General features: G+C 42.1%; 5 protein-coding genes across 13 annotated transcripts in view; 3 read left to right on the top strand and 2 right to left on the bottom strand.

The window, feature by feature from the left end:
• Positions 1-2,070, top strand: part of crip1 (cysteine-rich protein 1) — a 7,150-nt gene extending 5,080 nt beyond the window's left edge. Inside the window, exons 3-5 of one of the 2 annotated variants that reach the window (XM_060934156.1) lie at positions 983-1,040; positions 1,495-1,547; positions 1,680-2,070. In XM_060934156.1, coding sequence (XP_060790139.1) covers positions 983-1,040; positions 1,495-1,535 — 99 coding nt within the window. In that variant the 3' untranslated portion in view covers positions 1,536-1,547; positions 1,680-2,070. Of the gene's footprint in view, positions 1-982; positions 1,041-1,494; positions 1,564-1,679 lie in introns of both variants that reach the window. The other variant, XM_060934157.1, reaches the window with a different exon arrangement.
• A 26,490-nt stretch (positions 2,071-28,560) lies between these two features.
• mideasb (mitotic deacetylase associated SANT domain protein b) lies at positions 28,561-76,896 on the bottom strand. 3 transcript variants are annotated; one of them, XM_060934154.1, is made up of 13 exons: positions 76,853-76,896; positions 64,490-66,494; positions 57,296-57,586; positions 56,636-56,987; positions 56,380-56,446; positions 50,830-50,972; positions 45,882-45,985; positions 42,467-42,542; positions 41,912-42,000; positions 40,840-40,983; positions 40,624-40,746; positions 40,094-40,278; positions 28,561-30,335 (listed from the first exon to the last, which is right to left on the bottom strand). In XM_060934154.1, the coding sequence occupies exons 2-13, from the start codon at positions 66,125-66,127 to the stop codon at positions 30,107-30,109; spliced, it is 3,441 nt and encodes a 1,146-aa protein (XP_060790137.1). In that variant the 5' UTR covers positions 66,128-66,494; positions 76,853-76,896; the 3' UTR covers positions 28,561-30,106. The 3 variants fall into 3 exon arrangements, with proteins under 3 accessions (XP_060790137.1, XP_060790135.1, XP_060790138.1); XM_060934152.1 differs by lacking the exon at positions 76,853-76,896 and adding an exon at positions 70,864-71,207; XM_060934155.1 differs by lacking the exons at positions 40,624-40,746; positions 76,853-76,896 and adding an exon at positions 70,864-71,207.
• Positions 76,897-78,060: 1,164 nt separating this feature from the next.
• ptgr2 (prostaglandin reductase 2) lies at positions 78,061-91,491 on the top strand. 5 transcript variants are annotated; one of them, XM_060934147.1, is made up of 10 exons: positions 78,063-78,329; positions 78,435-78,474; positions 78,579-78,697; positions 83,926-84,117; positions 84,211-84,381; positions 84,458-84,667; positions 90,396-90,517; positions 90,747-90,834; positions 90,941-90,980; positions 91,064-91,491. In XM_060934147.1, the coding sequence occupies exons 2-10, from the start codon at positions 78,435-78,437 to the stop codon at positions 91,126-91,128; spliced, it is 1,047 nt and encodes a 348-aa protein (XP_060790130.1). In that variant the 5' UTR covers positions 78,063-78,329; the 3' UTR covers positions 91,129-91,491. The 5 variants fall into 5 exon arrangements, with proteins under 5 accessions (XP_060790133.1, XP_060790132.1, XP_060790130.1 ...); XM_060934148.1 differs by lacking the exon at positions 78,435-78,474; XM_060934151.1 differs by lacking the exons at positions 78,063-78,329; positions 78,435-78,474; positions 78,579-78,697 and having other exon boundaries at positions 84,015-84,100.
• Positions 91,492-94,053: 2,562 nt separating this feature from the next.
• tmem62 (transmembrane protein 62) lies at positions 94,054-127,652 on the bottom strand. 2 transcript variants are annotated; one of them, XM_060934146.1, is made up of 14 exons: positions 127,201-127,652; positions 123,802-123,913; positions 123,562-123,699; positions 122,584-122,629; positions 120,063-120,204; positions 119,848-119,972; positions 119,469-119,591; positions 112,517-112,672; positions 112,146-112,305; positions 111,473-111,586; positions 106,444-106,528; positions 106,256-106,351; positions 102,965-103,083; positions 94,054-94,210 (listed from the first exon to the last, which is right to left on the bottom strand). In XM_060934146.1, the coding sequence occupies exons 1-14, from the start codon at positions 127,393-127,395 to the stop codon at positions 94,145-94,147; spliced, it is 1,677 nt and encodes a 558-aa protein (XP_060790129.1). In that variant the 5' UTR covers positions 127,396-127,652; the 3' UTR covers positions 94,054-94,144. The 2 variants fall into 2 exon arrangements, with proteins under 2 accessions (XP_060790129.1, XP_060790128.1); XM_060934145.1 differs by having other exon boundaries at positions 94,118-98,212.
• A 7,192-nt stretch (positions 127,653-134,844) lies between these two features.
• Positions 134,845-143,533, top strand: LOC132894385 (ras-related protein Rab-10-like). The gene is made up of 6 exons (XM_060934144.1): positions 134,845-135,392; positions 136,435-136,495; positions 136,626-136,764; positions 138,853-138,942; positions 140,064-140,165; positions 141,692-143,533. The coding sequence occupies exons 1-6, from the start codon at positions 135,266-135,268 to the stop codon at positions 141,773-141,775; spliced, it is 603 nt and encodes a 200-aa protein (XP_060790127.1). The 5' UTR covers positions 134,845-135,265; the 3' UTR covers positions 141,776-143,533.
• The last annotated feature ends 646 nt before the right edge of the window (positions 143,534-144,179 follow it).

Here is a 144,179-nt window from a genome sequence, read left to right as displayed (position 1 = left end):
TGGGCTCAGGAATATTTCCAGAGAACATTCTGTGAACACAATTCACCATGCCATCCACCATTGCCAGCTAAAACTCTATAGTTCAAAGAAGAAGCCGTATCTAAACATGATCCAGAAGTGCAGACGTCTTCTCTGGGCCAAGGCTCATTTAAAATGGACTGTGGCAAAGTGGAAAACTGTTCTGTGGTCAGACGAATCAAAATTTGAAGTTCTTTATGGAAATCAGGGACGCCGTGTCATTCGGACTAAAGAGGAGAAGGACGACCCAAGTTGTTATCAGCGCTCGGTTCAGAAGCCTGCATTTCTGATGGTATGGGGTTGCATTAGTGTGTGTGGCATGGGCAGCTTACACATCTGGAAAGACACCAATGCTGAAAGGTATATCCGGGTTCTAGAGCAACATATGCTCCCATCCAGACGACGTCTCTTTCAGGGAAGACCTTGCATTTTCCAACATGACCATGCCAAACCACATACAGCATCATGGCTGCGTAGAAGAAGGGTCCAGGTGCTGAACTGGCCAGCCTGCAGTCCAGATCTTTCACCCATAGAAAACATTTGGCACATCATAAAATGGAAGATACGACAAAAAAGACTTAAGACAGTTGAGCAACTAGAATCCTACATTAGACAAGAATGGGTTAACATTCCTATCCCTAAACTTGAGCAACTTGTCTCCTCAGTCCCCAGACGTTTACAGACTGTTGTAAAGAGAAAAGGGGATGTCTCACAGTGGTAAACATGGCCTTGTCCCAACTTTTTTGAGGTGTTGTTGTCATGAAATTTAAAATCACCTAATTTTTCTCTTTAAATGATACATTTTCTCAGTTTAAACATTTGATATGTCATATGTTCTATTCTGAATAAAATATGGATTTTTGAAACTTCCACATCATTGCATTGTTTTTGTACTTTGTCCCAACTTTCTTGGAATCGGGGTTGTACATTTATATGCTATAATTTGAATTGTCTTCTTTCTCAGCATGAGGGAAAGCCGTACTGTAACAAACCATGTTACGCTGCACTCTTTGGACCTAAAGGTGAGTTAATATTCATATCACCATACCTTTTGGATTATAGTTTGGTCATTCAGTCAAGGTTAATTATAAACTATGAATATGCAGTAGATATGTTTAGGAGATCTGGTATCCTCCCAAAACCACAATCCTTCTCATGTGCATATTCCTGAGCTCAAAGAACTAATCTTTCAAGGCTTATCAATAGCTGTTATCATGTTCCATCTTGCATCATTCACTGCTTAAAGAAAAAGGCTGCTTCTTGCATAACTGCACTTATGTTTATCTGCACTTTAAAAAGGATCCAGCTGTGTAAGAATTTCATGTAAGCTGACTGGGGTTGTTGATTCCAGATAGAAGAAAACCTTGCTATAAGTGGCCAGCTGTCAGTGTTTCATCACGAAGCTAAAACATTTGCCAGTATATCATGTTAAAGGGTCTTTTTTTTTTTTTTTTTTTCCCTTCTGCCTTTTCTCAGGCTTTGGACGTGGAGGCACCGAGAGCCACACATTCAATTAAATCCAGACTCAGGCAAGTACTTTCAGAGGTGAAGACCCATTAATAATGTAATTTTAAGATGTAAAGAAAATGGTCTATTGTTATCAGTTGCTCCAAGTGTACACCTTATCAATATGTTTATACTGCCTTGGCTTTTATTTACAGGTTTCCTCCCTCTACAACCTAGCAGTGGAAAGTAGGATGCCATGCTGCAAGCCTTTTTTTTAATCTATATATAGCTCCACCAAAGAAAGTGACCAAACCATGGCCCTCTGGTTATAGACATACTATTTTGTACTATAAGCAATGAGGGCTGATTTTCAGAGATCTAGATTAAGCCTAAATTTAGACTAAAGTGTGTTTTCACTGATTAAAACGTAATGCCAGTGGAGATTAATCCAAAGCCAGCCTTAATGTAATGTCAAATTAAGCCCAGCAGGTTTTAGTTTGGAGAATGTCATGTACTTTGATATCCATAAAACCATGGAATTGTTTGGCATGGTTCTAAAGCAATGTAAAAAATACTTTTTGTAATTAAACACTGAGTTGTAAACCATTTCATGTGAAAAGGTGTCATTTTTATGTAAACTTTCAAAGTTTTACCTTTACACACACTTTCTGTTCTTGAGATTGTCTTGTTTGAGCATTTTGCACATCAGAAGAGAGCAGAGCACAAAGCTGCCCTTTTAAACGGACACGCCTAGAAGTCCTGAAACCTACCCAACAAATTAGTACCTGCAAACTGCACTACAGTCTTCAGTGTTTAGAACTGTGTGTGCTCTTAGAAGGCAATGTTTAATTTTTAATTAATCTCTCTGACTAGTCTCCGTGAATGTACATTTGAGGTTTAATGGAGAAAGTGTCATGGATCCTCCTTGTGCTGTGCAGGTGTTTATCAGCTCTATTTTGTATAAGAAGAATCAGTTTTATTTGGATGTGAAGTGTGTAATCTTTACTAAATCCTCTTATTTCAAGAGATTTATTTTATTGCCTTTCATAACAAGTCTTCACTTTTTTTTTTTTTTTTACAAATGGTACTTATCAGTGTTTTGCAGAAAAAATCAACTCCTTGTACAATCATTTCCTCTAAAATAAGTCACTTGGTTACACCAAATGACAATGGTACTGTATTTAAGCTTTTGATGCAACCAAGTACAAACACTACTGCAAGAATATCCTTGTATGGTAACAGTCCTTCACGTCACCTACATGTAGAATGTTCAAATCTGGAATGTTCCCACACTCACTTTGAGAATGTTGACTCAATACGGGAGTTTTAAAGTGAGTCTCGGGCTTCTCAGCAGTCCCAGATTTGACCCGTTTAGAGTTAGCCAGCCACTCCCATCTGTCTACATCAGCCCTCTTCAGTGCACATGTACAGCACCAACTTTCTTCTGTCACGACAGGGTGGGCATTGCCATGGCAACAAACCCAAAGAAGACCTAACACATGCCCTGCCAACACCCTGTCTCTTTCACATGCCACTGCCCTCTAAACAAAGACCCTTTATCTCGTTCTGAGAGACGGCCCATGGAGAGCCAGAGAGATTTTAAAAAGGCATCTGTCTTGACTCAAACCACCTTACTGACATCTGACTTTTCACAATGTTAATATATCAGAGGTTGACCATGTAGATGCAGGAATCTTCCCCCCCCCCCACACCCTCCTGGTCATATCAGCTCACAGAGGAAGAACATGCTTACCACAGAACTTGACTCCGTAATGAAATCCTACATTATACTCAACAGAATCCTGAAATTGACCAGTGCACTACTTAACAAGTGAAAATAGCCTGACGCAGCTAAATCTTTCACTTTTAAATGATCTTGTAGCCCTGTGATGACCTGGCGACTTGTCCAGGGTGTACCCTGCCTTTTGCCCGTAGTCAGCTGGGATAGGCTCCAGCTTGCCTGCGACCCTGTAGAACAGGATAAAGCGGCTAGAGAAGATGAGATGATCTTGTATTTTACACATCTTTAATTACTGAATTGGTTCAGGTCTGCTCTCTTGCAGTCTGAATTCAGTAGGGTTGCAATCACTTTTTTTTTTTTTTAAGTATTATTGCTCAGTCATTTAAAAAAGCGAAATCATGCTGTAAAATAAAACTTGAAAGGGGCAGGGGGTATCAGTAACTGTTTATCAGTATCTAAAAATCAATGTACTGTAAGTGCTACTTTAATGGAAGCAAGTATGTTTTAACTTAACGTATTTTCCAGCTGTGATTTTTAACATTTCTCGTACTTCATCTGATTCTGACAAATCTGAAATAAGCCTTTTAAAAACCTTTACACCCATGTGGTTTTCTGCAAGGCTTTAATGAACTCTAAACATGGCTATTAGACAAAATTGAACTGCACACCAAAATCCCCAGTGTTCAGTTAAACCATATGAATTTCATTTGCACCTGTTAAAAACTGTAGTTTGTTTTTTTTTTTTTTTGGGGGGGGAGTACTTCACTGGATAAGCCAGGATAAGGGCATTATCAATGTGGAAGATATATACTTTGTGCGACTTGTAATGTTTTACAAGCATTAAAAATTGTATACTTGAGTTTACCTGTGTATTGGTCCATCTGTTTTCTGTATAATGCACTTGTCAGTTGCGTCTTTTGAAATATAACAGGCTTTTTTTTTTTTTTTGCAACAATCCTACCATGTCAAATATCTTTACAATAAAATTAAAGCTGAATTAATATTTATTATATGCAGAAAATACAACTTATTACAAAAGAACAGAAAAGCAATGTGACATTTCAAATTCTGTTGTTGGAGACAATTTCATAAATAGTAATTTTTTCCCCCAATATTAGTCAAGTTACTTTAAAGTCACTCTTAGAAAATAATTTTAATTTTAGCTGAATACGCAAGTCCTTGATGCAGTAACCTTTACTGATGCTGATGTCCAAAAGCTTTACTGATGTCATCATACACCATGAAAATCCTGAATGTCTGGGGTGGTACAGTGGTTAGCACTGTTGCCTCACAGCAAGAAGGTTCTGGGTTCTGACCTCACGGCCAACAAGGGCGTTTGTGTGTGGAGCTTGCGTGTTGTTTCCGTGGGTTTCCTCCGGGTGCTCCAGTTTCCTCCACCATCCAAAGACATGCAGTTAGGTTAACTGGCTCCTCTAAATTACCCATAGATATGAATAGTTGGGTGGAAACTGCTCTGTGTCCTTGATGTCCACCCTGGGTAGCTCTCCTGAGCTAGCTAACAAATCTGCAGTAAACAGTCATCAACAGTAAATGGCTGTTAACTGTTCAAAAATGTGTTCTCCCCCCAATGTCATTCAGACTTCATTTATATGCTTACATAAAATGAATAACACGTAAAATCCAGTAACATGCACAGTACTGAACTCTTACCAAGGCATAAGCTACACTATGAAGCATTGCCCATTTTCTTAATGAATCATATAAAAGCGTTAATTCAACAGGACAACCAAAACAATGTTCTATTCATAGCTTGTAAGAGAGGCAGTTACTGTAAAATCTGGTCTCCATTTCTCTAATTGACTGAGCATGGAAGGTTCCCATTTCTGTCATCCCTCTCTCCAACTGCTCCTTCGCTCCACAGTAATGATGGAGAGGAACTGGAAGCAGTTCCACTTGTTGGAAGGCTTGGCTTACAGTGCAGCACTTCTTTGCTCTGTGGGGAGATAATGAGGGCAGAGTGAGAAGAAGGAGGACTAACATTGTGCATTTGAAAGTAGGGATGTCCCGATCCGATCACGTGATCGGAAATCGGGCCCGATCACATGGTTTCAGACTCGATCGGAATCGGGCATTGCCTCCCGATCAGAGATCGGATATATATCTATATAATATATTCTCATTTTTAACACATCAATAGCTATGCGTTGGCACAGAGTGAGACCAGACCTCTTGTCTCAACACAGCAACATCAACGCGTGCGGCATGACATCACTTTGTAGCGGAGACGCTATTGGTTATTGGCTGCCTGTTGCCGGCAAAGTTGAACACGGAAGCAGTTCGAAGCGGAAAGCAAAGCATGAGATCATTTTTTTTTTCGTTGGATGACAAAAGAAACGGGCTCAAACCTGAAAGGGTAGAAATGCTTGTTTTCATCAAGAAAAACGTTCATTTCCTTAATTGAAATTACTGTACACCACTGTGAGATGCGTTCTTAAAAGCAAATTACCGGCACTGTGGCACTTTATTTTTTTTTATTTGTTTACATTCCTGCCAGGTATTTTAAGGTTATTTTTTTTAATTTGTTATTTATTGTTCAAACTGCCTCACGTAAGTGCTCTGTTTGCTAACGGAGTTGTTGGATGTTAAAATAAGGTGCTAAATAAAAAATGAGGAACATCCTGGATCCGTTTCTTTCCTCGTCTTTATTTTTTATGGATTATAAGAAGTATCGGATCGGGACTCGGTATCGGCAGATACTCAAAATCAAATGATCGGTATCGGATCGGAGGGCAAAAAAACCTGATCGGGACATCCCTATTTGAAAGGCCACCACATTTCTGTCTCTGGTGTATGGATTAGGGCTTCCTTAAAGAAACTCTAAGCATGCTGGGATGATGAAACTTTTAGATGGCTCCACAGCTCTTGAATGATGTCGCAGTGGTGGTACAGTTCTCCAGGCCACCTCCCGTTGTCCATTATTTACCGTGCTTAATGAGAGTTGTAAAATTAACAATGCAAAAAGGAGAATAAGCGAGTAAATTGTAACAAAGCAAGTAGATTGTAAACGCAAGCAAGAGAAGAATTGTGAGTTGTGGGCCAGCTGATCCAGCTGTTTTGTTACTACTTCTTTAAGGAGCATAGTTTCAGTCTAGGGCGGCATGGTGGTGTAGTGGTTAGCGCTGTCGCCTCACAGCAAGAAGGTCCGGGTTCGAGCCCCGTGGCCGGCGAGGGCCTTTCTGTGCGGAGTTTGCATGTTCTCCCCGTGTCCGCGTGGGTTTCCTCCGGGTGCTCCGGTTTCCCCCACAGTCCAAAGACATGCAGGTTAGGTTAACTGGTGACTCTAAATTGAGCGTAGGTGTGAATGTGAGTGTGAATGGTTGTCTGTGTCTGTGTGTCAGCCCTGTGATGACCTGGCGACTTGTCCAGGGTGTACCCCGCCTTTCCCCCGTAGTCAGCTGGGATAGGCTCCAGCTTGCCTGCGACCCTGTAGAACAGGATAAAGCGGCTAGAGATAATGAGATGAGATGAGATTCAGTCTAAATGATGTGGCTGATAAAATAAAATACATACAAACTGAGAAATAGATGTATGCACTGTTTCCTATTTCACTGTACACAGCCTTTTGAAGTTTTCCCTGTCAGTATGTAAGCTCGAGGCCGATAAGGTGTTTACATGCCTATAATCAGATAAAAGTCAATAAATGGTCAAGTGAACTTCAATAGTCACCACGAGGTTAGATCTATGATCTATTACATCACTTCAAAGGAAATTCCACCGATCTAATTATAAGGGTGTTTTTTGTCTCAGATTTGAGAAGATGAAAGACAATATGAAAGCTTTCTTTCCATGGGTTCCCTCATTGCTTCAAAACTGACCTTCCACTGATTAATATATTTACAATACTGCAGGTTTTATATCTGGCCTCATAGAATGACACTTGAGTTACACTGTGTAGACCCTGCATTGTGCACTTTTATAAAAATAGATGTCTGTAAAATACAATAGTTCCTGAGATCTTTCATTGTTTCCATGTGTTTTTTTTTTGTCTCATTCATATTCTTTATCTATTTATCCAAGCCTAAACCTGAATGGTTGGGGTGTGTGTGTGTGTGCGTGCCTATGAGTGTATATATATTCACCAGGCACTCATTTGTTTTTCCCTGAATCCAGATTGCTTATTCTGGCATGTGTTTCAGCGCAGTTCCTGTCTCCGCTCCAGTCTGGATGTGTGTTCTACACCATAGCAACATGCTACACATCTCCCCAACATTTCTCTTTGCTTCTTCAGATCACAGCCTCTCTGGAAAACCTTTGAGATTAAGCCCAGGCCATAAGTGATTTATAATGCCAATAAAAGTTTCCCATTGAGTAAAAACACATTGATCCCAATATTGCCAGGATTTTCTACAACCCAGATTCCAAAAAAGTTGGGACAAAGTACAAATTGTAAATAAAAACGGAATGCAATAATTTACAAATCTCAAAAACTGATATTGTATTCACAATAAAACATAGACAACATATCAAATGTCGAAAGTGAGACATTTTGAAATTTCATGCCAAATATTGGCTCATTTGAAATTTCATGACAGCAACACATCTCAAAAAAGTTGGGACAGGGGCAATAAGAGGCTGGAAAAGTTAAAGGTACAAAAAAGGAACAGCTGGAGGACCAAATTGCAACTCATTAAGGCAATTGGCAATAGGTCATTAACATGACTGGGTATAAAAAGAGCATCTTGGAGTGGCAGCAGCTCTCAGAAGTAAAGATGGGAAGAGGATCACCAATCCCCCTAATTCTGCGCCGACAAATAGTGGAGCAATATCAGAAAGGAGTTCGACAGTGTAAAATTGCAAAGAGTTTGAACATATCATCATCTACAGTGCATAATATCATCAAAAGATTCAGAGAATCTGGAAGAATCTCTGTGCGTAAGGGTCAAGGCCGGAAAACCATACTGGGTGCCCGTGATCTTCGGGCCCTTAGACGGCACTGCATTACATACAGGCATGCTTCTGTACTGGAAATCACAAAATGGGCTCAGGAATATTTCCAGAGAACATTATCTGTGAACACAATTCACCGTGCCATCCGCCGTTGCCAGCTAAAACTCTATAGCTCAAAGAAGAAGCCGTATCTAAACATGATCCAGAAGTGCAGACGTCTTCTCTGGGCCAAGGCTCATTTAAAATGGACTGTGGCAAAGTGGAAAACTGTTCTGTGGTCAGACGAAGCAAAATTTGAAGTTCTTTATGGAAATCAGGGACGCCATGTCATTCGGACTAAAGAGGAGAAGGACGACCCAAGTTGTTATCAGCGCTCAGTTCAGAAGCCTGCATCTCTGATGGTATGGGGTTGCATTAGTGCGTGTGGCATGGGCAGCTTACACATCTGGAAAGACACCATCAGTGCTGAAAGGTATATCCAGGTTCTAGAGCAACATGTGCTCCCATCCAGACGACGTCTCTTTCAGGGAAGACCTTGCATTTTCCAACATGACAATGCCAAACCACATACTGCATCAATTACAGCATCATGGCTGCATAGAAGAAGGGTCCAGGTACTGAACTGGCCAGCCTGCAGTCCAGATCTTTCACCCATAGAAAACATTTGGCGCATCATAAAACGGAAGATACGACAAAAAAGACCTGAGACAGTTGAGCAACTAGAATCCTACATTAGACAAGAATGGGTTAACATTCCTATCCCTAAACTTGAGGAACTTGTCTCCTCAGTCCCCAGACGTTTACAGACTGTTGTAAAGAGAAAAGGGGATGTCTCACAGTGGTAAACATGGCCTTGTCCCAACTTTTTTGAGATGTGTTGTTGTCATGAAATTTAAAATCACCTAATTTTTCTCTTTAAATGATACATTTTCTCAGTTTAAACATTTGATATGTCATCTATGTTCTATTCTGAATAAAATATGGAATTTTGAAACTTCCACATCATTGCATTCCGTTTTTATTTACAATTTGTACTTTGTCCCAACTTTTTTGGAATCGGAGTTGTATACCAAGTGTACCAAATATGTAATAAGTACTATAAATGCTTGTTAAACCAGCTCAGAGCATAATAAACAGATGTAAAATGAAGCACAGACTCACTATTCAAACCAAGACATGTGAGATTATACTGTAATGTGACTTTATAGAGGTTTGCACTTGCGCTATAATGTTAACACAAAGATGATTTGATGACTGAGGTGCATTTAGCCCTTTAGCCCATGTTACACTTTTTTTGTGACCTTTTTTTAAACTAATTTTTTTTTTTTAAAGAAGAAGAAACCTTTGTCACATACACACTTCAAGCACAATGAGATTTAACCCATCTGAAGCAGTGAACACACACACACACACACACACCCAGAGCAGTGGGCAGCCGTACTACAGTGCCCAGGGAGCAGTCAGGGGTCAGGTACCTTGCTCAAGGGCACTTCAGCCCAAGGCCGCCCTATGTTAACCTAACTGCATGTCTTTGAACTGTGGGGGAAACCGGAGCACCTAGAGGAAACCCATGCAGACACAGGGAGAACATGCAAACTCCACACAGAAAGGCCCCTGTCAGCCGCTGGGCTCGAACCCATGAACTCTTGCTGTGAGGCGACAGTGCTAACCACTACACCACTGTGCTGTTAAAGAGCATGTAACCATTCAAAATGTTTTACCCCATCTCAGGCAACCCCATTTTTATTAGTTTTTTCTAACTTTGGGTCTCTTTTAGCAAGCTGGATGTAAAACATTTTTGTAAATGGTCTGCAATTAAAGCAATTACATGAGAAAGCTAGCACTCCTGGAAATCCAGTTAGTTGGGAACAATGATCATATCCTGCAAGAGTGCTTGAGGTTGTGCAAATTTACGTACCAGGAAACACAATAATGCGAACTTAACAAATAGACTTCAAAACACATAATCAGTGAGCATTACTGTGAATTTGTATTTATATCAAATTGCACTGAGGAGTTTAATGATTACACATAAACTGAATGAAAAGATTTTGTGAAACTGTTGATTTTTATATTAATGACTTGAAAGAAAGCAACCAAAAACAAATCCATGGTTTTAAGATACATCCTAGGATGTGCTTGGTAATTTTATTACCAAGTGATTGGCTATGCGACAGTTAGCTCCAGTCCACCAATTTGATTGGTTGAGCAGCTTTCCAAGAGTGCTTATATTTCTTATAACCGCACTGGGATGTTTCACTGTATGTATCGCTCTGCTCGACTCTTACTTGTGTGATATTGCTTAAATATACATACACAAGTACAAAGAAAATCAGCATTACAAATCTTTAGTAAATCTTGTAAATCTCATTTTTAATTCAGTTTGGACTACGAAAACATTACACACAACTTTAATAAAAGATTAATAAAACCCAATGGCATTTTGCTCTTAAATGAAAAACATGGATGTATTTTCTAGCATACAATTAACAAACACACAAAATGTGGTTAACTTTAAATTATAACCTAGAGCATTATAGGACATTATAATCAAGAAGGGCATTCTAATGATTTGCTTCGAATGTATTTTTTTTATGTAATACTTTACTTTCAGGGCGGCACGGTGGTGTAGTGGTTAGCGCTGTCGCCTCACAGCAAGAAGGTCCGGGTTCGAGCCCCGTGGCCGGCGAAGGCCTTTCTGTGCGGCGTTTGCATGTTCTCCCCGTGTCCGCGTGGGTTTCCTCCGGGTGCTCCGGTTTCCCCCACAGTCCAAAGACATGCAGGTTAGGTTAACTGGTGATTCTAAATTGACCGTAGGTGTGAATGTGAGTGTGAATGGTTATCTGTGTCTATGTGTCAGCCCTGTGATGACCTGGCGACTTGTACAGGTTGTACCCCGCCTTTCACCCGTAGTCAGCTGGGATAGGCTCCAGCTTGCCTGCGACCCTGTAGAACAGGATAAAGCGGCTAGAGATAATGAGATGAGATGAGACTTTACTTTCAAACTGTACTTTGAGCGACAATGTTGTACTTTCAAAGGACCTCATCAGCCAACAACAAATCATGATGGCCTTCATGGTGTTCCATGGTACATCAAATGTTTTGAAATCCCATGTGATCTTCTGCTATTGTAGCACATCCACCTCAAGGTTCAATGTTTTGTCCATGCTGAGATGCTTTTCTGCTCACCATAGCTGTAAAGACAGATTATATGAGTTACTATATCCTTCCTGGCAGCTCGAACCAATCTGGCATTTTTTCTTCTGACCTCTCTTAGCAACAAGGCGTTTCCACCCACAGAACTGTTGCTCAATCAATGTTTTCGTTTTTCACACCATCCTGTGTAAACTCTAGAGACTGTTGTGTGTGAAAACCCCAGGAGATCAGCAGTTTCTGAAATACTCAAACCAGTCCATCTGGCACCAACACCCAGGCCACAGTGAAAGTCACAGAGATCACAATTTTCTTCATTCAGATGTTTGACATTGACATCTCTTGACCTGTATCTGCATGATTTTATGCATTGTGCTGCCACATGATTGACGGATTAGATAACTGCATGAATGTGCAGGTGTACAGGTATTATTAATAAAGTGGACAGTAAGTGTAGGTTGATGAGAAGGACAATCTACCTCTGTTTAAAATGTTTACATTGATATACCTTTAGAATATTTTTAATGTAACATCAGTGGGACACAAATGGTAACCCAATCATGCAATCATCCAGAAAGACTTTAAAGTTACAACATTAACATAAGCCCCTTTCACATACACTCACCGGCCACTTTAATAGGAACTTGTTCTTGATTCTAAGATTCCTGTTCTTGGCTGGTAGGAGTGGAACCCAATGTGGTCTTCTGCTGTTGCATGCTGAGATGTTTTTCTGCTCACCATGGTTGTAAAGAATTACTATATCCTTCCTGGCAGCTTGAGCCAATCTGGCCATTTTCCTCTATATTTTTACATTTTTTATAATCTTTACTTTCTCTGCATGTTTTAAATTTACTTTAATTTTATTCCATTTTATTCCGCTGGTTTCTTTTTCTTTTTCTCCTTTTTTCTTTTTGGCATTTTATTATTTTATTTCTACTATTGTTTAATTCTTATTTTCTTTTAATTCTTTTAATTAATTGTTTTAGATTAAAAATAAAATTATTTTATGTAATTTTATTTCTCTATTGTTTACTGTTTTTGTTTTTGCTTCTGTAAAGCACATTGAACTGCCATTGTGTATGAAATGTGCTATATAAATAAACTTGCCTTGACCTTTCTTATCAACAAGCCATTTCTACCCACAGAACTGTCACTCACTCAATGTTTTTTGCACTATTCTGTGTAAACTCCCAGGGGCGGACTGGCCATCGGGAGTAGCGGGAGTTTTCCCGGCGGGCCGGTGGTTCAATGTGGGCCGGCGGGGAGAAAAAATCCAGTTGCGCTGGCCTTGAATATGATAAGCAAATGTTAACAGTTTCTCTAGTGTCTGGATAATCAGCATTGGCTTACATGGGCGTCAGTTGTGGGGCTGTTGGCCAATCACAGCCGAGCCGAAGGCAGAGGGTTTTGGTCCGGCCCCCTTCTCCCTCTTCATCTGCCAATCAATTAATCAGCCATGCAAAAATGGAGAAGAAACGCAAGGGAAGAGCACAAAAATTAAGAGAAAAGAAAAGGCAATTAATGATTTTATGCAGGGTGCGGCCAAGTGTCAGAAATTGACAAATATATTTTCTGCTGCTGCATCATCTGCACCATCCTCAGCGGCACCTGCAGCTCTCGTGGTGGCGCTGTCTGGAGGACAACATGACCCGAAGGGGGATGCTACTCAGGTGAGCGGCTGTAATGTTATAACATTATTTAGCTAGCTTGCTAACTTTTAGCACAACGCATTTAGGCTAGTTTGGCTGTAAAAATGTCATTATTGTGTATGGACTACACTAGTACTGCTAGGCCTAGTATACTAACTGTTAGGGTTTTGCTGGGAATTGAACCCAGGTCACTGGTGTAGTAATCCAGCAAACCCCCACTAGGCCACCAGGGGAATGACTCAAGCGCAGAGGAGTGAGGCAAAAGTAGAATAGAAAAAACAGTTTATTTACAATGTTCAAAAAGTCCAAGGCAAAAAAGTATAATCCAAACGCTCAGAAGATAAACGGGAAAAAATAAAAAATCCAAAAGTTCAAAGTCAAATCAAAAGCCAGAAGTCAGAAAAGAAAAGGCAAAAATGCAAACGCTCAGAAGATCCAGAATGTAAAGTATATAGTCCAAAAGAAAGCAAAATACCAAAAAACACAAGGGCATAAGCAAGGTCCATGGGACAGAGGTAGCCATAAGCAGCACAAAGACTCCGTGACTAGAGGCCAAACTGAGGGAGTATAAGTACACAAAATAAATTGAACACAGGTGACGATAATGAGGACGAGGCGGGGCACAAGGCACATGAAAAACAAAAGCACATGGCTGTCAAAAACAAACACAAAACACAGAAGAAGTGGCGGCCTCTAGAGGCCAAAACAAATATGACAAGATAAAAACATAACAGTGGCCTCTAGAGGCCAAGACAGTCCCCAGTCCTAACAGGACCCCCCCAAGGAGCGTCTCCTGACGTTCCCAGGGCGATCCGGATGGGCCGAATGGAAGTCCCGGCAAAGTTCTTTGTCTAACACGTCCCGAGCGGGGACCCAACAGCGCTCCTCAGGGCCATAGCCCTCCCAGTCCACAAGATATTAAAGCCCGCCGCAGACCTGGCAGGAGTCGAGCAGGCGGCGCACCGTGAACACAGTCTGACCCTGGAGGATGCGGGGAGGCAGGGGATTCCTAGGGGCAGGGGCATACGAGGACAACAGTACGGGCCGCAACAGGGATACATGGAATGTGGGGTTGATCCTTAGAGTCCGAGGCAACTGGAGCCGGTAGGCAACGGGGTTCACCCTGTGCACAACCTTGAAGGGGCCAACGTAGCAAGGAGCAAGCTTGCGGTTCTCCACCTGCAGCGGAAGGTCCTTGGCAGACAGCCAAACCCGCTGCCCAGGGCAGAAAATGTGGGCAGGCCTTCTATGGCGGTTGGCCTGCGTCTGGTTGGCCCTGGAAGTCTGGATGACGGTCCTCCTGACCTTGTTCCAGGTCTTGCGACACCGTCTCACGTACTGGTTGACCGAGGGCACCCCAGCATCCTCCTCCTGGTCCAGAAACAGAGGTGGCTGGAACCCGAATTGGCACTGGAACGGCGACAGCTTGGTGGCCGATGACTGCAGGGTGTTGTGGACGTACTCTGCCCATGGCAGCCAGGTGCTCCATGATGTTGGGTTATCCATCACCAGGCCTCGCAGGGTGGTTTCCAGGTCCTGGTTGAGCCTCTCAGTCTGGCCATTGGACTGGGGGTGGAACCCAGAGGAGAGGCTGGCAGTGGCCCTGATGAGTTTGCAGAACCCCCGCCACACTCGGGAGGAGAACTGGGGCCTCCGGTCTGAGACGATGTCCTGTGGGAGACCAAAGACTCGGAAGACGAGTAAAAATTAGTTTGGTGGTTTCGAGAGCAGAAGGGAGCTTGCACAGCGGTATGAAGCGGCAGGCCTTAGAGAATCTGTCGACTATGACCAAAATGACAGTATTACCTTGAGAGTCTGGAAGGCCCGTGATGAAGTCGATTGCCACATGGGACCAGGGACGCCGGGGAATGGGCAGAGGATGCAGGAGGCCCTGGGGATGCTGTCGTGGGTTCTTGCTTCTGGTGCACACATCACAGGACAGGACGAATGACCTTACTTCCTTCTCCATGCTTGGCCACCAGAAGCGTCTTTTCAAGAAGTCCAGTATCATCCGCGCTCCCGGGTGGGTGGTGAGAGGGGACAAATGACCCCACTGGAGAACCTTGGCCTGGGCTTGATGTGGGACATACAAGAGGCCCGGTGGCCCCATCCCAGGACCGGGGTCCTTGCATTGAGCTTGTCGGACGGCCTCCTCAACACCCCAGCGGACAGGGGCCACAATCCGGGATGCAGGGATAATAGGCCCAACTTCACTCTCCCTGTTGGTGGGCAAGAACAGCCTGGAAAGCGCGTCAGGTTTGGTGTTCTTAGAGCCTGGGTGGTACGATAGGGTGAAGTCGAATCGACTAAAAAACAAGGCCCACCTAGCCTGTCGTGGATTCAGTCTTTTGGCTTGCTGGAGGTACTCCAGGTTCTTGTGGTCCGTCCAAACCAGGAATGGATGTTGTGCTCCCTCCAGCCAGTGCCTCCACTCCTCAAGGGCCAGTTTAACTGCAAGCAGTTCCCGATCCCCCACATCATACCAGGACTCCGCAGGGCTCAGGCGGTGGGAGAAGTATGCGCAGGGGTGCAACCTTCCATCCGAGCGTTGAGAGAGTACTGCACCGACGCCACTGTCTGAGGCGTCCACCTCGATGATGAGCGGTTGTGAAGTGTCCGGGAGGACCAGAATGGGTGCCGTGCAGAAGCGGTGCTTGAGGTCCTTGAATGCCTTCTCTGCCTGAGGAGACCAGACATAAGATCCACCAGTCTTTTTGGTGAGGTCCGATATGGGCGCTGCTACAGAACTGAAGTTCCTGACAAACTTGTGGTAGAAGTTAGCAAATCCTAAGAACCGCTGAACTTCTCTGATGGACTTGGGAGTGGGCCAGTCCCGGACGGCCAGGGTCTTGGCTGGATCCATCTGGAGTTGTCCTGTCCGTACAATAAAACCCAGAAAGGAGACCTCGGGGACGTGAAACTCACACTTCTGGGCCTTAGCGAACAGATTGTTCTGTAGCAGCCTCTGGAGGACCTGGCGGACGTGGTGGCAGTGCTTCTGCAAGGTCTTGGAAAATATTAGGATGTCGTCGAAGTAGACAAAAACGTACTGGTTGATCATATCCCTCAAGACGTCGTTGATAAGGGCCTGAAAAACTGCTGGTGCATTGGTGAGTCCGAAGGGCATCACTTGGTACTCATAGTGCCCTGACGGGGCGTTAAAGGCAGTCTTCCACTCGTCTCCCTGTCAGGTACAGATGAGATGGTAAGCGTTCCGTAAGTCCAGCTTGGTGAAGATAGTGGCGCCTTGGAGCAGGTCGAATGCTGTGGACATCAGCGGAAGGGGGTAGCGGTTGCGCACAGTGATCTTGTTCAGGCCCCTGTAGTCAATACATGGTCGGAGCCCCCCATCCTTCTTGCCGACAAAGAAGCCGGCACCAGCAGGTGAGGTGGAGGGTTGAATGAACCCAGAGGCCAGGGTGTCCTTGATGTATTCCTCCATGGCCTTGCATTCTGGCTGAGAGAGGGAAAACAGTCTGCCCCGAGGAGGGGTAGTCCCAGGGAGCAAGTCGATGGCACAGTCGTAGGCGCGGTGCGGAGGAAGAACGGCGGCCCTACTCTTGAAGACTTCTTTAAGATCCCAGTACTCTGTGGGAACTTGAGATAACTCGGTGAGATCAGGAGGCTCGGCAGGAGACACAGGAGAGCAGACAAGAAGCATAGCATGCAGGACCCCATTCCACAACCTGGCTTGTTACCCAGTCTATATGAGGGTTGTGGCGGGTAAGCCAAGGAAGGCCTAGGATAACTGGGAACTCTGGCAAATGAATAAGGTACAGGGAAATTTCTTCTTTGTGACCTTGAGACTGGAGAAAGATTGGAGAAGTAACTTGGGTGACTCTTCCGTCACCTAAAGCTTGGCCATCCAGGGCAGACACAGACAGCGGGACTTCAAGAGGTGCAGTAGGGACATTAATTCTTCAGGCGAAGTGGACATCCATAAAGTTTCCAGCCGCCCCGGAGTCTAACAAGGCCTGGCAAGAGTGGACGGACTCACCCCAGGAGATGGAGACTGGGATGTAGACTCCTTGGCCAGGGAGTTCGGGAGAGAGGGTAGGCCCCGTCACAACCCTCCCTCGGCTGGACGGGGCGGTCCTTTTCCCGAGAGCTCGGGACATGATGCTCGGAAATGGCCAGGCTTGCCACAGTAGATGCAGCACTTGTCCCTCCTTCTGCGCTCCCTCTCAGATGCGGAGAGACGAGTACGGCCCACTTGCATGGGCTCCGGACAGTCACTGGAGGAGGTAGACAGGCTCCATGTTGAGGCAGTGAGGCCGGGGAGGCTCAGGACTTGGCGGCGCTCTCTAATCCTGTTGTCAAGACGAATGGCATGTGAGATCAGTGTTTCAAGGTCACTTGGGCATCCAATAGAGGCCAGACAGACCATGGTGGAAGGCTGAAACCAGGGCAGTCTCGTTCCATCCACTGACTGCTGCAAGTGTCCGGAACGAGATGGCGTAGTCTGCAATGCTTCCTTCCTGCCGGATGGACATGAGCTTCCTGGCTGCATCTTTACTGATGTCTGCCTGATCAAAGACCCAAAGCATCTCCTCCATAAACAGCTTGAAGTCAGAGCACTCGGGTCCCTGTCTCTGCCAGATGGCTGTTGCCCAAGCTCGTGCCTTATCAGCTAACAAGATTATCACATATGTGATCTTGCGGTGATCCGTAGTGTAGGTGGAAGGCTGGAGCTCAAAGGTGAGTTGGCACTGGGTAAGGAGCTCCCGGCACTTCCTGTGCTTGCCGCCATACCTCTGTGGTGCAGGAAGGCAGAGTTCGCGAGGTGACGGAGGCAGCGTGGCAGGAGGCACAGGAGCGGGAGCAGATGGTGGAGCGGGAGCACGATCAGGAGGAGGCGATGCGGGCATAGGAGTCAGCTGTGCCAGGGCTTTCCCAATTTGCTGAAGCAGTACCTCGTGGTGAGCAAGGGCCTCGCGTTGGCTTGCGAGTGTTCATCCATGAGTGTCCATGGTCATTCCGAAGCGTGTCGGAGCTGCCATAATTCCCTGAAGGTTGGCTGGGTAGACAGTTGAAGCAGCCTCTGCTGAGTCGGTCATGATGGAGTCTTTCTGTTAGGGTTTTACTAGGAATCGAACCCGGGTCGCTGGTGTAGTAATCCAGCAAACCCCCACTAGGCCACCAGGGGAATGACTCAAGTGCAGAGGAGTGAGGCGAAAGTAGAATAGAAAAAACAATTTATTTACAATGTTCAAAAAGTCCAAGGCAAAAAAGTATAATCCAAACGCTCAGAAGATAAACAGGAAAAAATAAAAAATCCAAAAGTTCAAAGTCAAATCAAAAGCCAAAAGTCAGAAAAGAAAAGGCAAAAATGCAAACGCTCAGAAGATCCAGAATGTAAAGTACATAGTCCAAAAGAAAGCAAAATACCAAAAAAACACAAGGGCATAAGCAAGGTCCACGGGACAGAGGTTACTAGCCATAAGCAGCACAAAGACTCCGTGACTAGAGGCCAAACTGAGGGAGTATAAATACACAAAATAAATTGAACACAGGTGACAATAATGAGGACTAGGCGGGGCACAAGGCACATGAAAAACAAAAGCACATGGCTGTCAAAAACAAACACAAAACACAGAAGCAGTGGCGGCCTCTAGAGGCCAAAACAAACATGACAAGATAAAAACATAACAGCGGGCTCTAGAGGCCAAGACAGTCCCCAGTCCTAACACTAACAACATAACATTTTTTAACCATCTTAGCCCTATTATCAAAAAAAAAAATATTTTACTGATAGTTTGGTTTAGTGGTTTACTAAAACAATACTAACAGTACTAATCTCTTATTTAGACTGAAGATGATCCAGCTACTGCTAGAGGAAGCCGAGCCCAGGAAGTCAGTGCTCTCTCTTCAAAAGTTTATTTTTTTTACAAGGCCAAAACCAGAGGACTCAGGCCTCTGTATGCTCGTGCGACAAGGCTTTCGCAGATAGCTTTTCACAGACAGTTGTAATTTATTGTTGAGCGGGGATAATAGGCGTGCGCGATGTTATTCACCGGCACAACGCAAGGGGGCGCGAAGTCGCTAGGAGTAGTTGGTGGGTGTGGTTAGTGGAGTGTTTATCCTCCGGTTACTTATAATGACTAGAACTTTTTTTTTTTTTATAATGACTAGAACTGGAGTCGTATAGATGTACGTACTTCCTCAATCAACCGCTCTTCATGCTGCTCCATCTTTGCTCGTGTTTTTAAAAATGCCGGTCGTGAAAACAAACCAAACCGGGAAAGTAGGGAAGCGGAAGTGCGTGTACAGCGGATGTAGAGTGGACCAATCAGAGCCCTCTTGTCTGCGGCACTGTCTGCGAGGCTTCTGCGGTGGTCACAATTTTTGGGAGGTGCGCGCAGAGCGTCTGCGAAGGTGGGGGGGCTACGCAGACACTGTCTGCGACGCTATCTGCGAGGACTGGGTTGTCAGCATAAATTGGCCTTTAGATTATTTCTTGAGTCATCATCCCCAGCAGAAGGCAGAGAAGGCTATAGTGCAGAGAGCTTTTTCTTGCAAAGAAAGCACAAATAGGAAATGGCTTTCATACAGTGAAGACAGACAAGCACTCTTCTGCTTCCTTTGTATGGCATTTGCTAAGGCTACAGATAGCAGTTTGTTCATCACTGGCATGACAGACCAGAAACACATACATCAGAGAGTGGAAGAACATGAGAGGAGCAATCTACACAGAGGTTGTGCAGAAGCATATTTCCTTAGCTCCTCAAAATGCAATGTTGAGAACCTTCTCATGGGACATCAGATGTCTCTTTGTAAAGTGCAGGTGCGCAAGAGGCGGCAAGTGTTGGAGCGCATCATAGATGTGGTGAAGCTCATTGGAAAAAGAGGTTTGAGCTACAGAGGGTCACAGTCGGAGACAGCATACATGCTTGATGATGGTACAGTGGATCATGGCAACTTCTTGGAAATTATTGTGTTGCTTTCAAAATATGATGTTTGCCTCAAGGAACAATGAGCTACTTGAAGAGAACGAAGAAACAGAGCTGGAGGTTGAGGCTGCTCTGCCACCAAAATTAGAATAGAATAGAATGCCTTTATTGTCACTATACACATGTACAATGAGATTAAAGCATCTCCAATAACAGTGCAAACAGCGTGTAGAGAGAGAGAGAGGAAGGGGGGGGAGAAAAAAAGGGGGGGTGTAAGGGGGGTAAGGTGCACAGTCTGAGGTGTATGTGTTGTGTTACACATTATGGAGTGAGGTATTGCACATATAAAGTATTGCACAGAGACAGTCACATTATAAATTATTGCACGAGAGAGTCACATTATAAGATAAAATATTACACATTATGAAGTATTGCAAGGTAAGGTGAGGTGCACAGACTTGAGGTGTATGTGTTGTGTGTAAGGTGCACAGTCCTGAGGTGTATGTGCTGTGTGTAAGGTGCACAGTCCTGAGGTGAATATGTTGTGTTTCACATTATGGAGTGTGGTATTGCGCATTATAAAAGTATTGCATAGAGAGTCATCTTATAAAGTACTGCACATTATAAATTAGTAAAACGGTAAAATAGTAAAATAAATAGACTATAAAGTCAGAGCATATGAGTGATTCCACGCTTATGGGTACTGAAATGAGGACATGAACTTATTTTTAAAAATTCACCTAAAACCATTTCTTTTTTTACCATCAGGTCACAAAACATGTAATCTTTAATGAATGATATGTTAAAAGATAACTTTAATTTTCTGAGATGTAATAAAAACATATTTATATGCCAAAGTCAAGCCTATGAGTTCCAAAATGATGTCTGTTACATTACTTCTGTTACGATTGTCCATCTCGCGTCTGTTACAAATTAATTACAATCTAGCTATATGCCATGTTAATCTTATTGAAAGAATGTGTATGTTTATTCTACTACACATGTTTATTAATTATATTTGCTAAAACATCACCTTCCTATGTTTCAAAAAGTAATTCTACATTGTTAAAATTGAGAATATATATGTCCACAACACTTCTGTTACGTTCTGACTTTGGCATATAAATATGTTTTTATTACATCTCAGAAAATTAAAGTTATCTTTTAACATATCATTCATTAAAGATTACATGTTTTGTGACCTGATGGTAAAAAAAGAAATGGTTTTAGGTGAATTTTTAAAAATAAGTTCATGTCCCCATTTCAGTACCCATAAGCGTGGAATCACTCATATCCAAGTTCAGGGCGGTTATGGCTTTTGGAAAGAAGCTGTTTTTTAATCGATTTGTCTTTGTCCTGATGCACCTGTAGCGCCTCCCTGAGGGCAACAGGTCAAACAGATCAAAGCCAGGGTGGGAGCTGTCCTTGATAATATTCTTAGCTCTGCTAAGGCAGCGGGAGGTGTAAATGTCCATCAGGGAGGGGAGAGGGCAGCCAATGATCTTCTGTGCTGCCTTAACTAGCCTCTGGAGCCTCTCCCTGTCTACAGCAGTACAGCTGCCGTACCATACTGTAATACAGTACGTCAGCAGGCTCTCGATGGATGAGCGGTAGAAGGTCAGCAGCAGGTTGGAGCTTAAGTTGTACTTCCTGAGGACTCTCAGGAAGTGTAGCTGCAGTTAAGCCTTCTTAATGACTGCTGTAATGTTTGCTGACCAGGAGATGTCGGCGGAGATGAGGGTACCGAGAAACCGGAAGGTGTGGACCCTCTCCACATACACATTGTTGATGTAGAGGGGGGCTAGGTCGGTGCTGTGCTTCCTGAAGTCAACAATGAGCTCTTTGGTTTTCTTGGTGTTCAGAGCGAGGTTATTTTCTGAACACCAGGCTGCCAACTTCAGGACCTCCTCTCTGTAGGCTGCCTCGTCTCCCTTTGAGATGAGTCCAACCACTGTGGTGTCGTCAGCAAACTTGACGATAAGGTTGTTGTTGTTGTGGGTCAGACTACAGTCGTGGGTGTAGAGGCAGTACAGGATGGGGCTCAGCACACAGCCCTGTGGAGAGCCGGTGCTCAACGTGTGGGTGGAGGAGAAGTGGGGGCCAAGTCTCATAGTCTGGGGCCGGTTAGTAAGAAAGTCCTTCAACCAGGCACATGTGAGAGGGGGGAGGCCGAGAGTGTCCAGTTTTCTAATAAAAAGGGGTCGAAGAAAGAAATCCATGCCTAGAGAGATGTCCCAAGATGAGACTGTGTCTGACACAGAGGCATTGTACAGAATCAATGTCCACAGTCACATCATGGATACAGTCATTGAGAGCATGCACCAGCGATTCCTCAAAAATGGCACCTTGTATGCTGATTTGGCTCTTCTGGACCCAAAAAACTTCAGCCAGGTAAAATCATATTCAAGTGGTTTCCCAGAGACAGCACTCAAAGATCTGAGCAAATGTTTACTACCATTTGATGACAGGGCAACGGTCACCAATTTACAGAGTGAGCTCCTCAGTCTGGCAGGACAGTGCGATAAGTTGAAGGCCTCAATATTTGAGGAATACACAACCAAGACAGCAAAAGAGGTTGGGTCAGAGGATGCTGAAAATGAGATGGAGATGGTGAACACAAAGTGCTCATCTTGCAAGGACTGCCCATTGTGTTGCTACCGTATGCTGAGGAAGTACAACCTCCTGACAGATGCATACCACATAATCTGCCTTGCATACAAGTTCCTGCTTACTCTGTCAGTCACACAGGTAGCATGCAAGCGCAGCTTTTCAACACTAAAATTCATCAAGGACAGGCTCAGGAGCACTCTCTCTCAGCAGCACCTGGAGGCATTTATGCTCATGGCCACTCAGCAAGATGTTCTTAAGATGCTGGATAGCGAGGACATCATAGATGGTGTTGCAGAGAAAAGTGTGCTGTTGCAGAGAAAAGTGTGCTGCTGCAGAAATTGCTACTTCAGTAAGGTGATATGTTAACTTTTATGGTATGATCATTATTAGTGTGACTTACATGTTCACCAATCTTCACACTATTAAGCAACTATTGCAGACCATTTTAAGTGACTATAAAAACTATTATATATTTGTTCTAATCAAGGCCTCAGGTTAAATGATGTCATTATCCCTTCAATAATGTTTACATGCATTTTTTTTGTCTCCCACATATATGTGAACATATTTGTTCCACCTCCATCATCTGCCTCCAGCATCCGCCGCATCATCCACCTCCAGCATCCGCCGCATCATCCACCTCCAGCGTCCGCCACATCATCCACCTCCAGCGTCCACCACCATCATCCTCCTCCATCATCCGCCTCCAGCATTCACCACCATCATCCACCTCCAGCATCCGCCGCCATCATCCGCCACCCTGGCCCCTGAGTGGGCCAGTCAGGTACTAAATTCCCGGGCCACTTTTTTGCCCCAGTCCGCCCCTGTAAACTCCAGAGACTGTTGTGTGTGAAAACCCCAGGAGATTAGCAGTTTCTGAAATACTCAAACCAGTCCATCTGGCACCAACATCTATGCCACAGTGAAAATCACAGCGATCACAATTTTTCCCATGTTTGAAGTGAACATTAACTGAAGTTCTTGATTTGTATCTGCATGATTTTATGCATTGTGCTGCTGTCAAGGGATTGGCTGATTAGATACCTGCATAAAACAGCATGTGGATGGGTGTTCCTAATAAAGTGGCCGGTGAGTGTGCAAAACTTGTTAATGTATCAGGTAAACACAACATGGGATCGATAACAAATTTTCATTCTCACTCAGTCTTCCATCACGGTAAAGTAATGGGTGCCATGTATTCCCATCTGACATGGATGCTGCAGAGCACAAACCTCTGCAAAACATGTAAAACATGCAAGAACAGATATGAAGTATAATTAATTCCAATTTCTAGCCATATCTGCTATTTTCCTTCCTTATTGTTTGAAATTTACCGCCGGTTTGCTTTACAGTGAGGCAGTATGAGTATTTGGATCAGAATGCTCTGTGAGCAATAGATACAGTAAATAATCATGAACATTATGAGCTGTGTTGCTGGAAGGAAAAAAAGGAACTGTGATCTCTAAAATCGCTAAAAGGAACTGTGTTGTGCTGGAACGACTGACCAAACAACTGATCACATGAACAGAGAGCTATGCATGTTGTGTGTTATTGCCAACATTACAAAAACAACATGGAACTCATGATTCTCATCAGCACATTCAGTTTCATAATAGACTAGCACCTTTTTCCCCGAGCCTCTTTAACTGACTATTAAAAGGACATTCATGGTCTGTGCGCATTTGGTCATTTTATTTTTAGCTCATCCAGCTGCAGACCAGGCCGGATTAACTTATGCGATGACGCATCGTCTGTCCATCATCCGTCCGTTGTCATTGTCTGTCCACAATTTATAAAAATCACTCCTCCTCCTACAGGATGGATCAGATTTCTATCAAACTCACATACAACGTTCCCCAGGTGGGTGTGTATAAAAGTTGTCAAGATGGTGGCACCAATATTTACGATATGATGGGCGTCTTGGCTGGTATGTGCTACAGCCTCATTGAGGCCGTTTTTGTTATCATCAAAAATCACAGATACAACTTTTAAAAACAAATGGTGTTTCTTTTACTTCTTTGTCAGTTAAAAAAATGAAATTGTAAACAAAATAAAAAGTCCGTTTTTCCTGATAGACAACATACGCAATTTACTGAGCAGCGTGAGCGGAGCAGATTCCAATACGATCAGAAATCATACATAGTAGGCCATTTTTGTGCTAGCAGGTAGTGCTGGACCTTTCCACCAAATACCACCACAAGTATATTTCAGCCCTGTGGGAAACATTGTTTGCATCACTGCCAGCAACGTCACAACTGGTCACATCATGTTAATCCATTGGATCCAATTTCCACTGGAGCCAAGGCAAAAGATTACTATGTTGCCAGGGGATAGATTAACCATTAGATTTACCATTTTGCTCCCATTCCCACACAACACCATTATAGCATAATAGTGGTAAATAAATGGTTTTCAGTGTGAGTGTGAATGAGCTCCATCTCTTCACTCCACTGCACTCCTTAGGGGTTAGTTAGCAATAGATGACTGACTCCATCTAGTGATTTCTAAAGGAAAGCAAGAATTATCTGAGGCATAACTGGCCCCATTTCTGTTCACACTTTACACTGCGGACTTCAGATACAATACAACTACCTGTCATCTACAGAAGTTCTCTGATGACTCTGCTATTGTGGGCTATAGCCTAGATGACAATGATGGCGAGTACAGAGAACTGACAAGGAACTTCGTGGACTGGTGCCAACGGAACTCCCTCCAGATCAATACAAGTAAAACCAAGGAACTGGTGGTGGATTTCCGCAGGACGAGGTTCTCTTCACCTACCCCAGTGAACATTCAGGGAAAGGACATTGAGATCGTTAGGAGTTACAAGTACCTGGGTGTTCATCTGAACAATAAACTGGACTGGACTGATCACACACATGCCCTGTACAAGAAAGGCCAGAGCAGACTCCACTTGCTGAGGAGGCTCAGGGCCTTTGGAGTACAGGGTCCACTTCTGGACTCTTTTTATGACTATGTAGTGGCATCAGCCATATTCTATGGAGTTGTCTGTTGGGGAAGCAGTATCACAACAGCAGAGAGGAAAAAACTGAACAAACTGATTAGGAAGGCAGGATCTGTCCTGGGCTGTGCACTGGGCTCAGTGGATGTAGTGGGGGAGAGGAGGATGTTGGCCAAGTTGTCATCTTCAATGGTGAACACCTCCCATCCACTGCAGGAGACCGTAGCAGCACTGGGCAGCTCCTTCAGTGACCGGCTCCTCCATCTGCGGTGTGTTAAGGAGAGATCCAGCAGCTCCTTCCTCCCTACTGCTGTGAGACTGTCAACCGGCACCTCACCAAGCACAGCACCAGTCGCTCCTCACAATAATGAACAATACTGTCCAGATCACTTCTACATCCATAGAAACCCCTCTGAACGTATACTGTGTGCACTGACTATCAGCATCAGTACTTTACAGCAAACTGCTAGCTACACATGGTTAAAATGGCTCTTGTACAATATACCGACTTACTTGTGCAATACTATCTGGGTAATACTGGTAATAATACCTGTGCAATACCACCTTTGTAATACACTTATGTTAACTATATATCTGCAAACCATTTAATTTATGCAAATTTGTTTTTTTTTAATCTCTAAATTTTTAGTTTATTTCTTATATCTTTTTTTGTATACTTAGTACTTTTGCACTACTCCTTCACTGTCTTATCTTTTTCTCTTTATATATTTTGCTGCTGTAACAATGTAAATTTCCCCTTGTGGGATAATAAAAGGCTATCTTTAAAAAAAAAATTTTAGATACATATTTGTCATTGTGATGTTCTTTCAGTATGTAATGAACCATGAATAATGCATGCTTCAGAAAATAGATCATATAATACAAGTCCTCAGAGAAAACTGAGAGAAATCTTTACTTATTTGGGCTTCAAAGGTACTCTTGCTGATTTTTGGAGGTCTCGGTCACGTTTTTATGACTTACTCTGTACCATCAAAAGCCTGACCTCAGATTCACCTTCTCACTATGAATCATTTTAAAGCTCTGTGGAAATGCAGGGGAATTCCACAAAATCATATTTTCATAACTGCCTCAACTGACAGCACCCGTGCTGAGAGTGGTTGTGTTTTTGCTCACTGTATGCTAATATGCTAATCATTTCACTATGCTAATCTGGTTAGCACAATGCTCATCTCATTCATCTCATTATCTCTAGCCGCTTTATCCTGTTCTACAGGGTCGCAGGCAAGCTGGAGCCTATCCCAGCTGACTACGGGCGAAAGGCGGGGTACACCCTGGACAAGTCGCCAGGTCATCACAGGGCTGACACATAGACACAGACAACCATTCACACTCTCATTCACACCTACAGTCAATTTAGAGTCGCCAGTTAACCTAACCTGCATGTCTTTGGACTGTGGGGGAAACCGGAGCACCCGGAGGAAACCCACGCGGACATGGGGAGAACATGCAAACTCCGCACAGAAAGGCCCTCGCCGGCCACGGGGCTCGAACCCGGACCTTCTTGCTGTGAGGCGACAGCGCTAACCACTACACCACCGTGCCGCCCTAGCACAATGCTAACTTTAGGAATTTTTGCAAATTACCTGCGTCTGACATACAAGTAAAGTTCCACAAAGCACTGTAAAATATCACCTTAACTGATCATGTTCTGCTACTGTATATCTATTTTAGCAGTGATGTGTGTACTGCAAAGCTTTTGGGAAACTCAGCCAATATGAGTTATACATTTCAGTATGAGTCAGAAGTGAGAGATGGGCTTAGACCATCCCCTAGTGTATTACTTTTACACCAGTAACTCAAAGTGTGTCGTTTTAACACATCAAACTAAATCCAAATTGTACCCTGCTGAATATATAGTTTGTTCTGATCAGCACTTGCTGCCAGAAAAACAGACATGTTCAAGCTGCTCGACCATCTCTGCCAGGCTGGGGAGTTATAAGTGTAAGTAAGTAAATAAACTTTCTCTAACAACAAAAGTAAAGCGAACCTCAATTAAGGGCAGCATGGTGGTGTAAGTGGTTAGCACGGTCGCCTCACAGCAAGAAGGTTCTGGGTTCGAGCCCAGCGTCCGCCTTTCTGTGTAAAGGCCACACCTTTCATGTTCTTGCCGTGTCTGAGTGGGTTTGCTCCGGTTTCCCCCACAGTTCAAAGACATGCAGTTAGATTAATATGGGACGACCTTGGGCTGAGGTGCCCTTGAGTGAGACTCCCAACTGCTCCCCAGGCGCTGTTAGCATGGCTGCCCACTGCTCTGGGTATGTGTTTTTTTTCACTGCTTCAGATGGGTCAAATGCAGAGAGGAATTTCCCAAGTGTGTGATGAATAAAGTTGTGCTTTCTTTCTTTTGGAAATACAAGATTACGCTATGATGAATATGGATATATTATTTGAACAACTTCATGCATTTTCCTATACATGTTGTTGTGCTGATATAAATACAACATACATTGTAAACGTGCGATCAAATCAAACAGCTCAAATCAAAATGAGCTGAAAGGCAGACATGCACAAACAGATTTCTGTCCCTGCATGAGTCGAACGCTGAAGTATTCTCTGACAAGACTGACATCTTGTGGCACACTGTGCAGCTTTGATTTTATTAAAAAGACAAAACTATCCCCTTTGTATGACTAAAAATTGACTTTGCAAAGATTATCTTTCTTTGAACAGATTTATTATTTCAAAACAATAATTGATCATTAAGTTTAACACAAATAAGTTATACTGCAGTAAAAAGCACTTCTGTGTAACTCACCATTAGTGTATGAGGCCCTAAGAAAATAGCATAGAAAGTATACATTTCGTTTCCTTTTCTTTTACAAGCGTGCACACAAATTTTATATTATATATAAAATTACACACCCACATGTCTGCATGTGTGCGCGCACGCACAAGTGTGTGTGATTTATATATTACCTATACAAGCATCACCCTTGGCTGAATAAAAGCAACAGTTGCTCGGTGGCAGCAAATCCTGTATTTATTTTATATTAATTTTAAAATAATTATTAGAATTATTAAAAAAAAAAAGCCTTGGCTAGACCATCTTACCACAAGGCCCCTGGCCTGCCCCTATGAAAGAGCAGGTCAGTCTCTTCACAAGTTCACAACAAATTAAGGAAAAAAAAAATCTAAATAGATCTGGAAGCTTCTCCTACTCACTTGGCTCTGAGTTTGAAACAGTTTTTATTATTGGTGTTAACACCCAAACACATCCACACATACATACACGTGTGTACAAAAACACACTTCTACATCCACCCACAGGGACAGGGAACACACACACACACACACACACACACACACACACACACGAGTGCATAGCAGACTAAAGTGTGATGAGCAGTAATTGGAGCTGTTACTCTCAGCTGAGATCTTCACACCGTGGCTGTTCTTCGAGGTGGGGTGGCGGTAGTTCAGCAGCCTCTGTTGCCATGGCGCTAGAAACTGACAACCACATTACGCTTCATTCTTTAGCCACTCAAATACATTTGTTCTCATTTTCCCCAAAAATAACATTAAATAAATATTTTCAAATGATCTTGTTCAGTTTCAGAGGCTGCATTAGGGTTCAGTTCAAGTTCAGATTATGCTGAAGTTGGACAGGGAATGGAGACGGGAGGAGAGGGAGGAGAAGGAGGAGTGGCAGCACATTTGCATCAAGATTTCAAATTGTTCTATTGCACTTTCACCCTCGGTTTCTTTCTTTTCCTGTCTGACACCTTAGAGAAGCTTTACAATCCGCAAAAACACAGGTAGCAAAAGTATTAAATAAAACTAACAGCTAAATGATAAAAAGAACTTCAAAATTTAAAAAAAAACAGTTACCTTTCCCAAAAACAGTACAATGACAACACTAAAGAGAACAATTATAACAATAATAATAATAATGAATATATAAAAACAAATGATACTTTGTTGGATATATATAAAAAAGAAAGAACCTTTGTAAAATTGATTGTCATGTCATGATTAAGTGTCAAAAACATCCAAGGCATCAGCAAGGTGGCCAGAAGTAAACGTAACCAAAAAAAAAAAAAAAAACCACCAAAGCCACAGCACTACAAAAAAAGGACCAAACTAAAAAAAAAAAAAAAAACAGGTGCACAAGTACAGCTGTGCAAGCTTTTGGCAGTCAACCGTAAGAGTCACACTAACAGCTTTCATTTAGAAAAATCAAGAGAGAAAAAAAATAAACTGCAGGTATCAAGAGTAACATTAACATCCATCCTCCTGTTTGTATGTCCTGCAGTGTCCAGAGCACTGAACGCATGGCGGCCCGAGTCACGGCAGATAATAAAGGGGTGAAGCGAGTCTGTGCTGGGGAGCTAAGCAGGTGGAACTCCTGGGCTTCACCCTGACCGGTGTGTGTAAGGGGTGTGTGATCACTCTACACACACCCTCTTGGCTTGTACTCCCTATAGCCCTATGTCTGGATGAGAAACTCTGAATGTTTCTCTTTGACACTAACTCTCTGGCACATGTACACGCACACACACACCCTTGGCTTGCACTCCCTATAGCCCTTTGTCTGAACGAGAAACCCTGAATGCTTCTCTTTGCCACTCGCACACACATGCATTAAGGGAGTAAGTTAGTCCCTGAAGGCGTTCATTTTCCCTCTCCCGGTTATTCATCCCCACACAGACCAGTGCATCAGGTCATGTTGGGGAAGCGAGCTCCACCATGCAGAAAAACAGAGTCTTTGCTAGTGCCAGTCTTCATCGTCTGATGAGTCTTCCTCTTCTGAGGAGTCCTCGCTGCTGGCTCGCCGCATTGCTGCTTGCTCCCCTCGAGATCCGTTCTGCTGAGCAGCCATTAAGGCTGCTGCAGCTGCGCGCTCCTCAGCTTCCCGTTGCCTGAGAGCCGCTGCTTTCTTCTCTTGCTCGGCATGGCTCTTCATGTGAGCGCTCCGGCTTTTCACCTTATAGAATATCCTGCAGAAACAACACACAGCACACACTTGGGTTATCCACTAGACACAGAGGACAAAGACTGAATTATGCAGCAGCTTAATGGTGCCAGTAATGGAGAAGTAGTAAATATTTATTATTTGTGATGCCGCAGGCATCTCGGCTTGTTCTCCTATCCAGCAGAGCTACAACGCACTCTCTAATTAGCGCTAGCAGTGCTGGTGCAAATTGTTACTCAAGATCTTTCTACTTTTTTATTATTATTACGTTTTTAAGGATGCCATTTCTCCCTCAGTTTTCAACCAATCACCAATAAATTTCACATAAAGAATACCTCTGGGCTGATTTACGTTGCTGAGACTTTTGGTGGTGATCTGGATCACCAAACCAGAATGATCCATGAAAAACAAGATTTTTTTCAAATCATTTACAACTGTCAATTTTCATGATTTTCTCAATCAGTTTTTTAAATTTTATTTTGTTCAGGGCGGCAGGGCGCAACCGTTCCTCACCAAGCGTCATTCTCTATCTCTTATCGTTCCAGATCTGTCATTCTCTGTCCCTTACTGTTCCGGTACTGTCACTCTCGCGCACGCTCTGGACAACACACGCTGCCAACTGATTCACGTACACGCGCCGCTAATGACTCACACCGGCACTGGATTAAGGCGCAATCAACGTGCATATATAAGGATGCCAAAGGCTAACTCAGGTTGCGAAGTATTGAGACACATTACTGAGCCATGCGTTGTCTTGATTTCCTGGTTTCCGAATTCCTAGTTCCTGTTCCTAGCCCTTTGATTCCGCCTTTGTCCGTGCCCATGATATTCTGTTTGTGCCTCGCACGACCTACTGCTTGTTTGTTTCTGATTTATACCTGCAGATTTGGATTGTTTGCCTGATTGCACTTTTCTTAATAAAGATCTTCTGCACATGCATTCGTCTCGACCCATCCCTGACAGGTACTGTACGGTGACCAGACGTCCCGCTTTGTAACAGCTAGCGCAAATCACTGACTTTAGTCACAGTCTCTATCTAGTTCTAGTACATTACTGCTTCTATAGTAACAACTTAGATTTGTATGTTGAACACTCCATGTAAATAGAATTAAGAAAAACACGTTAAAATTAGTCATCTGTGAGGAGACATTTACTTAACATACTTAAAGGAATCTCTAGCAGCAGCACTTTGCAACTGTCAGAGGAAACAGTGCTGCTTTAAATCTTCAGGACTAAAGCCTTTAAGTTTTGTGGTTTCTCACGAACACATGCAGCATTTTTTGCTCTTGTCTTCAAGAGAAAGAGTGGTAAGGGAATGACTGTTTATAGTGATAAACAGGAAATAACTGGTTTCACAGATGTAACTATACACTGCTAATAAAGTATGACGTCATTCACAGTAAGATTTTTTTCTACTCAAGTAATCGTTGTCAAAGTGCTGTAGTACAGGGCGGTAATGGATCGCACCACCTAGGACAGCGTGCCTCGTCATTGTTTCAAATCTGTAGCAGTTAACAAACAAGTGCCTTGACCAAAACAGCACTGCATGATACTGTATTACAAACCTTTTAGTAATATATGTAAATAAAATTAAGGTACCAGAAATCAGCTCATCTTGTTACACACAAGCACGCACTAATTCCTGAAGATTCATGTTGTGCCTTTTCTGATATTAATACTTTATGAGAAAGAGAATCGATGATAAACACTGACTGCTTGATTTGATGCTTCACCCCACGAGAAACCGCTCACAGAACACGACCACAGTGTGAGGTAAGCGGAAAGTACGAGTAAGATTCATCTTTTGACTAAAAGAAAGAGAGAGCAGATGCACTGGCAAAATGCAAATGAGCAACAGTGGCCAATGATGAGTGGGCAGAAGGACGGAGCGTACGAGATGTTTTCATATTCCAAGTCACACACGTGCGCGCACACAACCTGCATTTGGTCACTAGGCAGACAGACAACAGACACACAACAGAGGGCATGGCATTTAGCACTACTCCAAACTTTCAGTTGCTAAGAGACAGTTGATAATAACAGTGTCAGTCATTGCCATTACTGATACAAGACCTCTTAGATTCAGATGTTAATGTTTTACTGCTTTCAACGCTGATAAACTCAGACTTTCCCAATTCAAATAAATAAATAAATAAATAAACCACAGGTCATCTTCCTGTTATATGTGACAAAGGTACAAGAAAACAAAAAGGTAAAGCTCAAAGCCAGTGCTTAAACTGATACGTCAGAGCTGTCCAGAACATGGTGAGGTCCTGGATAGCAGGATTTAAACCCATAAAGGGTTACATGAGCAAAACTACAAAGGGAAGTGAGGCATTTGTGTTAAAACATTGCAAAACTGCTGCACATACAGAAACAAAGTTGCCAGGAAAAAAAAAAAAAAATCAACAGCTTTAAAAAGTTATTTACAGCATTACGTGTCAGACGAGCAACAACAGAAGCCAGTGATGTCCATCCATTATCTGTAGCCGCTTATCCTGTCCTACAGGGTCGCAGGCAAGCTGGAGCCTATCCCAACTGACTACGGGTGAAAGGCGGGGTACACCCTGGACAAGTCGCCAGGTTATCGCAGGGCTGACACAGAGACAGACAACCATTCACACTCACATTCACACCTACGGTCAATTTAGAGTCACCAGTTAACCTAACCTGCATGTCTTTGGACTGTGAGGGAAACCGGAGCACCCGGAGGAAACCCACACGGACACGGGGAGAACATGCAAACTCCACACAGAAAGGCCCTCGCTGGCCGCTGGGCTCGAACCCAGGACCTTCTTGCTGTGAGGCGACGGTGCTAACCACTACACCACCGTGCCGCCCTAAGCCAGCGATGTGATAATGGTAATTAAAAAAAAAATGTGTTCATGCGCATGACAGTGATTAACAGCTGCCACAGCTTCCGTGGGTACATCATTTTCATGCACGTTTGTACCAGTGTGGATCTGTTAAGCATAAATTAGACAGCAGACAGTAACTCAAATCTACACACAACAAATAAAAGATGAAGCACTGGCTAGAAAAGAACCGATCTGGAGTGATTTATGTGGATTAATGAGATATTAAAGCTAGACTGCCTTTCAGATTTTTCAAGCATAGGTCATAAAAAGAATTTTCCCTGACATCCGATTATTTTGTTCAGTGGACTGAAAGCTACTGAATTCGAATCACAGACTTCCAATTTTATTAGTTTTTTTTGTTTGTTTAAATGGAACAATTAATGAATTTAGGGCCACATAGCCCTCAACTCTCCACTATTTTTTCCTACTTCACCATGACCCAATTCAAGATACTAGGTCATTCATCATGTGGTACGCTTTCCCAGTTTGTGCAAGGCATTGTGGGATACAAATTTGAAACAGGAGAGAAAAATGGAGGACGCGAGTATGCAAATTAAACGTGAAAGACCGACTCCAGTAACGGAAAGCGAGAAGAAAAGACGTTATGTTGCGAAGGAAAGGAAACGCAGGACCAAACTAATAAATATCGGCGGTCAGCGAGTACCTCGGTGTGATCAGCTGTTCGTTTAGCGACAGGATGATGGAACTGTCAGTGCACGGTCAAGGTAAACCTGTAGATGGCAGTAATGCAACACTGAATGCCAGCTGCCATAAAACCCAAAAGAAGGTGGTAAACCTGCGCAAGCGCACGGACTTCCTCTGTCTGCTTGACTGCGTGAAGCGAGTGATTTCATGCACATTATTTGCTCGGGAATCCCCTCAAATTAAATAACTTCCCAGCCACTGACTGGCCTGATATTTTGAGAGATATTACAGAAATAAACATACATCACAATGACCAAATTTCAGAGGGAACTACATGTCACCGATTTTATGAAATTGAAAAGCCGTCTAGCTTTAATTAATTAATTAATGATAATTACTGATATCATCATAGTTTCCGGGCGGCACGGTGGTGTAGTGGTTAGCGCTGTCGCCTCACAGCAAGAAGGTCCTGGGTTCGAGCCCCGGGGCCGGCGAGGGCCTTTCTGTGTGGAGTTTGCATGTTCTCCCCGTGTCCGCGTGGGTTTCCTCCGGGTGCTCCGGTTTCCCCCACAGTCCAAAGACATGCAGGTTAGGTTAACTGGTGACTCTAAATTGACCGTAGGTGTGAATGTGAGTGTGAATGGTTGTCTGTGTCTATGTGTCAGCCCTGTGATGACCTGGCAACTTGTCCAGGGTGTACCCCGCCTTTCGCCCGTAGTCAGCTGGGATAGGCTCCAGCTTGCCTGCGACCCTGTAGAAGGATAAAGCGGCTAGAGATAATGAGATGAGATCATAGTTTCCTGCCTGGCACAAGATCGGCCTTGGGGCGCAGGTGCTTGGAGTCCTGCTTGATCATTTTCTTTAGGGCCTGGTTGTAAATACTGAATTTATTTTAATTTAACTAGAAGTTCTCTCCATTTCTTTTTTCTGTTTATCTGTAATGATGCTGCTGGAATCTTAATTTCCCTGAGGGAACCCTCCCAACCCTCCCTTTTTAACTCTTTTTATGACCTACACTTTAAATCAATAAAGTTTTATCTAATCTAATCTAATCCCGAGCAATTCTTCCACCTTCTTCTCTTGTCGAACAGTACAACTTTCTGTGTTGCATCATTTGGCATTCGGCACACGTGCGCTGTGTATTTGAGGTGCTGGACATGACAGAAATTCTAACTGATTGTGAAGGGGTTATTTGGTGAAGCTTTGCGTTCGATATTTTGAAGGCCCAGTCCAACTTACCATCCACTAGGGATGAAGGGCCAACACCCTTTTTACATTGGCTTATGGGAGGTACATCCCCCCCCCCACATAGGCCCCAGCTATCATTTTTCTTAAGAACCCATTTCATACAACGCTGATCCTCTGAAGAAAGAAGCAGAAACCTTTGTCACATGCACACTTCAAGCACAGTCAGATTCATCCTCTGCATTTAACCCATCTGAAGCAGTGAACACACATGCACACCCAGAGCAGTGGGCAGCCACACCAGAGCGCCCAGGGAGCAGTCAGGGGTTCGGTACCTTGCTCAAGGGCACCTCAGCCCAAAGCCACCGCATGTTAACCTAACCGCAGGTCTTTGAACTGTGGGGGAAACCGGAGCACCCGGCGGAAACCCACACAGACACGGGGAGAACATGCAAACTCCACACAGAGAGGCCCCCGCCGGCTGCTGGGCTTGAACCCAGAACCTTCTTGCTGTGAGGTGACCGTGCTAACCACTACACCACCGTGAGCTCGGCACTTGATATCTCCCACGTCTGAATGCTATACAATTACAGAGAAAACACACACAGAGTCAAGATTTTCATGCGAGTACTGAAGTGGATTTCACGATCAGGAAGTACACGTTTCAGCTTGTTCCACTTTGCATACGCTGATGCGATCCTGTGACGTAGAAACATTGATGACTTCCTAGCACTGGTAATTAGGTGGCCAAGATAGCGAAATTGCCTCACATTTTTTATTTCTACATCGTTCAGTCAGTAGGTTTTCCTGAGCTTTGACATTTTTCTCTACATTAAATGCCATTGGCTCTGTCTTTTTATAAGACATCTGTAAACCAAATCTTGAGAAAGTGTTGAAAGATTTTCTCCAATTCATCCAAGTTTTCGGAAAACACTACAATGTCATCAGCGGATGTGAGTGCCATTATTCTGGGCATGCCATTTGCTGTCCTGGTGCGAGGTTCATGGGGAGAGACTTCATTCAGCATTACAAACTTGATACATGCTCCTGTCTGAGGAAATTGGTTGATAATCTTATGATTGGCACACTGCATGCCAAAATCCATGTACATGTTAATGTATATAATGGCGATAATGAGAAGAACAGCAGCTATTTTTGTTGCTTGCTTACAATAAAGGGTTTTGTTTTGGTTTAGTGAAAAAAAAAACCCTCTAAATTCTCAGTAGTTGATACAAAATTGAACAGCACAGTGTTTAGCACTGTCGCCTCACAGCACGAAGGTTCTGGGTTCGAACCTCGTAGCTGAATGCAGCCTTTGTGTGTGGAATTTGCATGTTCTCCCTGTGACTGATGGTTTCCTTTAGGTGTTCCAGGTGGTGTTTACATTAGACCGTATCAGCGGATCATCAGATTAACGTTTTTAAAACGATTCGCGTGCACACAGCAACGCCAATACACGATTCGCATGCACACAGCAACGCCAATACACGGATACGCTAATCACATGACTAATTAGACAGCATGTCACATGATCCCAGTGCATATCGGGCATGCGCAAGTCACTCACCACTTGCAAGTGGAAGGATGGCAAGCGAACACCTTCTCCAGCAGATAAACACACCTGGCTGTGATGTTCATGTTCTCACTGAGTTTAAGCGCCTGAAGGAGGTAAATAAGTTGAAATGTGTAAATAAACCTCAGTGCGGCTCAGCGCTTCCTCCTGCGCTCCAAATCACTCCGCCCTGAACTGCGAGTGCCCTCTGGAGGGTGCGCACTCCGGCCCTGCGCAGCTCACAGAGCGCGCGAGTGAAGCGCACGAGCAGTGATTCGGGACTGAGCCACTGTGTGTGTGTGATCCCAACGCCAGCGAATCAGGAAGGTGGATGTCACAGTGACGTTGTCCAATGACGACGTCAGCTAGAGCTCAGCACTGCGTTTCCTCGTTCCTCAATGTTTACACAGCACCGGATCAGATACGAACTGGGTTGAATACGTGGGCCCTGGCGGATTCAAGTTGTTCCGCCTGTGGAGTCGTTTCCCGGCGTTTTAATGTGCACGGACAGTGCATCCGCGACGAAAACGAGACGGATACGGTCCAATGTAAACACCACCCCAGATTTGGGCCAGCAGCTCTGAGTAATGTTCACATCAACCATCATAATTGGGGTGGGAACCGACACATCTCAGTGATTTTGACCGTGGCATGATTGTTGGTGTCGGACAGGCTAGTTTGAGTATTCGTGTTACTGCGGCTCACCTGGGATTTTCCCCACACGACAGTCTTCGGAGTTTATTCAAAATGGTATAATAAATAAATTAAAAAAAAAAGTCAGCAGCAGTTCTGCAGATGGAAACACCTCGTTGATGAGAACTCAGTGGACAATGACCAGACTGTTTTAAGCTGACAATAAGCTACAGTAACTCAAATAACCACTCTGTACAACAGTATGAGCAGAAAAGCATCTCGGGATGCACAACAACTCAAAAAATTGAGGCAGATGGGTTACAACAGCAGAAGACCATATCAGGTCACACTTCTATCAGCCAAGAACAGAAAGCCAAGGCCACAGTGAGCACAGACTTGCCAAAACTGGGCAGGTGAAGATGGGGGGGGAACGGACGGACCACACACATGACACTTAGCCTAGCCTGATGAATCTCGATTTCTACTGAGGCACACAGATGGTTGGGTCAGAATTTGCATGAATCCATGGACCCAGCCTTCCTTGTATAAACGGTCCAGGCTGGTGGGGGTGGTGTGATGGTGTGGGGAATGGATTCTTCGCACACTTGGGCTCATTAATATCAGTCAAATCATTGCTGGAATGCCACAACCTATCTGAGTATTGTTACTGACCATGCGCTTCCCTTCATGGCCACAATTTACCTTCTTCTGCTGGCTATTTCCAGCATTATAATGCACCATGTCACGAAGTAAAAGTCGTCTCAAACTGGTTTGATGAACAAAACAATGAGTTCAAATGTTCTTCAATGGCCTTCCTAGTCATCAGCTGTGAATCCAATAGAACAACTTTTGGCTGTGGTACAATGAGCAATTCCTCTCAACATGGAACAGAATCTCAAAGGAACATTTCCACCATGGAATCAAAGCCATGAAGAACTGAGGCTGTTTTGAGATTAGAGAAAGGCCCAACCCAGTACTAGTATTTTTGCGTAGGAATATTTATTTTGCTCGACTGTTAGAAGTTTTAGTAGAATGCCTTGACCATACAGCATTAACATTAAAAATGATTTGAAAAGGTCATACCACCTCTACTTTGAGTAATATGTTAATATTCCTGTCTCACTTTAACCCTCTGGGGTCTGAGGGTATTTTCTAGCACTGATGATTTTGGCATGCTCTGATTTTGTCATCAATTTCAACAAATCTAAGCAGCATTTTTAAAGTCATATATGACTTTTTGTATTCAGCACAAGTTCAGCTACAATAATATCCATGTCATAATTGCACTTTTAAATAAAAAAAACACAAATGAAGATGTTGTAAAGAACCTTGTTGGATCTTGTGAAAAAAAACATGACCTTACCCATTGTGACGAACCGTTTTGGTCACTTGAGGTAATTCTGTTCAGTCTTAGGAATGTATCAAGCACAAAAACTTAAATCTGCTGCACTGATTTGGACAATTAACTGGCCATCAAAAAATTTATGTCCTATTGTTTTGGGACAAAGAGTGGGCAGCAGGAGGGGTATTCAACGAGAAGGGTAAAAAAAAACCAAAAGACTGAAAGTGATTATCATGCCATTACCATGTGAATAGTCTTTTATGAATGCATAAGTGGGCGCTCAGTACTCCGACTCCAGTGTGACTGAGGCTACATCCACACGACAACGGCAATGAGATTTTTTTTTTTTAAATATCGCGTCCACATGGGCAACGGATCAGTTACATTTCAGGTCCATATGGCAATGCAACGCTTGCTGAAAACGATGCAATACACATGCCACACCTCTAGGTGCGCTGTAAGACGGTCCCATCGGAGACACCAGAACAATAGAAGTAGACGCATGCGCATAAACCCCTTCTTCTGTAGCTTTAGCCACAAAGTTTTGATTATTAATCAGTAGCGTAAAACGAAAGACGCGGAAAGAGGAATGAATGGGGGTAGATGGAGAGAGAGAGGAATGAATAGGGGTAGATGGAGAGAGAGAGGAATGAATGGGGGTAGATGGAAGCCGGTACGCCAACATTCTGATATCCTCCAGAATTCTTTAATGGTCCGGAATAAATTGAATGCTACACGTTAATGGATTACTTTCTTCTACGCCCTTTTTGAGGAATGTATTGTCGGACTTGAACCAACATCTGAAGAGGTGAGATCGCTCCTTTTTTTCCTATTTTTGCTGGCGGGATTGGTTTTGTTTTTGGAAAGCGCACGGGCGGTGCGTGGGTTTGGTTACTGCTTCCGCAGTGTTTGGACTAGTTATAGGATTTGTTGACAACTCGCATCGAGTTCGTTACACTTCTACCCGGTGTGAAACACTGACAGGTCATGTGGTTGTGACGTCATCGTGAACAAATCCATTCTACTCATCCAGACGACTTCGCAACGGCGCCGTTGCCAGATTTTTCCACTCTGGGACCCGTTCTCAAAAGATTTCGTTTTGGGGCACCCAAAACGCCGGTGCCGTGTGGACGCCAGGCCGAAACGATAAACAATTTTATCAGATTCACCTGAATCCGTTGCCGTGTGGACAGGGCCTGAGTAAGATGACAAGTTTTATGTTTCATCTAATTTAGGTAACTTAAAAAAATATAATAAATATTTGGCAGTGAGCACATAGGAAAGTGTAAAGTATAAAGTTTGTGTCAATATGTTTATCATGATAAAAACTCATGAAGATATTTGTCTAAATACATGGCCTACTCATTCTAAATCTGCCGGGCTTCGCCGGCGAAGCTCTTGACCAATGTTTTTATTAAAAAAAAAAACCACCACCACCACAACACATGCTCCATTACTCTCCCGGTTCCTATAACTGTTTGACTTAGATTAATTAGCTCTTTAAATTAATTACATAAACTTGATGCTTATTAAACACCATCACAGATTTGTTTTAAATATTGTCTCACCTTCCGCATTTCTTGCAGGGAAATTCTCCCTCTTGTCCTGTAGAGCCCTTTGTCACGACCCCGCTCTTCCTCGCCGTGCTTTCTGTCCGAGGTTTCGGAGGCACTGTGGGGGCGTGGCTAACTGCAACCGCTGGATGGTCCCGTCTTCCATCCTCTTGATTCCTTAAGGCCAGTACCGCACCGGTCTGGAGGATAGGAGGATTAGAGTCAGTGACAGAGTGCTGCTTATTTCAGCACTCAATCTATAATATACGAGTGTCTTACTACAGCTACAGCAGCATGCCGTTATTACAACTCTTAACCACAAGAGGGCACCAGACATGAGTCTTACAGAAATGTGGCAAGTTACAATAAACAAACAAACAATCTAGATTTTAGTTAGCTACATTTTTATTTTTAGTTAGCTACATTTTTTTGTTTTTCCATTTATGACAAAAAATAGGTACGGAGGTATTTTATTAAATACTCTAAAATAATCCATACACTGTCACCTTTATATTACCCCCAGGCTCAGATAACTTGATACTCACACTTTCACTGGCCTGTAGAGATTGTGTCACCCTTTCAAGGCTGCTCTCTCGCTTCCTGTCCCCTGATACCTCCCACTTCCTGTCCTCTTCCTCTTCCTTTCGCAAATCAAATCTCTGTGAACCCTGTTCAAGGTAGCAGATAAGATTACAAACCCTACCACACTGCACCTGTCCATATGAGATTCAACACACACACGTATAGACACACAGGCTTACTTTATAGTCCACCTCCTCCTCTGTAGGCCGTGTTTCAGGAAGCTCTGCTTCTCCGTAGAGGAGTGTGCCATTCCTGCCGATCTTCACCTGCTTCTTATAGGTGTAGTAGAACTCCACACACTGAGCCACTGTCTTGGAGTTTACCTTCAATTCAACCACAACAACATCATGATGGTGGGTGACCACAGCTCTTAGGAAAGCAGACACACATTCCACAATGCAAGACAGCAAAAGACTGAGTAAATAAAAACAGTCAAGATGACCTTCTGTTGCACCGTCCACACCGTTTGTGTGCAACAGTGAATATGCAGCATGATGTAAAGCAAGCGAAATCAAAATGTAATTCTATTAATAGAATTAACCTGTCTTAAAATTATACATGAAATGAAATATGTTCCAAATTCTCACCTACAGTGTTCATACAAAAAGTCTTCAATAAAATCTTTGTACCAATTTTCTTTATGTAGGCTTAGGCTTTTGAAATTGTGTGAACATAGGCTTAGGAGTTAAGCATGAAAAGAAGGAAGATTCGAGAGAAAGTTAAAGGATCTTGAACAGTTTCAAGTGCAGGCACATAAGCTATAAAAAATAAAAAAAAATAAAAAAAATAAAAAACAACACACTGATTTCTGATACCATGCATTGCTAAAAGCAAAATGACCATCTGATGAGATCCTGACTCTTCCCTTAACTACTGTACAGGATACACTGACTCTGCCCCTAACTACTGTACAAAAAAAATACTGCTGGCTATTTATGAGATCATAACTTTCAACAATGCCTAGTGTCAAAGAAAAGCACACAATGATAGCAGTATCTGAAACAACATTGTTTTATTGTATTATAAACAATAAGAATAGCAATGAGACACATTTTCATTCAGGAAGGAGGTGACTTACGTGTTCAGACTGCCTTAAGCATTGTTCTTTAATGGTTTAAAGAAACATTATACTGTAGTTCAATGTCTGGGCCTTTTTTCTTGCTCACAGCATGGGTGAAAGAAAACATGCAATATTTGTGGTAAATTGTGTCATAAAAGGCTACACTCAGATGGTGAAATGTGAGGCAATACCATTTTCTGCACCATGATGAAGTCCTTCTTGTAGGTAGAGATGCCCTTGTTGAAGAGGCGTCGCTCTTCAGGTGTCCAGCTGTCTGAGCCTGAAGGAGAGATGGAGGGGCCAAAACAATTACTGGGAAGTCTGAAGTAAACGAGACGCGCAGTTACACAGATACACTCACAAGGCACACAGCCAGGACACATATTGGCACATAAACAATAGTGCGCCTGTCCTCATCTATGGATTAAGCACACGCCGCCAACACGCTGCCCACACTCACCCTCTCCCTCCTCTCTCTCCCCTCACCCACGCTGTACATCTCCAACAGGCAGCCCTGACCCACCCCCACTCCTTCACCCAGTAACCCCAGCTGCCCCTGCCCTCCCCCAGTACTCAGCTGGTATGGTTTATGGCTGAGAGACCGAGAGCAGTACGTTGGAATTCCAGCACAGAAAAAGTCCCTACTGGAGCAGAAAGGCAGGAAGCCGAGCTCAGTAGTCTAAAGGCAGGCTAGGCAGAAAGTGGGGGGGGGGGAACAAAGGCAAAATGAAGAGTTATGTACTTACCGGAATAGTGGTAATCTGCCAGAGGATGAGATTTGGGAAAGATGGGGTTTTTCAACAGAAGGAGGGCGAGAGCTCCCTGAAAAAACAAGAGGAGGTAGAAGAGTGATTTCAGATTGAACTGAGATGACAGCATACAGCTTTAAATCATTGGCCAGTCCTGTGGAAAACAATAACAAGACAAAGTCATGGCCAGCTGTGTGGAATTGAATTATATAAGACGGCACGAGAACAAAAGAGAACAATATCTCGCACAGGCAGCGAAAAGCAGAGAGAGAGAGAGAGAAAGAAAAGAGAAAGAGAAACAGAGTAGAGCCAGACACACTATCTCCTTGGCAACGTAGGCAAGACTATTTCGCTGGAGGCGTTTAACCAACCAGCACCAGTCACCGGCTAATATTCCTGACTACCTCTCCATCTCTCCCCGCATCTTGACTGTCATCTGTCGATTTATAAGCTGCAAACTGTAAATGGCCCACGAAAAAGGACAAATCTCTCTGAGCGCAGATGGCAACGGCTTGTTAAACAGCAGACCCGTAGCCTGAGCCTCATCGGTTCAAATAAGAAGACGCAGTAAACAGTGAGGGCTGATTTTTACTTCTGCAACGGTGCACACAAACACATCTGAGCCGAGGCACAGAGAACAAGATTGGGTGTAAGGGTGGCTCGGAAAGGCTTGCACAGGACCAGCATGTACACCACCAATAATCTGTGATGAGCAACAGTGACTGACTGAGCAGAGAAGTGTATCTGGTGGAGTTGTGCTTAGGATGAAATCCAATTAATTGCATGATCCAAACCAAAAGTAGTGCAAAAGCAAAATGGAGCAGTTTGATTGGTTGACGATAGAGGTGCAACATAAGCACGTACACAGCTGATCTTTTAAAAAAAAAAGTGACAAATGATTGTCAGGAAGTTGTGCAATAGTGCATCTCTGGTTAAATATTCAAAGATGTGCTCGGAAAAACAATGTAATCAGATCAATATTTTATTTGTAGTATTTCCATAAATTCATTAATTCAGCAACTACTTTGCTTTGCACGATCACCGTGGGATGCCAGTCCATCATGCAGCACTAAGCATGCATACACATTCCAGCACTCATTCAATCCTAGAGGCAATCCACCTACCAGCACTTTTTTTTTTTTCTCAGAAGCGATACTCCAAACAGACCGTAACCTGAGCTCTGGGGTACACGAGGACCCTGCAGCTCTGATGAAGCAACACTACATGTTGCACCACTATGCCACCCTTGCCAGCTTAAACCGTCAAGTTCTTCCTTACTGCATCCAGTATCTCGAATTTACAACCACAGTGAAATATGAAATTTTCTTCTTTTGTATCTCATGGTTTGGTGCATGCAACACGAAACACCTATGCACACATTGATGTCGCATGCCAGTATGTTGCCAGACACAGAGAAGAGGTCAAAACAATGCAAGAGAGCACAAATTTGGAAACAGCTTGCAGATAAAACACAGTAGCACATGCAACAGCACATGTCTCTGGTATTGACAGCAGGTTGCTATGGCAGCGGAGTTGACAGCTAAGCACTATCAGGCTGGCCTCTGTGCTGCTGTTGCTGGTTCAGCTATGTGAACATAAAGCACACACAAACGCGTATCTAATTCCCTTCATTTGTGTTTAGGTGAACATGCAGGCGCTGAATTCAGCCACATGAACACATGACATGAAGGCACATGACCAAACACATTGGGATACAGTTGGTTTAGGGGATAATGTGAAATTATACATCTCTCTGTTTACAACCCCGATTCCAAAAAAGTTGGGACAAAGTACAAATTGTAAATAAAAACGGAAAGCAATAATTTACAAATCTCAAAAACTGATATTGTATTCACAATAGAACATAGACAACATATCAAATGTCGAAAGTGAGACATTTTGAAATTTCATGACAGCAACACATCTCAAAAAAGTTGGGACAGGGACAAAAAAGGAACAGCTGGAGGACCAAATTGCAACTCATTAGGTCAATTGGCAATAGGTCATTAACATGACTGGGTATAAAAAGAGCATCTTGGAGTGGCAGCAGCTCTCAGAAGTAAAGATGGGAAGAGGATCACCAATCCCCCTAATTCTACGCCGACAAATAGTGGAGCAATATCAGAAAGGAGTTCAACAGTGTAAAATTGCAAAGAGTTTGAACACATCATCATCTACAGTGCATAATATCATCAAAAGATTCAGAGAATCTGGAAGAATCTCTGTGCATAAGGGTCAAGGCCGGAAAACCATACTGGGTGCCCGTGATCTTCGGGCCCTTAGACGGCACTGCATCACATACAGGCATGCTTCTGTATTGGAAATCACAAAATGGGCTCAGGAATATTTCCAGAGAACATTATCTGTGAACACAATTCACCGTGCCATCCGCTGTTGCCAGCTAAAACTCTATAGTTCAAAGAAGAAGCCGTATCTAAACATGATCCAGAAGCGCAGACGTCTTCTCTGGGCCAAGGCTCATTTAAAATGGACTGTGGCAAAGTGGAAAACTGTTCTGTGGTCAGACGAATCAAAATTTGAAGTTCTTTATGGAAATCAGGGACGCCGTGTCATTCGGACTAAAGAAGAGAAGGACGACCCAAGTTGTTATCAGTGCTCAGTTCAGAAGCCTGCATCTCTGATGGTATGGGGTTGCATTAGTGCGTGTGGCATGGGCAGCTTACACATCTGGAAAGACACCATCAATGCTGAAAGGTATATCCAGGTTCTAGAGCAACATATGCTCCCATTCAGACAATGTCTCTTTCAGGGAAGACCTTGCATTTTCCAACATGACAATGCCAAACCACATACTGCATCAATTACAGCATCATGGCTGCGTAGAAGAAGGGTCCGGGTACTGAACTGGCCAGCCTGCAGTCCAGATCTCTCACCCATAGAAAACATGTGGCGCATCATAAAACGGAAGATACGACAAAAAAGACCTAAGACAGTTGAGCAACTAGAATCCTACATTAGACAAGAATGGGTTAACATTCCTATCCCTAAACTTGAGCAACTTGTCTCCTCAGTCCCCAGACGTTTACAGACTGTTGTAAAGAGAAAAGGGGATGTCTCACAGTGGTAAACATGGCCTTGTCCCAACTTTGAGATATGTTGTCATGAAATTTAAAAATCACCTAATTTTTCTCTTTAAATGATACATTTTCTCAGTTTAAACATTTGATATGCCATCTATGTTCTATTCTGAATAAAATATGGAATTTTGAAACTTCCACATCATTGCATTCCGTTTTTATTTACAATTTGTACTTTGTCCCAACTTTTTTGGAATCGGGGTTGTATATGCCTGTGGATATATTTCATAACGGACTATAGAAGGAAAATTGGTTTAGAGGACAAAAGTGGCACATGTCATTGAGCTCATGCTGGTGTAGTCTTACAGACTCACCATGATATCACCCTTACACTCCTGGAGACAGTGCATGGCCAGCTCCTGATTGGTCCCTCCTCCACATAGTGCACTGGAGCAGGCCAGGTGCATGAGGTCATTCACTGCAGACACAAACCCACATAAAATCATCCATCCATCCATCCATCCATCCACAGTACCAGTCATAAGTTTGTACACCCCAACTCATTCATAGGTTTTTCTGTATTTTGACTGTTTTCTACATTGTAGAACGGCAGCACGGTGATGTAAGTGGTTAGCACAGTCACCTCACAGCAAGAAGGTTCTGGGTTCAAGCCCAGCAGCTGGCAGGGGCCTTTCTGTGTGGCGTTTGCATGTTCTTGCCGTGTCTGCGTGGGCTTCCTCCACAGTTCAAAGACATGCGGTTAGGTTAATACGGGACGGCCTTGGGCTGAGGTGCCCTTGAGCGAGGCACCTAACTCCCAACTGCTCCCCGGGCGCTGTTAGCATGGCTGCCCACTGCTCTGGGTATGTGTGTGCGCTCATTGCTCGTGTGCGTTCACTGCTTCCGATGGGCTAAATGCAGAGAGGAATTTCACAAGTGTGTGATGAATAAAGTTGTTCTTCATACTTAAGACAACAAAACTATGAAATAACATTTGGAACGTATATGGAATTATGTGGTAAACAAAAGAGTATTTCATATTTTAGATTCTTCAAAGTAGCCACCGTTTACCTCGAGGACGCTTTGCACGCTATTGGCATTATCTTAACCAGCTTCATGAGGTAGTCACCTGGAATGCTTTTCAGTTAACATGTGCCTCGTCAAAAGTTAATTAGTGCAATTTCTTGCCTTCTTAATGCATTTGAGATCAAACAGTTAATAGGGCGGCACGGTGGTGTTGTGGTTAGCACTGTTGCCTCACAGCAAGAGAGTTCTGGGTTCAAGCCCAGCAGTTGGCATGGTCCTTTCTGCGTAAAGTTTGCATGTCCTCCCCGTGTCTGCATCGGTTCATTCCGGGTGCTCACAGTTCAAAGACATGCAGTTAGGTTAACATGGGGTGGCCTTAGGCTGAGGTGCTGTTGAGTGAGGCACCTAACCCGGGGCTGTAGCATGGCTGCCCACTGCTTTGGGTATGTGTGTGTTCACTGCTTCAGATGGGTTAAATGCAGAGGAGGAATTTCACAAGTGTACGTGTGATGAATAAAGTTGTTGTTCTTCTTAAATAATAAAAACAGTCAATAGCCCTATTCCACAACTGTAGTAATCCATATTATGTCAAGAACTGCTCAGCTAAGTAAAGAGATCATTAAGACATGAGTTTTAATTAATAAAAATATAGAAAAAGCATTGAATTAGAAGGTGTGTACAAACTTTTGACTGGTACTGTACATAAAATCATACAGACAGGTGACCAATTAAAGTAAAAAAAAAAAAAACAATCCCTGAATGGAGAAACTTTATATATAAAACTCCTGAGTCCACCCATTTAATATCAGTTTTGGACTGTGAAAGGACCTTCAGTTACACAGACTGCACAGCTGGGTGTGTTTCAGTCGGAAGAATGACAAAATGGATATACACACTTAGATTTTTGTGAAACAAATTTGCACATAGCCATAGAAAGTGTGGTTGAAAGTGCACATTTCGTGACTGTGATGCTTGTGCTTTTGTCCGACAGAAAAGCAACTGATCATCAGGTAGCGGAGACTGTCCATGCAGAACTTTATGAGAACAGCCTGTCCACACTACATAGAGAGGTATATTGGAGCAGGACTGCAGTGCATAAACTCCTTCCTTATTAGAAAGATCAACGCACATTTGAGAGTTCAGTGGTGCAAAACTATCAGCAATGATCCACAGAGATGTGGTATATTTTCAAGAGAATGAGTGAGGTTAACCAAGACAACAGTACAGGACTGACGCTTCAACCCTACACTAAAGTGGCCCAGCATCTCTTATATTGTGGGAGACATTTTGCTGCAATGGTCTGGTTTTCCTGAGAAACAACACAAAGTTATTCTGACTGGTAATCTTTATTCTATATAAACATTACCATCCTGATGATTATGACAACATCCCCATACAAGGCATGCTGTACAGTAGCAGTCCACAAGAGACATTGTTATTTTTTTCCCCTTTAATTTGTCACCCAGATGTGTGTTGGCTTTAAAATGCAAATCAATACTCAAATTCCGAAACCCAACTCATGACTACCTGCGAAAAGTGCAAGCTTGTTTAGGAGTTACTGAATGTTGGTGACAAACCATATTGTGGCCGTTCTAACAGTGGCACTTGAAAGTTTGTGAACCCTTTAGAATTTTCTATAATTTCTGCATAAATATGACCTAAAACGTCATCAGATTTTCACACAAGTCCTAAAAGTAGATAAAGAGAACCCAGTTAAACAAATGAGACAAAAATATTATACTTGCATATTATACTTGGACATTTATTTATTGAGGAAAATGATCCAATATTACATATCTGTGGGTGGCAAAAAGTATGAGAACCTTTACTTTCAGTATCTGGTGTGACTCCCTTGTGCAGCAATAACTGCAGCTAAATGTTTCCGGTAACTGCTGATCAGTCCTGCACACCGGCTTGGAGGAATTTTAGCCCATTCCTCCGTACAGAACAGCTTCAACTCTGGGATGTTGGTGGGTTTCCTCACATGAACTGCTCGCTTCAGGTCCTTCCACAACATTTCGATTGGATTAAGGTCAGGACTTTGACTTGGTCATTCCAAAACATTAACTTTATTCTTCTTTAACCATTCTTTGGTAGAACGACTTGTGTGCTTAGGGTTGTTGTCTTACTGCATGACCCACCTTCTCTTGAGATTCAGTTCATGGACAGATGTCCTGACATTTTCCTTTAGAATTCGCTGGTATAATTCAGAATTCATTGTTCCATCAATGATTGCAAGCCATCCTGGCCCAGATGCAGCAAAACAAGCCCAAACCATGATATTACCACCACCATGTTTCACAGATGGGATAAGGTTCTTATACTGGAATGCAGTGTTTTCCTTTCTCCAAACAGAACGCTTCTCATTTAAACCGAAAAGTTCTATTTTGGTCTCATCCATCCACAAAACATTTTTCCAATAGCCTTCTGGCTCGTCCACGTGATCTTTAGTAAACTGCAGACGAACAGTGGCTTTCTCCTTGCAACCCCGTCATGCACACCATTGTTGTTCAGTGTTCTCCTGATGGTGGACTCATGAACATTAACATTAGCCAATGTAAGAGAGGCCTTCAGTTGCTTAGAAGTTACCCTGGGGTCCTTTGTGACCTTGCCGACTATTACACGCCTTGCTCTTGGACTGATCTTTGTTGGTCGACCACTCCTGGGGAGGGTAACAATGGTCTTGAATTTCCTCCATTTGTACACAATCTGTCCAACTGTGGATTGGTGGAGTCCAAACTCTTTAGAGATGGTTTTGTAACCTTTTCCAGCCTGATGAGCAGCAACAACGCTTTTTTCGGAGGTCCTCAGAAATCTCCTTTGTTCGTGCCATGATACACTTCCACAAACGTGTTGTGAAGATCAGACTTTGATAGATCCCTGTTCTTTAAATAAAACAGGGTGCCCACTCACACCTGATTGTCATCCCATTGATTGAAAACACCTGACTCTAATTTCACCTTCAAATTAACTGCTAATCCTAGAGGTTCACATACTTTTGCCACTCACAGATATGTAATACTGGATCATTTTTCTCAATAAATAAATGACCAAGTATAATATTTTTGTCTCATTTGTTTAAATGGGTTCTCTTTATTTTTAGGACTTGTGTGAAAATCTGATGTTTTAGGTCATATTTATGCAGAAATATAGAAAATTCTAAAGGGTTCACAAACTTTCAAGCACCACTGTACATATAGTGATAAGTGTAACTACTGTTAAATAAATTGCTGTTATACTTTCATTCACTTAATATGCAGTCCTGTGGTTGGGGGGGGGGGGGGGGGGGGGGAGTATTAGGCATCTTTTTTTAGTACAAAATAAAAAAAAATTTATTTTAAATGACTTCTACCATATCAAGTCAGTATAAATACAGTTTAGATTTCCAGACATTACTTCTCCAGCACAGCGTTTCTCAACATTTTTTTCAGTCACGGCACCCTTCAGAAGTATGCAAATTCTCAAGGCACCCCCATATAAAATATACGTAGTCACGCTGACCATACGCTAACCCTGGCAGCGACGTTGTGACCTAGGAAAGGGGGCTGTGAGACAAATTTTGATGATGTACGAGGCGGTGATGATCTGCATTAAGTGTAACTATTGTTTTTTGGAATTTTAATTCATTTTATGTATTTAAATGTTAGAATATATAATTTTGACGGCACCCCTAACGAAGCCAGACGGCACCCTGGCTGAGAAAGGCTGCTCCAGCACAACAGTAAACGTTACAGAAAAAAAATGTTTGTACGTCAGTAAAGAAAGCAGTATATTACATAAACACTTTTCAGACAAAAAACATGATGAAGGCTGCTGGGTTTTGCTGCAAAAATAAGAAGCAAAGTGTGACAGTCAAAGTGTCCAGAAGAACTGAGACTGGTTCTGGAAGATGCTCAGTAAAACTTACACCTCATTTCTGTATAAAACTGTACACACTGTACCCGAGACTAACATTTTATTAAAGCAAAAGGTTTGTCACACCAAATACTGACTATTACTGTTTACTGCTCTTTACAGTATTTTTTTTTAATGTAGAAACGTTTAATTTCATTATTTTTGAAGGCATGTTTGCCCTACAGCATTTCTTTGCTTGTGCCTAAGACTTTTGCACTGTAACTGCACACACTCAAATTCACACTTTCTTCTGCTCTCCGTTTTGCCACCAATTCCGATTGATTGGTCTGTACAATACTTGCATAATAGTTTTGACACTACAGAGAGGCAGTTATACAATGGCAAAACAAGGGAAAGGCTTTTTTACAACAAGCGGAGTATGCTGTGTTTGAATAGAGCTACCTCTCTCCTGCTGCTGGCCTTTGGACTCCAGCTCAGGCAGTGGCGCCCACACCAACTCAGCCTTGTGTGGGTCGAGCTGTGCAGCAGAGCGCTCCTTCAGCTCGGGTACCTCCGCCTGATATCTCTGCCCAATGTTTATCCGCCTGTGTGTGAAAGAGAGCGCATGTTTATACATATAAATGCATTCTTTACTGTGCAGCCATGAAAGGAATCCTGATCAATTAACAATAATAATTTCAGTGTGACAGTTGTATCGTTAATCCGTTCCATCCATCCATCATCTCTAGCCGCTTATCCTGTGCAGAGTCGCGGGCAAGCTGGAGCCTATCCCAAAGCTGACTATGGGCAAGAGGCGGGGTACACCTTGGACAAGTCGCCAGATCATCACAGGGCTGACACATAGAGGCACACAACCATTCACACTCACATTCACACCTACAGTCAATCTAGAGTCACCAATTAGCCTAACCTGCATGTCTTTGGACTGTGGGGGAAACCGGAGCACCCAGAGGAAACCCACGCAGACACAGAGAGAACATGCAAACTCCACACAGAAAGGCCCTTGCCGGCCACCGGGCTCAAACCCAGAACCTTCTTGCTGTGAGGCGACAGTGCCTACTACTACACCACCGTGCCGCCCAGTTGTATTGTTAAGAACAAAGAAAATATATTAAAAAGGATGGACCACGACTGTCAGCATTTTGTTAGAAAACTAAACAATGAAGTATATTTGCAATGCAAAACAACAGTATTCTTTGTGACATTCAATTTGGTTTAAATCCAAGCCTTTCTGCATTACCAATCATGATGGAAGGTTCAGAATGGAGCACTTCGTTGACACTAGAGGTGGGTAGAGTTAGCAAACATTGTACTTAAGTAAAAGTATTGTTACTTTATAATAATAAAAATAATAATAATAATAATAATAATAATAAATCTCAAGTAGAAATACTCATCAAAATAATGACTTGAATACGAGTTAAAAAAACTCATAAAATGAGTTCTTCAGTAGCAAGTAATATGATGACTTCTTATATCTATAATGTATTACAGGGCAGCATGGTGATGCAGTAGTTAACATTGTTGCCTCACAGAAAGAAGGTTCTGGGTTCAAACTAAGGTAGACCGGGGCCTTTGTGTTACCCCTTTGCCACCAAATCAGTTCCAGGGCTGGTTCGGCGCCAGTGCTGGTGCTGGTTCACAACTCGTTCAACTTGCGAGCCAGCTGAGAACCAGTTTGCTTTTCCATAGCTTGCGGTGCCAAGCGGAGCCACGTCATTACGTCGCTGTATGTCAGTTACGTCGCTGTATACGTCAGTTACGGCGCTACGTTTATATAAACCTTGGCGCGAATATCAAAGCAAAAACAACACGGAAGAAGCAGCAGCAGCAACAACAATAATAAATGACTTCGCGTTTGTACAGCTGCTGCTTCTCGTCGCTTAAAAATGGCCATCTTTTGCGGTCGTTATTGTTGCTGGTCTTAACAACTCCGCCCCCCCGCTGACGTAAGCGGTTCTTTCCTCTGGCCCAGCAGAGAGTTGGTGCTAGCTTGGAACCGGTTTTTCTGGCCCCAGAGCCAGTTCTTTGTCAGTGGAAACAGAAAACCCGGTTCCAAACTAAGCACTGGCCCCGAACCAGCCCTGGAACTGCTTTGGTAGAAAAGGGGCATTTGTGGAGTTCGCATGTCCTCCCTGTGACGGTGTGCGTTTTCTTCAGGTGCTCCAGTTTCCTCCCACAGTTCAAAAGACACGGGGATTTGTTCAACTGGTTATTCTAAATTACCCATAGGTGTGAATGTACGTGTGAACGTCTCTGTGTTAGGTCTCTGATAGACTGGCGACCTGCCCAGGATCTACCAGACTCTCACCTGAAGTCAGACGGGATTTTTTTTTTTTTTGGGGGGGGGCTGGGATTGGCTCCAGCTTCCCTGATATAGAAAATGGATGGATAGATGGATGTATTACATTCAAATGTATCAGAATATCAGGTGTGCCCAAAATAAAAGCTGCTTGTCTAATAAACACAACATAAAATCTACTCATTCAAGTATTATTCCTAATAAAAAAAGTAAATATTTACCAAATAACATTAAGGCAATTTTGCCAAAGATTATTTTCATAAATCTTCCAGGATAGTGTGCATGTACATGCGCGTGCAGAATAAACTAAAATCATTGAATTGCAGAAGTGAACAAAAATAAAACGCACCTTTTTTGGAAATAATACCAAGGTCAGTACTGTTGATTCTCTTAAAACTTAACACAGTCCTGGTCTTTATTCATGGTTGTCCATTTGTGTATTCAAACCCTATGCATCAAAGCAGCTGACGTCGTAGAAATCGTAAATGTACTCAAGTAATAGTGAAAATCATTAGGCCTTAAAATTATTCCAATAAATACAAATTTATTGGAAAAGGTTACTTAAGTACATGTAACAGAATAAGCATAACACATTACTACCCAGGGCGGCACAGTGGTGTAGTGGTTAGCGTTGTCGCCTCACAGCAAGAAGGTCCTGGGTTCGAGCCCAGCAGCCGACAGGCGCCCTTCTGTGTGGAGTTTGCATGTTCTCCCCGTGTCTGCGTGGGTTTCCCCCACAGTCCAAAGACATGCAGGTTAGGCTAATTGGTGGCTCTAAATTGACCGTAGGTGTGAATGTGAGTCTGTCTCTCTGTGTCAGCCCTGCGATGATCTGGTGACTTGTCCAGGCTGTACCCCGCCTCTCACCCATAGCCAGCTGGGATAGGCTCCAGTTTGCCTGCAACCCTGCACAGGATAAGCGGCTACAGATAATGGATGAATGGCATTCCTACCCACTTCTGGTTGACAACTGTCTGTGCTTTATACATAATTTGCTCTTTTGATTAAAATTTTATAAAACATGTTGAAAAAGATGCTAAAGAATCTTGCAAATTTTTTTTTTATTTTAACTTTCATGCTAGAAATGCAACATCAGCTTTTAAGAGGCTATTTTTAGGATGCACTCAGGGGTGTGCGTCATGTAGGTGGCAATTTAGCACAGGCTGCTTTACCACCCTGCTGGGTTGTGCTGGGAGATTATCAGCATGGAAGAGCTGCCTTTCTGACCTACAGGCCTGCAAGACCAAGTAGACTTTGGCCTTGGATAATTTGCACAACATTAGCACTCCATGCTATTCATAGCCAACTGCTCCAAGTCGCTAAAGGTTGATTTATATTTCTATCTAGATGCAGAGATCAGGCAGATAAGGTGAGGGGGTTTATATGGGACTGATGTGCACACCTTGAAAACAACATCACTACTACACATCAGGAACATCTGTACTTCGAGAAGGGAATATTCAACAGCACTGGATTTGGGATGAAACTCAAAACTTATAAATAAATAAAGTCACAATGTGGGGGAAAAAATCATAATGGAAAATAAAGCAGTGTGTAAGGCAACTGGCCAAAGCAGTGTGTCAGTGTAGTGTTTTGATGACCCCTCATTATACGATTATCTGGACAGAAATGAGGGAAAACTTCAGTGAAGATAAGCAAGCAAAATAAATGCAATACGAGACAAATGCATGTGGTTTTGCTCAATGTAACATTGAAGAAGCCAAGCAGCCTTTATATGTTACATGCACTCAAGCACAGACTTAAGAACATTTAACCCATCTGAAGCAGTGAACACACGCATGCATACACAAGCGAGCAATGAGCGCACGCACGCACGCAGAGCAGTGGGGAGCTATGCTACAGTGCCCAGGGAGCAGTTGGGGGTTCGGTACCTTGCTCAAGGGCACTTCAGGCCAACCTTCAGGCCAAGGTCGCCCCATATTAACCTAACTGCATGTCTTTGGACGGTGGGGGAAACCAGAGCATCCGGAAGAAACCTACATGCAAACTCCACACAGAAAGGTCCCCGTCGGCCACTGGGCTCGAACCCAGAACCGTCTTGCTGTGAAGCGACAGTGCTAACCACTACACCACCATGCTGCCTGCGTTTTGGAATATTATGAACCAGTTTGGCAACACTGACTTCTAGAGGGCATGGTAAATGTTAAATTCTTTCAAAACCCATAAGCATAAAACACTTCTTGGATTCTATACACTGGTGTGTGGGTCAAATCTGATAGAGAGAGAAATTTAACTTTTCTGTTAAGTACTTTCATCTGTGCTTCTCCACAATTTCGACCAATCCCCTCAAATATTAAAGGATCACATGATACACAGAACCCTTTAGGTCACAGAACCTCAGCTTTGATCAAAATAACTACGGTATATTTTGAAAGGTTTGCTCATTGTTAAATAAATGACTAAAAATGGAAAATGTAAACCAAATCGTGAAATCTCATTTGTATCTAAATATGACGAATCAGTTATTTTAGATAAATTTCCTGGCTGGTTAGGTATCTACTAATGCTAATCATGAAACAAGTTTTGTTTGATTTGGAATATTATGAACCAGTTTGGCAACACTGAAATAAAATCACCAAGATGATGATTATGTAACTCGAGAGTCAAGTGAAATCCCATTGTACACGTGACAGATAGCAGGACAGAACAGGATTTTCAATTATATTAATTCTGGTATTTTAAATATGTCTAGAGGAGTACATCATTTCAGTAGGCCTTTTTAAGATTTAAGGGCAGCACGCTGGTGCAGTTGGTTAGCGCTGTCGCCTCACAGCAAGAAGGTTCTGGGTTCGAGCCCAGTGTATTTTAAATACGTTTGCGTGTGGAGTTTGTATGTTCTCCCCGTGTCTGTGTGGGTTTCCTCCGGGTGCTCCGGTTTCTCCCACAATCCAAAGACATACGGTTAGGTTAACTGGCTACTGTAAATTGTCCATAGGTGTGTGTGTGTGTGTGTGTGTGTGTGTATGAGAATGGTTGAGAGGAGAAAACCTCTACGATAATCCAGTAGAAGGCAACAGGAAACTACTACTGTAATTCTTCCCGAAAGACTTTGATGGCTGAAGCCGTCAGAGCGGCCACATCACTGTAGTGATATGCCAGATAGATAGTTAGATAGATAGAGATTTAAAATATTAACTGTGCATTATCATACATAAATTATTTGAATGATTTTAAGTGACAGGTTCAGAGTGTATGAAGGCCACATGAATTATCTGTTTGTCTATGCATGTGTGTGTTTCACTCAGAGCTAAACATTAAGACACTGACAAATTAGTGGGTACCAGTCAGAGGTGAGATCTCATCATTATTCTCCCTGCTGAGACCCCACAACACACACACACACACACACACACACACACACACTACTACTGCAGCCAAGACGAGTGACAATGAAACAGTCACCCAAAACTGACAATGTTTACAATCAAGCTGAAGGGAGTCAGAACAGCAGATTCACTGCCAATCATTATAAAACACATGCAGGCATATGCAGACGGAACAGTACGGTTAAGGCTGATCACGTTTACAAAAGTGACGCGTGTGAGAGGTGGAAGTGAGAGACAGAATGGCGTTAATGTAAATGATGATGCCTACTGCACTTCTACTTGGATGTGGAAGTAGGTCAAGGACTTAACAGTATGTGCTGGTGTACATGCGTCGGTACTTACGGCTCAACACTGACAGGAGTAGCCTCGCTCATAGCAGACAACACCGGAGGAGTAATCTCAGTGCTGTCTGTACACACAACAACAAAAACAATGACTCCATTGCTGACACATAATTATAGCCAGGGCTAATTACAACAAATCATCTGCATTCGCCAACAATTATTGCTGAATCCATTTTTTTTTTCCAACATGTTCACAATATCCCTACAAATAGTAAGTTACAATACAGTAGGAAGTGCATGTGTGGGGCACTCACTAGAGCGGAGGAGGCTACGAGTAGCTGACTTGGGCGTAGCAGGTGGCGGTAAGCCCTGCGTTCCTGCGACAGCCGCAGCAGCAGAGAGGATGGTCGAGAAATAAAGGCCCGAGCCCTCTCTCACAGGACTGAGGATGGGTGGAGGGGTGTAAGGGGGCAGTGTGAGCGGGTTATCAGCCAGCCTTACTGGCGAGCGAAGGTGGCTCTGGTAGGGCGTGATGCTAGAGTACATAGGTGGCGCAATCAGCGTGCTCGCTTTGGGTGGAGGGATGAAGAGCGGTTCTGGCCGAGGACGCCGTTTTGCCTTGGCCGTTTTGCCATCTACGTCGCCAACGAGCTCAGTTCCGCCATTCTGGAGTGTGAAAAGAGAGGCAGACACGTGGTGACTATCAGCATGAAACAGACGATATTTATGGGAATATTTGCTTTAATTTGAATTAACTGCATGCTTATTCTCTCCTCTCTTTGTGACAGAAAATGAAAGTAGAAAAGAGATGGGGGGGGAACATATCTGGATTAGATTTCAAAGGACAAAAAACAAACACTAGGGATTATGCCTAGCTTTAATCCAGGTTTTAAATGCTGGGGGATACAGTGGATCAAAAAGCAACAAGAGATCATGGTCAGAGAATCGCTACCACTGCTCAGGGACACACTCACCTGGCTCGAGCTCTCAGACAGAGAGTTGCGGAGCGAGCGGCGGCGTGTCACAATGACCGAGGGTTTGTGGTCAGTCCGGTTTGGGTCACTATGCCTCTGGGGCCAGCTGGATGACAGAGAGGTTTGTTCCTGGTCCAAAAAAGCTGGGTCTGCCCGCCGTACAGGAACAGACACTGGGATCACCAGAGGCACCAGGCTCTCATCTCGCACACGTTTGGCACTCAAACCCTCCATCTCTCCAACCCCTCGACCAGGGCCTGATGCTGGGGGGCTCCAGGACTTGTGAGACTCCTACACATATGTAACACGCATCATAGAGGACTTTAACACACAAACAAACTGGCAAATTAAAATCTGACTACATGGTTAGAACTTATGTAATCAAAATCTAATTAAAAGATGAATATTTAAAAAGCTTTTTAAAGATAAAGGATTTTTTTTTTAAAAAAAAGATGAAAATAAAGAAATCTTTTCTGTTGTGCTGCATTTCATTCTCAGCTGAGGAAAACCATACATGCGGCATAATGAATGCAGTGGGAAATATTTGGTAAATGAGTACTGGAAATGACTAAACAGCACACAGGCATTATACTGTATTTCAGGCTCTTTCATTTCTCTGACAGGATATATCACATGGGCTTCCATTATTATGTCTTGTAAGTACATGTAGAAACAGTTAAAGATAAAGCTGATACCTCATGCTAACCGTATATACTTAGATATCCTATTCCAGTGTTTCTCTGAAGAGGGGGGGAAGCTTCCGAATCCACTCTGCAGGTCATAGCCATTTGTCAGAAGGCGGCAATACGCGCACACGAATATGGTACAGCAACTCGTATCAGTAGCATGTTGAAACAAAGGCATGTAGCTACAAGATCTCAGGATAATAAATCGAAGCTTTATTGCGGTTATATACGTAAGCGAACACAAAGCCAAAGTTCCCTTCTCATTCAACTGCATGTACAGCGAGTCCATCTAATAGAAACAAAAAGCAGTTCTCGATTACCACCTATTTTCAAATCCTCTTTATTTTAAATACAATCTCACCCAGATCTGAGGAACAGAACAAACCCTCCTGCAAAGGCCTTGTTTCCTGTATTCTCTAGACATTTCCTGTTTCTCTGAGTGACCAGACCAATACAAGCATGAGAACATTTCACAGCACTTAATTCCAACTACATGGACCGACTCGTTACTTTTAATTGCACAAAAACTCCTTGATGTGAATTAATAATACATGAAAACAAACAACTTCACTGATATAAATGTTTTTTTTTCCTGCCACAGCAGACACTTGATTCTGCAACAGCAGGAATGTACACCACTACCTCGAGCTGGAGCCTCGTCCTGGCTCACATACACAACAGCCTAATCCAAAAATTCTTGAGAAATTTTTTACCTACTCGTGTACAACATACAAGTGTGGGCAGGTCGAGGTTTTTGTTTTTTCTCTCCACTGTTGCACCGATTATTATGGGTTATGTTTCTTGACTGGCGTGTGCTTTAGGGCTACTCATGCAGGGCCTGAGGTCAGTAGCACATGCACCCACATACCCAATCTATTGTTACTGAAGCTGCTGACCTTCTTAAAAACAGGCTTATGTAACACAAACGTAACGGTCAATATGCTCCAGCAAAGTAAACTGAGACTTGGCAGCAGGAACAGTAGAAATGAGAGGGACAAAACATGTCTAGACAGATGCATAGATTCAAAGTGCATATTCAAGCATATTCTAAATCAGCTTTTTTTTTTTAAAGCACTCATCTTAAAAAAAAAAAAAAAAAGGCAACATGTTAATGGCTATAAAGAGTCAACCAGCATGCACAGATGGATGAGTAACACATCTGAATTTCTTACAGGGGTTAGTTATTCATTCTTTCGGTATGTATCTATTAATAAAGGACATACCAAGCACAGCTAATAGAGACGAACAGCTATGACATGAAAATACTCTGTAGCCGCTCAAGAACTGGATGATATGTACTTTACCAATTTGACTACTCTGTACTTATGTCAAAAGAAAAATTACAATTTTGCTTTTGTACCCATACATTTTATTCATAAACCTGAGCCAATTTGAGCCATTTCAGCCAGGGAGGTTAGAACGCTCCTGCCAAATCCCAACTCCACCCTGAACTTGAAGTGAGGAGCTCTAAAGTCTACACAGGCACAGCCTTTAGCACTGTGCACCAATACCTAATACATCTTTCAGCTGCTCCTTCAATGGAAACAAACAAGTGCACACATCGTGCATGCATGAAATAATCAAACCAGAATGCCAAGGACGTAGTCGCTTATCTGGCCCGCCATCAAAACCACTATGACTCCCAAAATATCAAAAAGAACTCAAATATGTGACAACGTGAGAGAGGACGAACCTCCACGACAAAATTGTTTACAACAGGAAAAAAAAAAAAAAAAAGCACTAAATTTTGTTCCACAAAGGAAGCTCTACCCAAAACATCTGTCAGAACTGAATTTGCATGATAACGGAGAGAGGAGATACAATTCTAGTCAGAAGAAAATTCGTTAAGTTAACCTAATTTACTAAGCAAAAAAATTGACAATACAATGGCCAAGTTTTGTGCAGAAGTCCTTTCAAAGAGAAAAAACCCCACCCACGATCAGAACTGAAATGCACTGAGAAGTGAGGGAGCAGACACGATTTAACTGAAAATAAACAAAGTTGTAAACAAACAAATGACCAAGTTTTGTTCCCTGAGGGAAGATCTACCCAAAACATCGATTTAGAACTGAAATCAGATGAGAAACGAGAGAGGCAATACAATTCTAGTGAAAAGTCCAAAAATTAGTTAACCCTCTGGGGTCTGGAGGGTATTTTCTGGCACTCTAAGGATTTTATAAATTTCAACAAATCTAAGCAGCATTTTCAAAGTCATATGACTTTTTTGTAGTCAGCACAAGTTCAGCTATAATAAGATCTATGCAGTACGTACGTCATGAATGAAGATGTTGTACAAAGTAGTTTTAGAACTGTGTTGGAATGTGTGGGGAAAAAAAGAAACAAACATGACCTTACCCATTCTGTTGAACTGTTTTGGTCACTTGAGGTGATTCTGTCCAGTCTTAGGAATGCATCAAGCACAAAAACTTACAGTGGGGCAAAAAAGTATTTAGTCAGTCAGCAATTGTGCAAGGTCTCCCACTTAAAAAGATGAGAGAGGCCCACAATTTTCATCATAGGTATACCTCAACTATGAGAGACAAAATGAGGGAAAAAAAAATCCAGAAAATCACATTGTCTGATTTTTAAAGAATTTATTTGCAAATTATGGTGGAAAATAAGTATTTGGTCAATAACAAAAGTTCATCTCAATACTTTGTTATATACCCTTTGTTGGCAATGACAGAGGTCAAACATTTTCTGTAAGTCTTCACAAGGTTTTCACACACTGTTGCTGGTATTTTGGCCCATTCCTCCATGCAGATCTCCTCTAGAACAGTGATGTTTTGGGGCTGTTGCTGGGCAACAAGGACTTTCAACTCCCTCCAAAAATGTTCTATGGGGTTGAGATCTGGAGACCGGCTAGGCCACTCCAGGACCTTGAAATGCTTCTTACGAAGCCACTCCTTCGTTGCCCGGGTGGTGTGTTTGGGATCATTGTCATGCTGAAAGACCCAGCCACATTTCATCTTCAATGGCCTTGCTGATGGAAGGTTGTCACTCAAAATCTCATGATACATGACCCCATTCATTCTTTCCTTTACACGGATCAGTCGTCCTGGTCCCTTTGCAGAAAAACAGCCCCAAAGCATGATGTTTCCACCCCCATGCTTCACAGTAGGTATGGTGTTCTTTGGATGCAACTCAGCATTCTTTGTCCTCCAAACACGGCAAGTTGAGTTTTTACCAAAAAGTTCTATTTTGGTTTCACCTGACCATATGACATTCTCCCAATCCTCTTCTGGATCATCCAAATGCTCTCTAGCAAACTTCAGATGGGCCTGGACATGTACTGGCTTAAGCAGGGGGACACGTCTGACACTGCAGGATTTGAGTCCCTGGCGGCGTAGTGTGTTACTGATGGTAGCCTTTGTTACTTTGGTCCCAGCTCTCTGCAGGTCATTCACTAGGTCCCCCCGTGTGGTTCTGGGATTTTTGCTCACCGTTCTTGTGATCATTTTGACCCCACAGGGTGAGATCTTGCGTGGAGCCCCAGATGGAGGGAGATTATCAGTGGTCTTGTATGTCTTCCATTTTCTAATAATTACTCCCACAGTTGATTTCTTCACACCAAGCTGCTTACCTATTGCAGATTCAGTCTTCCCAGCCTGGTGCAGGTCTACAATTTTGTTTCTGGTGTCCTTTGACAGCTCTTTGGTCTTGGCCATAGTGGAGTTTGGAATGTGACTGTTTGAGGTTGTGGACAGGTGTCTTTTATACTGATAACGAGTTCAAACAGGTGCCATTAATACAGGTAATGAGTGGAGGACAGAGGAGCCTCTTAAAGAAGAAGTTACAGGTCTGTGAGAGCCAGAAATCTTGCTTGTTTGTAGGTGACCAAATACTTATTTTACCGAGGAATTTACCAATTAATTCATTAAAAATCCTACAATGTGATTTCCTGGATTCTTTCTCCCCATTCTGTCTCTCATAGTTGAAGTGTACCTATGATGAAAATTACAGGCCTCTCTCATCTTTTTAAGTGGGAGAACTTGCACAGTTGGTGGCTGACTAAATACTTTTTTGCCCCACTGTAAATCTGCTCCATTGAGTTGGACAATTAACTGTCCATTAAAAAAATGTCCGTCCTATTGTTTTGGGATAAAGGGTTGGCAGTAGGAGGGGTATTCAATGAGAAGTTTAAAAAAATTGCCATTCATTCAATGAGAAGAGTGAAAACCCCTCCCACTGCCATCTCTTAAACCTAGGGTAAGCCCATCAGGTCAAGCCACAATGGGTAAGGTCATGTTTTTGTTTTCCACATATTCCAACACCATTCTAAAACTCATTTTTTTCAACAGCTTCATTTATCTGGTATTTGATTATTTTGGTATTTGACTCTATTCAGTGTGTCTTGAAATTAACTCTTGTACTATTTTACTCAGTTCAGAGCCACAACAACAGCAAGTCTGTTATTCAATTACTCAAATTTTGCTCCCACCCAAACCCCAAATTTTACTCTCTAAACTCAAAATAGAGCAAAATTAACTATTTTGAGGAAAATACTTTTAACTCTGGAAAAATTGCTTAGTCGTTTTTCTTGTGTATGCACTACAGCACACGCATATCAACCGATCTGCTCATAAGAAATATTTACACTTACTCGAGTTGAGCTTCGGCTGATTGAGTCGATGTTTAAAAAAAAAAAAAAAGGAGGGCGCCGTTCATCATCAGTGTCACAGTTCTCAAGATTGAACCAAATGGCTGTCCTGAATCATCCGGAGTGCATAAAATCCATGTGCCATCTCGCTACAAGTTTTACCTCCAAATAGCCTAAACTATGTCTGACAGATTTTATCCTGTTTACAGTGGGCATTCCTAAGAGACACCAATTGAAACCGAAAAAGTGATCATCATGCCAGGACCATGTGAATAGTCTTTCATGAATGCCTAATTGCACGCTCTGACTCCAGTGTGACTGAGGAAGGTGACAAGTTTTATGTTTCGTCTAATTTAGGCAATTTAAAAACTATAATATTATTTGGGGGCGGCACGGTGGTGTAGTGGTTAGCACTGTCACCTCACAGCAAGAAGGTCCGGGTTTGAGCCCCGTGGCTGGCGAGGGCCTTTCTGTGCGGAGTTTGCATGTTCTCCCCATGTCCGCTTGGGTTTCCTCCGGGTGCTCCGGTTTCCCCCACAGTCCAAAGACATGCAGGTTAGGTTAACTGGTGACTCTAAATTGACCGTAGGTGTGAATGTGAATGGTTGTCTGTGTCTATGTGTCAGCCCTGTGATGACCTGGCGACTTGTCCAGGGTGTACCCCGCCTTTCGCCCATAGTCAGCTGGAATAGGCTCCAGCTTGCCTGCGACCCTGTAGAACAGGATAAAGCGGCTACAGATAATGAGATGAGATAATATTATCCGGCAGTGGGCACATAAAGTGTAAAGTATAAAGTTTGTCAATATGTTTATCATGCTTGTTTGATAAAAAACTCAAAGATATCTCTCTCTCTCTCTCAATACATGACCTACTCATTCCAAACCTGTCAACCTTCGCTGGCGAAGCTCTCGACCCCAGAGGGTTAAGGTGACCTAATTAGCAGTGTGTTAGCAAAAATTTGACAATACAATGAACAAGTTTTGTACAGAAGGACTAGTTCTTTCAAACAGAACAATCAGAACTGAAATCCATTGAGAACTGAGGGAGGAGATAGGATTTAAGTGAAAATAAACAAAGTTGTAAACAAATTGTTTACAACAGGAAAAAAAAATCAACAAATGACCAAGTTTTGTTCCTTAAAGGAAGATCTACCCAAAACATCGATCAGAACTGGAATTGGATGAGAAATGAAAGAGGAGAAAATTCTAATGAGAGGCCTGGAAAACTCATTAATTTGGCCTAATTACTAACTCGTTAGCAAAAAAAAAACAAACAAATAAAAAAAAAATGACCAAGTTTTGTAACGGACTTATGAGTTCTTTCAAACAAAATAATCAGAACGGAAATCCATGGAGAAATGAGGGAGGAGATAGGATTTAACTGAATTGTGGATGACGGCTGCCATGCCATGGCAATAGCTCATTGGCTTTATGGCCAGATGAGCTGAGAAAAAAAAAAGGAAAGGAAAAAGAGGAACCAAATGCCAAAACGATGAATTACGGCTCAATTTAAATTACTCTCTGACCCTATATTATGCTGAGTGTATATGCTTAGATACATATACATTTAACATCAGAGATAGAATTGCTGAGTATAGGCCTAATGGCAGAGAACAATCATTTGTATTTGCACAAGGCATCAGCAGAGGCAGTGGTCTGAATCAGCTTGTGAACTAGAACAGCAGCACCTGTTCTATTCACATTCTGCTGAAAGCATTCTGCTACAGTACAGCAGTGAAACCTGCAGAACCAGTAGGCATTTCAAAATTGTTTCTGTGCACACACTTACCAAGCAAATCTTACACACGAGTGACCACAGTCATGCTATAATTATTTTGTTTCATCAAATAGGGAACAATAATCATGCTTCCATTTCACAGTACAAAGATAGTGTCTTCTTGCACTTACCTTGACTGGGTGTGAAGGTAAAGACTCCATTTCAGAGGCCTTCTGAGCCAATGTCTCCAGGTTGGCCTCTTGGGACACCCTCCTTTTTCGCCGTGTGCTCTGGATGACCCCTGTAGGAGCAGCTCGGATGGGCTGCTTGGCACCAGCATCGCTTGCTTCAGTGGCTCCATTATGAGAGCCCTGAGTCTGATGCTCAACGGGCACAAGGATGGGATTTTCTGTCGCCTGTCCACCACCCTCTTTGGAGAGGCGCCGAGACCGCCGTGGTCCAGGTTGTTGTGTCTCAGTAGATGCCTGAGGAAGGACAGCAGGGCACTGAGGAACATTATTCTGGGGCTGTGTTGATTCAGGTGTGTCCTGGGATTGCCCTGTTGATTGCTCGAGTTGGGAAAGCGACTGAGGTTGTTTGCCAGCAGAGGAATATTCCACTATTTGTTGATTCTCTTGCAGCTTTTGTAGTTGTTCGGCTTTTTGCTGATTTACTGATTGGGGCTGTTGCACTTGTTGCTGGTGAGATTTTTGCAAATGTTGCTGTAATTGCTGTTGTAGTGGCGGCTGTGCTTGCTGTGGTATTTGTATCTGTTGTGGCATTTGTATCGACTGCTGCTGGATCTGGTTTAAATGCTGTGCTTGCTGTTGTGGCTGTGCCTGTTGTGATTGAGCAAGTTGTTGCGACTGTTGTTGAGGCTGAAGTATTTGTTGGTGTACTAGCTGCTGTGTTTGCTGATTATGGCGGATCATTCTCTGGATTTGCTGCTGCTGAATTTGCTGCTGCTGCTGAATTTGCTGCTGCTGCTGCTGCTGTTGTTGAAGTTGCTGTTGTTGTTGTTGAAGTTGCTGCTGCTGAAGTTGCTGCTGCATTCTATTTTGGGAATTTGTTTGGGTGCTGTTCACAAAATTCACATTTTGCAAGGTTCTGTTACCATGGAATACCTGATAATAGCCTGCTGCCAAGTTTTGCCTAGGCTGCCCGAAAGCTAACCGAAAGGGCTGAAGCACTGATGTGTTCCCAGTGTTGGACATCACATTCTGCTGGGGATTGAAAAGTGCAGGTCTGTGACCCTGCTGAAAAGTTTGTTGCTGCTGCTCCCAGTCCAGACCACTACTAGCTTTAGAAGCATCCCTAAAGGCTTCACCACCTGTGTTGGGTGCCTGTTGTTGCTTTTCCGCTATCCTAACAGCGGCCGATTGCTGCTGTGGTATTGTAATGCCTTCAGGTACCTGCTTTACAAAACCAGTCTGCGGTCCCAGGTATGGAGGATAGTTCTGAGCCCAAGTTGTCGTTGTGACACCCTGAGGCCAGGCTGTATGTCTCTGTTGAGTTGGCTGCGATAGGTCCTGGTGTGGCCACTTCATTGTCATAGTCTGTTGGTAATGACCTCGGTTCTGGCTGCCCTTATCTGGGCTGAAAATGACAGAATTGAGAAACATATGTGGTCCATCAGCAGTGGAGCTTTCCACACCAGCAGCCTCATTGTGGCCTGACTCTGAGGGAGGGGCCCCCATGCCGTAGTAGGAGCCCTCAGTGCGCTGAGAAGCTTCTTTCATTGCAACACCCTGATCGTTAAAGAAAGTGATGCGCTTGCCTGTCCTCTTTGTGTTGGCTTTCTGTTGAGCTGGCAAACTCATGACTATCATGAATAAGGATGGTAAGAGAGGGCTGGAGTGAGCTCGTGACGGGGTAAAGAAGAGTTCAAACCTCCAAACCACACCAAGCTCTCGCCAATGGGATTAATCTTCTACGTCCCCCTTTATTCCCAAATGTAGCTTGAAGTTTTAAAGAGTCTGTGGTCATCCAAATCTGCTAAGCATAGTTGGAATGGAAGTCAGCTTTAAAATGTAAAACTGCAGCATCCCATTAGCAGAAATCACAGTGTCAACTGACAGACCCTCAAACATGTCTACTGCTTTCCTTTGCACCAAGTCGTCTTCTACGCCTAGTGTGTATCAAGGCAATTTAAAACTCCTGGAACTTGACTTCTGTTGTGTGTTCATGGGTGACAACCTGAAGAGAAAGGGACAAAAACCATCAGTCACAAGTGTATGCACTTAGAACGGTAATCCACTTTTTTCATGAATACAGACCAACTGAAGGGATTTAAGTGGAAACGGTTAATTCAATAGATGGTGTAGCGGTTGTGTATTTAGCATAATAATAGGTATGAAAAATACAGTTACATTGCTCATAATTTTTTGATTCCAGTGCATACAGAGTTGGGAAAAAAAAAAAAAAAAAAACACTTTCAGGGCTCACACTCATTTCAGTAAACCACCAAAGATACCACACTGTGAGTCACAGCAGAAAACGTAAGAATGAAATCAACTATGTTTGGAAAACTTAACTGTAAGTGTGGCAATAACAAATTATTTGTCGTCCCCTGATAGCCTCTAATTTGAGAGAGAGAGAGAGAGAGAGAGAGAGAGAGAGAGAGAACAAAAAAGAAAAGGGGAAAGCTACATACAATCCAAAGCTAGCGTGTAACCGTATCAAGCACTTCACATTAAGTAATGAAACTAAGTGTGACAGTTCTGACCATCATGATGCTGCTTCATAATATATTAACATTATATTAGACATTAACATGCCTCAACATATATACCGTAAAGTGTTAACATTTTATGGCACCTTTTCATTGGTTTACTCATATTTGTGAACTCATAGCATCTAGAACTTTTATTACGAGCATTTTTCCATACAAGAACTTTCAGATCCCAAAACAATTTACACTTTCGTAGATTAACATTTGTCAGCAGTAAAACACTTCTCCATGGAAACTATTCTGTGGTTTTATTAGCTCAGAATTTGCCTCTCTGCTAAACTGACAAAATAGCTGTGTGTGTGTATTACAAGGACCTGATTTATGATGAAACAGGTCTGAGATCTATCATGCAGGTGCTGCAACTAAGACCCCAGGACACCATGTCTTATTACATTTATTTAGTGAGGTTTGTGAGGTCATGAAAATTTGACAACTTAAAGTAACAGTGACTACAGCCAGCAGTTCCTCATTCTCAGCAGAAACCTTTAATATACAAATGCAGCATGTTAATGTAGGAATGAGCTCCTGCGAGATTCACCAGGTTGTTCTTTTTTTAAAAAAAAAACAAAACTGCACCCTGGAGTGCCTTTGTATAGAACAAGTGAGCAGAGAAACTATGAGGGGGAAAACCCAGCATGCTCTTAGATCACGTAACGATTTGCATTTGCACTCTGATCCTGCCACAACAGAAAGTATATCCTACCAATAAAACATTGCCAAATGATCAAACTGTTTATCCATTTCTTGCAAGTGCAAACTTAAAAAAAGGACAATCATGTGCGCATGCAAGGAAAGCAACAGTGATCATGCAGACCGTTGTAATTATGGATCTATAACAAGTTCATGCAAGACACAGAGCAAGGCGTGCAGAGTCGTGCGTAAACTGTTTTAAAGCAAGTGGTCTTGACATTTTGGGTTGTACAAGTGACAACTGCCATATTATGATAGCGTGAAAGTCTCCAGTTTCTACTAGGTAGCTGCAGTTGTTCAGTATAAATTTCACTACACGTGGGGGTGAAAGCAGCACCTAGGCTGGGGGTCAAAGCCACATACCACATATGGTGTACGACCATAATAAACATATGGTAAATAATATGGTCTTAGAAGGAAGTTGGCCTACTATTCTGACACAAGCTGCTATTTAGTACAGTCGTTGGTGACCAGGTTTGAAACTAGCTGTTTATAGATGGTGAATATAAACAGTCTTAAGAGATTTTTATGGGTGTTATATTCAAATCAAAGTGAGTACTGTGCCAAAAAACCCCCAACACATTTTTACATTAGAGGCATTTAGCAGACGCTCTTATCCAGAGCGACATACAATGTACCCAGAGCAGCTTGGGGAGCAGTTGAGGTTTAGGTGCCTTGGCTCAAGGGTACGTCAACCATTCCTGCTGGTACAGGGAATCAAACCGGCAACCTTTTGGTCCTAAAGCTGCTTCTCTAACCATTAGGCCATGGCTTCCTCAATTTTTCTACCATTTACATAGGGGTATCTTTATACCTTTAAAGTGCTGATGACACGTTTTTGACATCTTTGGCGATGTTTTATAACATAAAAAGTAATTCCCGATGATCCATATATTAATTCACGAAGGCGCCTATTTTTACAAGTTATGATAAAAAACGCGGCCATTTGGGCAAATTTGACAGGGCTGCAGCACCCAGGAGACGAAAGAGGAGGAGGAGCTATATGACATCAGTGAAAGAACCTTCCTCCTAACTTACCAGTTTGTTGTTGATGCAACAGGTGTTCAGTTTGTCATTATTAGTATTATTATTATACATTATTTATATATACAAGTTATTATGCCTTCGCGTTGTGTTGCCGGCTTTTGCTCCAAAACCTACAAGGATGGGGTAAGTTTATTCAAGTTTCCCAGAGATCCTGAGCTGTATGCGAAGTGGGTGAAGCAAGTCAGGCGCACTCGTGACAAGTGGGAGCCCTCACCAACCATGTAACTGCCGCCTAGCAACGAGAGGCAAAGGGTAAAGAGGGTAGGCTATCATAGATTCTATTCGGAAGAGATCAACACAATTCTAGACTCCCAGAAGAGGAAGAGCTAGCACTAGAGAGTTCACCGGCGTTTTCATGCGCCATTTCCATTGAGCAGAACCAGAGTAGAACAGCCAGTGAACCGCAGCGTGTTCTTCCGCTGATGTCACAACATGGCCGCGAGCCACGGACCCAGTTTTCTTGCGCTGTGCAATTAAAAGTTGGATATTTGCGTAACAGCTTCTTTTCACGTAATTATAACAGAAATCTAACATGTTTGCCATGTTGCATAGTTTATTTAAGAAATTGCATAGAGTCATGTTCGTGTCATCAGCCCTTTAAGAAAGAAAGCACAACTTTATTCATCACACACTTGTGAAATTCCTCTCTGCATTTAACCCATCTGAAGCAGTGAACACACACACATACCCAGAGCAGCCATGCTAACAGTGCCCGGGGAGCAGTTAGGGGTTCGGTGCCTCGCTCAAGGGCCGTCCCATACTAACCTAACCGCATGTCTAGGAAACCAGAAGAAACCCATGCAGACACGGGGAGAACATACAAACTCCATACAGAAAGGCCGGCCGCTGGGCTCGAACCCAGAACCTTCTTACCGTGAGGTGACCGTGCTAACCACTTACACCACCGTGTTACTCTAGAAACTTAATTCATTTTGGTACAATATATCCACAGATATTAAAAAGGTAGAAAAGGCGTAGTTTGAACCTAACCACCTAGCAACAACCCAAGTAAAGACAGGCCTACAGTTTAGTACTTTTTTTCCCCCCTTTATGCTTACAAGCTTATTGTTTGAGTGTTTAGTCCATGTCTAGTTCCCATCTAGAGTGTTTATATTGTTTGTTTGTTTTCAATTATTCTATTTTTATTTGCACCGTGGGTCAGACAGGACTGATATTTCATCTGTGCTGTATGTCGAGCATGTATAGCATATTTGACAATAAAGTTGACTTGACTTGACAAGGTAACTACAAAACTTTTATTTTAAGGTAAAGTACAGCCTCATTTCCACGTGAAAAAGTACCAAAAAGATGAGGCAAGACAAGGCAAGGCAAGGCAAGCAGCACCGACCATAAGGAAAGGTACAGTTCAGGAGCTGAGAGAACAAAAACAAAAGGTTAACCCAGGCAATGAAGAGGCTTGTAAGGTCAAGTGCTATCATTTAATGCTCTTTAATTGTGAATGTAAATCAGTCAAAGTACTACACTTGACACGGGGATGCGATTTTTGTTTGGTTGCACTACTCTAAGTGTTTGCGCACTAGCACTGCTCTCTGAGCCAGTGGCCATGCTGGCGCTGGGACTCGAACCTCCACCTCCTCCTCCTCCTGAGTCCAGCTCAGCGAGATTTACGAGAAGTCTTTTGTTGCAGAAACGGGATTAGACACTGCAGCAACAACAATACGCCATATAAAGGGCCAGCACAGATAGGATGATCACGGTGTGGTCTGTGCTGGAGGAAATCAGAAAGACAGAGAGAGTCAGTGTCTGTCTGTCTGTTGATCCTACACTCACACATGTCAACTCAACTGAAGCACAGTTGTAGCTTTCGAAATGACAAAGCTCTACAGTTACCGACCAACCGACAAAGTAACATTACGCAATGTCAAATCTAGTCTGTTTCCCTTTTTTTTTTTTTTTGCACGAACACATCAAAACTACAATTGAGCCCTGAAAACAGAACTCTCCAGCAGACTAGCTGTTTACAAATCAACCTACTCGGCGCGCAGTGGACTGCTTAAAACGTGTCCACCATTTTGGTAAACACAACCACGAGCTAGTTTGCACCAAGCTGAAATTATTTTAAAAGAAATCTCTTACCGTTTTGCTCAGGGATCGGACAGAGACAAACTCCCGAGTGTCCATGCGCCGAGCAACAGCCCAGAAATGACTGCATGCACAGCCAAGGTTGAGTCATGCTATGCTGACCTCACTCCTGTATTACTCAAGAGGAGATAGACTTTCACACACAACGAGCATTTACTAAAAAACCGGACACACACAGGGGGGAAAAGAGCTACCAAGGACTGTTCAAGTGCACGCTCTGTGTGTGTGTGTGTGTGTGCGCGCTTGCTTGCTTGCACAAACGTCTTGAGGTTTTGTAAAAGGCGCAGTCCGCGATCGCTACCGAACAACACAGTTCTGTTTCAGCTCCAGTCTTGTGATCCTCCAGTCCGGTTGGCCTCCGCCTACTTCCGCGACCATATAAGGCCGTGACTTCCATGTGGGGTGCTGAGAGAATCTAAAGGCAGCAAACGCGCACCGGGGTCGTGCGGGAAATTCCGTCAGAGGGGAAAATGCGGTGTGAAAGCATGACCGAGGAATCAACTCTCCAACACACAGCCAGATACAAATCCATTACTCTCTATGACTGCTTCAGACTTTGGGGGGAAATGAAACAAACAAGAAAGAGGCCATAATCAACAGATTTTCATGCAAAGTTGTGGGGTTTTTTTTTTGGGGGGGGGGTCACATCCAGAACTTTAATAAATACTAAACTCTAAACCAGGGCTTCTCAAACATGATCCAAACCTAACTGAACTGAAAATGATACAAATGTTTTACAATCAGGGTACGCAAGCTAAAAAATATATATATATCACATTTAACACTTATTATCTTCAATATCAAAAGGCTTGACTAAATAAACTTGGTTGTTTATTGTAGCCCTGTGATAGCTCTATTTACCATGCAAAAAAAAAAAAAAAAATTGGTGATAAGGTTATTTTTGGTGAATGTATGGCAATATATGTCATCTCATCTCATTATCTCTAGCCGCTTTATCCTGTTCTACAGGGTCGCAGGCAAGCTGGAGCCTATCCCAGCTGACTACGGGCGAAAGGCGGGGTACACCCTGGACAAGTCGCCAGGTCATCACAGGGCTGACACATAGACACAGACAACCATTCACACTCACATTCACACCTATGGTCAATTTAGAGTCACCAGTTAACCTAACCTGCATGTCTTTGGACTGTGGGGGAAACCGGAGCACCCGGAGGAAACCCACGCGGACATAGGGAGAACATGCAAACTCCGCACAGAAAGGCCCTCGCCGGCTACGGGGCTCGAACCCGGACCTTCTTGCTGTGAGGCGACAGCGCTAACCACTACACCACCGTGCCGCCCATAAAACAAATATTTGGTTCCATATCATTGGAAACATAGTTAAGTTTTAATGTTGAATGCCAGTAAGCAGAGCGTTTAAGGATTTTCCACTAGGAGACCAACTGGTCTGAGCAATACAATCACAGGCCCCAGAGTCCATGCGGCTCCACCGCTGCGGTATATTCTGTGATGCAAATTGCCGCATTACGAATCCTTGTTTCAGCCAGCATAATATCAACATAGTTAATGCAGTGCCAAGTTTTCCTTGTTAAATGTATACTTACATGGTACTTGGTTAATTAATTGCAACTGATTGAACCAAATGATAAGACATCTCATCTCATTCTCATCTCGTTATCTGTAGCCGCTTTATCCTGTTCTACAGGGTCGCAGGCAAGCTGGAGCCTATCCCAGCTTACTACGGGCGAAAGGCGGGGTACACCCTGGACAAGTCGCCAGGTCATCACAGGGCTGACACATAGACACAGACAACCATTCACACTCACATTCACACCTACGGTCAATTTAGAGTCACCAGTTAACCTAACCTGCATGTCTTTGGACTGTGGGAGAAACCGGAGCACCCGGTGGAAACCCACCCGGACACGGGGAGAACATGCAAACTCCGCACAGAAAGGCCCTCGCCGGCCACGAGGCTCGAACCCGGACCTTCTTGTTGTGAGGCGACAGCACTAACCACTACACCACCGTGCCGCCATGATAAGACATAACTTGGTTTAAAATTTGGTCTCCCAGTGAAGCTGGTTTGGCATTGACTAGGAGACCAAATCTGGCCAGTAACTATGTTAAAAAATGCTCTGCCAGTAAGTTTTCAAACTATTTTGATCAAATTAGTATGTAATTGTGTCAAAAAAATGTCCTCTCCGAGGCAGCTAATTTTTCAATATAAAATAACATATCTAAAATGATTATTTTCATCCTAAAACGTGGTCAAGATATTGGGACATAAATATTAGAGACAACTAACACAAAGCTTACAGCCTTATATTTAAAAGCACTATGGAAGTAGTGGATCCTGAATTGTCAAAAAAAAGTCCTCTCCGAGAATCACTTCATTTGTTTCTCTCAGCCCTGCTTAAAGCTACACTTAATCTTCTTTATCTTATAGCAGATTATACAAAACTACCATACACATGTCAAAAAATTACCTGAAATCTGTTCTTTAACTTGTCCTTCACTTAAAAACTGGTACAAGAACCAGTCTGAATCAATTTGAATTTTGGACCCCTGTGACACAAACTTTGTACCCTGATTGTAAAACAACCCATAAGTTTGTTTTATTCCCTAACATAAAAAGCACATTAATTAAAGCTATATATGAATAATACTATTTTAATAAAAAATAGAAAACATGCAGTTAATATGGTATGATTCAAATATATTTTGACTTTGAATTCTCAGGGTTCAGGAATAAAAATTCTCACATGCCTTAATATGGTTCATATTAATTGAATACATTACTACATATTATTACACTGGGGAACACAATTTTTTGTTGAGTTAGGTCTGACAGCTGTTTTAACTAATTTTTGGGTGCGGAATCCAAAACTGATCTCAGTTTTTCTCTATCACGTCAAGTTTTTGAACTATAGGATCCCCGTTTTCTTAAAAAATATGAAAAATACTGTACTTAACAGATATGTGCTTGTTTTATAAAAATTTACAAATATTGACATACAATGAAATATGAAAGAAACAGGCATGACTGCAATGTTTATTTAACACTTATGTTTTTACAAAGGATATGGCTACTGTAATTATAATTGTGTGCAAGTAGTTAAGGTAAAAATTTACATTTATAGCTCTTTCTGGAGTGTTCAACTTGAGGACTATCGCGTTTGATGCTCCAACAATAGTCAGCCATCATATGTACATCCCATCTACCCTGATAATGTTCTTCCATAACCTTCAAATAGTCTTACTACAGCTAATCAGTGGAATTTTGCTTATCTGGAGGGTAAGCTGTGGAGAAAAAACTTGACGTGCTAGAAAAAAAAAAAAAACTGACTGCAATTTTGGAATCAGCATGCCAATTTTAGTTTTAATCAGCATAAAAATCTAACTCAACAGAACATTTTTTTAAAATTGTTCCCCAGTGTTATACATACAGGACACTTTTTCGATGGAATAAAAAATTTTTTTTCTTCGCCATCTGGTTTCCATCAAATCATGCGCTCTGATTGGTTCGCAAGCAGTCCGGAATCCTACTGTACAGACCCCAGTTACGGACCTTTGGCGACTCAATAGTTAACAACAAACATAGGAGCAATTTTTTGTTAACGTTTAGTTTCGCATTTCTCAGTATAATAGCATTAATTTTATAGCATGGATAGCGATAACGAAAGCATTCATGGCAAAAGCGAGTTCTACTACCCTGATGAAGACAAAATACAAGAAAACATTTCAGGAGAAAACCGAAAACGAGCTTGTAGCAGGTTTGTTCTAAATACGGTTTCCCTTTCAGGAGCTCTCATTTTCTGTTAGAATTTGTAAAGAAAAAAATTTATATATTACTTCCCAGCTTAAGGTTGGTCCGTATCGTGAAATACCGTGACCTCGGCCTTGAAAATTTTTCAAGACCTCGGTCACGGTATTTCACGATACGGACCTCCCAGTTCGTAAATAATATGCATTCTATTCTATTCCCTTCAAGCGGGTTTCATTCATTTGATTTGACAGCATGCAATATTGTTAGCATATTGCTTATCCGACGTGTATTACATCACTCTACCCAACGGAGAATGAGCAGTGAATATGGTTTACGATATTGCATGGTTGTCAAGACATGACGTCACACGTCGGAGACATAAAACCTCCATGCTCGCAAGTGACTGTGACAATTTGTAAACGAGCATGGCCGCCAGGTTTGCTTTGTTAAATACAGAAGATTTTGAGAGAATTTTTAAAGAGAAGACACACTGAACACCTGAAAGGAATGTGTATTAATAATAATGGCTTTTAGATATATTCCATTCAGCTAGCAGCAAGATATTGAATTCGTCTTCGACTCGTGCTAGCTGAATGGAATATATCACTCAACGCCAGCCAATATTATTTAAATATTTGTGTTGTGTTCATACAATAAATCTGTAGGGTCTCATCTCATTATCTCTAGCCGCTTTATCCTGTTCTACAGGGTCGCAGGCAAGCTGGAGCCTATCCCAGCTGACTACGGGTGAAAGGCGGGGTACACCCTGGACAAGTCGCCAGGTCATCACAGGGCTGACACATAGACACAGACAACCATTCACACCTACGGTCAATTTAGAGTCACCAGTTAACCTAACCTGCATGTCTTTGGACTGTGGGGGAAACCGGAGCACCCGGAGGAAACCCACGCGGACACGGGGAGAACATGCAAACTCCACACAGAAAGGCCCTCGCCGGCCACGGGGCTCGAACCCGGACCTTCTTGCTGTGAGGCGATAGCGCTAACCACTACACCACCGTGCCGCTCTCTGTAGGGTCTGTGGAATTTATTCCGACACCAAAGGTCTGCAAAATGTCTGAGATCCCCACTTGCTGTGAACTGCATGGTGGGCCACAACTAATATGCCTATGACAGATTGCCTTTTGCACAGGAATTGTAAAAATTACTCAGATTCTTTCAACATTACACCAAAGACACATTTCAGTACCGGAGCCTATACATGAGCTCATATAAGCATAATCCTTCTAATACGACAAAGCCCATAAAAACCAAGCATAAATCCAACAGTACCTTGACAAGCAGACCGACTAAATATTTGTACTGTATATTCATAGAATCCTCTGATTTAAACTGAAAACAATCATCACGAGGCTTTTTAATCTGGACGTTGATTTCTAAACACACTATTACTACATATATGTACAGGCTACAGAGCAGTTCAGAACAACAGCGACAGGCATGACCAAGCATGCTTGCCAAGAGAAAGGAGACACTGGGCCCCAATAGCCATGTGTCAAGAGTGTGTGCATGCTGTTTCTGCTGTGGCTTAAAATAAAGTGCAAAGCCAACAGACATTCATTGCAGTGGTTCTTGATGCCATGCTACTGTGCTTCTTGTGTGGGTAAGCCATCTAATCTATAATGAAATATTTATGTGGTAGGCCCATTATTAGCAATGATTCAATGTTGTGTAACAGTTTTTCACTTGCTCTGCAAATGCCAAAATAAATAAAAGTACACAATGTTAAAACTGGAATCCTTCAGTCAAATCTCAGCCCCTTTCCCAACACTGAGCCTAGTTAAAATACTGCATACCACTACAAATAAAATAGCAGGCATGCATAAAACTGAACTACTAGAATGAGGTCAAAAAGAGTCAGCTGGAGATAGCCTAGTTATAGAGATCATGATCTCCCAGGTGGAATTCACTAAAAATAAAATAAAATACAAATGGTTGATTTATTCTAAAATAGGAAATCCTCTGTCTTAGATATTACTCTGTGCATTAAGAAAAAAAAAGACCCTTAAACACCCTGTACATGGTTATTGGGTCGAGTCTGCAGGAAGCATCTACAGTAGCTTTGGACACGCACTTCACTTCTGTCATTTCAACAAGGACCCACCCAGGGCATTAGCACAGAAGCCTAGGGTTATCTTCCGACATTTTGCCCCACCAAGAAAGAACTCCTCCTATTTCGAGCAAGACTGCATTTAAAATGAACATACAGGAAATAATGGTTATTTACAGTACCTCGGTGTCTTACAGAGCACTCCTGCGGCACACTCTGCTTTCAGGGACGGAAAAAAAAACTTTCAAGCGTCACTTCCTAGTTTGTAACATGAGCACAGCACTCTAAAAATCGGATATAGCCCCGAAAAGGGCTCTGGATAATATTTTTGCATGAACATTTTACAGGTCTGCTTTCCACTTTAAGTATTTCAATAATAAACTGATATAAACTACAGCGCTGGGGTGATTCATTGACCTGATAACTAACATATTTTGGCTTTCATTGACAGGCATTTCTAGAAGATGAGTAGTTTTCTCATAAGTCAGTCTATAGGATTGTAATATGCAACCTTTAATCATTCACTAGACCCGAGATAAAGCTTTATAATCCAGCTTGAGATATCTGACCTAAATAAAGTTTACCCTGGTAGAATTATTCAACGGCCAATAAGAGTCAGAGGAGGACGTCACGTGATTTGCATCGCGTCAGAAGAGCACTTAAAGTGTTTAATTAGCTGCAGTTTTTTTGTTTTTTTTTACACACACGGGTGTGTGTTTGAGTTAGACTTTTTATAATTTACACATCTGGAGAGTACAAGGGCTGAGTAACAGAACAAAATCTTTTCCTGGGGTTGATTTCACATTTGTATTTACCTTTACTCCATAAACAACATTCGAAAGACATGGAACTAGAAAATGAATAAATTAATTAATACTGAGGGGGGGGAAAAAGTTAAAAGTTCTATTACACTGATTCCCAATCCTGGTCTTTCACATTTTACTGTTCTTCCTTATACACCCCATTCAGGAAAAGCTTGATTGGGGACCTGTTCTCTGCACACTTTCTTAATCAATCTTTCTTTCTGCACACAAACTTCATCTCTGAGAGCTTATTTTTCTAATTGGGTTTCGAGAAATTGGCTTTCTTGCATTAAATGAGCCATTATTACATTAACAATTAAAAAAATGTGTGGTGTGCTAGCTGTGTTGTAGCTGTAGGATCATTTGTATTATAAAAATTAACCCCGCGTTCTTATATATTTTGTCATTTTTATTTTAACAAAAGTTGTGAACTTTTATTTTGAAATATCCGTTTCACCACGACCGGAAGTTAATCCCGTATTTGGCATTGACAGTACAAAAAAAGTTTTGGTTTTTTTTTATTTCCCAAAACATTCAAAATACAAACAAACAGTACAAAAAAAAGTACTTTGTTTGGGCTGGTTTTATCTCGCTTCTACACACTAAACACTATATTATTGTATTAAATAGCACGCATACGCACTGTGTATCTACATGAAACATCCTGTGTAGTATGACTTGCTGTTTTTCCTGCTCATTTAAACGGGACATGGCGTCGGCATTACATTTCTGAGTGTTTGTACTGCAGGCCGAGTTCCAAACCGCGTGATTTCATACTAAATAGTGTGCCAAATTAGCACACCAACATTAGCAGCGTTACTTTATTTAGCAGAGACGGCGGTTTGGGACACAAACGGTGAGCCGCTGTTATTGTACTGAAGCGAGGCCAAAGATTTGTAAATGTCTTGTTGACCTTGTGTAGCAGTTTGCTTTGCTAAGTGACTTATTTTTTATCATTAAGATGTTAACAGTGCAAAGAGTTGTTTTGTCCTCTCGGCCAGGTTAGCAAATCTTATTTCTATATTCTGAAGTACTTTAAGTATTTATGTAAATATAATTAATAATTATATAAATAACTTAAACACTTTATTTTGTTTGTGCAAAGGGGAAAACGGCCATCCATCTCCTGATAACTTCCGTGCGGAGGAGAAGAGTTTATCAACTGAGCTGAAACAGGGAGAAATCCTCACCAGGACACTGTATCTGTCTGTTGACCCCTACATGGTGAGAACAGACCTCTTTAAGTTTATTCATAATGACACTTAATCAAGTGTATGAATTGTTGTTTGTTAAAGAAAGGAGGCCAAATTACACAGGGCTGGTAACCAAAATATTATTTAGTAATCATCTATACAAATTAAAAATACATTTACAACATGAAAACAGACAAGCCCACATATCTCATCTCATTATCTCATCTCATCTCATTATCTGTAGCCGCTTTATCCTGTTCTACAGGGTCGCAGGCGAGCTGGAGCCTATCCCAGCTGACTACGGGCGAAAGGCGGGGTACACCCTGGACAAGTCGCCAGGTCATCACAGGGCTGACACATAGACACAGACAACCATTCACACTCACACCTACGGTCAATTTAGAGTCACCAGTTAACCTAACCTGCATGTCTTTGGACTGTGGGGGAAACCGGAGCACCCGGAGGAAACCCACGCGGACACGGGGAGAACATGCAAACTCCACACAGAAAGGCCCTCGCCGGCCACGGGGCTCGAACCCGGACCTTCTTGCTGTGAGGCGACAGCGCTAACCACTACACCACCGTGCCGCCCCACTTTTATTATTATTATTATTATTATTATTATTATTATTAATTTAAATTTTTTTTAAGTACTTAATCTACTTCAACAATGTTACACAAAGATCAGTACATCACAGCTGTAAATGTCACTTAATTCTACAGGGTGTCGATAATGGTGGACACCGGTGAAAGTGATCACTATTATCGACACCTCACATGACTTCTCAAACGTGCGTTTAGATACAAAATGGCGACTGTCAAATGAAAGAGTAAGAAACAATGTAGGTTTCGACAAGGATATGAAATATCAGTGAAGTTGATGAGTAAAATCATGTCCGTGAGCTTTCTACCATGCTTACCTGCAGTGATAACATCCGGGTTTTCCTCAAATTGCTGATCCTGCTAAAAAAAATAAATAAATAAAATTCCATCTCGGGTAATCAGATGACAAGATCAAAGGGTGAAGGAGGTCTTCCAGTTGATTAATGAACTAGTAATAACTGTTGTAACTGAAACTCACCTTTGTAAAATTGCTTTTTATTGGTAAATCTGAAATGGTGTCAATTATGGACTGTCGATAATTGTAGCTGCTGATATATAATATAAATAAATAACAATTAGGCCCATGCAAAGAAATTTTGTAAAGATTCCTTCAAAAATAAATAATGAAATGTGTCTACATAAAAAAAAAAACTTTCAAGAACCGTAAACAGTAATAAATATTGTTCACTGCTCTTGAAATATTATTTACTGCAAGTCAGTATTTGGTGTGCTGACCCTTTGCTTAAAAAATAGTAGTCTCCGGTACAACGTGTCCAGTTTTATACAGAAATGAGCTGTAGGTTTTATTGAGCATCTTCCAGAACCAGCCTCGGTTCTTCTAGAGACTTTGACCGTCACACTTTATGTTTTTAGCAAAACCCAGCAGCCTTCATCATGCTTTTTGTTTGTTTGCTTGTTTGAAAAGTGCCTCTTATGTACTATGCTGCTTTCTTTACTGACCTACAAACATTTGTGTCTAACATAGAATTTTGTACTGGAAAACTGATGTTTGGAAATCTAAACTGTTTTTTTATACTGACTCGATAATGTAAAGGTCATAAAATTTAAAATCTATAACAAATTAAAAAAAAAAAAGGATGCCTAAAACTTCCGTGTAGTACTGTATTGCCGCTTTTCCACTCCCAACGCGGCTGAGTTGGGCTGAGTCGGGCTGAGCGGGGCTGTTGGAGTTGCATTTCGACTACAACCGCGCTGAACCGTGCTGGCTGGAAGTGGGTGGACACATTGGGTGGAGTTAGTGAAAGTGGGTGGACGTCACGTGATGTCGTTAGGCGGCACAAACAGTGACATCAGTGATCTTTTAAGCGGTAGTCTCACGACCCAGATAGTAAACAATAAACATGGAGGACATGGAGTCGTTAGTGTTGCTGGTCTTGGTGCTGTGGCTTGTTGTCACCGACAACGCCAACAGATACTGGCAAGAGCGTATAGATGAGGCGAGGCACATAAGGCTTCAGAAATTCTCGTAATTCGTAATTCTTCCAGGTTTACGGTGTTTACAGATCCCAGCGTGCTCGCGGGGCGTGTGTGGGCGTGTGAGGACACTCCTCCTCACCAATCAGTGCACAGGGGAGTGTCTCCTCACGCCCCTAGCCCCACTCGGCTCGGTTTGGCTCGCTTCAGCCCCACTCCAAAACCGTGCGAGTTTTGGGTGCTGAGTAGGGCTGAAGCGAGCCGAGTCGTGCTGCTCTGAGGTAGTCGAAACGCGAGCCGTGTCGGGCTGAAGTGAGCTGAAGTGAGCTGAAAAAGGGTAGTGGAAAAGGGCCATATGTTTAACACTTTAGTGGAATAACTGCCGCAGGGAATAACCTGACAGCTGTAATCGTGACCCGCAAGATGATGATCAGTAAAATTAAGTCATGCTTACCTTTTTGGAAATGTGACATTGGCTGACTGCTTTTTCTTTCAAAAATTCACAAAAGGTTTTCCATGTTTAGTGGTTGGAAGCATCTCTGTTTATTAGCTCTAGTAATATTCTGCACTCTGTTTGCATCTGCCAGGATAGATTTCAGTGGCTTCAGTTTCTTTTGGTGCCCTCTGAAATTGCCCTCTGAAAAATCCTCTTTTTTTCTTTTTTAAATGCCCATGATTTTGTTTCATAATGTCTGACATTGATTTCCTTAATTGGTGCAACAGTCCCTTGACAGACTAGACATGCATTTGCACATACTGTTAGGTATACTGTGAGGTGACCAAACCCGTGCTCGCAACACACATAACAAACGTCTGTATGCCCTACGAATTTTGAGACGTAGTGGTGTACCACTGTGTGATCTTCGAACAGTATATTGCTATTTCATTCGTCCAGTCCTGGAGTAAGCCTGTCCTGTATGGCATTCATCGCTGACCTGTAAGCTAAAGGATCATGTGGAAGATATCCAACGTCGTGCTGTTCGTGTCATACATCCACACCTGTCGTATGATGAGCGTCTTTCTGTACTAAATCTGCCAACGTTATTTGATCGTAGAGGATCTCTGTGTAAATCCTTTTATAAAGCTAATTTTGGTACTGTTAGTAAACTGTATGATTTGCTACCTGAACGTAAAAATCACAAGTATGAACTCAGAGATCCGAGAAAGCTACCTTTGTTCAAGTGCAGAACCAAACGTTTTAAGAACAGCTACTTGCCTTCTTGAATTAGAAAATGGGACTGTTTCATAAATTTACTTATTTTGCTAAATAAATATATAAATTTATTTACTAAATTTTGTAAATTATTTATATCCTTGAGTTTTTCAATTTCAATCATCTCTGACTGTTAATTGCAAGTCAAGTTTAATAAAGTTATTATTATTTAACTTTGTGCTTTTTGTCTGTAGCCATGATAATATCATTCAGTAAGTTAATTTGACTGTGTAGTCGGGGGGAAGACACACCTCTTTTCATAATTTAGCTCTGGCTTTAGGGAGCCCTGAGGACAGGGCTGTGTGCTGACCACTCAAGTTCTTCCCCTTCAGTACTGACAAATCATGTCTTCATAGACATATAAAAGGCACTGTCATGCTGGAACATGTTTGGGGCCCCTTGGTTCCAGGGAAGGGAAAGCATAATGCTGCAGCAAACTAACACTACGTTCAGACTGCAACCTGAAACGACCCATATCCGATTTGTTGTGAAATCCGATTTTTTTTGTTAGGCCGTTCACATTACCAATTATATGAGACTTGTATGCGATCTCCAATATGAACGGAAAACGACCCAAAAGTGTCCCGCATGTGCAAATTGACACGTAATAAGCACATCTATGTAATATGTAAACAAAAAAAAAGCACACTCTTCAAGTTTGCAAGTAAAGCATGGAGATGAGGCGAGACCTGGCGATGTGGTTTTTGTGGCGGCGGCGGAACTCGCACAATAATCTGATTAATGTGGGCAGCAGACTAATGAGACCGAAGGTGTCAAATTACTGGAAATTTCCAGAACAATCTTATTTTGTAATACAGGATGATTTAACATCCAGGTCCCTACCAAATCCACCATTAGCTTGATCAATTCTATAGAAGTCTATTTAAATTCTGAAAACTGTACAAATATTGTTGTTGTTTTCCACCAAAGAGGCGGGATTAGCCAACGCAGAATAGTGACGTTTGTCTCTTGTTGATGACATGTAGGTCGCATGAATGCGACCTGTCCGGTCAGACTGCAGTCGCATGTGAAAATAACGGATATGCATCGGGATTAGGACCACATATCCAAGCGGCCTGGGTCGCATGTGAAGAAATCGGATCTGTGTCGTTCAGATTGTCAATAACAAATCGGATACAGGTCGCATATGGGCAAAAAAAATCGGATATGGGTCGTTTCAGGGTGCAGTCTGAACGTAGTCTAAGACATTCTGGACAATTGTGTGCTTCCACCTTTGTGGCAACAATTATGTGAGCTCATATATGGTTGTGCTGCCCAGGTGTCCACAAACTTTTGCTGGATTTACAAAATGGAGTTTATTATTATTATTTTTTTTAATGCAAAATGCTATCGTGTCTGTCAAGAACGCATACAAAGAGAAGCAGTGGTTGTAAGCAGTTGATAAGTAGACATGATGGAAACGGTTACGGATGGAATAACTCCCTTTTATTGCTTGTAAATATAGTCAAGAATGGAGTTTAAAACAATGTATGGAAATGGGACAAACTGCAGTGATCAGTATTTTGGTCGTTAGCAACCACAACGCGCTGCTGGTGAGGTGACCAAACCCGTGCTCTCAACACGCATAACAAGCGAATGTGATGTGAGCTGGAGAGACATACAGTAGTCAGATAGTCACTAACATCCGATCAAAAAAGTAGCTAGATTTGCCAGTGGGTTCTTTTTGAAATCAGTTTGCGAAAGGGATTTAACGAGTCACCAAATGCATTGACCATCTGTATCGCAAAATATATACCGTATTTGTTTTAAATATTTGATATGCATCACAATATTTGGTAAAAGAAAATTAAAATGTCACACTTGTTTGCGTGTGTGAGTAACGATAGAGTTGATCAGTGATCTAAAATGATTGACAGTATCCCTAATATTTGAGTGTAATTTAACATGGTTTATTCTGATGATTGTGTCGGAGGAAAATTATGAACTGGGCTCCTAAAGCCGGGCTTACATCCTACAGTAACTGAAGCTGATTTTGTTCATGTGTCCAGCGTTGTCGCATGAATGAGGATACGGGTGTTGATTATGTGCTGCCATGGAGGTTGGAGGAGTGTATCGATGGCGGTGGGGTTGGTGTAGTGGAGGCCAGCAAGAACGCACAACTGGCCATCGGTGACATTGTCACCTCCTTCAACTGGCGTTGGCAAACCCATGATGTGATTGATGGTAACTGTGTACAGAAGGTATTCCTTAGTGTCAGTACATGCATTAGGAGACGTGCATGTTGCATGTGAGATTGCATGACACATTTGCATCTTTTTTTTTTTTTCTGGTAGGTTGACCCCAGGATGGTTGACGGCCACTTGTCGTATGTACTGGGTGCAGTAGGCATGCCCGGACTCACTGCTCTGCTCGGTGTGAGAGAGAAAGGACATGTGATTCGTGGGGCTGGACAGACCATGGTGATCAGTGGAGCATCTGGAGCTTGTGGGTCACTTGCTGGACAGGTAATCTCCACGCTCTTGCCCTATTTAACGTGTTAATCTGCTGAGGTGTTGTCTGAATGTCGTGTTGTGCTTTAAGATTAGCAGATTGGATGGCTGTGAGAGAGTGGTTGGGATCTGTGGCTCAGATGAGAAATGCCAGATCCTGGTGTCGCAGCTTGGTTTCACAGCAGCTGTGAATTATAAGAAGGGGGACATCTCGGCAGCACTGAAGGACAGTTGTCCCAACGGAGTAGACGTCTACTTTGACAATGTTGGAGGTCCTATTAGTGACACGGTCATATCACAGGTAAGCCTGGATTTTCCTTACATTCCATATTCATGCCGTTTCTTTATGTACCTGTTATATACTGCAAGTGTCTAATCGTCTACTGTATCTGTGTAAACTACACATTTTTGACCCCACAGTTATTCAGAACTCAACCATCTGACGTTTTTGTCGCTGTCTAACTTCTTCTTTTGATGAAAGATTCATTGTCTGCGATGCTTATTCAGCAAGAATGCTGAACCGCAACTTGCATGTTAAATCCATGAGTAAGTTCACAAAAAAGTTTTTTGATTTTGACAAATCAGTTGGATTATTTTACAAATATGCTGAATATTATAGTATAAAATATAAATTTATTTCAAAAAGTAATACTGCTACAGAACTATTAGCTAGGGTTAATTCAATAACAGATGACCAATTACAATACAGTGCAGCATTTATCAGACTGTTCTGGCTTGAGAATATTATCCTTATGGGTTTCGTCCTGATATCAACCACTTTTTTTCAAATCAGACACCAAAACAAATGTAAAGGTTTGCGTATTTTGTACTTTTTTTTTTTAAATTGTGGCTTTTTGGGGGGGAGGGGGGGGTGTCAGTGTGACCAGTGGTCGCAGTCACTGGGAGTTGGTTTTAAATAATAATAATAAAGGACAATATCCATTGGCTGTGTCACTTACTGAAACATTGGCCTGCTAAATCTGCTTGCCATGTTTGAATGAGGCAAATCGTTTTTAGCGTGTGGAATAGACTAATTATTTATTTGAGACCATGTTCAGTGATTTTCAACCCACCAAGTTGTCATTCATTTAAACTACAGATGTTTTGGCCATAGTAGCATAAAAATGATTTCTGATAGGGATAAATATGAAATGTTCAACAGAATACCTCGTGCTTAATACACAGTTCAACCTAGAATATTGTGCCTTCACGGTTTATCATTGCCCGCAAATAAATGATGGAGTCAAATTATTCCTCAAACGTTACGTCATAAGGCCAACACTAGAGTGTAACATGAAGTGTTTCTTTACTTTGGAGGACTTTGGGAGAACATAGTTTTAATTATTCAATAATGAGAGGGTGTAAACTATCCCTTATCCATTATGTATGAAGAGCCAAATTCATTAATTCACATATGGTATTTCTTTATAAACATACACAAAATACACTAACTGGCCAAAAGTTTGTGGACACCTGATCACCATACCTATATGTTTGCTCAACATCCCTTTCCAAAACTAAGGGCATTAATATAGAGTTGGATCCCTGTAACAGCCTGCACTCTTTTGGACAAGAATTTTTTTTAATTATTATTTTAATTAGCGAATGTGTGCCCATTCAATCAAAAGAAAATTTGTGAGGTTGGGCATTGATATACAAGAAGACCTGGCTCATAATCAATGTTCAGTGTTTACCCTAAGTTTACTGTTTTTTTTGGGGGGGTGAGTGTTTACTGGATGAGGATGGTCACCTGCAGGACCCCGCCTCGCAGCTTCTATTATAAAGAATTTGGACCTGAATAAACAGTTAAGGGAGTCATATTTAAGTCTTTATATTTATTTTGGAGCAATAATTAGAAAAATTTTTACAATAGAACGCACTCCCTTTGTTGTCATCCCCCCCCCCCCCCCCCCCCCCCCCGACCTTAAAAAAAATATATAGACCCCTTGCACTGATGTCACCCGAAACTGGAAGTAAACAAACCCTGCGCCATATTGGAAGACCAACAAACTCGTGATTAGGGGGAAATAACGGCAGCGCGCGGTATGTGAACCCACAAGGCACTTGATTCATCAAAAACCTACAATGGTAAACTTTTGTGCTGTGTTAGGGTGTTCTAACAAAGCTGATGGGAAAGGTGAAAAGAAGTCTTTCTACAGAATACCAGCTGTGATTGAGACACAAGGGGAGCAAACCAAGGAGCTTTCTGCCAGGAGACAGAGAGAGTATTTAGCTGCTTTATGCAGAGCTGATCTGAATACTTCAAGTCTACAGCAGTACAGAATATGTTCAGACCATTTTGTTACTGGTAAGTCACTAGGCTAGAGTGTTGTAGAACATTTTTTTTTAAATGTTTACTGAATAAAAACATCCTTAATTTTATCACATTTTACGTTATATATTTCATTTCTTTCTTTTGTTTTAATTTTCCTCCCTCCATCCCTCTTTGGATTTTTAAATATAGTTTTTCCTCATGTCCAAATAATTCAAAGATCCTTATGCTTCCATTCTCCCTTGCCCCGAGTCTTATCATATGGGTCAAACCCATCTATCACAGCCAGTTTCTCCACATACCGTGCCCTTTCTGCAGCTGGTAATGTACTCGCATAACCAGAATTATCAGCCATCATGTCACTTCACAACAGCTGTAATATCACTTCACTCTCGCTCGTAGTTTGTTTTGTATTGTTTGTATGTATGTACTTGGTCTTCCAATATGGCGCCCTAACAAAATCACGCGGTACGGTGACGTCACGCGGCAGCCCTCTATAGGGTGGGGGGACTTTTGGAGGAGCACAGGGTCCTGTTGGTGGGGGGCGCCCCCCAATAAAATGGTAGGGGAAACACTGTTCCACTTCATCCCATAGGTGTTCAGTGGAGTTCGGGTCAGCGCTTTGTGCAGACCACTGGAGTTCATCCACACCCAAACTCGTCAAACCGATGTATTTATGGACTTTGCTTTGTGCAAAGGGGTATGTCATGATGGAACAGGAAAGGGTCTTCGTCAAACTGTTGCCATAAATTTGTCTAAAATGTCTTTGTATGCTATCGCATTAACTTTACTCTTCACTGAAACATGAAGCACAAACACTGAAAAATAGCCCCAGACCATTATTCCTCCTCCACCAATTTTTACTGTTGGCACTATGCAATCCAGTTCGTAGCATTCTCGTGGTATCCACCTAACCCAGACAGTGAAGCATGATTCATTACTCTAGAGAACCTGTTCCCTCTGCTCCAGAGTCCAGTGGTGGTGTGCTTTTAATAAGTAAACTTCAGCTTGTGTGCAGCTGCTTGGCAATGGAAAGCTATTTCATGAAGCTCCTGTGCACAGTTCTTGTGCTGATGTTGCTTCCAAAAGCAGTTTGGAGCTCTGTAGTTAGCGATGAAATAGAGGATAGGTGATTGTGCTACCTGGGGCAGATCTAGTAGGGCAGAATTTTCATGAACAGAGTTGTAGAAAAGGTAGCATCCGAAGACAGTGACTCATTTAATGTTACTGAGCTCTTTTGTATTAGTTACTGAGCTAATGTTTGTGTATTGAAATTGCATGACTGTGTTTGATTGTGTGCATCTGGTAGCAATGGATGTAGCTGAAACCCGATAATTTGGAGGGGTGTTCACATACATTTGGCCGTAGTGCATCTTCACAGCATCTGTGTGATGCTTTTAATATAAGCTAGATATATTCAGGGTGTTTTGCACACTTGGTCCGTTTCAGTGATCCGAGTGGTTTCATATTGATGAGCCTTTTTGCTCCTATATGACCAAAACAAATTAACTCGGACCAGTGGCGGCTGGTAGTCTTTCAAACCGGGGAGGCTGGTCGGTTACGATATTTCCAGATTTTAAAAGAAAAAACACATCAATTTTGCCCATACTCTTGCCTCTGATCTGGCTGATTGTTGGCAGGGTCACAAACTGTGAAATAGCAGGTTCTTTTGGCCCATTAGCCTACTGTCCATAATACATGATGGTGGGGGGGAGGGGTATATTTTAACATTTTATATTTTAAAATTGTGGCATGTTGTTTAAAAATTGATCATTATTGAAAGCAGCTCTTTGTCAGGAACCTCAGCAGTAACAGCAGAGTGTTCTGGAATAGGCACAAGCACTGACCTTGGGGAGCCAAACATAGAGCTGGGTGCCACACATTTCATTCAATGACACTTTCCCTATATTTTACTTATTTTGACTGAGAAATGTTTTATTGGCAATTTTGATAACCCTTCACTTTTAATCCAGGTCTGTAGTGTGAAATGTTCTCGGCTGTGTTTTTGTTTAAAAATGTTTTCCAAATTGTAGCTGTGTTTAATTCATATCCAGAAAAACATATATTCCAATATAATATACTCAGCATAAACATTTTAAATAGATTCTATATTTTTGGTCCATCCATGACATATTACTAAAGTAGCCTATTTACTGTTGTTGATGTGGGTCACTTGCTGTTAGCCAATTCACTTTCTCGTACCAGGAGAGCTGAAAGGAACGAGTATTATTCCCTACCTTTTTCACCAAGTCAATTTGAGGCATTGGTCTACCCTGCTCTTTAATTTTAATTTTTTCCTCGAAAGGAAGACTGGCAAATGGCTTCGCCAAAATTAAATCAGCAATGCTTGGCATCCGTGCGCAGCTTTTCTTGCTAGCTGACTAGCCCCCTCAAGTTCAAGTTCAGTCACTCAAATAAACAAAATTTCTGGAACTAAGATAGCAAACTTGACAACACTATATTTACACTTTATTTACAATGAAAATATATACAAACTAAAAAAGCTGGTAGAAACCGTATGTAATGAATGAAATTGAAATGTAAGCTGAGCTCTTACAATACACCACAGCATTTGCGAATCCGCATGGGACTGAACTGAAATTCACCGCTGCCTGTCTATATTTGAAACGAGCTGTCAATCAAAGAAAATATCCGGCCACTTTCACCAATCACCAGTCTCCTCGCGGAAAGCTTTGCCATGTCCCTCCCACTGTGAGGCTGGGAGTCCGGTGGGCGGGCGTTTTCGCAGTATTTGTCCAATAACCGTCTTGCATTTTGAGATTGAAAAGCGCATAGCTCCCAAATGCCATTGAAGTCCACTGAGGCTGGACTGCATCGCGCTGTCACGAGGGGGAAAAACTCACGCACACATTAGGCAAACTGGGGAAAGTTATAACGGAATGATTTCGCACTGTAGTTGGGTTGAGCAATGTTATAAGGTCAGCTATAACATAAGCCTAGCGCAATTCATCCTACACGATGTTCGTCATTTTTAGAGGAGGCTGAGCCTCCCTCGTTGTCTTAGAGCAATCGCCCGTGACTCGGACCCCTTTAAAGTGACCCACAAGTGAAATGTACCAAATACAGATGGTTTGTGGTTCATTTTGTGGTCCACTTGATTTGTGCACTGTGAAAAGAACGTGGTCTTAATCCACTTCACATTTTGCTTTATAAATGAAGAACTCGAGTTGCTGTAGATACAAAGCTCCAGTTTTCTGTTGCATAACAAGCACAGCTCAAATGGCTTTCCGTGTGGTTGTGTGATCCCACAAGAAGATCAGAATCATGACCGTTAATCTAATAGAGCTGCTGTGACACTAGCAGTTATGCTATAGAGCTTTGAAGTTGTTAGGCAGCAGTAATAATAATATTGTATCACTGATAGAAACAATACTATTAGTGTATAGTATGTGAGTGATACGTAATGTATGCATGTATCTTATGTACCCCAACCACTCATATGACTCACAGTTTTTAGCTGTATGGAATGAAGCACGAGTCAGTATTGATGGTTCATCAATGCTAAAATGTCCAGAAAGAGAACTGATTCCCCTTTTGAGTCCACAAGTATTGTGAACATCAAAAGCACTGAGGCTGTTTGCAGTTTAAATATGAAGATTACAACTTGTTGTTAGTTCAACATATAGGATATATAGCTAATAAAGTGTGTACTAAATGTACGTCCATTTTCTCACACCAGGAGTATTTTTTTTTTTTTTTCTGATGAGTTTTTACTTATCTCCAAGCTTTATTGTAGATGAACAGCGGCAGCCATGTGATCCTGTGTGGGCAGATCTCTCAGTACAATAAAGATGTACCCTACCCACCTCCGCTGAGCAAGGAGACTCAAGAGGCTCTGCGCCGCAAAAATATCACCAGGTACCGTACACACCGGCTAATGGTTTCTCACGCACCGAATAGCCACTAACTAGTATTCCAGCTTTTAATTTTTTAAAAAAATATTGAAACAAGTAATATCTTTCAGTGTCACCTGAGCAAGAGCAACATTTTGTAAAGATCATAAGACGGGTATTCATAATTCAAACCAATTTTGGTGCCTGCTCCATTTTTCAGCGACCTGAACTGTTTTTGCTTCATTTACATTTAGGGACAGATTTATGGTTCTGAATTACATGGATAAACATAAAGAAGGACTGGAGCTGCTGAGTCAGTGGGTAAAGACTGGCCAAATTAAAGTAAGAAGGCTTACTTTGTCCAGCAAAATTTATTCCCGGCAAATATTTACACGCACAAGTATGTGTACGTGCTGAAGAAATTAATTTCTGTTTAATTTTACCTCAGGTCTTAGAAACTGTCGCAAATGGAATAGAAAACATGGGCGGTAAGATCCAGATCAGATCTGATTATCATATTTACTTTGTGAAGATTACATTTGAATAATAACGTGTGCAACTTTTACTGCAGTGGCCTTTTGCTCCATGATGACCGGAGGCAACGTTGGGAAGCAAATTGTTAAAATAGCAGAGTGAGCCACATCTCACCAGCAGAGGGTGCTGTTCCCTCCTCCCCCACAAAGAGCACTGTGGTGTTTTTCAGTTGTAATTTCTATAATAGAGTACAGTATAGTATAGTATACAGGTGTATAGGAAATGTTATTTTAAGTCAGTAATTCCTGCACTTCTATAAATGTGATATGTGCCTAAACAACACTGAAAGGTATATTAACATTTATTTTTAATATTTTCATGATGGGTGGTGGTGATTGCTGTCTTGAATGCAATTCACATGAATTCTCATATCTACTTACAGGGCAACTGAGCTGTTTTGCCTGGATAACATGCCACTAATAATTATTTTTCCTTTTTTTAAAAATTAAAGCTGATTACTCATCATCCTGAGAAACATTGCTGTTTTTTTTCCCCCCCTGGATCCCAGTAAAAGGCTGTTTATTTTTGAAAGGTAGCTTTTATTTTATTAACTGTAGAATTATAGCATTTACCATCCAATGACTTGCTTCGTGATATTTACCAGAAATATTTTAAACTATACACCTTTTTTGAAAGTGTATATAACCGGTGCCTTTTTTTTTTAATCAAACACATACAGTGGTGGGCAAAAGTTTACATACCCCAACAGAATGTTTCGTTTCTTGCCTATTTCTAAGAGAAATTGAATGATGATACACAAAAACCTTTATTTCACTTGTGGTTAATGGTTGGCTGAAGCTATTTATTGCATTCCTTACTGCGTTTACTCTTTGAAAACTACCTAAATGACTATGATCAAAAGTTTACATACCCCTGTGAATTGGCCTGAAAACCTGTACACAATGACAAACAGGACTGAATGGCAATTAAAGGCAACTACCTTCACCTGTGATCTGTTTTCTTCTAATTAGTGGGTGAAAATAAGTCAGTAAGTTGCTGGACTTTTGAGAGAACCTTTTAGGCTGCTGGGCCATAGAAGGTTCACGCTGCACGCTACACGTTCACGTGAAGAACCGGACCCTGGGCCATTAAACTTCATGCTTGGATGTTCACGTGTTGCGTCTGTTCTACTTTGACCGAGTAACCAACAATATGGACTCTTCGGATGACGACGATTGCCTCATTCTGCTTTTACTGAGACAGAGGAAGAGAAAAAGGAACAGAATTTGGAGCCGAGAACACTTCCTTCTGAGAGAAACCCGTGGTGAATTTCACCGAACATTCTATAATCTGCTTGACAATCCCGATGAAGAACTATTTTTCAATTATACCATTCAATTATATTTTTTCTGAAGTTTTCCCCTGAAAGCATAGAGTTATCTCCCTAGACCCGTTCTGATTGGCTGGCGCGGCGGTGACCGCATGCATTGACTGGAATTTCCATCTTCACGCCTAGAAAAAAGTGTGCATGTTCATTTCACGCTTCACGCGTGAAGTGTGCAGCGTGCAACGTGAACGCCGTTCTATGGCCCAGAGCAAGTCATGCTACGTTTGTCCACTTTTCTTTACACGCGTGTAGCGTGCAGCATGCAGCGTGAACCTTCTATGGCCCAGCAGCCTTATCCCTCATCCAGTGCTGCGCGTCATCTTTGAGATTGAGCCATGGGAAAATCAAAGGAATTGTCAAAGGACCTGCGTGAAAAGGTAGTTGAACTTTATAAAATCAGGGAAGGGATATAAGAAAATATCAAAGCAATTAAAAATGTCAGTCAGCACTGTTCAAACAATAATCAAGAAGTGGAAAGTCAGGGGCTCTGTAGACACCAAAGCCCGTTCAGGTAGACCAAGAAAAATTTCACCCACCACTGCTAGAAGAATTGTGCGTGATGTAAAGAAGCAGCCCCAAATAACATCTGGTGAACTTCGAGATTCTCTGAAACAAATTGATGTGGATGTTTCAAAGAGTACAATTAGGAGACTCTTGAGAAGAAATGGGCTGCATGGGAGAGTTGCCAGAAGAAAGCCCCTTCTACGCAAATGCCACAAAGAAGCCAGTCTACGATATGCCAGACTGCACAGAGACACACCCCAAACCTTCTGGCAAAAAGTTGTGTGGAGTGATGAGACCAAAATTGAACTTTTTGGGCACAACACTAAACGCTACATCTGGCGAGGAATCAACAAGGCCTATGATGAAAAGTACACCATTCCCACAGTGAAACATGGTGGTGGATCTCTGATGTTTTGGGGATGTGTGAACTACAAAGGCACTGGAAATTTGGTAAGAGTTGATGGCAGGATGAATGCAGTCACTTATCAAAAAATACTGGAGGAAAATCTACACGCCTCAGCCCGGAAGCTGCGCATAGGACGAACTTGGACATTCCAGCACGACAATGATCCAAAACACAAGGCCAAATCAACTTGTCAGTGGCTACAACAGCATAAAGTGAAGGTCTTAGAGTGGCCATCTCAGTCTCCTGACCTCAACATTATTGAGCCACTCTGGGGAGACCTCAAACGTGCAGTCCATGCAAGACAGCCCCAGACTTTACAGGAACTGGAGGCTTTTTGCCAAGAAGAATGGGCAGCTTTACCATCTGAAAAGATAAAGAGACTCCTTGACAACTATCACAAAAGACTAAAAGCTGTAATTGATGTTAAAGGAGGAAATACACAGTATTAAGAATTGGGGTATGTAAACTTTTGATCAGGGTCATTTGTGTAGTTTTTTTTTTTTGTCATAATGGTTTAAAAAGAGTTGACATTTTCTTGACAATAAATGGCTTCAGCCAACCATTAACCACAAGTGAAATAAAGGTTTTTGTGTATTATCATTCAATTTCTCTTAGAAATAGCCAAGAAACAAAACATTCTGTTGGGGTATGTAAACTTTTGCCCACCACTGTAATATACTTACAGCGGTAAGGCTGTAAGTATATTAAATGAAATATGAAGTAAAATTGGAAGGTATTTAAAAAAACAAACAAACACGTGCATTCATTTTTTTTTAAATTTTTTTTATTTTGTCAGAAAGGCAAATTTTCTAAGGACAAATAATCTTTAAGTTGTCTTTTGCATTCTGATTGATGAATGAGCACTACGACTTGCTCACCCATCAGTGCGTAATTAAGTTTCCACTAGTTGAGCAGCAATCTTCAGCATTCCAGGAACTTGAGTTGTACTACATACAAGAAAATGGGCAAACACAACACTATTAAAAACCAATAAAATCAATATGCATAAAATAAAAGTATTTTAAATCTCTTTTTCAAGTAATGTCTTCATCACAACCGTAAATTAACAAATACTGAGTTACTCATTGGTCTGAATGAACCCAAAATCAAAAAAGAAACCATTTAAAACCCTTCACATTGTTGACGGATCATCTCGAGCAGCTAAGTGCTGAAGTCTTTACATTCCTAAGAGACCTTAGCTGACCTACAGATAATTAAAAAAAAAAAACCCACAGCAAATTTATCACAGCATCAATATAAAAGTAGATTGACAAAAAAAATGTGGATTACACGGTAAAACATTCAACATGAACACTAATTCTCTGTACCTGTAGTTCATTCTGTACTGTGCAACATGATCAGTGTATTGAATGATTGTGTTACTTGGATTGTTTCCCTAGTTTGCAATCTATGTTTATCGTATCCAGCTGAAGTGCAGAATGAGAAGCTTAATGAATCCTTGGAATTTCAGTGAGTCTACACGTTAATGAGCCACAGTGTGTATACACACACACACGATTGTCATTTCCTCCAACAAAACTATCCTACATACAGTTTATCCTCATGCTTATTTACTAAAAACAGTGGTGTCTTGTCAGCGTAAGACAAAAAGCAAAGCATATACTCTCGTTACTGGGCACTTTAATAGGAACATGTGTACACCTACTCATTCATGCAATATCTAATAAGCCAATTGTATGGCAGCAGTACAATCATAAAATCATGCAGATTTGGGTAATGTTCACATCAACCATCAGACTGGGGGGGAAAATATGATCTCAGTGATTTTGACCGTGGCATGATTGTTAGTACCAAATCAGCTGGTTTGAGGTTTTTTTTTTTTTAAATATATAACTACTGATCATCTTGGATCTTCATGCACAATAGTCTCTGGCGTTTGGTCAGTATGGTACAATAAAGAAAAAAAAACATCCAGTGATCAGTAGTTCTGCAGATGGAAACACCTTGTTGAATCAAAAGGTCAACAGGGAATGGCCAGACAGGTTTGAGCGGACAGAAAGGCTACAGTAACACAGATAACTACTCTACAACTGATGAGCATAAAAGCATCTCAAAAATTCACATCATGTCAAACCTCAGGGCAGTTGGACTAAAACAACAGAACAGTACACTAGGTTCCCCTTTGGTCAGTTAAGAACAGAAAGCTGAGGCTACAATGGGCACAAGCTCACAAAACTGGACAGCTGAAGACTGAAAAAACGTCACCTGGTTTGATGAATCAGTTTCTGCTGAGGCACACGGATGGTAGTGTCAGAATTTGGTACCAACAGCATAGATCCAATCTGCCTTGTGTCAGCAGTCCAGGCTGGTGGTGGTGTGATGTGGGGAATGTTTTCTTGGCACACTTTGAACGCGTTAATACCAATCAGACATCACTTGAATGTCACAGCTATGTGCCTATCTTCATGGCCACAATCTACCCATCTTCCAATGGCTACTTCCAGCATGACAATACACCATGTCACAAAGCAAGTCATCTTAAACTGGTTTCATGAGCATGACAAGGAAGTCATTGTTCTTCAGTGGCCTTTCCACTGACCAGATCTGAATAAAATAGAACACCTTTGGTATGTGGTAGAACAGGAACATGAAAAAACTGCAGGAACTGTGTGAGGCAGTCATGTCACTGGACCAAAATCTCAAAGGAATTTTTCGAACAGCTTGTGGAATCCACGCCACGAAGAATTTTTTTTTTCTGTTTTGAGAACAAAGGGAGGCCCTGCCCAGTATTAGTACAGTGTTCCTAATAAAGTGTTCAGTGAGCATAGTGTTGTACTATGTCTAATATACAGCTCAGGCATTTGTACCACCTCTACAGAAGCCTGTATTTCCTTTGTTAGTTTAGTATAAAAGAAAATCTCATGAGGTTACTCTATACAATCCTCCACAAATTGTGACTCACCACACAGACAAAGCAAACAATTATCATGTTCTGATGAGCCTGCATAACTGGTGGTGAAATTTGATCAAAGCAGAAACCACAAGAGCATGTCAAACTGTCAATGTTACACATTAAGTTTCTGTATTCAGAGATATCGTTAACATAATCCATTATGTTTATCTGTTCACTGTTCCAAACTTGGCGGCACGGTGGTGTAGTGGTTAGCACTGGTTAGCACTGTCGCCTTACAGCAAGAAGGTTCTGGGTTCGAGCCCAGGGGCCCTTCTGTGTGGAGTTTGCATGTTCTCCCTGTGTCTGCGTGGGTTTCCTCCGGGTGCTCTGGTTTCCCCCAAAGACATGCAGGTTCGGTTAACTGGTGGCTCTCAATTGACTGAGTGTGAATGGTTGTTTGTCTCAGTGTGTCAGCCCTGGATGACCTGGTGACTTGTCCAGGGTGTACCCCGCCGCTCGCCCATGGTCAGCTGGGATAGGCTCCAGCTTGCCTGCGACCCTGCACAGGATCAGCAGCTACAGATAATGGATGGATGGTCCAAACTTTTGTAGCTGTATTGGGATTTTTAAGTGGACGTGGTCTAAATTGCAAGGGTCCTCTCCCCCTTTTTCTTTTTAAACCAGAGAAATAGCAGGGGTGCCATGGCTCAGTCGACTAAGGCGCCATACCATAAATCCAGGGACCCGGGTTCGATTCCGACCCGAGGTCATTTCCCCATCTCTCTCTCCAGCTCATTTCCTGTCTCTACACTGTCCTATCCAATAAAGGTGAAAAAAAAAGCCCCAAAAAAATCTTTAAAAAAACCCCCAGAGAAATAGCAGTACATCACTTTTTACTCCCGTTCACACAGGTATTATCTTTCTTTGTACCTGCCCACAACATTTTCTAATGAATTTAGTTGGTCTATTGTTTTGTAGAAGCCGAACCTAAACCACTGCAGCTCTGACCAGCTACTAAGAACAAATGAATGAATATGAAACTGAAAACCTCCCGCATGTATGACCTGTTCCTGGGATCCCAGTCCTCATGCACGCCTCTAGTCTCAACTGGATGCCATACGAACCTTTCTTTACCAAATTAAAAAAAAAAAAATTATTATAATAGTGGTTCTCCTATTTGTGTCTGTATTTGTACATGTTTTAGAACATATCTGTTCATTCTGAATAATCCATTTGTATTTGATACAGGAAGGCAGGTGAAGAAACAGACTTTGGAAGGCTTTAACAACCTCAATATTATATTGCACATCCATTTGTCCAAGTTACAGGACCAAACTTGCTACCGTCAAGATTTTTTTTTTTAACCTATTGCTCTCTTAATGAAATAAATTATATTGCAAGTCATTGTCTTTCACTAATGCAGGTCAAAGAGTCTCAGTGCTCGTTCACAAATCTGTATTCTATCTAACTGATCATGTCTTTTAGTCTGGCAGTTGAGCATGGCTAAGGCAATTCACAAGTTTCACTGATGAATTGCTGGAATATTTCAGTGTAATCTACTGAAAAAGGAGGTGGCCCAAGATCAGTGTTAAAGTAAATGGCCCAACATGCCCTTGCTTAAGCAGTACATCATCTCTCCAGCTTTCGTATTAGGAGATCAAGAAATCCATAATGTTGGGATCGTATAGAAAGAAAGATAAAGAGGGAAGAATTTGGCACTCAAACGAGTAGAACAGTAAAATATTTAAAACCGTGTCTGAAAAACTGGTCAGTTTTGCCGTCATAGCCGCGAGTTGCTCTTGTTAGTGAGATTTGGAACTGGTCCCCTCCAGACCTTGCAGATGAGCAGCAGACCCATCAGCAGAGCCCAGGTACGCACCGGAGACAGGACGAAAGCCAACAGGCCATAGGTCTCCAACAGGAAGTAGCAGGAGTATGCCTGCCAGATGAAGAGAAGCAGCATGACCACGTGTACAGCCAGAGTCCTCCAGCGGAATCCCAGCCTGCAGAAGTGAGAGCGGAAGGAGCAGCCGCTGCAGCGCTGGTGCAGACTCCAGCAGAGGTAGCATGTCAGAGGCATGTTGAAGAAAATCAGCTGTAGATGTCCATAAAGAAAAACAAAATGCATGAGATTGTTTAGTTTTTGAATGAGTCTCTTAAAGTATGGATTCTAAACCATGTCCATGGAGTACCCCGTCCTTTAGCATTTTTCCTGTTCAAACACCCATCCATTATCCGTAGCTGCTTATCCTGTACAGGGTCACGGGCAAGCTGGAGCCTATCCCAGCTGACTATGGGCGAGACGCGGGGTACACCCTGGACAAGTCGCCAGGTTATCGCAGGGCTGACACAGACAGACAACCATTCACACTCTCAGTCAATTCAGAGCCACCAATTAGCCTAACCTGCATGTCTTTGGACTGTGGGGGGGAAAACTGGAGCACCCAGAGGAAACCCACGCAGACACGGGGAGAACATGCAAACTCCACACAGAAAGGCCCCTGTCGGCCGCTGGGCTCGAACCCAGAACCGTCTTGCTGTGAGGTGACAGCGCTAACCACTATACCATCGTGCCGCCCTTAAGCAGAAACATTTAAAACTTAAAACGTAGCAGCCCATCCTCAAATAAGATGGTAGTGAGACACTACAACCTTTATGTGCCCTACAAGGCTTGCTATATAAACCTGAGGGGAAGTCTACTCTAACAACACTGAAGTACGGTCAGAAAATCTGATGGAAGATAGTTAAAGCTAGGTGTTTTGAAAATTAAAAAAAAAAAAAAAAAAAAACCTGCACAACACAGCAGGTAGCTTTGCCACCTCACAGCTTTGAACAGGGTCCCCGGCTTGATTCTGAGCTCTGTGGAGTTTCTGGGCATATATAGTGTCTGCATGGGTTTCCTCTGGGTTCTCCAGTTTCCTCCGACCTCCCAAAACATGCCTGCAGGTGAATGAGTTTGTGTCCATAGTGACTTGCAATGGACTGGTGTCCCAGCCAATGTTCCTGAGATCCACTGTGACCCTGATCAGGATAAAAGTGAATAAAAATGCAAACAAATGCAGCTTTTCTCTTCCAACTAAGCTACACCCCAAATACACATGCGTACACACACTGCCTCAGCTAGAAGACCTGAATACGAATGCGAGGGGAGCTTTCTGAATTCACTGCCAACAAGACTGACTGTTTAAATGTTGTTAGGCCAGATAATTAGTTTTTTTTGTCCCACCTACAAAGCCTGGGGCCATATGGAAACTTTTTTTTTTTTTTTTAAATCCAAGCAGATATTTTATTAACAGCTACTGGAAATGTGAGAACGTCACCAAATTTAGTTTAGTTTATGGAGTTTGCCACATTCTCGCAGATCAAAAAATTACTAATTATAAAAACAAACTAAATGTGGCAGGAGAAAGGAACAGGATTTGCGTCCCAGTTGCCCTACATGCTAAAACAAAAGATTACACCACAATAACAGCAAACATTTAAAAATAATTTAATAAATAATTTAAAAACAATTGAGCTGGGGGCGTCATGGCTCAGGTGGTTAAGGCGCCATACCATGAATGCGGGCGACCCGGGTTCGATTCCGGCCCGAGGTCATTTCCCGATCCCTTCCCGTCTCTCTCCCGCTCATTTCCTGTCTCTACACTGTCCTATCCAATAAAGGTGCAAAAAGCCCAAAAAAATATCTTTAAAAAAAAAAAAACAATTGAGCTGACATGTTGAATAAATATAAGCTACACAAAAATTTAAGTCAGACACGTGGCACAATATCTGCACTAGAGGACAAAAAAAAAAAAAAAAGAGGGGGGCAAATAGATAGACATAAAAAAGGAACACCACTATCTATTCAAAACCAGATACTAAAAATTTAATGAAGTCAATGAGTGAACTACAGTTGTGTTCAAAATAATAGCAGTGTGTTTAAAAACGTGAGTAAAGCTCAAAATCCTTATAATAATTTTTATTTTCATGCATTAGGAACACTGCACATTATATTCTACATCAAAACATGAAGAAAAATGTATCAATATTTTAATTACTTTACAGAAAATGAAGAAAAATGAACATTGGGCTGTTAAAAAAAAATAGCAGTGTCTGCATTTTTCATTACAAACTCCAAATATTTACTGTATAAACTGAAAAAATCTTAAGGATTTAGTATTCCTGTGAATCACTAAACTAATATTTAGTTGTATAACCACGGTTTCTGAGAACTTCTGGCACCTGTGAACAAGTATTCCAGCCCAGGATGATTTGACAACATTCCACAATTCCTCTGCATTTCTTGGTTTTGCCTCAGAAACAGCATTTTTGATGTCACCCCACAAGTTTTCTATCGGATTAAGGTCCGGGGATTGGGCTGGCCACTCCATAACTTTCATTTTGTTGGTCTTGAACCCTGATGCTGCTCGCTTACTGGTGTGTTTGGGGTCGTTGTCTTGTTGAAACACCCATTTCAAGGGCATTTCCTCTTCAGCATAAGGCAACATGACCTCTTCAAGTATTTTGATATATGCAAACTGATCCATGATTCCTGGTATGCGATAAATGGGCCCAACACCACAGTAAGAGAAACATCCCCATATCATGATGCTTGCACCACCATGCTTCACTGTCTTCAGAGTGTACTGTGGCTTGAATTCAGTGTTTGGGGGTCGTCTGAAAAACTGTCTGCGGCTCTTGGACCCAAAAAGAACAATTTTACTTTCATCAGTCCACAAAATGTTTTTCCATTTCTCTTTAGGCCAGTCGATGTGTTCTTTGGAAAACTGTATCCTCTTCAGCACGTCTTTTTTTTTTAACAGTGGAACTTTGCGGGAGCTTCTTGCTGATAGATTAGCTTCACACAGGCATCTTCTAATTGTCACAGTACTCACAGGTAACTTCAGACTGTCTTTGATCACCCTGGAGCTGATCATTGGCTGAGTCTTTGCCATTCTGGCTATTCTTCGATCCATTCGAATGGTAGTCTTCTGTTTTCTTCCATATCTCTCTGGTTTTGCTGTCCATTTTAAAGGAACAGTCCACCGTACTTCCATAATGAAATATGCTCTTACCTGAATTGAGACGAGCTGCTCCGTACCTGTCCGAGCTTTGCGCGACCTCCCAGTCAGTCAGACGCGCTGTCACTCCTGTTAGCAATGTAGCTAGGCTCAGTATGGCCAATGGTATTTTTTGGGGCTGTAGTTAGATGCGACCAAACTCTTCCGCGTTTTTCCTGTTTACATAGGTTTATATGACCAGTGAGATGAAACAAGTTCAGTTACACAAATTTGAAACGTAGCGATTTTCTATGCTATGGAAAGTCCGCACTATAATGACAGGCGTACTAACACCTTCTGCGCGCTTCGGCAGTGCATTGATACGGAGCTCGGATATCAATGCGCTGCCGAAGCGCGCAGAAGGTGTTAATACGCCTGTCATTATAGTGCGGACTTTCCATAGCATAGAAAATCGCTACGTTTCAAATTTGTGTAACTGAACTTGTTTCATCTCACTGGTCATATAAACCTATGTAAACAGGAAAAACGCGGAAGAGTTTGGTCGCATCTAACTACAGCCCCAAAAAATACCGTTGGCCATACTGAGCCTAGCTACATTGCTAACAGGAGTGACCGCGCGTCTGACTGCGTCTGACTGACTGGGAGGTCGCGCAAAGCTCGGACAGGTACGGAGCAGCTCGTCTCAATTCAGATAAGAGCATATTTCATTATGGAAGTACGGTGGACTGTTCCTTTAAAGCACTGGAGATCATTTTAGCTGAGCAGCCCATCATTTTCTGCACTTCTTTACAGTATACGTTTTACCTCTCCAATCAACATTTTAATCAAAGCACGCTGTTCTTCTGAACAATGTCTGGAATGACCCATGTTTCTCAGGTTTTCAGAGAGAAATGCATGTACAACATGTGCTGGCTTCATCTTTAAATCAGGGCCACCTGATTGACACCTGTTTTTTCACAGAATGAATGATCTCACTAATTAAACTCCACACTGCTATTATTTTGAACACGTCCCTTTCACTTAATTATTCGATTACACAGACTCCGGAGCAGAGGTGGAAAAACTGGATTGACAAAGTCCTGCTTAGGTTTTCCTTCTGCCTGTGCTCTCAACACAGGTGATTTCACCAATTAGCTCATCAACCTGGCTTAGGGGATGTGGTAATTAGGATCAGCTGGTTCATTGAATTGGCTGGAGCAAAAATGTGGCAGGGTTTTTACTTTCTGCACCCGGGTTTTTCCACCTCTGCTCAGGAGCATGCATATCATGAATGTTGGGTCTGTTGGTTTTCTATGACTCTACTACACCTACTGGTAAATTATTTGTCATGTAGTAATAGAATTTCCACCAAAAACAGTGATTGATCTGGTTAGTCGTGTTGGACTGCTATTATTCTGAACACAAGTGTATATAATGAAGAATATGAATCAAGCAGTATTATTACATTTTCATTAGATGCTAACGTGGGGGATTACAGGTTACTCGTTTTGATTGATAACTATCAAGAAGGCGAAATTTAAACATGGATAATGAATCAAGGGATTTAATGTAAGATGGCAAAGTGTTCCACAGTTCAGCTGACCTAATAAAATACGATTTCCTATAACAATATTGTTTATGTTCATCAATAAGGTTGTAGTTATTAAGATCAAAAGTTCCGTGTGTGATCACGAGATTCAAAAGTACGCAGGTATTTTCCAATGTCAATAGATACAAGACCATTATATTACAATATTACAAAAATGTTGTATTATAAATCCCTGCCCCCCACCCCCCCACCCCCCCCACACACACACACTTTTAACCCTCTTACTTGGTTGTCTTTTCACAAGTCAAAATCTTACCTGCATCACACCCACAACATAAGTCAGACTGCCCTGAAGAAAATGTCCATCCACAAACACACCGAAAGCAAAGCAAGCTCCATTGTGTCCATCAATCACCTCCCCAATGAACCATGGACCTGTGAAAGACCAGGTAAAGCAGGTTCAATCCAGAAATTAAGGACAAATATAATAAGTATATGACAGGCTGTGGATGCGTCACTCGGGGGGAGGAATTCATTATTGTGTTCTTACTTTACAGCATCTTTATGAACCACATCATTTAAAGAAAACCTCCGTGATATGAACATGTGCAGTACTTTTTGTGATAAATCTACAAATCTGCAATAATTTAACTGGTGATTAGATATTTGGTAGTAAATCCAAGCTTGTGCTTCTTAAACACTAAGTGCAGAATTCCTGAATCTGACTGGTCTGAAGTTGCTGATGTATTTTCTTAACAGCAGCTCTGACAATAATGCCGGCAAATCACAGGTTAATACTAATCTACTTGTTCTAATACTTTATTGCTGCTCCAGTAACAGCTAATTCACATGGATTTGTATGGCAGATCCTTCACGTAGTACTACAAGACTTAACACCTTAAAAATACATGCTCTTATTTACCAAAGAAAAATGGTTCATCATTTTAATTATGAAGCATTTGTAAGGACACGCTTATTTAACATTTATAGGAGTCCTGGGTGTCTTCGGAGACTTGTAGTGTAACAGTTGGGTGTTTTGTAACACTCAGTAAGTTTTCCAACATGGAAAAAAGTCTAGCAGAGAGAAAATAAGAGAGGCTGGTGAGGGAATGACTGTTTATAGCTGCTATAATGGAAAGGTGAAAACAGGAACTAACTTATTTCTTACAACCCCGATTCCAAAAAAGTTGGGACAAAGTACAAATTGTAAATAAAAACGGAATGCAATGATGTGGAAGTTTCAAAATTCCATATTTTATTCAGAATAGAACATAGATGACATATCAAATGTTTAAACTGAGAAAATGTATCATTTAAAGAGAAAAATTAGGTGAGTTTAAATTTCATGACAACAACACATCTCAAAAAAAAAAAAAGTTGGGACAAGCCCATGTTTACCACTGTGAGACATCCCCTTTTCTCTTTAAAACAGTCTGTAAACGTCTGGGGACTGAGGAGACAAGTTGCTCAAGTTTAGGGATAGGAATGTTAACCCATTCTTGTCTAATGTAGGATTCTAGTTGCTCAACTGTCTTAGGTCTTTTTTGTCATATCTTCCGTTTTATGATGCGCCAAATGTTTTCTATGGGTGAAAGATCTGGACTGCAGGCTGGCCAGTTCAGTACCCGGACCCTTCTTCTACACAGCCATGATGCTGTAATTGATGCAGTATGTGGTTTGGCATTGTCATGTTGGAAAACGCAAGGTCTTCCCTGAAAGAGACATCGTCTGGATGGGAGCATATGTTGCTTTAGAACCTGGATATACCTTTCAGCATTGATGGTGTCTTTCCAGATGTGTAAGCTGCCCATGCCACACGCACTAATGCAACCCCGTACCATCAGAGATGCAGGCTTCTGAACTGAGCGCTGATGACAACTTGGGTCGTCCTTCTCCTCTTTAGTCCAAATGACACGGCGTCCCTGATTTCCAGAAAGAACTTCAAATTTTGATTCGTCTGACCACAGAACAGTTTTCCACCTTGCCACAGTCCATTTTAAATGAGCTTTGGCCCAGAGAAGACGTCTGTGCTTCTGGATCATGTTTAGATACGGCTTCTTCTTTGAACTATAGAGTTTTAGCTGGCAATGGCGGATGGCATGGTGAATTATGTTCACAGATAATGTTCTCTGGAAATATTCCTGAGCCCATTTTGTGATTTCCAATACAGAAGCATGCCTGTATGTGATGCAGTGCCGTCTAAGGGCCCGAAGATCACGGGCACCCAGTATGGTTTTCCGGCCTTGACCCTTACGCACAGAGATTCTTCCAGATTCTCTGAATCTTTTGATGATATCATGCACTGTAGATGATGATATGTTCAAACTCTTTGCAATTTTACACTGTCGAACTCCTTTCTGATATTGCTCCACTATTTGTCGGCACAGAATTAGGGGGATTGGTGATCCTCTTCCCGTCTTTACTTCTGAGAGCCGCTGCCACTCCAAGATGCTCTTTTTATACCCAGTCATGTTAATGACCTATTGCCAATTGACCTAATGAGTTGCAATTTGGTCCTCCAGCTGTTCCTTTTTTGTACCTTTAACTTTTCCAGCCTCTTATTGCCCCGTCCCAACTTTTTTTGAGATGTGTTGCTGTCATGAAATTTCAAAATGTCTCACTTTCGACATTTGATATGTTGTCTATGTTCTATTGTGAATACAATATCAGTTTTTGAGATTTGTAAGCATTCCGTTTTTATTTACAATTTGTACTTTGTCCCAACTTTTTTGGAATCGGGGTTGTATAAATCGGTTTCCTCATCTGGAAGATCTCCTCTCTGAGAGACATGTTTTCATCAAGAGTCAAGTTGACAACTGCAGGACCTGGAGTGTAGTCGTGATCCATGCAGACTGCATCAGCCTCCTTGCCCGGTGCATCATCCTCCACTGGTAGCTCTACCCTCTCCCAAACCCCCCATCTTGACAGTGTTCTATTCAAACAATGCCAGAACCACCACTCCCTCCCCACCCCCTTTTTTTTTTTTTAAATGCCAGCTACAAACTTGGGTATGGGGACTAACTGTAAAAGTTCTCCCTCTGGATAGCGACAATCCATTTTCTCCTGGTTTTAGGATTGGAGCGTAATATATGAAAACCAAGTACTTTATTGTACTCACTGGAGATTTGATGCAAAGGCAGTTAGGGCACACAGCAACGTTCAGCTGTAGCACCATCAGTTCAGTGAAATTTAAAGTTGTTTTTCTGAGAAATTGTCATCACTTGACAAAAAAAAAAAAAGTCATAGCAACAGTATAGATAGCAGAAATGATTTAGCTGGCTTATATTTTACCGGAAGTACATCAGCACCACGGTGTGCATATGGTCAACTGAGGGGTAAGTAGACACAAGACTTAATAGAAGGAAGATTTTTTGGAAACTTTGCACTTTTCAAAAACAGGGATGTGCTAATCCTGTAACTCTGCCCACCTTATCAAGCCCCATCTCTGAATTTCTGTTGTATAGGCAGAACCTGTTATCATGGCTTATTAGTTCCAAGGTAAGTAAGAAACGCCTAAAACAATACTTCACTCCCTGCTTTTAGATTAATACATAAACAGATCCATCAAATAAATGAGAGTAATATAATATAAGAATATATAACTTACCGAATGCTGTACACAGATTAAACAGCAGCAAGGTGTAGTAGAAAGCGTCAGTCTTGCTGACAAGGTGTAGGGACATAAATGCTTGAGAGCGCAACCCTAAAAAGACACAGTGAATGTGGCATAGTATTCACTGTAGACCGCACTGTACATTGGTTCAATTCTTTACCATATTTACCACTGAGCCGCACCTCGGGCAACGGGCACATGCAAGAACCTGAAGGCAACAAGGACGCCCACAATCAGCAATACAACAGCTACAAAAGCAATCCGTGCCTAAAAACACACAAAGATATCCACAGTCTTTTACATAAAATAACTTTGTGCGACTCTATACTGGATCTAGAATTCACTAAACCTTTGATATTATTCGTGGCTGCACCTCTTTATCAGGTCCACTCTATTCCTCTCTCTGAATCTAAACAGTTATATAGCTCAAATACTAGACAAGTATTATACTTTAGCACAGAGATCTCTAGGCTTATTCAATCCAGATAGGAGGTACAATTTGTAGACATCTGAATAACTGAATTTGTTTCTGTTTAGCTGGAAATTAAAAGCCCAGCCATACTGGTCCTTGTGAATATGACTGGTGACCTTTACTTTATTTGGTCACCATTACAGGGTTATTACTCCTTCCCTTTCATAACAGAACAAAACTTACATCAGTGCAAGAACTGTTTGTACAGCATTTTTCAATTTTCTTTTCAAACTGTATGAATATAAACCGTTACCGTCATTGTAACATGTACAACGAAGCTGGAGAAATATGCAAAATAGATTAGAGACCATAAACTATACCCTAATTTGAGGTATAAAAATTCCAACCACAAGGGCAGTTCCTTCCAGAACTAGTGGCTTTTTCCTGTGTGCTCATTTCCCAGCTGAAAATTAACAGCAAAGTCACCACCTCATGACTAACCTCACATGTGCAGCCTATGTAACTTACAAAAGGCCCACACTATATCATGCCTCTTTCCCCATTCCGGTCTTGCAGAGGAACAGATGAAGAAGATTCAAAATGCTAAGAAAGCACTCAAAAATCCTTGAAAAGATAATAAAATTCTAATATCTGCACAGTCAAGAAGAGTCCACTGATGTGCACCTTACGTGACGTCCTTGTGTAACTTCACTTTTGATTTACTGAGGTTTGCCACTGACTCAGAGAGAAACAACACATGGCCTATTGTTTGCGCGCTTCAAATGCACAAACAAGTTCATCATTCTAACTTGAGTTATTCAACATTTTTCTCCTCCAGCTTCTCCAATTTCTTGGTTTCCTGTATGGTAGATCACGGTGTTGATTTCTGATGGATGATGGACATGACCAGTGTCACGTCCTCTTCAACTCGCAGTTATGTAAGAAACATGCCTCACAGACGATGGAAGAACTGCATCCTATTCAGCAACTTCCTCAATGCTGCAAGAGTGCAGTGGAGCTGGCAAATGATAGGACCACAAGGCCTGCTAGGAAAAGGAAGGCTTATTCTTCTGTAGCACAAGAAAGAACATCCATGGAAAAGTGCCAAATGACCTTACTGCATTGGAACACAGGGTAGAAGATCTGACAGCAGGCACTGGCCAAATGAAAGAGCCATTACTGACAATGAAACAGTGCAATGAAGTGCAGAGCTCAGTAAAGGTTCCTTAATGTACTTTCAGTGGTTGCATCTCATTCTCTACACTTGATGTCCACCTAAAGAGGCAAGTACTGGTTGGCCATCATTGGACAGACGAGTGTCCTTGTTAACTGTAATACAGTTAGGTCCATATATATTTGGACACTGACACAAATTTTGTTTTTTTACCTGTTTACTGAAAGATATTCAAGTTATAGTTATATAATGGACATGGACATAAAGTCCAGACTTTCAGCTTTCATTTGAGGGTATCCACATTAAAATTGGATGAAGGGTTTAGGAGTTTCAGCTCCTTAACATGTGCCACCCTGTTTTTAAAGGGACCAAAAGTAATTGGACAATTGACTCCAAGGCTATTTCATGGGCAGGTGTGGGCAATTCCTTCGTTATGTCATTCTCAATTAAGCAGATAAAAGGCCTGGAGTTGATTTGAGGTGTGGTGCTTGCATTTGGAAGATTTTGCTGTGAAGAAAACACGCAGTCAAAGGAGCTCTCCATGCAGGTGGAACAAGCCATCCTTAAGCTGCGAAAACAGAAAAAACCCATCCGAGAAATTGCTACAATATTAGGAGTGGCAAAATCTACAGTTTGGTACATCCTGAGAAAGAAAGAATGCACTGGTGAACTCATCAATGCAAAAAGACCTGGACACCAACAGAAGACAACAGTGGTGGATGATCGCAGAATAATTTCCATGGTGAAGAGAAACCCCTTCAGAACAACCAACCAAGTGAACAACACTCCAGGAGGTAGGCGTATCAATATCCAAATCTGCCATAAAGAGAAGACTGCATGAAAGTAAATACAGAGGGTTCACTGCACGGTGCAAGCCACTCATAAGCCTCAAGAATAAAAAGACTAGATTGGACTTTGCTAAAAAACATCTAAAAAAGCCAGCACAGTTCTGGAAGAACATTCTTTGGACTGATGAAACCAAGATCAACCTCTACCAGAATGATGGAAAGAAAAAAGTATGGTGAAGGCGTGGTACAGCTCGTGATCCAAAGCATACCACATCTGTAAAACACGGCGGAGGCAGTGTGATGGCTTGGGCATGCATGGCTGCCAGTGGCACTGGGTCACTAGTGTTTATTGATGTGACACAGGACAGAAGCAGCCGGATGAATTCTGAGGTATTCAGAGACGTACTGTGTGCTCAAATCCAGCCAAATGCAGCCAAACTGATTGGTCGGCGTTTCATAATACAGATGGACAATGACCCAAAACATAAAGCCAAAGCAACCCAGGAGTTTATTAAAGCAAAGAAGTGGAATATTCTTGAATGGCCAAGTCAGTCACCTGATCTCAACCCAATTGAGCATGCATTTCACTTGTTAAAGACTAAACTTTAGACAGAAAGGCCCACAAACAAACAGCAACTGAAAACCACTGCAGTAAAGGCCTGGCAGAGTATTAAAAAGGAGGAACCACAGCGTCTGGTGATGTCCATGAGTTCAAGACTTCAGGCAGTCATTGCCAACAAAGGGTTTTCAACCAAGTATTAGAAATGAACATTTTATTTACAATTATTTAATTTGTCCAATTACTTTTGAACCCCTGAAATGAAGGGATTGTGTTTAAAAAATGCTTTAGTTCCTCACATTTGTATACAATCATTTTGTTCAACCCACTGAATTAAAGCTGAAAGTCTGAATTTCAACTGCATCTGAATTGTTTTGTTCAAAATTCATTGTGGTAATGTACAGAACCAAAATTAGAAAAATGTTGTCTCTGTCCAAATATTTATGGACCTAACTGTATATCAAAAGCTGATACACAGGTTTGCAAAGCACATTATACTCTGGCAAGTATAGGAGAGTGCACCACTGTGTGTGAGTGCACCACTTGGATACAAATCACCCCCTGCATGGGTCACCTGGGCGAGGGTTCTGTTGACTAAAGACCTGAAACACCCTATGACTCCGGGTTCATCATTGAAGACATGTCCAAGGCTGGAGGGCTTCTTGGAACGGCAACGTACTACATCATACCCGTGAGAAATCCTCTGCCCAAGCCCTGGGTTCTCTCTCTCTCTGTTTCTTTGAGTGCTTGTATATGAGAGAGATCTCAATTCTATACAGAGATACACACACATCTCATTCTATGCCTTCTATTCTGTCATAATGCATTCCATTCTACTCTATTCTGTCAAAGTCCCTTATTTTTTTTCTCTTATATTCTATTATCTTATCGTAATTGTCGATCCTACTCTATATAGAATACAGTATGTATACTATTTTTGTTGTATTCTATACCATCATAATGCATTCCATTCTATTTTGACGTGTTCTCTTCTTTTTTCTCTTCTGAGGTATTCTATTTTATTGTCATGGCTGCCTATTCTGTAGATAATATGTGGACCGTTTTGTTGTGTTCTATGTCTTCGTGATGCTTTCTATTCGGTCATATTCCCTTCTTTCTTTCCATCTATTCTGTTGTACTGTCATGACTGTCTATTCTTTTCTACAAACTAAAGAATATATGTCGTACTTTGGCAGAGTCTTTCCTACATCTTCACAATGCTTTCTATTCAATCATATTCCCTTCTGCTCCCTTATATTGTCCTAATGTCTATCCTATTCTATATTTTTTTGTCATGCTCTCTTCTGTTCTGTGCACATGCACTCTATTCTCCATGTTTTCTTAATATATACCAATTTGTCATTCTATTCTCTCCCAAGTTTTCCTACTCTATCCTATTCTATTCTCTGTTTCTATCCATAATGCACTACACTGTCATTCTTAGTCCTGAGTATGACTTTAAACTGCAACCGGTGGTGAGTCTCAGGTCCAGGAGGACTTGAGTATTGGGGAAAGTGGAGTTACCCCTTAATCACCATTGCTCCCAGGTCCGCTCTGACCCGGAGTGGCAGCACCTTCCTGGGTTCCAGCTATGGGTTAAATAGTACGTTACCAATAAGGCGCTGGCAGTAGGCTGCTTTTCAGTGCAATGTGGTAGATGAACCCAACAGAGTCAACAGTACACCACCTGATGGCATGCAGAAGAGCCACTCAAATGGCCAACGGATGGCATCACTCGGCAAGTCAGTGGTCACTGCAGGGCAACTTCCATACCCGTCAGGTCTGTGCTACTTTTGTGCACCACTTGGCATCAGGTCTGGAGGTCCAGAGAGACATGATGGGGACACGACATCGTTTGTCTTCCCTTACTGTGCAAGGCACTTCATTAGGAAAGGAGAATAAGTCTGATGCGCTCTGGTGTGGGCCTTGCGGCCCATCTGCGTTTCTGCACATCCTAATGAAGCAATCATCGCTAGTGATGGACAGCCGAGGATGACTCTTGCAAGTGCAAGTCTAACAACATGGTTCATTTGGCCCTCAAGTAGCTAATGCCCACAAGAGATTAATGGGCATAGAGATCTTACAGGCAGTGTTCCTATGACAGCACTATGAGAGCTATAGCAACAGGGCATGGGAAATCCTTGGTAAACTGATAATGAGACGGGAATTAAGCATGAACACATGGGACATAAGCAAAAGCCAACTGGAGCTATATATTAATAGTACGAAGAAAATTTTATATAATTCTTGTTTTCATTATTATTATTATTATTATTACCAGGATGTAGTGGTCAGTGAGAAGGATGAAAGACTGTAGGAAGCCAAAGCTGGGTGTGAGGTCCTCCTGCATGGTAAAAAGTTGTTCTCGTACCCTGGTCTGGCCTGCCAAATTCTTACACACAAGCACGCACACACACACACACAGAGAGGAAGAAAAGGATTCATAAAGCACAGAGACAAAAGAAATGCGATTGGAATGTTGCCAATTTGTATTCAAATCCCCTACAATCCACTAGTTAACAAGAGACGCACGAGAAAACATTGCAGAATACTGTACAGCAATTTATCTATTAGTCTTCCTGCTGTCTGTTTCTGCCATCTTGTGTTAATACTGTAAGAGGTGTTTCTAAATTATGCACATGGTCAATCTTTATATTGACCATTAAACAGAGGGTTAAATGATGGATAATGTCCTTAAGGGTTTATATTGTTAGATTTTAGGCTTTTTGTTTTTAGATCTGGCATTTTCATTTACTGTCCACACGAGCAAGCAAAGGACACAATGTCTTCTATTGATATTAAGCTGCAACCCAGGTAACAAAACCTTTGAACCGAGAAGCTCTGATCCAGTAAAAAAAAAAAAAAAAAAAAAAAAAGACAAATTGACACAGAAGGATCAAATATATTTAACCCAAAGCTGCACAACCTTAAACTGAGCAGCTTTCACTTACCTCTGCTTTGACTGTGATGGTATGCAGTCCCGTGGAGTAGACTTTGGGGTCCCAGCGCAGCACATACAGAGGTCCCCCTACACACTCGGCTTTCCCCAGGACCTCTCCATCCACACTCACATACACTTCTGTAACTGAAGCTGCTGAAAAGACCAGGATCCTGCAGAGCACAAACGCCACCGCAAAAATAACAGTCAGCACTAACTGTTGTCACACCATCCACCCGAGCCATTATAATAACAAGGAGCTGTAACAGGTGAGCGAGACTGTATGCAGTGTAAAAGTGTGTAAAATAACAGTGTATATAGGGAAAGCGGATGTGCAGCAGCGATGCTTTAGAGCTTGAGAAAAGACACACACAGAGAGGACACCTGATGTGTGTAGAGCTGTAGATGCGACCCAGAGGCTCCACTCCTGGATGCAGGTACTGAGCATCTTTGGGGTTGGTGATGACCACTGCTGGCCAGTCCTCAAATGTCAGGTCCGAGAAACTCAAGAGGTCGTGGTCAAAGGCCAGGATCCTGTATCTGATGATAGGAATATTACAAAAGTCTAACTTTCAAAACAAATTTAAAGGTAGACTGCCTTTCAGATTTTTCAAGTCTAGGTCATAAAAAGAATTCTCCCTGACACCCAATTATTTTTGTTCAGTGGACTGAAAGCCACCAAATTCAAATCACAGACTTCAACTTTATTTTTTTAAAATAGAACAATTAAAGAATTTAGGGCCACATGGCTCTAAATTCTCCACTATTTTTTCCCTGCTTCACCCAATTCAAGATGCTATGTCATCCATCACCTGGTGGGCTTTCCCCGTTCGCGCAAGGCACTGTGGAATACAAATTTGAAACAGGAGAAAAAAATGGAGGTGGTGAGTGTGCGAATGAAACGTGAAAGACCGACTACAGTAACAGAAAACGAGAAGAAAAGACGTTATATTGCGAAGGAAAGGAAACGCAGGACCAAACTAATAAATGTCAGCTATTCATTTAGTGACAGAACGATAAGTGCCAGTGCACGGTCAAGGTAAACCTGTAGATGGCAGTAATGCAACACTGGATACCAGCTGCTGTAAAACCCAAAAGAAGAAGGTAAACCTCTGCATGCGCCCACGGACTTCCTCTGTCTGCTTGACTGCGCAAAGCGAGCGATTTCATGCACATTATTTGCTCGGGAATTCCCTCAAATTAAATAACTTCCCAGCCACAGAATGGCCTGATATTTTGTGAGATATTACAGAAATTTAAAAAAAAAAAAAAAAAAAAAAAAACCATACCACAATGACCAAATTTCAGAGGGAACTAAATTTCACTGATTTTATGAAATCGAAAGGCCATCTAGCTTTAATACTGTATATACAGCGACGGAAAAAATTAAGAAGCCACTATTAAAAGTGGCTGGAAACTGCAACTATACCAGTATATTATAATTTGTTTTACTGCTGATATTTAAAATGTGGTTAATGTTCTATAACAGCATACAGTTCCAGCTGTAATTAAAAGAATTTGAAAACGAGGTTTATATGAATGCACATGCTATGTAATAGGCGAGAGGCCGAGGGCTGTGGAAACGGAGATCGGCGCTGCCCGATGCGCCACATGGCGTGGGAAGGACTTAACTAACATGTTCTTATAACATCATCATATCCATAGTAACAGCTCATTCACAGAGACACTCCACATAATGCAAGTCCAATAAATGGATCAAAATATGTATTGCAATTTAATAAAAGAAAAATGTAGAATCATTTATATCGCAAATCTTTGTTAGATGATGTTTGTTTAACATTTATGGGAGGGGTGTCAGCGCTTCATTATGGTTAGTAAGTTTTCTGCCACAGGACCATATTCAGGATGAAGGACTTTTCACCTTCCTGTTTCTCTGTGACTTTTTTGTGGATTATTAACTCCAAGAGAGAAGAAAACAGAGGTTGGTGAGAGAATGACTGTTTATAGCTGCTTTAACACAAGCAAAAACAGGAATTAACTTGTCTCATGGACATTCCACAATAGCTATAAATGGTTAAAACACAATCAATATAATAATAAAAAGCACGTTCAAGCGCAAAAGCCGACAAGCGCCAACCTGGAAAATTTTAATTTTTAAAAATTTGCATCAACGGATGGATGATTATGCCATCTTTCTGTTCAGCAGGGTTTTTTCCCCCCACAAAAACAGACATCAGTGTTTCCCACAGACCAGGCAGCAATTTGTGGTGCTCCACTGTGCCGATGAGGGAATCGTGCGCGGTGGTGTCGTGGCGGTCGGTGGAGTCGGTCACTGGGGTGTATGCAAAGTGTTTACAGCGGGCGGTGTTCAAACACACAGTATTTTTCTTCAGAGTCACCTGCTGGGACTATTTTAAAGCTACAAGAAGCATTTGAGATTATTCAGTTCAATCTAAATTCTTTTAAGTTCTTTAAGAGAAAACCGCTAAAACAATTTTTACCAGAACCCTGCCTGGTTTCATTCCCCGACCCAACTTTACATTACAGGGCAGGCCGTTAGTTTGCTGGGCTTGATGTTGGTGGAAAACCTGTCTTTTAAATTTATGAAAATTACTTACCAAAATTGAAGTTGAAGTTTAGTTTTTACCTTAGTTTTTTGCCTTTTTGGTGGCAATCTTTCAATCATTCTTTAGTTGACATTCAAGGAATAAATTGCAAAAAACAAGCTGGAGGTTTTTATTTTAAATATTGAACTCAACACTTACCTCAACCAATACTAAAATGAAATAAATAGTATAATGTAACAACAAAATAATAAAATATCATAATTAGATGTAAGAAACCACTTAAGGTAACACCAAGGCAACTAACAATAATGAAAAAGCATTACCCTAATTAGTGCAAAGCCTGCATGCCCTATCAGAACATTTAATTCTGCGTGGCTTCCTGAAAAAAAAAAAAAAACTCTAGTGCCCTATCGTAAGGGAAATCATTGGGTTCAGGACCATTTACGGAGATTCGTAAGCAGGCTGCCAGGTGTTCCCCTTGGAGCCTATTCCTGAGGTCTGTTTTAATCTATGGATTAAAAAAAAAAAAAAAGTACATTTTCTTCATCATCAAAGCACTAAAAAGTTCCATTACATCAAAAAAAAAAATACACAAAGGAATGCTGAATTTCTATATTTCTATTCCTAGTCATAGCTGAGAAATCCCGTTCGCAATTCTACTTCGCCAATAAAGATAATAAAGATGTTTCTTAAAATATTCAGATTTTATGCTTCAGATAGCATCAACTAGGCATCCCCGCGAGTATAACAACATTTTATTTGGGCTAGTGGGAAATCCTTATTTATTGTGAATGTTATTATTATGTTATTATTAATAACTTGCATGAATGCTGAAGCGGGATAAACGGGATAATGCAATAAGGCCGGTTCCTCGCGTCAAGCTGCTACTGTATGCATCAAAATTGGTTTATAGCCTGACTCAGGGATGTCCGTTTCCTGTAAGCCAAGAAGGCTATGATAAAGCTCATCACGAGCACGACGTAGGCTACCTTTTAAAATAAGGGGTCGGAAGGCGAATCGGGAAGGCTGCATTATTTTTAATCAGGGCTTTGAACCGGTTCAAGGAACGAAAACCGGGAACTTTTTCTATTTCACATGGAACAGAAACGAAACCAGAAACTTTATTATTTTTTATGTTCCGGAACAGAAACGCTTATTAAAAATAATGGTAACCAGTTAATACCGGTTTTTATTTCGTTCCTCAAAGTTTCCGTAGCCTACAAATAAAATAGCCATTCTTCTCCTGCGCAAGTTTCTATGACCCGCTGGGGTTCACTTCCTGTGTGATGTTCGCTGACTGAATGGAGAGAGCGGGAAGGTGGACTACTATCACGTCTCCATGTGATAATAAGTGAATTACTGAGCGTCTAAGCAAAGAAGAGCCTGAACGTTGCAACCTCCCTATTGGCTGTTTGTAAAAATGTATCAGTTGTTGCCCTTCCCACGGGAATCATCGCGGGCTCGAGAGACGAGACCTGACGAGTTAGTTCGTTGGTAGCAGAACAAAATGTCTGGACACAAATCGGGTTTTCAGAAAAGGAAAGAAAATAAACGGAGGGTTGAAAATACAAAAAAGGAGGCAGAAAATGCAAAACGAGTTTTAAGGTAGGACAAATGGTTACTTTTCTGAGGCAGCCCGCCGTGGCTGCAGGCCTTCAGTTGTCATTGAATGGTTCCTTTTCTGAGGCAGCCCGCCGTGGCTGCCTGCAGGCTTATTTATTATAGCCCATTTAGTTAAAATAGTTGATATAAAATGTTTATAGTTATAGTTATGTGATGGTTGTCCTGATTTAGACTGTTTTTTTTGGGGGGGGGGGGGGGGGGGGGGGTTGCGCGATGTTGCACCCGGGTCCAGATTAGGGCAGAACCGGCCCTGGCTACATTTCAGGTGTAGTTTGTTTTATGTATGTTTGTTTGTTTACATTTATTGCCATTTAAGCATCTATGGCTATTTCATGGCCAATACAGGTAATAAATATCACATAAAATTAAAACCAATAATAAAATAAATAAATAAATAAATACATCAAATACGTTTGTACACATCAATGCACTTCAAAAAGTTTAAAACCTTTAACGGTGAAACCTTATTAAAAATATCTAGCATTGTGCTTTCTTTAAAAAACTTCTGCCTTTGTATTCTAAAAGCAGGGCAAGACAAAATGTGCTTAATTGATAAGAGATCACCACAAAGATCGCAAAGTGGAGGTTCACCTCCAGTTAACAGAAAACCATGTGTTAGTCTAGAGTGTCCAATTCTACCCCTTGTGTAGACAACTTGGTCATGTCTACATGAAAAAGATTGAAAAGTCACTTGTTTCACATTAGTGCATATTTCTTTCAGCTTGTTGCCAGCACAGTTAGTCCAATCAGCTTGCCATTTGTCACTTATGTAGGAAGAAAGAACAGGTCTGATATCAGAGACAGGGATTTGGCATTCAGAAATCTCTTCGTTCAGGGCTCCTTTAGCAGCATTATCTGCTTTTTCATTACCAGTCAAACCCACATGGCCAGGGACCCAACAAAAAATAATGTCCATATTGATTTTAGTAAGGTATTCCACTTTTTCAAGTATGTTGACAATAAGAGGGTGGTCAGTCTTTAAGAACTCCAATGCCTGTAGGCATGATCTAGAATCTGTGCAAATCAAGGCTTTTTGCAGTTTGGACTCTTCAATGTATTCAAGACTTAAGAGCAAGGCTTGGGCTTCGGCTGTAAAAATTGAGCACAGATTTGGGATGCGTATTCCACACTGATTAGAGGCGACTACCATTGCTGAGGACACACAGGTATCAGTTTTTGAGCCATCAGTATAGATCGGAGTGTGCAAAGGGAAGCGCTGTCTTACATCGAGGAAGCAACTCTGGTACTCATTTGGGTGTGTGTTAGCTTTCTTTCTGTGACTCAGGTCCTGCACAGTTACAGGTTTTCTCAAGGTCCAAGGGGGAATGGAACAAAGGGAAGAGGATGTTAGTCCATCCAGATCAATATTCAGATCCTGAAGGAAAGGTTTAATTCTTAATCCGAAAGGTCTGATAGTCCGCGGTCTGGCTTCATAAAAGTCCAAATACTTGTTTTATGTATGTATGTACTTGAATAGATGTGTACTTGGTCTTCCAATATGGCGCCTAACAAAATCTCGCGGCGCGGTGACATCATGCGGTAGCCCTCTATAGGGCCTGACTAGCCTTTGGTAACGCACTAAACGAATTATCTTTCATTTTTGGCACTTTTTCTGTTTGTGTAGATGGGAAGACATACTGAGAATCCAAATCGCCAACATTTGAAATAATAATTGTTTTGAATTATTTCTTGTCTTATTTAATGAAGGTTGTAATAGAATTAGCCTACACTTGGCTTAAGCTGGATGAGACAGAGACATAACTTTATAGCCATTTGTTAAACCGCTGACAGGGAACGTAATTAACCGTTCCGGGAACGAAATTTTTTTTGTTCTAACCGGTTCGGGAACGTCTATTTAATGGTGGAACCCAAAACCGGAAACGTTAAAATTCCGTTTCTGTTCGGAACGAACCAATAGGAAAAAATTCTGGTTCAAAGCCTTGTTTTTAATTAGCCTAACAGGCTTACTTGCAGTCCGGGTATATGCGCAACGGCAGGCCTGTGTACACGCCTCTCTGTCTCTCTCTGTGTGTGGGGGTGTGCACGCACGCGCGGTGAACGAGAAGAAAGAGCACTATGAATGAACGGAACGATACACAACGGAATTTTTTTTTTTTTTTCAAAATCGCGAGTCTGATTGTGTGGCGATAGGAATCCATTGTGTAGCGCTGCGCCACACAATGGTCTACGTATGGGAAACCCTGGACATTATTGTAAAATCCCAATATATTTGTGATTTTGTTTCAGAACCAGACATCTGCCATGTCTCATTTTTTGTAGATGCTGACAAAGCAGTGCTCTGAAGCTAGTGAAGTCATCCATCATGGCTGAGCCATGATTTGTTGACCTTTCCTGGTTCAATTGCTAAATAGGAATTTATTTCTCTAGATAATGCATTAAAACAACGGTATAGATGAACAGAAGACTGGATCACAGGTTGGGCATAAATAGAAGCCTAATCCAGCCATATACTACATTCTGATTTGTCCATTTGTGGCATTGTCTGGTTTTGCCACCAAAATAATTAAAAACCTCTTTTTAGTTTTGTTTTAATAAACCTCTGTGTGATGTGATGATGGCAAATGTCAAACAAGATTCAACTGCATTAAAATAATATAAAAATTACACACACACCCCAAATTAACCTTGTGTTTGCATTCACACTAACATGAGACAATTGCTCGTTGTTTTGCTCCAGGTTTGTGTAGCCATCACTGTTGTTATAACATGTACACAGTAAAATTTACACACGTTATAGTGTAAATAAAACGTGTTATTTAAACACATTTACACACCTTTGTTTAAACTGTGTACATTTTTGCATGCCAAATTGTTGTGAAACTGGAACTCAAATTTACACTAGAAATGAAGAGCGTGTTCCTTGTTTGCTAGTGTGAACACTACATAAAGAACCTAAAGAAAAAGCCTGAAATCTAAGACCATATTATTTAAGACTTAAGGATACACTGATAAATACAAAAACCTAATATCGTGTAGTCTTCTGTTTATTGTTCAATATACAAAGTGATGGTCTCTGTGCATGATTTAGAAACCCATCCGATATTAAGACAAGACAATCGAAACAGACTTGACAGTATTCTGCACCATTTTCTGCAGTGTTCGCGGTGAATGGACCACCTAGATCTCTCTCTCGGTCTGTGTTCACTCAGCCCTGATGGTCTTACCTGCGGTTATCCATCCAGTCTCCCAGCTCCAGCTCCAGTGTTCCTGTTGAGTGTCTGCTGTGGAGGACAGGCATCAGACCCCCCAGCGTGTGCAGGTGCCCACACAGGTACGCCACTGCTTTGCTGCAAACATGCCATATCGCAAGCACAAGATGAACTGATTACCATCATCAGATTCATCCATCCATCCATCCATCATCTGTAGCTGCTTATCCTGGTCTACAGGGTCGCAGGCAAGCTGGATTCAGTTTAGCATAAATAAATGACTGAACATTATGTTCACTTTTTACTCATTAGTGGCTGAACAGCTTTGAAGTGGAGGTACATTTCATAAAATACAAGATCACTTTTATACAAACTCAACAGTCCCTTCCCGAACCTCATCAGGGCTCTGACCCCTGGCGAAGGGGAGATGACTGTGGAGGTGGTGTAGTGTCCAAACCAGATGGTCTGATTGCTGCTGTGACTCTCCTGCTTAAAGGTGGCCAGCATGTCAGCTTGACTCTGTGGACCAGAAGATCATTTGAAATCAGACCGATAAAAGTATAGTTGAAACTGGCGCACATGTGTATTGAAAATCATCCACAAACCAACCTGATTAAGTATTCCAAAGAAGTTATAGGGACGCTTAGGCCCAGGGGTGAGGGTGGCATCAGCACAGATAAAGGAATAGTTCCCAAAGGGAGTGCTGTGCACATAGTGGAATGAGCCAACCTTCTGGTTGGCAGAATACTTCCTAAACACCAAAGCACAAATCAGAGATTTATTTACTATCTGATCAGCTCTGCTCAGCAAATTAGGTGCACTGATGTAATCTTACACCACAGCGCTGTTGAATTCTCAAATCTGATTAGTCAGATGATGTTAATTTTGTAGAAGAGCATGGCTCTGACAATAGTCTGGGCTGTAATTCAAATCACAGGTTTGTGTTAATATGCTTTTTCTAATATATGGTACGGCTTCTATAGTAACAGCTAATAAACAGGGGCTTGTATGGTGAAAGCTTCTGATAATCTAAACCTAATAAAATATTATCTATGGCACTCATCTGTCAGGGTCACGGGTGAAGCTGGAGCTAATCCCAGCTGACATTGGGCGAGCAGCAGGGTCCAACCCTGGGCAGGTCATCGACCTACTGCAGGGTTAACACAGGCAAATGGACAGCCAGCCACACTCACGTTCACACCTATGGGCAATTTAGAGTAGCCACTATTAGCCACTACCGAATCCGCAGGTCCTTGGACTGTGGGGAGAAACTGGAGCATCTGGAGGAAACCCACACAGGTATGGGGAGAACATGCAAACACCACACAGAAAATTCAAACCCAGAACCTTCTTGCTGTGAAGCAACAGTGCTAACCACTGCACCACCGTGCCACCCAATTTATTAATATGGTGAAGCTTCCTATGAGCATATGTTTAGCTTTTCTGGAAGAAGACGCCAGTGCCAGGTCTTTGTCACAATAAGAGGCAAGGTTTACATTTGTCTTCAGGACGGGGGGGGAAGCTCTTGAGGGAAGGACTGTCTATAGCTATTACAATACAAGTGATGACAGGAACAAACTTGTTTTGCACATGTTCAGCATTTAATAAATGGATAAAAATGATTTATTTTAATAAATAAATAGTTGCTATGGTATAAGAGGAACATGCTGGTTTGGGGGGGGGGGGGGGGGGGGACTGCGTAATGTTGAAATAACTCCATGTACATTATTTGGCCAAATGTTTGTTGTTGAACATCACATTCCAGATTTAGTCTCCTCCACTCTTCTGGCTTTCCACTACATTTTGGAGTGCAGTTGTGGGGATTTGCTCATTCAACCACAAGACCATGACAGAGTTCAGGCTCAAATGTTGGTGAGGAGGCCTAGTGGGCAGTCCATGTTCCAGTTCATCTCAATGGTGTTCAGTGGGTTTGAGTTCAGTGATCTCTGGAGACCACTCAATTTCTTCCACTCCAATCTTGGTAAACCTAGTCTTCATAGACCTCATTTTGTGCACGGGGGCATGGTCATGCTGGACCATGTTTGGGCCTCTTAGTTCCAATGAATGGAAAATTTAAGATTTCAAGAAAATTGCATGCTTCAAACTTTGTGGGTGGGTTTGGGAAAGGTCCACATATGGGTGTAATGGTCAGGTGTCCACAAACTAAGACGTATAGTGTATTATACTGTACCACTTGCTTGTTCATTATTTTCCTCATAACACACGCTGCGTTTTACTCCTTACTCCAGGGCTTTTCAAAGTGTGGGGCGCGCCTCCCCTAGGGGGCGCCAGAGTTCTTCGGGGGGGCACAATGTGAGGAAAAATAAACCAGAATAAGTTACTATTGCGGACATTTCGCGAACTTCAGCTAGCCTTTGCCAGAGACAAAATGGATCGATTTTTAGTACCTAAAGCTACAGTGAGTGAGGAGACAGAGTCTGGGCCAGGCAAAAAAAGAAGGAAGTATGACCACGATTATTTAAAGTTTGGATTTTCATGGACTGGATCTGAAGATGCTCCACTGCCACAGTGTGTTGTCTGCCAAGAGGTGCTAGCTAACGATGATACGAGATGTTTAAAATGTGTAAAACAAGCTGTTTTAAAAAAGCACAGATGTTTAAAACGTGTAAAAAAAAAAAAAAAAAAGAGGTTTTAAAAAAGCTCATGTTTTAAATGTGTAAAAAAATGTTTTCAAAAAGCACAGATGTTTAAAATGTGTAAAAGGAAAAAATAATGTGTACAACAACCATTTTTTTTTTTAAATACGAATGGAACATTAAGTATAGCAACAACAAAAATTGTAAGGGGGGGGGGGGGGGGGGCGCTGTTGTTTATTTGCTCTCTGAGGGGGGGCTGACTCTCCCACACTTTGAAAACCCCTGCCTTACTCAATCCTCTATTGTGTGTGTCTGTAATTAGGACATTCACTTGACCTTTAACTTGAATTCAACCATTCAGAATGAAACTAAATAAGCACGTTTAAATGCGACATATAAACTAGTCTACCATGATCATGTTAGAAATCACAGCAAGAACATGAACCTTTCTGAGAACATTATAAAGACAAAAAATAAATAAATTAATCTTCCAGCTACACAATAGCTGCAATTATAAGAATTTTTGCACAGACCTGTAATAATTGTTTACACTATCCGGGGATATAATATTGAAGGCATCTGAGGAGAAAAGGAGACACAAGTTTAGCATATATTTTCATAAAGCAGAGAAAGAAAATGGAAGACCGATGGACTAATGAGAGCTCTTGTCTGGAAGCTTGCAATACAATACCAATTACAAGATCTGTAGGGACTTGGTCGGTATGGATACAAGGAAAACCACAGGCAAGCCTTAGTATTAGAGCTGAGCTCATGAGGGTGGTCCCTAAATGTTCAGTCTTTATCAAAAGAACAAAGCAAATTATTCATTTAATACCCATAATATTTAGTCTTTCTGTTTCAGACAGATTGAACACTGTGTACGTTCTGTCTTATTTATCCCCTTGCCTCAATCACAAAAAAAAGAATAACTATCACTTTTTAATTACTTAATAATGAGAAATATGAGTTTTTCTTGGGTCCTATACTGTTTTGATGCTGGTGGTTGGGATTGGAAGTTACTTGACCTAAATGATCAGCAAAGCTTGAAAAACAAATCTGGCCTTCCATTAACAGAGACTTTCAATACATACATAATCTTTTCCTAATCAATCACAACTCGCTAGAATGTTTTAATTTTGATCACATTTATAAACATGGTATAACCATCCTAACCAAATTATCATATTACACAACTCAGGCCCACAACTTCTGCTAAAAATCAAATAAATTCAATACTGAGTAACAATTTTTATTTAACCCATATATTTATGAACAAACCACAGTCCTTCTAAATCAGTGGATGCAAGCAGGAGTGACTAAATATTATATTTAAATCTTGCCCTAATTGCAGTAGGTTCTGTGTTTTACCTCACATTCAAACATCTGTTTAAAAAGTACAAGTTCAGTCCTTTAGCATACAACTTTCTGCCTCACTACTAATCATTTGAACAGGGGTCAGTGAGAGCAGTGTTCATAAATAAAGTTTAAAAAAAAGGCAGGAAAATGCTCACCATGGTTTCCACGAATGTCTATCCATTTTGTGCGTTCCAGCACTCGAGATTTCTTTAGGATGTTGTGATAGGCTTGCCATTCCACCTCATGCTGAAGAGAGCCAACTTTATTTTCCGTCTTTGCGTCTGTTAAGTCCCCTGGTAAACATGGAGTAGAGTAAAATACACATTATTGCATCAGATCTTAACGAATACAACAAGTCATGACAAAAACCCATGTCTGATGGGGTAAAATCTCACCTGTGGCAAGTACAAGAGCTGGTTTAATGACCTTCAGAGTGTCTGTACAGAACCTTTCAAAGTCCGGGACGCGTCTTGGATCGCGGAAGCGACTTATATGAATGTCTGATACCTGTACACAACAGCAAACAGAGATTTACTATACTATACACTAAACATTAAATAATTAAGAGCAAGAACAGTGTCTCAGAGGCTTTAGATTAGGCATCTAATTGCAAACCAGAGCCAGTAAACATCATGTTCCACTGTTTCAGTGACACAAAATGTTGTACAGATCCCCTTAAAGCCTCCAAGATAACGAAGCTCTAAAGTGATAGTCATAACTGAATAGTAGACGTCTATATTCACTAAGGTCATAGCCTACAAGGGTCATGCATATGTATCTTTCATCAACTATTCATCCATTATCTGTAGCCGCTTATCCTGTTCTACAGGGTCGCAGGCAAGCTGGAGCCTATCCCAGCTGACTATGGGTGAGAGGTGGGGCACACCCTGGACAAGTCGCCAGGTCAATGCACAAACAACCATTCACACCTACAGTCAATTTAGACCTACTGTAACCTGCATGTCTTTGGACTGTCGGGGAAACCAGAGCACCTGGAAGAAACCCACACAGGACACGGGGAGAACATGCAAACTCCACTCAGAAAGGCCCTCGCCGGCCGCTGGGCTCGAACCCTGGACCTTCTTGCTGTGAGGCGACAGTGCTAACCACGACACCACTGTGCTGCCCCTTTCATCAACTATCCATCCATCCATTATCTGTAGCTGCTTATCCTGTCCTACAGGGTCGCAGGCAAGCTGGAGCCCATCCCAGCTGACTATGGGCGAGAGGCGGGGTACACCCTGGACAAGTCGCCAGGTCATCACAGGGCCAACACATAGACAACCATTCACACTCACATTCACACCTACGGTCAATTTAGAGTCACCAATTAGCCTAACTGCATGTCTTTGGACTGTGGGGGAAACCGGGGCACCCGGAAGAAACCACACAGATACGGCGAGAACATGCAAACTCCACTCAGAAAGGCCCTTGCCGGCCGCTGGGCTCGAACCCAGGACACCACTGTGCCGCCCTTTTCATCAACTAATTGATCTAAAATAGGATGCCGTTTTTGATACTATCAAGAGGCCCAGAATCTGATCCTGTGCACATGTTCTCCTTCTGGATTTTTTCCAAGTTTTCTGGTTTCCTCCCATCTCCTAAAAACATGCATGTCAGGGGACTGGTGAATCTATCGCTACGTTCACACTGCAAGGCTTAATGCTCAATTCCGATTTTTTTGTGAAATCCGATTTTTTTGTGAGGTCGTTCACATTAACAAATATATGCGACTTGTATGTGATCCTCAGTATGAACGAAAAGCGACCTAAAAGTGTTCCGCATGCGCACTGCAGGATACGACGACGTCACACACAGTGAGCATGGCCAGTGTTTACGGAAGTAAAATCGCCCGGTTGCGGTATGACTCATCCAATCTAGCTTGAATAGCTGCATCCCCCCAAATGGAAATCAGCTCCCTAACCTCTGCGTCCTTCCATTGAGAAGATTCAGAACCTTCACAGCCCAAAGCGTCCCTCGCACTGATGTCATGCGCAGGGGCGCAGATACGTTTTTTGAACTGGGGGGGACAAAAAACTGGGGGGGGGGGGACAAAGCTGCCAGCAAACCAACCCCAACCCCGATATGCCTGTCAAACTTGTTGTTAGTAACCATAGCAACCAAGCTCGAGCTCGCAACCTGTGCAGTCTGCGCAGCTCAACCAACCGAATATCAGTCTTTGTTTTGTTTTATGTGAGTTGTTGCAACTATGTATACACTGCTGTGCACCTCAATAAACCGAATGGTAATTAGTCTTTTGATTTTTCCGTGAGGTTTGCCTTATGCAAAGAAAGACAGCATAGACGTTTTTTCCTCCCTATAAGTGGGGGGGACCGAACGAGGTGAATTTAAATATGACTCGTCCCACCCTCTATCTGCGCCCGTGATTATGCGCCATGTTGTTAACTTTTTTGAGAGATGCGCCGCCTACTTCAGCGCAGAATAGTGACGTTTGTGGCTTGTTGATGACGTGTAAGTCGGATGAATGCGACCTGGCGGTTCAGACTGAAGTCGCATATGAAAAGAGCGGATAGGAATCGGAATTAGCACCACATATCCAAACGGCCTGGGTCGGATTTGAAAAAATCGGATCTGTGTCGTTCATATTGTCAATAAAAGATCGGATTTGAGTCACTTCAGCCTGCAGTGTGAACGTAGCCTAAACTACCCCTGGGAGGGAGGGAGGGAGGGAGGGAGGGAGTGAGTGAGAGTGGTGGTTGTGGGTAGGAGGTGTCCTGGGATTGGCTCTGGAGCCACCACAACCCAAACCAGGACAAAGTGGTTTCTGAAGATGGATGGATGAATGAACAAAGGTTATAGCCAACTCAGTTCGTTTAGGAGGATAAAGAAGTACATGTTTCCTTTATCAGAAGTAGGTGCTGTGTTTGACTTATAGTATTTTTAGTACAGTAATATAGTGTTCAGGACTCTAACCTCTATTCACAGCCTGTACTACAACCCAAAAGGAAATACCAAGGTGGTGGTGGTGGTAATAACAATAATAATAATAATAATAATAATAATAATAATGCGAGGGGCGGCACGGTGGTGTAGTGTAGTCTCGCCTCACAGCAAGAAGGTCCGGGTTAGAGCCCCGTGGCTGGCGAGGGCCTTTCTGTGCGGAGTTTGCATGTTCTCCCCGTGTCCGCGTGGGTTTCCTCCGGGTGCTCCGGTTTCCCCCACAGTCCAAAGACATGCAGGTTAGGTTAACTGGTGACTCTAAATTGACCGTAGGTGTGAATGTGAGTATGAATGGTTGTCTGTGTGTCAGCCCTGTGATGACCTGGCGACTTGTCCAGGGTGTACCCCGCCTTTCGCCCGTAGTCAGCTGGGATAGGCTCCAGCTTGCCTGCGACCCTGTAGAACAGGATAAAGCGGCTAGAGATAATGAGATGAGAAGACTTCAGGACGCAGTGTGTGGTGGTGGTGGGGTAGGAGGTGTCCTGGGATTGGCTCCGGGGAGCCACCACAACCCAAACCAGGACGAAGTGATTTCTGAAGATGAATGAATGAATGAAGGTTATAGCCAACTCAGTTAATTTAGGAGGATAAAGAAGTGCATGTTTCCTTTATCAGAAGTAGGTGCTGTGTGTGATTTATAGTATTTTTAGTACAGTAATATAGTGCTTAGGACTCTAATCTCTATTCACAGCCTGTACTACAACCCAAAAGGAAATACCAAGGTGGTGGTGGTAATAATAATAAATTTCAGGGTTAAGTAACTATATTTTACTTGTATAGAAGACTTCAGGTCGCAGCAGCCAGCCACTCGACTCACACCAGCTGAGTCTCACCTGCACAAACCAGAAGATGTTGTCCAGGTCTGCGCCTGGAAAAGGCGCCTCACGTTTCTTCTGAAAGCGCTCGCTGTCTGACTGCGTTAAACTCCGTTTCGGATGCCAGGTGGTGTCGTAGCTGTCCAACACCCAGGAAGTAAAGCACGCCAGCAGCAAGCCGGTAACAACCAGGACAACAAGCAGCCGGAGCATCCTGAGCTGACAGCAGCCGCGTCCCTGCACCACACGTCAAACCCTGCGCTGAAAATCACCAGGAACACTGGCCATGGCTCCTCTCAGCCTCACAGCTCCGACCCCAAACCCCTGCGCTGTCCACTGCCAGTCAGACGAAGGAGGAAAGCGTGCGATAGAACAAATAACCGCGCCGTCATCACCGCTTCCAGCTCACACTTCCGCCTTTCTGGAGTTTAAACTGAGACCACAGATCCTCACGAACCGGCGAGACGCTGCACTCTGCACCAATGACTTCAGCAAAGCGGAAATCACGTGCAGAGGAAAGACGCTAAAAAAGTCGCGACTTTTATACATTATATATATATATATATATATATATATATATATATATATATATATATAACATTACTATATATATATGAAGTATATATATAGTAATGCGACCCCTCGTAGAACTGCCACCTTATTGTGGTGGAGGGGTTTGTGTGCTTGAATGATCCTAGGAGCTATGTTGTCGGGGGCATTATGCCCCTGTTAGGGTTTCCCAAGGCAGACAGGTCCTAGGTGACAGGCCAGACCAAGAGCAGTTCACCAAAAAACCCCTTTGGAGAAAAAATCCAGGACCGTGACGTCGCCCGGTAGGACGCAGCCGGGGCCCCACCCTGGAGCCAGGCCCGGGGTTGGGGCTCGTATGCGAGCGCTTGGTGGTCGGGCCTTTGCCCATGGGGCCCGGCCGGGCTCAGCCCGAAGAGGCGACGTGGGCCCGACCTCCTGTGGGTTCACCACCCACAGAGGTAGCAGTAGGGGTTTGGTGCAGTGTGGATTGGGTGGCAGTCGAAGGCAGGGGCCTCGACGACCTGATCCCCGGACACAGCGGCTGGCTGTTGGGACATGGAATGTCACTTCGCTGGGGGGGAAGGAGCCTGAGCTTGTGCGGGAGGTTGAGAGGTACCGGCTAGAGATAGTCGGGCTCACCTCCACGCACAGCTTGGGCTCTGGAACCCAGCTCCTCGAGAGGGGCTGGACTTTCCACTTCTCTGGAGTCGCCCGTGGTGAGCGGCGGCGGGCTGGTGTGGGCTTCCTTATAGCTCCCCAGCTCAGCCGCCATGTGTTGGAGTTTACCCCAGTGAACGAGAGGGTCGCCTCTCTGCGCCTTCGGATTGGGGAGAGGGCTCTTGCTGTTGTTTGTGCCTACGGGCCAAATAGCAGTATAGAGTATCCGGCCTTCTTGGAGTCCCTGGGAGAGGTACTGAGGGGTGCTCAGACTGGGGACTCCATTGTGCTACTGGGGGACTTCAATGCTCACGTGGGCGATGACAGTGACACCTGGAGGGGCGTGGTTGGGAGGAACGGCCTCCCCGATCTGAACCCGAGTGGTGTTTTGTTATTGGACTTCTGTGCTAGTCACAGTTTGTCCATAACGAACACTATGTTCGAGCATAGGGGTGTCCATAAGTGCACGTGGCACCAGGACACCTTAGGTCGGAGGTCGATGATCGACTTTGTAGTCGTGTCATCTGATCTCCGACCCTATGTCTTGGACACTCGGGTGAAGAGAGGGGCTGAGTTGTCAACTGATCACCACCTGGTGGTGAGTTGGATCCGCTGGCGGAGGAGGAAGCTGGACAGACCTGGCAGGCCCAAACGTATGGTGAGGGTCTGCTGGGAACGTCTGGCCGAGCACTCTATTGGGGAGGTCTTTAACTCCCACCTCCGGGAGAGCTTTTCCCAGCTTCCGAGGGAGGCGGGGGACATTGAGTCTGAGTGGACCATGTTCTCTACCTCCATTGTGGACGCAGCTGTTCGGAGCTGTGGCCGCAAGGTCTCCGGTGCCTGTCGTGGCGGCAATCCCCGAACCCGGTGGTGGACACCGGAAGTAAGGGATGCCGTCAAGCTGAAGAAGGAGTCCTATCGGGCCATGTTGACCTCCGGGACTCCTGAGGCAGCCGACGGGTATCGGCAGGCCAGGCGTGCTGCAGCTCGGGCAGTTGCGGAGGCAAAAACTCGGAACTGGGAGGAGTTCGGGGAGGCCATGGAGAAGGACTATCGGTCGGCCTCGAAGAAATTCTGGCAAACCGTCCGGCGCCTCAGGAGGGGGAAGCAGTACTCTGCCAACACTGTTTACAGTGCGGGTGGGGAGCTGTTGACCTCGACTGGGGACATTGTCGGGCGGTGGAAGGAATACTTTGAGGATCTCCTCAATCCCACCGTCATGTCTTCCACTGAGGAGACTGAGGCTGATGACTCAGAGGTGGACTCGTCCATTACCCAAGCCGAAGTCACTGAGGTGGTTTGCAAGCTCCTCGGTGGCAAGGCACCGGGGGTGGATGAGATCCGCCCTGAGTATCTCAAGTCTCTGGATGTTGTGGGGCTGTCTTGGTTGACACGCCTCTGCAACATCGCGTGGCGGTCGGGGACAGTGCCTCTGGAGTGGCAGACTGGGGTGGTGGTCCCTCTTTTTAAGAAAGGGGACCGGAGAGTGTGCTCCAATTATAGGGGAATCACACTTCTCAGCCTCCCAGGGAAAGTTTACTCCAGGGTACTGGAGAGGAGAATTCGACCGATAGTCGAACCTCGGATCCAGGAGGAACAATGCGGTTTTCGTCCTGGTCGCGGAACACTGGACCAGCTCTATACCCTTCATAGGGTGCTCGAGGGTTCATGGGAGTTTGCCCAACCAGTCCACATGTGCTTTGTGGATCTGGAGAAGGCATTCGACCGTGTCCCCCGTGGTATTCTGTGGGGGGTGCTTCGGGAGTATGGGGTTCGGGGCTCTTTGCTAAGGGCTGTCCGGTCCCTGTACGAACGGAGCAGGAGTCTGGTTCGCATTGCCGGCAGTAAGTCAGACCTGTTCCCAGTGCATGTTGGACTCCGTCAGGGCTGCCCTTTGTCACCGGTTCTGTTCATAATTTTTATGGACAGAATTTCTAGGCGCAGCCAGGGGCCGGAAGGAATCCTGTTTGGGAACCACAGGATTTCATCTCTGCTTTTTGCGGATGATGTTGTCCTGTTGGCTTCTTCAAACCAGGACCTTCAGCATGCACTGGGGCGGTTTGCAGTCGAGTGTGAAGCGGCTGGGATGAGAATCAGCACCTCCAAGTCCGAGGCCATGGTTCTCGACCGGAAAAGGGTGGCTTGCCCTCTCCAGGTTGGTGGAGAAGTCCTGCCTCAAGTGGAGGAGTTTAAGTATCTCGGGATCTTGTTCACGAGTGAGGGAAGGATGGAGCGTGAGATCGACAGGCGGATCGGTGCAGCCTCCGCAGTGATGCGGTCGCTTTACCGGTCCGTCGTGGTGAAGAAGGAGCTGAGCCAAAAGGCGAAGCTCTCAATTTACCGGTCGATCTACGTTCCGACTCTCACCTATGGTCATGAGCTTTGGGTAATGACAGAAAGAACAAGATCGCGGATACAAGCGGCTGAAATGAGTTTCCTTCGCAGGGTGGCTGGGCGCTCCCTTAGAGATAGGGTGAGAAGCACAGTCACTCGGGAGGAGCTCGGAGTAGAGCCGCTGCTCCTCCACATCGAGAGGAACCAGCTGAGGTGGCTCGGGCATCTTTTTCGGATGCCTCCTGGACGCCTCCCTGGGGAGGTGTTCCAGGCATGTCCCCCCGGGAGGAGGCCCCGGGGAAGACCCAGGACACGCTGGAGGGACTGTGTCTCTCGGCTGGCCTGGGAACGCCTCGGTGTTCTTCCCGAGGAGCTGGCCAAGGTGTCTGGGGAAAGGGAAGTTTGGGCTTCCATGCTTAGACTGCTGCCTCCGCGACCCGGTCCTGGATAAGCGGAAGAAGACGAGACGAGACGAGATAGTAATGCGACAAAACAGGACAAACACCAAGGGGATGAATACTTTTGCAAAACACTGTATGAATGAGTAGGTGTGTCTAAACTTTTGAATGGTACTGTGTACATAGTATTAGGCTTTCAAGACAAAATCTAATGTTACAGAAAAATGTTCTGTATGTCAGTAAGCAAAGCAGTACACACAGTGGTGCTTCAAAGTTTGTGAACCCTTTAGAATTTTCTATGTTTCTGCATAAATATGACCTAAAACATCATCAGATTTTCACACAAGTCCTAAAAGTAGATAAAGAGAACCTAAACAAATGAGACAAAAATAGCATACTGGGTCATTTATTTATTGAGGTGGTAAAATGATCCGGTATTACATGGCAAAAGTATGTGAACCTTTGCTTTCAGTATCTGGTGTGACCCCCCTCCGTTGTGCAGCAATAACTGCAACTAAACGTTTGCGGTAACTGTTGATCAGTCCTGCACACCGGCTTGGAGGAATTTTAGCCCATTCCTCCGTACAGAACAGCTTCAACTCTGGGATGTTGGTGGGTTTCCTCACATGAACTGCTCGCTTCAGGTCCTTCTACAACATTTCCATTGGATTAAGGTCAGGACATTGACTTGGCCATTCCAAAACATTAACTTTATTCTTCTTTAGCCATTCTTTGGTAGAACGACTTGTGTGCTTAGGGTCGTTGTCTTGCTACATGACCCAACTTCTCTTGAGATTCAGTTCATGGACAGATGTCCTGACATTTTCCTTTAGAATTCACTGGTATAATTCAGAATTCATTGTTTCATCAGTGATGGCAAGCCGTCCTGGCCCAGATGCAGCAAAACAGGCCCAAACCATGATACTACCACCACCATGTTTCACAGATGGGATAAGGTTCTTATGCTGGAATGCAGTGTTTTCCTTTCTCCAAACATAGCGCTTCTCATCTCATCTCATTATCTCTAGCCGCTTTATCCTGTTCTACAGGGTCGCAGGCAAGCTGGAGCCTATCCCAGCTGACTACGGGCGAAAGGCGGGGTACACCCTGGACAAGTCACCAGGTCATCACAGGGATGACACATAGACACAGACAACCATTCACACTCACACTCACACCTACAGTCAATTTAAAGTCACCAGTTAACCTAACCTGCATGTCTTTGGACTGTGGGGGAAACCGGAGCACCCGGAGGAAACCCACGCGGACACGGGGGGAACATGCAAATTCCGCACAGAAAGGCCCTCGTCGGCCACGGGGCTCGAACCCGGACCTTCTTGCTGTGAGGCGACAGTGCTAACCACTACACCACCATGCCGCCGCGCTTCTCATTTAAACTGAAAAGTTCTATTTTGGTCTCATCTATCCACAAAACATTTTTCCAATAGCCTTCTGGCTTGTCCACGTGATCTTTAGCAAACTGCAGACAAGCAGCAATGTTCTTTTTGGAGAGCAGTGGCTTTCTCCTTTCAGCCCTGCCATGCACACCATTGTTGTTCAGTGTTCTCCTGATGGTGGACTCATGAACATTAGTCAATGAGAGAGAGGCCTTCAGTTGCTTAGAAGTTACCCTGGGGTCCTTTGTTACCTCGCCGACCATGACACGCCTTGCTCTTGGAGTGATCTTTGTTGGTCGACCACTCCTGGGGAGGGTAACAATGGTCTTGAATTTCCTCCATTCGTATACAATCTGTCTGACTGTGGATTGGTGGAGTCCAAACTCTTTAGAGATGGTTTTGTAACCTTTTCCAGCCTGATAAGCATCAACAACGCTTTTTCTGAGGTCCTCAGAAATCTCCTTTGTTCGTGCCATGATACACTTCCACAAACGTGTTGTGAAGATCAGACTTTGATAGATCCCTGTTCTTTAAATAAAACAAGGTGCCCACTCTCACCTGATTGTCATCCCATTGATTGAAAACACCTGACTCTAATTTCACCTTCAAATTAACTGCTAATCCTAGAGGTTCACATACTTTTGCCACTCACAGATATGTAATATTGGATCATTTTCCTCAATAAATAAATGACCAAGTATAATATTTTTGTCTCATTTGTTTAACTGGGTTCTCTTTATCTACTTTTAGGACTTGTGTGAAAATCTGATGATGTTTTAGGTCATATTTATGCAGAAATATAGAAAATTCTAAAGGGTTCACAAACTTTCAAGCACCACTGTAGTACACAAGAGACACTTTTCAGACAAAAAACATGATGAAGGCTGCTGGGTTTTGTTGCAAAATTAAGAAGAAAGTGTGACAGTCAAAGTGTCCAGAAGAACTGAGGCTGGTTCTGGAAGATGCTCAGTAAAACTACAAATTATACCTGAGAATACTAATTTTCAAGCAAAAGGACATCAGACTAAATATAGAATTAGTTTCATTTATTACTGTTTACTGCTCTTTATAATGTGTTTTTTATATATACACATTTAATTTCATTATTTTTGAAGGCATCTTTGCTCTAAAGCATTTCTTTGCATGTGTCTAAGACTTTTATATGATAGTGTAAAAAGACTGTACTTTTGTTACGGGAATTTTTCAAGGCTTAACTCAACAACGTGCATTAGATTTCTACAACCCACAGGTTAGAACAAGACCCTTTATTTGTTTAACAGGCACACAAAGAATTGTACTCTATCATGATTGTCCAGAATCACAACAGTCCTGTTTTAACTCTAGTCACACAAAGGAGTCTCTGGCTCTTCATGTTGTCACACAGGCTCAAGGCCTCAGATTAAAAACAACAACAAAAAAAAACACTACAGTACATGACATTTACAACACAAAAAGACGAGACTATAATTTATTATAGCATGCTATAGGCATTTTAATTCTATCTATCTATCTATCTATCTATCTATCTATCTATCTATCTATCTATCTATCATTATTATTATTATTATTATTATTATTATTATTATTATTTGCACTAAATAATAATTCAATTTATTTTATTTAATGGGTTTAAGTTATTGAATAATGTGTTTTTCCAAGCATGGTAAAACTTAATAACAGAAAATATATTTATTAAATTAATAAGACTATAATTTATATTCTGTGCTATAGGCACTTTAATTCTATCTATCTATCTATCTATCTATCTATCTATCTATCTATCTATCTATCTATCTATCTATTATTATTATTATTATTATTATTTGCACTTAATAATAATTTAATAATGGGTCTAAGTTATTGAATAATGTGTTTATCCAAGCATGGTAAAACTTAATAACAGAAAATATATTTATTAAATTAATAAGACTATCATTTATATTCCGTGCTATAGGCACTTTAATTCTATCTATCTATCTATCTATCTATCTATCTATCTATCTATCTATCTATCTATCTATCATTATTATTATTTGCACTTAATAATAATTTAATAATGGGTTTAAGTTATTGAATAATCTGTTTTTCCAAGCCTGGTAAAACTTAATAACAGAACATTTATTGATTAAAAAATGAATAAGTCCCATCATATTTGCATCATAAAATAAGGCGTCGTTTAGGACGATGCCACACGAGCGCGAGCGCGCTGCAGATGAGCTCTAGCCCTGTTCTGAAAAATGTAAAATGTAATCAGATATACGCATGTGCAACATTGATGCACATGCGTAGTGAAAATTGGGCAGGACACGGATCGGGTTTAATGATACTGCTCGCCAAAAGCGTCTGCGCATGCGCAGTGGTGTCCTTTTTCTGTGGTCCTTGACGAGTTCCGTCAAGTCGTAACTGTTTTAGACGTAAATAGCTGATTTTGTCTTTGCTGTAATTTTTTTTGTTTACGTTTGTAGTCTTTTTTTTTTAATACAACGTTGTTGTTGTGGTTTTATGAGCTCGTCGGTCAGGTAACCAGCGAGTTACTTTAATCGTTCTGAGTAAGTGGCCCGATAGGAGCTAAAAGCTAGCAGCTAAGAAACTTTGACAGTTAAGGAGCTAACAGCGCGCTAACTCGGTTTATTGGTGAACTCGGTTAGTATGAGCTGTTCCTGGTGAAGTTCCTCATTTAGAGTCGAGGATCAGAAAAGTGGGCTTCCTGCTTTTACCCTTAGACTAGTTCTTTGAAGGAGTGTCCGCTTTGAAGCTCCATGCCAAATGGCCAAGAAGACCTACGATTTGTTGTTTAAACTCCTGCTTATTGGAGATTCAGGCGTTGGCAAAACGTGTGTGTTGTTTCGCTTTTCGGATGACGCGTTCAACACTACGTTTATCTCAACCATCGGTAAGGATCACATGTGTATTCAGTTAATCAATAAATCAGCTAACCTTACGAAATGCAAACTAACCCTACAGTCTAACGCAGACTCTATCCGTCTCCTCTACTTTAAGTGTATGATCTGAGAACCCAGAGACTTTTTTTTTTCCTCATCCATTGTTTGTTCATTTATAAAAAATGTCTTTACATCAGATATTACTGTACTTATAATAAGGGTTGTTTTACAATCAGGGTACGCACGCTAAAAATCACATTTAACACTTATTATCTTCAATATCAAAAGGCTTGACTAAATAAACTTGGTTGTTTTATTGTAGCCCTGTGATAGCTCTATTTACCATGCAAAAAAAAAAAAAAATTGGTGATAAGGTTATTTTTGGTGAATGTATGGCAATATATGTCATATTTAGCAAAATTACTCGTGTCATTTAGAAAAAGTGCTTTTTTGACCACAGGTAGCTCCAAAAGGGATGCACTTACATCATTCTTTATACCATAAAACAAATATTTGGTTCCATATCATTGGAAACATAGTTAAGTTTTAATGTTGAATGGCAGTAAGTTTTCAGACTATTTTGATCAAATTAGTATGTAATTGTGTCAAAAAAAAAAGTCCTCTCCGAGACAGCTAATTTTTCAATATAAAATAACATATATCTAAAATGATTATTTTCATCCTAAAATGTGGTCAAGATATTGGGACATAAATATTCGAGACAACTAATACAAAGCTTACAACCTTATATTTAAAAGCACTATGAAAGTAGTGGATTCTGAATTGTCAAAAAAAAGTTGTCTCCGAGAATCACTTCATTTGTTTCTCCCAGCCCTGTTTAAAGCTACACTTAATCTTGTTATAATACAAACTATTACACATGCCTATCTGTTCTTTAACTTGTCCTTCACTTAAAAACTGGTACAAGAACAAGTTTGAATCAATTTGAATTTTGGACCCCTGTGACACAAACTTTGTACCCTGATTGTAAAACAACCCATAACTGAGAAATAGTCATGTTTATATAATAACCTTTATAATGTAACTTTCCAGGGATAGATTTCAAAATCAAGACAGTTGAACTAAATGGCAAGAGGATCAAACTTCAAATATGGTATGTTACAAGTACTGACAGGTTTCAAATCTCTTGTATCAAAAAAAAAAAAAAAAAAATATCTGCAAAGCTCAATCTGGTTCCAAAGTAAGAATCATAATCGTATGTGATGTTATTTCTTCCATTTCAGGGATACAGCTGGACAGGAGCGTTTTCACACCATTACAACCTCTTATTACAGAGGAGCCATGGGGATCCTGCTGGTGTATGACATTACCAATGCTAAAAGCTTTGAAAATATCAGCAAATGGCTGCGAAACATTGAGGAGGTGGGATTCTAACCACTGAGGTTAAACTTATATGGATTGTAGTGTAACATGAAAGTTGATTACTGAGAATTTCCAGAGTATTTTTGTGGTCCATGACTCTGCTCCCCCCCCCCCAGAAATGACACACTACTGTTAAAATTTTTCTCCTTGGAAGCATTTCGCAAAGATAATTGACATTTTATGTGGTATGATGCCTCAGGGTGTTCTCTCTAGTGGGAGTTGTGAATTTGCATTAGCTGAACATTATCTGCTTATTGTTTTAACACTAAATGACAAACATTACAACAATGTTATGCTTCTATCTTTTATTTTAAAAAAATCCCACAGTTATCATGGCAAGCAAAATCACCAAATTGCCATCAGACTGAAACCAACAATTTCATTACAGCTGACACCCGTGTAGGTGAAATGTTTCCATACCAGTAGGCGATGCTGTTGTTCAGGAGACAATCTTTCTTTGCCCGGTGACCCCCGAGGTTTTAGCAGGAATGACCAGAAATGATAGGCTTACTACTTTCAGACTCGGTGCATTACCGTTAAAAAAGGTACAGTCGGCAGTGTTCTAGATAAACTTCTTATTTATTGATTAAAATGGATCTGAACAACTCCATGTACAATCAACATCTTGAACATTTACATTTAACTGTTATATGTAAGAGAGGGAAAGGTAGCACTGCTGTATGTAATGAGAAGACTGGGTTTATGCATCACACTACAGCTTATCAGAGTCAGGAGATGTAGTAGAAAGCACGACTCTCATCTCAGGTATTACATCCAACCGAGATTGCTACCATTGATTTGATGCACACGATGACACCGAACCCCGCATCCTGTAATTAAATGCTAGCAAATGGCTGGGTTTTTTAGTCAAGTTCACGTATAATGTACAAGTTCATGTAATATTTTCTTGAGTGTAAAGATCATTGCACATCAAAGGCCTCATAGCGTGAGCACGTCAGGACATCCAGTATACATTTCAGTGCTTCTAAACATATGTTATTACTGTATATGCTCACGGGCAGCACGGTGGTGTAGTGGTTAGCACTGTCGCCTCACAGCAAGAATGTTCTCCCCATTTCTGCGTGGGTTTCCTCCGGGTGCTCCGGTTTCCCCCACAGTCCAAAGATACGCAGGTTAGGTTAATTGGTGGCTCTAAATTGACCATAGGTGTGAATGTGAGTGTGATTGGCTGTTCGTCTTTGTGTCAGCCCTGTGCTGATCTGGCAACTTGTCTATGGTGTACCCTACCTCTTGCCCATAGTCAGCTGGGATAGGCTCCAGCTTGCCTGCGACCCTGCATAGGATAAGCAGTTACAGATAATGGATGGATGGATGGATATGCTTACAAAGTTTATTAATGAATGAGATTTTCACTACTAAATTCACTTTTAACCAGCACGTGCAGTAGGTTACAAACCAAAATATCACCCATGTGCTGTTGGGCATGCACGACAAAATATAGGATGAGTGCTGCATTTTGTAGTATTTCTATTGAGAAACCATGACCATGTGTCGCAAGGGTGCTTTTGTTTCTATTTTAAATAGCCATTTGGAATGCAGCCGGTGTCTGGTATAAAGGCCACTTTGACATGACAGCATGTTGGACGCAGAACAAGATGTAAAATGGGCTTAAATGGAGGTTCAAATTGAATGACGAATAATGCAAATTTTAATAATAATAAGCAGACAGTTTTATGAATAAATATTAGATAAATCAAATTTGTATACATTGAACTACATTATAAATCATGGTACATAAGAATCTCCTTTGACTCCATCCGTATCATTGGCGACCCCATGGTTCACAGAACCCTATCTGTGCTGTGACTGTTCTATCAATACATTTAAATGCTATTAAATGAAAAAGCCAAGGTACAATTAATACAACAGAAACAGTGAGGTGATTTAAGGTATAAAGCTTTTTCCTTTCTCGAAGCAGAACTTGAGGAGGTACGTCTTGTATGCCAGAGCAGATTATAGTCTGAAAATGCTGGTCCTCAGAATAGGTAGTGGTTTTTTTTTTTTCCTTTTTTTTTCTCCATGCTGATTGCAATTTTTTTTTAATCCATACCTTATTTATTTTCCTAGCATGCAAATGAGGATGTGGAGAAAATGCTGCTTGGTAACAAGTGTGATATGGAAGACATGCGTGTGGTACCTAAAGTAAAGGGAGAACAGGTAAACCTTTTCCTACATGAGTTTACTCTACATGTAGAATAGCTGAGCGATGTGTCCAAAATGCAGGCTTAACTCTTTACCCCTTAATGACGACATATGACGACCCCGTGTATATCCCATAATGACGACATATGATGCCTTGTCTAAAACCTTGTCAAAACCTTGTCTTTAGACTCTTTTTCTTGTAAATATGTTCTCAGGGTGAACAGTATATACATATATACTAAGTAACTTTAAAAACGCACAATGGAATTCAACACGATATCACTTTAGATCCATGCATATATTTGAAATTTATGATATTTTATGTAATGCACACACATCTTGAAACATCGATAAAGGACATTTATTGTCAAACTCAAGAATTAATTCACAATAAAAAAATTCAAAGTGACAGTTGGTCCATGTTCGGACCGTCATGCTGGAGATTCTGGGTCTGTGTCGTCCAGGGGTCTCAGCAGCAGTGACTGAGGGTGTCAGGAATCTGTCACGGAGGTGAGCTAGCCTGATGTGTTGATCCTGAACTGGCGTCGTGACTCGAGGCTGACCAGGGCGTGGACGATCCCTGGTGCTCCCTGTCTGTCTGTAACGCTGACTCAAACGGGAAATGGTCGAATGATGAACACCGAAGTGCCGGGCGACCTCGGTCTGTGTACTTCCGGCACGCAACATCCCGATGGCCTGTTCACGTTGATTTTGGCTTAGGCGTGGCATCTTCAATAATGACAATTTTCCCATCATTTCCCCCGGGTATTTATAGGCAAGATTGTGTGTGTACAGTGTATGCAAAATTTGTTTGAAAATTAAAGCCTGTCCATGTCATTGACTACCCGAGTCATATTGTACATTATTGAGTACAACTCCCTTAAATTCTGATTTGAGCACAGATTTGGAACTTATTCAGGCGGAACGAAGTTATTTTTCCATTGTGATATATTTCTTTTCTTCTTGAGATAAACTCAGCACGAATTCAGCAAGTTTTATCAATGTGCGTTTTTAAAGTTACTTAGTGTACAAGGGTGGCTGTAGCAACTGCTTTAAGAGGTAAAGAGTTAAAGGGTGGGTTTTAGGGTTTTCTTTCAAACTTGCTTAAGCATGTAATTTTCTTCGTTTGCTTTCAGATTGCCTCAGAACACAACATCCGCTTCTTTGAAACGAGTGCAAAAGCGAACATCAACATCGAAAAAGCTTTCCTCACACTCGCTGAGGACATTCTGCAAAAGGTAAGGACTAATAAATTAGAGGCTGTCAACATTTTGCAGTAAAAATTCCATGTTTTGCACAAAATTGCAACTTATTCAATATGGCCAGAAGTTTGTGTACACCTGATCATCACACCTGTATGTGCATATTGAACATAACCCTTCACTCTGAGAAGGATTTCCACTTGATTTCGGAACATTGCTGTGGGGATTTGCTCATTCAGCTACAAGAGCATTAGTGAGGTCAGACACTGATGTCTGGGCAAGGAGGCCTGGGGTACAGTCAGAGTTCCATTTCATCCCAGAGGTGATCAGTGGGGATGAGTTCAGGGTTCTGTGCAGACCACTCACGTTCTTCCACTCCAAACTTGGCACACCGTGTCTTTATGGATCTCGCTTTGTGCACAGGGGCATGTTTGAGCCCCTTAGTTCCAGCAATGCTACAGCGTACAAAGACATTAGAGACAATTGTGTTGTTCCAACTTTGTGACAACAGTTTGGAGAAGCCTCACATATGGGTGTGATGGTCAGGTGTCCACAAACTTTTGACTATATAGTATTGTCTTAAGGCCAATTTATGCTGACAATGCAGTCCTCGCAGATGGCGTCACAGATAGCGTCTGCGTAGCCCCCCCACCTTCGCAGACGCTCTGCGCGCACCTCCCAAAAATTGTGACCACCGCAGAAGCCTCGCAGACAAGAGGGCTCTGATTGGTCCACTCTACATCCGCTGTACACGCACTTCCGCTTCCCTACTTTCCCGGTTTGTTTTGTTTTCACGACCGCCATTTTTAAAAACACGAGCGAAGATGGAGCAGCACGAAAAGCGGTTGATCGAGGAAGTACGTACATCTATACGACTCCAGTTCTAGTCATTATAAGTAACCGGAGGATAAACACTCCACTAACCACACCCACCAACTACTCCTAGCGATTTCACGACTTCGCGCCCCCTTGCGTTGTAGCGGTGAATAACATCGCGCACGCCTATTACTCCCCGCTCAACGATAAATTACAACTGTCTACGAAAAGCTATCTGCGAAAGCCTTGTCGCAAGAGCATGCAGAGGCCCTTAGTCTCGAGATCAGTCTTGAGACCACTTTTAGAAGGGCCCAGTCTCGTCTCTGTGAGTTGACTGCGTTTTTACGCGGCGGGAAAACACTGGGAGTGACGTCATCAGCGGGAAATATTGGAAAATATGTCACTCAGATCCGCAGTGTATTTTGTATGAAAAATGCGAGTTTGGCAACAAAAGAAGATAAACTTCATATCTTTGAGCCAGCGTGTGAGTTTCTTTTTATTATATAGACATATTCACAAAGTAAGTACCCAAATTTATCAAAACAATTCATCGGTTTCCTCACAAGTGACATATAGAGACTTATGGCACAGTTTTGGTTCTCCATGTCCCAGATGTAGCTCGTATGAAAAATGAGTGGCATATTTCCCAGTAAAACACTGGTGTCCATATATGGTATAATAAGGTGATAATTGTAGGTTGTGGTTTTCACCACTGTAACAAAACTATGCTGTCCTCTTTCTTTTAGACCCCTGGAAAGGAGCCGACCAATGAAAACGTTGACATAAACAGCAAAAGTGGCTCTACAGGAGGGTTCAGGTGTTGCAGTTGAACAGCAGTTTTCCCCTGCTTTGCTTCCAAAAACCCTCACACCATTTACAATGCACAAGATTGATCTCTTACAACTATGTTAACCTAAATACCCATTATGCTGGATGAGACCTTTACCTCTCACTGTACTTTAACTATTAAACAGAACATAAAATAGCCCATTTTCTGTTAGTCATATTCGATCAAACAGGACCTTTTGTTACTTTAGTGATGATCTGACAGCAGCACTGTGTACAGGGAAACCACGTCAAGTAATCACACACTTACTGAGAACTACAAAAGGGATGCGTAACACTTAACATTCATGTTATTGTGAACTCTGATTGTGCCTTAACACCGTTTAGAAACAGGAGAGCTTAGTTTATTTGACATTTCTTAGATAGTGGTTGAATTACTGAATTGTGAATAAGTGTTTTATGTGACACTTCCCCTTATAACATTCATGGTTGTGCCTTATGACCTGCGGCAATGAAGTCAAAAGACTGTTCTCTGTTATTCCACGGTGTCACGTTTTCATGCGCCCAGTGCACATACAGTGCCTGTAAAGGCACAGACTGGCCTGATTGTCATGGTCTTGTTAATAACTTGCATGCTAATTGGCTTAAAGAGTCAGTGTCAGGGATCACATTCAAGAGAAATACTTCAGACCTTCTTGTTTGGTTCGAAGTAACAAGTTATTTTCCTTAAGGATAAGTCAGAAGTAATTCTACACACTTGTTTAATGAACAAATGCTGCTCAGTCCCACTGATGTTTTATCTGTCTGAGATTGTGCACTTTAGGGGCTACGCTGAACATAAGAGTCCCAGATCCAAAGGTCTATTCTGGATGTGTGTGCGTGAGATTTTAGGCTTATGAAATGATCTATGCCTATCAGCATGTTTGGTTAAATTGCTGCTCTTTGGGGTTTGTTTGTTTTTTTCTTCCTTTCTAGGAAGTTGGTTTCAGCAGGTCACTTCCCTGTCCTTTCCAGCATTAATCTTTTAATTATAATTTTCATTGGACAATTGTTGTGGGGGTGCAGAGGACCTTTTTTGGTGATGGTGAGGGGAAGTTCAGAATACACTCTTATTTCCAAACAGTGATTTATGATGTACTAACCATAAAGGTATTTCAACCTGTAAAATGTTTTGATTGTTAGTGATTGTCACTTTTGCTGAGTTTTTGGGTGGATTTTCTACATTTCTTCTTAATATTCTTCTCAACAGGCATTACTCGTATTCAGTAAGTGTTGACTGGTATATCTTGACTTTCTCTCTGAATCTAAGTAACAGCTTTTATTATTATAACTTCTTACTGATACATTTAGCACTTTTTTTTTTTACTGATGAATTTAAGTACACTAGTTCATGGCAAGATGACTTGAAAACTAGTTGTGAAGGTGGACACTGCCGATTTAAAAATAAAGAAATTTAAAAAAAAAAATTCCAACACGGGATTGAACGCTTTACTACTTGGATAGTAAGTACATAGGTTTCCTTAAATGTAGTGGTGTTTTTTTTGTTTTTTTTAAAGGTCTAAATTGAGGATTGCTAGTGTCCACCTTGGATCAGGCTAAAAACTGACTTTTTGGTTTACATTTGAATAACTAATTCTGTAATAATAGAAAATCAGAATGATGAATAAAATGTTTCTTGAATTAGAAGACTTAATAGCATGGCATTTTCTGTTCACAGGACTGTGTATAGTTAAAATAAAAAGGGAGTGATGGGTTTTGGATGGTAGTTTGATAGTGCAATAAACTCACTTTTCAAAAACAAACCTGTTTTTTTTTTTCTTTTTTTTAAAGGTTGGCAGATTCAAGTGGACTGATAAGTACAGGAAGTGGCTTTTAGCACTATTAAATTATAGCAAACTACACATTCATTTCATATTATTATCCTCAAGTAATGCCTTAGAGTACAGTAGAGAATAGAAATGAGTAGTGGTGGTATCTGTACTGTAGAGGAAAATAGACTGAGATAGCTGCCAAGCATTTGCTAGAGACATGGAAGATGTCAACACTTGTACTTAAATAATCAAACACATAAGCACCTTTGATTGGATAATTACAGCAGTGATGTGTTTTAGCTCGCTACAATTCTTTTATCCTGAACTGATGCAATGAGTAGCTTCTCTTTTTTTTTTTTTTTTTAAAACAATGTTGAAATACATATCCTGTGGTTGTGGGAAAAAATTTTAGTGTTTCAGAAGGGTTAAATTATCAGTCTGCATCAAGCAAACAACTAAGGAGATTGCTGAAATTACTGGAATTGGGTTAAGAACTGTTCAATACATTAAAACCTGGAAGGACAGTGGTGTACTGTCAACTTCAAGGAAGAAATGTGGTCAGAGAAGAATCTTGACTGACTGATCGGAGATCACTTAAATGCTTGATGAAGTCGAATCATTAAAAAATAAAGGCAGA

The sequence above is a fragment of the Neoarius graeffei genome, chromosome 11 (assembly GCF_027579695.1).
Source record: "Neoarius graeffei isolate fNeoGra1 chromosome 11, fNeoGra1.pri, whole genome shotgun sequence".
Lineage (NCBI taxonomy): Eukaryota > Metazoa > Chordata > Actinopteri > Siluriformes > Ariidae > Neoarius > Neoarius graeffei.
The sequence above is the reverse complement of the archived record's forward strand: the minus strand, read 5'-3'. Positions and strand labels throughout refer to the sequence as shown.

Bases quoted from the DNA above. Each gene is read 5' to 3' on its own strand.
- LOC132894385 (XM_060934144.1), top strand. From the start codon at position 135,266: ATGGCCAAGAAGACCTACGATTTGTTGTTTAAACTCCTGCTTATTGGA. The intron at 138,943-140,063 runs GTAAACCTTTTC...GTTTGCTTTCAG, and splicing joins CTAAAGTAAAGGGAGAACAG to ATTGCCTCAGAACACAACAT. The intron at 140,166-141,691 runs GTAAGGACTAAT...TCTTTCTTTTAG, and splicing joins CTGAGGACATTCTGCAAAAG to ACCCCTGGAAAGGAGCCGAC.
- tmem62 (XM_060934145.1), bottom strand. From the start codon at position 127,395: ATGCTCCGGCTGCTTGTTGTCCTGGTTGTTACCGGCTTGCTGCTGGCG. The intron at 122,630-123,561 runs GTGAGCATTTTC...TTTTCTCCTCAG, and splicing joins AGACATTCGTGGAAACCATG to ATGCCTTCAATATTATATCC. The intron at 119,973-120,062 runs GTTGGTTTGTGG...TCTGGTCCACAG, and splicing joins TCTTTGGAATACTTAATCAG to AGTCAAGCTGACATGCTGGC.
- mideasb (XM_060934154.1), bottom strand. From the start codon at position 66,127: ATGATAGTCATGAGTTTGCCAGCTCAACAGAAAGCCAACACAAAGAGG. The intron at 56,447-56,635 runs GTGAGTGCCCCA...TTGTGTGTACAG, and splicing joins TCGTAGCCTCCTCCGCTCTA to ACAGCACTGAGATTACTCCT. The intron at 42,543-45,881 runs GTGAGTCTGTAA...TTGTTTTTTCAG, and splicing joins AGTGTAAGGGTGATATCATG to GGAGCTCTCGCCCTCCTTCT.
- ptgr2 (XM_060934147.1), top strand. From the start codon at position 78,435: ATGTTAACAGTGCAAAGAGTTGTTTTGTCCTCTCGGCCAG. The intron at 78,698-83,925 runs GTGAGAACAGAC...TCATGTGTCCAG, and splicing joins TGTCTGTTGACCCCTACATG to CGTTGTCGCATGAATGAGGA. The intron at 90,835-90,940 runs GTAAGAAGGCTT...ATTTTACCTCAG, and splicing joins TAAAGACTGGCCAAATTAAA to GTCTTAGAAACTGTCGCAAA.